The sequence below is a fragment of the Gavia stellata genome, chromosome 1 (assembly GCF_030936135.1).
Source record: "Gavia stellata isolate bGavSte3 chromosome 1, bGavSte3.hap2, whole genome shotgun sequence".
In the NCBI taxonomy this organism is placed as follows: domain Eukaryota; kingdom Metazoa; phylum Chordata; class Aves; order Gaviiformes; family Gaviidae; genus Gavia; species Gavia stellata.
In genome coordinates this window covers 46,289,545-46,433,723 of record NC_082594.1, presented here as the reverse complement: position 1 = coordinate 46,433,723, position 144,179 = coordinate 46,289,545, and the positions used below count along the sequence as shown (strand labels likewise).

The 144,179-nt window shown below is 39.9% G+C and overlaps 1 protein-coding gene across 3 annotated transcripts; it reads right to left on the bottom strand.

The window, feature by feature from the left end:
- Positions 1–45,728: 45,728 nt before the first annotated feature.
- On the bottom strand, positions 45,729–137,616 carry LMO7 (LIM domain 7). 3 transcript variants are annotated; one of them, XM_059819823.1, is made up of 30 exons: positions 137,600–137,616; positions 119,246–119,352; positions 90,080–90,110; positions 89,552–89,665; positions 88,878–89,076; positions 87,464–87,716; positions 86,069–86,359; positions 84,442–85,158; positions 82,898–82,927; positions 80,480–80,597; positions 79,146–79,288; positions 77,389–77,830; positions 76,314–76,640; positions 73,260–73,374; positions 68,827–68,988; positions 67,264–67,367; positions 66,527–66,587; positions 65,211–65,252; positions 63,262–63,287; positions 62,849–62,953; positions 60,940–61,032; positions 59,163–59,533; positions 56,330–56,395; positions 55,946–56,011; positions 54,493–54,549; positions 52,677–52,886; positions 51,495–51,767; positions 50,050–50,158; positions 48,157–48,259; positions 45,729–45,783 (listed from the first exon to the last, which is right to left on the bottom strand). In XM_059819823.1, the coding sequence occupies exons 6-30, from the start codon at positions 87,676–87,678 to the stop codon at positions 45,761–45,763; spliced, it is 4,269 nt and encodes a 1,422-aa protein (XP_059675806.1). In that variant the 5' UTR covers positions 87,679–87,716; positions 88,878–89,076; positions 89,552–89,665; positions 90,080–90,110; positions 119,246–119,352; positions 137,600–137,616; the 3' UTR covers positions 45,729–45,760. The 3 variants fall into 3 exon arrangements, with proteins under 3 accessions (XP_059675806.1, XP_059675800.1, XP_059675795.1); XM_059819817.1 differs by lacking the exons at positions 84,442–85,158; positions 86,069–86,359 and having other exon boundaries at positions 52,677–52,896; positions 54,497–54,549; positions 67,264–67,448; positions 137,600–137,614; XM_059819812.1 differs by lacking the exons at positions 86,069–86,359; positions 87,464–87,716; positions 88,878–89,076; ... (2 more) ...; positions 119,246–119,352; positions 137,600–137,616 and having other exon boundaries at positions 52,677–52,896; positions 54,497–54,549; positions 67,264–67,448; positions 84,442–85,211.
- Between the last annotated feature and the right edge of the window lie 6,563 nt (positions 137,617–144,179).

The window sequence follows — 144,179 nt, the reverse complement described above, 5'->3', positions numbered from 1 at the left end:
TTTCATATGTCAGATTATTACAGTAGAGTTTTAAGCTTTTATGTGGGAGGCTCATTACAGCTCCTGTAATGTGTGAGAGGCAACTATTTCAGTGCTGTTTCAGTGGGAGGAAAATGGGTTAAAGCTCAGCAGGCCTTGGAAATGGCTCTCTTTTGCTGGAGCAGGATGCTGGCTTTGTGAGCGGCGGAGAGGCACCCAACTCCATGAAACTCAGGCAACCACCCAGGACCCACAGCCTTTCACCCTGGGAGGGTACTGCCGACCGGGGGCATCCAGCAGATGTGGGGTCCTGGGGCCTGCAGGCAGGGAGGCCAGCAGAGCCTCTGACCCCTCGCACTGCCCAGGGATGCCGGATGCCCGAGTCGGGGGACCTATCGCCTTCCTGAGGCAGCAGGTCCCAGCGCCTCACGGCTCCAGACGGGCTCACAGCTCTGCATATTGCAGGAGCAGTGTTTTCCACGTAGCTTCTGCATGCGCTTTAAATGAAATCCTCTTCCCCTAAAAGTAGTGAGCCTATCTTAGGAGAACGGGAAGAAACCTGAGGGCACAGCATACCTCTGTTCTCCCACTGTGAGGATTATTCTTACACCTGCCTGCAAATAGGCAAACTGTAAGTGCAGATAAGAGAGTAATTTACCTACCTTAGCTCAGTGATTAACCTGCAGACAGAAGCCAGCCGTCCTGACCTCCCGACTCTGCTCTAAAGCTATCACCACACTTATGAACAACTCAGACTTGAAAATACAAGTGGTGTAGGTGACATCTTACTCTGAAAACAGAAGGAATCAAATATGAGCAAAGGCAAATTACTCCACTGTCATACTAAAAGGAATCATAAATGGGATTTGAGGTCTGCAAAATAAAGGACCTGATCCAACAAAAGCCAAATGGCAGGATTTGCAGTAATCTGGATAGTCACTGTAACTGTTCATAAAGATGACTAGATGCACATTTATCTGTGCAAAGATCACCTGATGCATAGCCACAAAGGGCTACATCCTCTGGCAAGGAGTTTTACAGGTCTACTACCCATTTCAGGAAGAACTGGCTCCTTACAGTTGCTTTAAATCTGGCGATCACTAGTTGCATTTCATGATGCTTTGTTCTCACACTGGAAGAGATAGAGAACAGTCTTTTACCATTCCTGTGCCGCTCACAGGATTGCAGACCTCTGCCAAGCTGTACTGGCACTCTCCATCCTTCAGTTATTCTTGTTCTCCTTCTCTCAACCTTTTCCAATTGCAACATAGCCTTTAGAACACGGAGGGACCAGAACGCCACTCAGTGTATCAGCTGTGGAAAAAACACGGGTTTGTACAGCAACAAGATGATGTTTTTTCCTTATTTTTCATTTCCTTCTTAATGATTCCTAGCGTTTGATCCAGTTTTTGACTGCTACTGAGCTGATGTTTTCTACTATCTGTCATGACCCCAGGGTTTTTCTCCGCAGTAGTAATGACCACTTCAAAGCCTATCATTTTATGCAATGGTAGGACTGGTTTTTTCCCATGGACATTGCTTTACATTTATCTACGTTGAATTTCATTTGCCATTTTTTGTCCAGTCATCCAGTTACATATATATTCAACTTTTCCCTGCCAAAAATAGAAGTACCACACTCCATCTAACTACTTGGTTTGCCTTTCACCCTCTATCAAATACTTTCTCATGAAAATCTTTGCAGAATTCATACATCTCCAATAACTATTTCTGTTTTGCTGAAGCAACAGCTTTTCAACAGAGTTGCATTCATCAAAAATATTTCATCCAGCTTTCCTTTGTAATATAATAGAGTTTTCATTTGCTTTGTAGTTCTGTGACTTTACGCCTTTCCAATGTTTTGCATATAAATTAAGCTGAAAAGGACATAAACACAGCTGGTGTAACTCAATGTGGTTTCAATGAAAGTTTCTAATTTTCTTCCCTTATTTTCAGTTATTTGAATAATTTTTTTGTGCAGTTGAGTGGAACTGCATATAGAACTACTGGTGGGATGTGTGAAGTAGCAATGCTAGAGATTATCAAAGTCCTTTAAGATTTTTAATTATTTTAGCTTTCCCTTCTTCATCTTCTCCGCTTTCATTTTATCCACAATCTCTTTGGCACACCTGCGTTGAAATGGCAAGACCCACAACTGACGTGGTCATGGAGGCATGCCAGTTTACACTGGCAGACTGTTTGATGCATGGGGCATTGTTTACATTATGGTCCATATTAGAGTAGTTACGGGATAAGACTTATGATTATCACACCATGTGGTGATACAATCCCGTACAACAAAATAAACTGTTCTTGTTCCTGTCTAATGATCCAGAACAAGGGAGCCCCAGTAACCAATATTACATGAGCACTGAATCAACAGCTTGTTTTGAACACACAAGAACATCTGCCAAACAGTGATATTGTGGAAAAATGTTGTTTTATTAAACATCTTAAGAGAATGTAAAGTAATTAATGATCCAGTTGTTAATGTATTCTATTTGTCAGTGGTTTTATTAGTTTGCAGAAGATATAATTGCTTTGGCAGCCCTCACTGTTATTTTCTGCTTCAGCATTTTATTATACACCTATAAAAAACAAGCTGGTAATTGCTCTGAAGTGCTAAAGGCAGAGCTAGATGCTATTTTATCCATTAAATAGAAGAGATTACCTGACCTCATTATGTTTAATCACGTACATTGCAAGATGCTTACTGGAATGAGGAGCTTAAAAGAAAAGATGGGTCAAAGCAGTATAAGTACCAACGGCATTCCCAACTACAGCTGGAACTCTCCAAGGCATTATAGGTGGTTATATTATATCATGGTGATGCCACTCATTTTTCTTTATACTGATTTCTAGCACCTATGTATTAAGACTCTAAATATATGGATTTCAGAGATGCATTTGTTATGGAGATTAACAGGAAATAATTTCATATAAAGATGTGTAGGACCAGGGACATAAACATATTCTGAGCCAAAATATGATAGCTTTTTGTAATCCTAACAGAGATATGTAAAGTATCCAGTGCTCCAGCGTTAGATCTACCACAAATATCTTGTAGAACAGGCTATATGATAATCTATGAATACTGTATTATCATTTTCCTGGGACTGAGTTAAAAACCTGATTAATAGTTTGAGCTCTGCAACAATTTCTTAAAAATGGAGAAATCTGCACAAAAAATAAAGGTTGCATTTGCATTGCAATAGGCCTGGGGGAACCAGGGGACCATCATTCCACTCCCAGAAAGAGGTGTCCTGTTGCAAAGACATTATAATCTCAGTAAAAAGGAGACCCATCCAAAAAGATATAAGCATTGTGTGTTCACTGGTATTAACTATATGGTTTATGTGAAGGCAAATAAAAATCAGGGAGTTCTTGCCCTGCATTACTTATAGTCTCCTAGCACACCAGTGGGTGACGAGAAAAGGGGGAACAAAAATAATTTCTTTGTTACTTTATATTCATGTCAAACTGGCAATGGCCTCCCTTTCTGTTCTGATCAAATCAGTGTGCAGGGTAAAAGTATTTAAGTGTGCAGCGTAAATGTATCAAAAACAGCTGCATTTTAAATAGAATAAAGTGTGTGTTGGAGATGCTGAGGAATAGTAACCGGGACAAGGAGACACAGAGGGATAACTGAGATGTTTGACATGAGGAAAGAAAAGAAATGGGAGATCTCAAAGACGCTGAAGAGGAAAAAGCACTGGATACAGCATAGACGCATCAAGCTAAGAAAGCCTCTGAAAGACAGAGAAGGGTCTTTCCAGGTAAGCCATGCTACCTTCAGCTTTTTGCAGTTTATCAAGGCGAAAATTTCCAAGGTATCAGGTGAAATGGTTAGATGGAAGATGGGGGAATTTGTCAATTACTGGAATAAAGAGGCTGCCTGAAACCATGCACTTAGGTGAGCTGCTGTAAAGACTAGGTATACAGTAAGGGTCAAGAAGTTTTAGAGCAAATGGGAACAGGGTAAATGAATACTGCAAAAAAAGACAATGAAGGTCAGAACTAGAGAGAACGATCCAAAGCATTGACTCACAGAAATTTTAACAGAAATATTGATCGGTCTGAATGAAGAACTAATGGAAATATCTGTGTGTGAAAGCACCAGAGGACTCAATGTAGAACAAAGGTCAAAATAATAGCATGTATTAATAAACAAGGACATAACTGACAGCAATAGACTGGTTAAAACTCAGGAACCTGTCATTATTCACATCAAGACCAGCAGTACTATTATCTGATAAAGCCACTGCACGGATGACTTTTCAGCAGAAGACCTGCATGCTGCCAACAGGAAGATGGCAATAAGGTGACACTGCAGTGTGTGTCCTATCCCTCTTCCTCTTATCCCAGCTGGAAGACTGAGTATAGCTGTGAGGAGACCCAAAATGAGGAAACACTGACATTGTTGTGTTTTAGGCAGGCTGAAGAAAGAAAGATGCTGAGTAAGAGGAGTAAAAAAAAAATAATTTATTGTTGCCAGAAAGAACATGGTGACATGATTAGGACTCAACTGCTGGTGTCCCTTTTCCCTGTCACACACAAGTGACCCTGAGCAGACCGCTCGGACATGTGTCTTTGTGCTTGTTGGTGGGTCTGAGAGTGAGTGAAATCTATGTGGGAATGACCATGAGCGTCTGAATGAATTGTTTGGAAAAAATATCTCCTTGCCCTTTTACAAGGTCTCACAATGAGTTAATTTCCTGTTTATCTCAGATAAACCAGGCCTGTGTATTTTGGTCTCAATTACAAGAATTCCCTTTTTAAACAAAATAAATTTGTCTATCTAATGAGAGCATATGCACTGTAAAGCTTTTTTTAACCTTTTCACATTACTATTTTTTTTAATTGTCTGTAGAAATAATAGGGACTGAATTGTAAATTTCTATAAAAAGCGGCAAAGACCTCAGCATCAATAGTACACATTGACTGGTGAATATTTTATAATAATTTTTAACTCAATTAGGAATTAAATTTTGCTGACTAGTTTGAGCTCTACCCATGACTTCTCAAAAATGGACAATTTCCTACAGAATGTTTTCATTTCTTTACACGCGAATTATACAATAACAAAGGTTCTTTAAGGCACGTGATTATAATCTTCCTACTAAACCCAAGAATATATTATTGGGAGGTGGGATGTATGAATGGTGGAGAGAGAAAGCTTAAAATTAAGTAAGAAGAACAGTAATATGTATAAGGCTTAACTTTGATATTTATGCTGCAGAGTTTGGGGAGGGGGGTGGAAATAACAGAACGTTATTAAAGATAAGCTCAAAAGATCTTCCCTCAAAAACTGTTAACTGTATTTTCTCTGTATGAATGAGAATACAGTGCTCTACTAGTTAGCACAGCAATATTATAAAATGCCAAGTGAATCCTAAGTATAAAAGTGCATTGAAAATGCTGAGATAAAAATGCTGCTCATGACACACGTATGTACAAATGGTCATAGTGCCTGGATTTTACAGACTATGTAAAAACTGCTGTGCTCATTCATTTTGGTACCAGAAACTGTGGACCAATTAAAAGCCACATGAACTCCTAGACAGAGGGAACTCCGTATTCAGCATTGCACAGGATTACTCCGAAATCAGCACCTAAGAGGGAGCCAGGTCAACACAGCCAGGAAAAGCAGATTGGCCACTAATAAAATTGGTCTCTGCAGACTTTGAAGAAGCACATAAGTGACTCCTGCACCTGTGCTAACAGCATGTGATCCAAAGTGACAAAGGACAAAAGCGAAAAATATTTATAGATAGATATAGATACAAATGCAGATAGACATATAGATATATAGACACAGAGAGAGAGAGCGTGCATTACTTGAAAACCATTTGTCCAGACACTTGGACAGCTGGTTGAAAGAGAATAATCCAGGTAAAATGCAAACCTGGAATGCAAACCTCTCCTGAGAGCTAGAGACCTGCTTCTCCCTGTTGACCTAGCAATTGCAAACATACGGGCTTTCAGAACTTTTAGTGCATCAGGCAACCTGGAGCAATGGACTTTGATGAAGCCCCTGTGTTACACCTGTGCAGACCTTTTCTGAGATGCGTGACTGTGCTGAATACAGGGAACAATCAGTTCTGTAATTCTGAAATCTTCTGAACTCACCTAACTTCAGGCAGGATCCTTGAAGGATCCAGACCCTTCTTACAGAAATTTGATGACATTGCATCAGATTTGGCTCGTTTAATAAAATGCATTCCTTCAACACTATCTCAGCAGTCTCTACCTGTTTCAACACTCCCTCATGTTCTCATGCCACATCTCATTTACTTATTTTTGTGCTAGAAAAATACCACTTTGATGAGATATACCACAAACAACTGAAATTTCAGATGCTTTGAGCTGAGAAAAAAAGCATGTAAAATAGCAAATATGACTTAGAGCTGGGAAAAAGCACATAAAATAGAAAATATGATGTAGAGCTACGGGGCATTCCATGGGATCTAGAAGAGACCAAAGGCCAAGTCTGACAGAACAGGAACATAGCCAGTTGTGAACTGGCTCTTCAAGAAAAAGGGAAGAGAAAGAAAAGCAGGATCCAGCAACAGAAAAAAAAAAAAAAAAAAACAAAACACCTGGTTGGTTCAGGTAACTAGGCAGCTAATCACTATTCACAAATCTTTTTATTGTGCTTCCTTCCATGTCCCTCTCTCATTCTTCTGCTGCACAGCCTAGTGTGCTACTACAGAGAATGACAAAATAGGACCAGTACTTCACTTCTCACGCAAGCTGGGGAGAGACAGAAACAGTTGCTATGTACTGTCTATTGCATGAGATCTCCCCATCCTCTGCCAGTTTTGCCTTTGGCAAGAGAATATGCATTTCCAAAAGTTTTTGTACATATATCCTGACGTCTCCCAAAATATTAAGGATGGAGGCTATGCATTCTTGCAGATACCCCATTACAGAAACAGGTGGCAGATTATGCGTGTCCCATATTGAGCACCGTTCTGCTATGTGATTACTGAAGAAGCTGATTGTTCAGGGATTATGATACAATTAGAAGTAAAGGAGTTTGTCTCTTTGTCAGTCGGCTTTCTGGAGGAGAAGACTCTTGGCCTTCAACATGGCCTGAACAGCTGGCTCTGTCATAGCACAGGTGGTGGGAGCCAAATACGTCGGGCATAGCTAGGGTAGGAGAAGACCACACATCCTGTGCTGCCCATATTGAGGAACAGCTTCACTATCCCAGGACAGCTTAAATCCCTCCTGAACTGCATTTCTGAGAGAAACGGGGCTGTTGGGTGCTCAGCTTGGAGTGAGACAGTTCTGCATGAGGACATGTGCCATCATGCCTTTCTGCAGCATGCCAGGATGGCAGAAGAGCCACTATAAGGGCCCAGACAAAACGATGCATCTGTTTTCAAATAATGACCAACCTCTTTATCTTTCTTATGTATTTACTCATCCTGACTGCAGATGGGGTTGGTGTCTGCTCAGAAATAACATGCCTCAGCAAGCACCACCTGAAGGCAATTACAGGCAACACCAAGAGACAAAATAAAAATGGCAAATTGGATAGGATGGCATCTTGTCTCCACCAGCAGAAGGACTAGAGGGCAGCTTGTAGAATGTCTATGCACGTACAATTGTTCTACTACTTCTACCATTTCCAAGGTCATCTCTGATGATTTTATCTTTTCTTTTATTGTTTTATTTGCATATTTTCTTTACACATACACACATACAGAGTTGTATAAGACAATGACAGCCTGCATGTCAACAGAGAAAATCTTACAGCAAATATTAAACAGCTGTTTCTTCCATCCATAGTATCATACGTTGCTTCCTCAGACCTTCTATACATTTCATTCTTCCCAAAGAACACAATCAGCTTCTGTGGCATTAGCAATAAATGAGCTTGAAACAGATGTGTCAACTAATACTGTGTCAGTTAATAAAAAAGCAGTTTTCTCCATGCAGTACCTACATACAGCAAACTTATATAACCTGTCCATGAACTCACATTCAGCAAAATCCCTACTTAAAACTTCTAGGTTCTCCAACCCTAATTTGGGGATCATCTTCAAGAAATCCACGCTGCAGCGTGTCTGTATCTGGGTCAGGCATCTGGACCTGCAGTGTAAAGCTTCCTGGTTTCTCCCACTCCTGCCTGGTTTTGGTTTCATAAATAGGTGATCTCATGGAAACAAGCAGAGTTCAAAACAGTGAAAGATGGGAAATGCCTTTGTTTTGTTCATATCTTATCAAAAAACAAATTGCGTTGCTCTCGCTTTTTCTCTTTATTTAATTCTTCACCCATGAATAGTTTCCATACTGCCGCATCTCACTAAAAGAAACCTTTAAATATTATTTTGGGAAAAAAATGTCCTTTTGAAACCTTCCAATTATGTTTTTCTGCGCACGCTGCAAAGAAAACTAGAGTGAGCAAAAACTCATTTGGTAATCTCACTCTGACTTTAGAATTTCTTTAAATCTCATTTTAATTCCTCAGCATGGCCTTTGTTTTGCATAATATTCAAGCCTGTGAATCTAAATTTGATCGATGCATATTTGTATTCTTCCACAGATCCTACAGCTGTTAACATTTTTTCCAGCTAATGCAACGCTTTCTCATAGTCACCTACCAATGAAACAAAATCCACTACAGCTAGATGGCTAATGCGAATACATTAACAATATTTGATTGCGTAGCACAACTTCAATTATTACTTAAAGATAGAGCTATGTTATAATAGTTAATCCATACAATTAACTATTGGAATTCCTGTTGTTTGTGTATTCTTACTGTTTGAGGCAAACTGATTCAGTTCCAAAGAAAAAAGCTGTTCTTCAAAAGTATTTTTATGAATCACGGATCCTATCTGCCCTGGAAAAAATGCAGAGTTTTACCAGATGTATGAAAATTAATTGCTTCAATCTATTAGAAGAGTTTTAATAAAGGACTCCCAGGAGGTTGTGTGAGCAAGTTCCAGCACAACAGTGGAAATGCGTATTACAGCATTTGCACCCTGTTGGAACTTATTCTGTAGAAATATCTGGAAAAAAAATGAGTAGGAGAATGACCATCATCCAGCTGTTCTTGTTTCCTTACTGCTAAAAATGTCACCCGTGTTGCAGTGCACTCTCAAATGACAGCACAAAAAAAATAAGGAAAGAAAATATTTTTTAAATGAGTTAACAAATGAATGCCTTGCTTAAACTGAAAGGTTTGGATCCAGGTTTGTTTTTGGGAGATCCATGGATGACGATTCCTAGCTGAAAGGGTTACTGTTCTGCCCCTGAACACTTACTTCATACAGTATCTTTATGCGGTTAGGTAATCAAAATTTAGAAGTGTTCATACGTGTTGACACACAGATTTTTTCACTTTCAAATGTCTGAAGGATGGGCAAATAATAGTTTTTAAATCATCACCCTCTGTAGTTCATGGACAAAAGCAAGGCCTCTTCCAAAAGCCCGCTGATATCTTTCTTAGGATGACATGCAACATCTTCTGGGAATATTTAACACAGGTCTTATGAATTGCCCGCTTAAAAAATCTGTTTCCCTCCATAGAAAGTAAAAGGAGCCGGCAGGATGTATGACTCACAGCAGGGTGTTCAGTTCTGAGGTCTCTGCACCCAGGGGGATGAATCCCAGCCAAAAAAGCAAGTGTTTATCAGAGGGTTCAATACCAGCACAACCTAATTGGGGCCTACAGAAGAAGAGGAGTCCTTTAATGGTCCATGAAGTTCCGCAGGTCTGTAACCAAAAACATGTATTAAGTGGGAATTTACTGAGAAGACATTATTCTTTCCCAAAACCATGTTAAGTGTTGGCAATACAGCCCAGAGATGTCCTATCAGTTAAAAGGAGGAAGGAAATGGATACCAGTACACGTCTGAATTATATACAATTAGTATACGAAATATATGCCAGAGTCCTCTCTATATTCACCCACATCTAGTTCACACAACTCTCTCAATAAGGCAAGCAGGATTTAACCCACATGTGCACTGGATAAGAAATCTGATGACAATCCTGCAAGTGAATACAAGCAGGAACAAGCCCAGGTACAATCTTTAGATCTGGATTGGAGTCTTAACCATATGATTTCTGGCCTCCTAGCAAAAACGGCTTTTTACTGCATACTTGCCCAGGATAACTTTGGAGCAAATTTCAGGGGAAGAACACACTTGTCTTGTTCAAGACAGAGCTCCTAAACTTAGGGATTTTTTACACTGACATGATGCAGAATAATAAAAGGGCTGAAGAAAGTTATTTTACAGGCACAGATACACACATGCATATATTTCTTAGCTACCCTTATATCGCTGAGGGCCACTCATACCCAAAAAGTTGCTGCTCAATGGTTTGAGGCAGGATCCTTCACAAAGTTAATCTAGCTCAGGGATCTGTGCCTGGTTCTGCTGTCTCCCATCATGAGGTGGCTCCGCATTAACAGGGACCCTTTTGGTCTTCACCAGCTGCTAACCCTGCCCACCAGGCAATCAAGAGCAGGCATGGAGGGCAGCAGAAAGCTCTTTCACCAACCCAGAGATCTGTTCCCTGGACTGCTTCCTCACCCCTGACTGAGCTGAACTGAGCAGGCAGTACGTCTGCTCATTACTTCAGCTATGCTTTACCGGTGCCCCTGGCTGATAAATCACATAGCTGTCAGTGTCACAGAACTAAAGCTACGACACCTTCCCACTGCAGAATTTTAGCAGCTTGGCTCTAAATGTGTGTGAGTATGAACTATGTTTTCACACTTATTTGGATAGCACCTGGCACAGTCAGGCTCAAATCTGTATGCTCTTCCAAAACAAGTATTAAATAACAGTGATAATTCTAATGGTAATATTCACTTGGAACGGAAAAAATATCTAGTTATATCTGAGAGGCAGAAAGTTTGTCATTAGAAAGAAAGAAAATCTGGCATTAGATAGCTGAGTTTATCAGCTTCATTGCAGGAGATTAAGCTAGAACATTATTACCGGCAGCATAACTTCCCATTCCTATTGTTCTTCCCATTTTATTCTCATAAGTCTTTTCCAGTCATTGTACCTAATTTTTTGAGAAAGAACTTTTTTTTTCTTGAAGCCAGCTAAAAACTTTTTTGCAGTGAGTGATGTAATCTTGCTTTTGACACATACAGTATTATGAAGAAGTAGTAATATGATTTCAGATCCCATTAAAATGAAAATCTATATCTAGTATATGTAAGAATAGCCATTTTAGAACTGTAACCACAGAAATCTTTCATTTGCTTGAAAAAAGATACAGTCAGTCGTGTGACTACCACAGCACTGGTATTAACATGGTCCTGGTGGCACCGCCTTGGTTGCTAGGCTTGAAAAATGTGCATAAATTCTTCTGGAAAGAACTACTTCTGCATGAATCTCCTCCCTCTATGTTCTTCTGGCTGGAATACTAAAAAGGTCCATTAGCTAAATTTCCTTTTGACCAAAACATAGCAATGGGGTGAGGTTTTAAACTCTGAATATACATTCAAGTATATTCCTAGTAACAGTCAGATAATCACACTTACACAGTGAATAAAAAAACCATTTTGTTTGCTTAGAGGTTTTAATTACTATTTATAGTCATTTGAGGTAATTTCTGAATATTGTGCTCCTGTCTCATGATGCTGAAATGTGATTTTAAGGCTCTTCCTGAGCTAATAATTTAGTGCACTGTATGTGGATTGTATATTTACAGGAAAAAGCTATTATAATGAGGCTCTGATTGAGTTCAATTACTCAGGACTTGCATTTATTAAAACAACATCTCCTATTATTCATTAAAGAAATTCATGAAGCTCTTCCATCTCTTCAGCAACAACAACAAAAAGCCTGAGCATTATCTAGAGTTAATCTCTGGCAGATACGGTTTTGCTTCATCATGGTAAATTAGAGTTGTGGCTTGAATTGATTAGTAAAACCAGGGACTCGGGGTCTGAGCCTGTTCACACAGGAGCTCCATCCATGTCAGAGAAAAACACCTGTTTTAAATTACTGAAGGGAAACTTGAGTTACTGCAGTGTAACTGAGAGGATAATCCAATCAATTAACGAAAATTATGTAAAGGAATTCTTACACCTTGGGCTAAGATTTCACTCTAATTTACATAGATTTGCATTAATTATACTTTTCCAAAGCTATTTCCATAAAGTAAAAGGTGAGTATTTGGTCCGAGATCCCACTGAGCTACTCCAGAAATAAGAAACACTTCAACATTTACAACCCATATCACGACCAGGCTGCATCCCCAAATTAACATAATCTGAGTCCAATGAGTTGAAAACATCTCCTCTGGTTTAGTCCCTTAAATACAAAGAGTAACTAAGTCAAACCCTGCCTCAGCCCACTATTTAGTAGGGTCCAGTTACATTTTGCAGCTCTCTTTGACTGTGAAACAAATAGTTTGGGGGTAACGTCCATACAGCTAGAGACAGCCTTAACATATGGAAACGTTAAAATGCTGTTGGGGAAATATAAGGCCCTCAAAAGCTAAAAGCACGCACTTTGTGCTCTGTTCAATAAACCAGATCAATTTCTATTACTTGGACCATGAAGTTTCCTGCAGGTCTTTCCGTGGTTCTTATTAAACCGAGGACACAGTCAGGATCTGGATATCTCTTATCACCGCTGTGTGATGTGCCAGCTCTGATCATAATCTAGCCATGACTTTTTTTTATCCCCTCAGTGTCAAAAAAAGTATCGTCCTCACTTACCAAAGGTGCTGTTCTCATGACACTTGGCTGAGCACACCCAGGAAGATCATAAATGCAATAGTCAGAAGTTTCAGAAGCTAATTGGTGACTGAAGCTCAGTTTCAGCTGAACCTGGACTTCACACCACCTTCCTCTGTGTGTGCAGGGCAGGTTTATTTGGTGGTACAGCTTCCAGAGGTGAACTAAGAAATGCAGCTTTCCCCACTGAAAGTGCAATCGCTGTTCTTGTACTCATGCAAATTCATCCCTGAACCTGCATAAGTTTTAAAAGCAACATGTACGGTCAGTGATTGTGCAGAGCAAGAGGGGGTGGTTTTTAGTTAACGCTGCTGCTCTTTTTGCAGTAGTCTTCTAAAATGACTGAGTGATAGCTGGCATGCATTCTGCATTTGACTGGCCTGTTTTCCACTCCCCTTCCTATTATATGTCATCTTTCATGCTACTACTTATTTAATTTCTTTTCAGATACTTTCAGAGGTCCCTATTGAAGAAAAATAGCCGTTAGCTGTCCACCACATACAGAAAACCAGCAACTAAAGAAATCTAGCAATAACAAAACGATAACACCAGGGAACAAAAGAGGACGCTCAGGGGAGACCTTATCGCTCTCTACAATTACCTGAAAGGAGGTTGCAGAGAGGTGGGTGTTGGTCTCCTCTCCCAAGTGACGAGTGACAGGACAAGAGGAAATGGCCTCAAGTTGCGCCAGGGTTGGTTTAGATTGGATATTAGGAAAAATTTCTTCACTGAGAGAGTGGTGAAGCATTGGAACAGGCTGCCCAGGGAGGTGGTGGAGTCACCATCACTGGAGGTGTTCAAAAACTTGTAGACATGGCACAGCGGGACATGGTATAGTGGGCATGGTGGTGTTGGACTGATGGTTGGACTTGATGATCTTACAGGTCTTTTCCAACCTTAGTGATTCTGTGATTCTGTAGCTATTTATAGTGTCTTAAATCTCCAGGGGAAAAGAACACATGGAGGAGCTGAAAGAAGGCAGGTGGGAGGGAGAGATGTTCTTGCTGAATGATACAAAATTCATTATTGCTCCTCACTTGTGTGTTTGCACCTCATTTTGAACAGCGGTATCCTCCTATGTTGATTCTGAGCTCAATTAGAAAAGACCAAATTCCAGAATGGTATTAAGTTTTATTCAGAATAATGGTTCAGGTAATTTAATATCCAACAGGCCACAGGCCAGAGCTGAGATTGTTTGCTGTGCAGACAAAAATAGATCTAGCCTTCCCCTACATAACTACTGCTGCAAGCTAAATAAAACACCAAAAACCCCGAACTTGCACTTCCTGTGTCTCAGTACTTTTACATGTAGTCTGTTCGAAACACAACCAAATATTGCTGTTTGTACGATGTGTGATGTTAAAAATCACAGGTTGGGACCTCTGTCAGTAGAATCACTTTGTTGAAATCCAGCAACCTTTGCCAAGTCTCATCAGGTAAGGATCTGACCCTCTGTCTTCTCTTGGCTCACAACATGACTTTGCAGGCGACATAGCTGTAGTGGGTTGACCTTGGCCAGCTGCCAGACACCCACCCAGCCGCTCTCTCACTCCCCCTCCTCAACAGGACAGGGGGAGAAAATAAGATGAAAAAGCTTGTAGGTTGAGATAAAAACAGGGGCATCACTTACCAGTTACCATCATGGGCAAAACAGACTTGACTTGGGGAAGATTAATTTAATTTATTGCCAATTAAAATAGAGTTGGATGGTGAGAAACATAGACAAAATTAAATCAGTACCTTCCCCCTGATCCCCCCTTTTTCCCAAGCTAAACTTCATTTATTCATTCCAATTCCTCTACCTCCTCCTCCCCGAGCAGCACAGGGGGATGGAGAACGAGGTTTGTGGTCAGTCCATAACAGCTCCTCTCTGCTGCTCCTTCCTCCTCACACTTTTCCCCTGCTCCAGCATGGCGTCCCTCCCATGGGATACAGTCCTTCCAAAACTGCACAGGCGTGGGTCCTCTCCATGGGATGCAGTCCTTCAGGATAAGCCTGCTCCAGCATGGACTCTCCACGGGCTGCAGGGGAATCTCTGCTCCAGCTCCTGGAGCATCTCCTCCCCCTCCTTCTTCTCTCACATTCACATTTTAATAATTTTAATATTTTTAATAATTTTTGCTTGTGTTCCACTGTATCTCCTAAGCCAAACTGAGGGATTTTGTTTTGTTGTTGATCCAGAAACTAAACTCAAATGAACTTTACTAATACAAGCACAATCTCAAATAGGAAGCATGTTCATTCATGCTTTAAAAAGCACACTCAAGACACGCAATTTTTTTACTATGTTTTTTTTAAAACTCTGTTGGATTTACTTAATTTTATGTGCTGCAGGGGTTTTTTTTCCACTTTTGTTCTGGACTTGGAAGGGTGACTGAGACCTGGCACAGGATGCCCAGAGAGGCTGTGGAGTCTCCACCCTTGGAGATATTCAAGAGCCATCTGGACACAGTCCTGGACAACCAGCTCTGGGTGGCCCTGCTTGAGCAGGGGGGGTTGGACCAGATGACCTCCAGAAGTCCCTTCCAACCTCAATCATTCTGTGATTCTGTGGTCTTAAAATAGTGCCAACAGGGCTTTGTGTGCAAACAGGTCTAACTGAGCACAGGTTGAAATGACTCACTTGTTGCACACAATATATATGCTGAACACCTTCTGCATACAGCAGAATGCCTTTGGCAGAATCGTGATGCTTTATTGGTATGAACAGACTAATTCTGAGCAATGGAGAAAAATCATACTTTTGTAAGACTGAAAAATGCCCAAAAGTGAATTACACTCTATGCCTAGGGTTAACTTCGCGTGATTTCAAAATCAGATGTCAGCAGTTAACTACTGTCAATTATTTTCTCCTTCCTCCCATGGTCAACTACAAAATCAGGTGTTGGTAATGCTAAAATCAAAAAATCGTTTTACTTGATAGATTACCATTATAGTCAAGAATATGATAGCAACGTGATTTGTTTTCTCAGCCACTCCAGTACTTCTGTGTAGCTAATAAATATAGTTTTTTTCATTTGAAGTTATTTCACTGAGAGGTTCAGAAGGAATTAAATCATCACAGATTAAAGCTACCTTTAACACTGCAATTAAAAATGAAGTATTCAGTATGCCAAAACCAAAAAATGTACTCACTGTTCAATGTCACATAGTGACATTAAAATTAATAAAAGTAACTCACCGAAGGCATTCTAGTTTAAAACCTCTGAAATGATGGTTTTTTAAATAAAGAAGGCAATAAATAAATTAATGTGTCCATCTGCTGTTGGACCTTATTAGTGGTGTTCCAGTGTAGTTTTCAAGCACAATAAGCTGAATTAAGATCTGTGAGTTACTAGGCATTTTTTTCTAGTTTATTGTGCTTTATTAGGCTGGAAGGGTCTAGCCCTGCTCTGAGTGCTATCAGGGAGTACGATACAAAATTACAGCTATGCCCATTGATCCATTGTTAAGTTGCTGATTTTATATGAAAATTTGAGAAGTTAAAAAAAATGAAAAATCCTTTGTGTTTCCATAACTAAGCTGCTGGTTAATAATATTGTTACTTTGCCTTGAGAGATAGCAATAACTGGAAGTCAAAAAAATAGACATGCTCAAAGCACAGATATCGAGTGGCCAATTAGTGTTAGCAGAAGAATGCCTCAGGGATAATTTAGGTGGGAATTTCCAGAGGCAAATGTAAGTTACTGTCATGGCATTTCCCTGATGGAGTAAAGGATATTATTAGTTATCTCCGTGATAACAGTTACTCAAGGATTAAAATAAGGAATATTACAAAGCTTCACTGTTTTTTTTAATATTCAAAATTTTTTTTTAAATATACTTTCTGAAGATAAAAGTCCCTCTGTCTGAGATGTACACAGAAATGACCTCTAGGAGAAAAGAATTGTGTTACTGATAAATTTAGGCATTATAGTTTGAGACAGTAAAAGTTCAAAAAGAGAAGAAAATGAAGAGCTTTCTGCTGTGGCCCTGATTAAGGAAAACACACACCTGCTTCATTTGAAGCATGGTTAGAAGCTTGACTCAATAATTAATAAATACTCAATAAATAAACTCAGGACTCAATAAATAACTACGGTTGGACTTGATGATCTTGAAGGTCTTTTCCAACCTAAACGATCCTATGATTCTATGATTCTATGAATCCTGCTTCAGGCGTCACGTGAGGATGGTCTGGGGGATACGATGCCATAATTCTTATAAATGATGTCCAGTCTCTCTGCTGTGATAGCAGAGAGATACCTGGCTCCAAGGCTGTGCCCAGATGCCTTTTGAGAAAACTGCCTAAACCAGCGTGTCAGTAAGTGGTCCATCAGCCCCACCTTTTGTCAATATTTACCCCAAAGCATTAATTCTGTTTCTAACTAGAGTGTGCTCTCAGGCCTAGGCAGAAAGGAAGGAAGGAGCTGCGCTGAAGGATAAGCTTTTCCCCCAAATCTGTCACCTGTTGGTGCTTTGCATCCCATTTTAGCAATTGTTACACTTGTGTTGGTGGAATGTTTTGTCTTCGCAAGCGTATTACTAAAAGTGTATAAGTAATCTTACTTTTTGATTTATGAAATACTCATCTCATAGACTGCTCAATGAAAACAGAGGAAGGAGAGGCTTTATGGATACTATTCACTACGCTACTTAAGAGTATCAGAAATTAACTCTGTTGCCTCCAATGCCTCAGCCTTTGAACTACACCTGGTCCTGCCTCCTCAAATGATTCTGACTATAATCCCATTTTATTCTGAATAAACATTTAGCCCTCTGAACTCTCCTTTTTCTTGTAAAGACCTCACTTTCCTTCCTTCTCACTTTCCTTATTTCTCTGTCAGACAGGAGCCTATTTGTTCTTTTCTCTCTTTCCCCATCAAGTATTATCAAAATAGTAATTTTTTTTTTTTTTCTTATTGGAGAAAATACTGAAATCCTGTGGCAGCTCCCCATTCACTCTCATCTTGTCTGAATTCCTTTCCCCTCCAAACTTCCTTTATTCTACATCATCTTGTGTCCTAGATTCTATGGGTTGTTGGCAGTTGCCTTCATTTATATCTTTTAATCTTCCCCTGTCACTCTTTTAAGCTGCTATTTCGGGGTTATCCCAGTCACCTGTCATTCACTCCAATCCCCTGACCGCAATTCCCTTCCTCATTTTTTTAGTGAGGCAACTTAGACATTCATCATGTTAGTTCTCTATTTAACAAAAAAACCTAAAAGAAACAGATACACAAAGGACTACACTCTGTCCTGCTTCGTCTATACGTACTGAATTACTTAAATGGAGAAAAGTTGTTTTAAATGGAAGAAGAACTGATCCCAATCTCAAGTGTGCCTCCTGGAGCACTTTGAAAATGGTAAAGGCAGATGAGATCAAAAGGCTGAGTGACGAAGAATACATAACTGGGTACCCATGCTCTTTTTTTTAAATCTCAAAAGACAGTGATGCTTTGCAAGGCAAACACTGAAAGGAAAGAAAAAAGTTTTCTACAGCAACAGTTTTGAAATCACATGAAACTTCATAATCTTTCCCTACTCGACTGGGTTTGGAAAACAACAATTTTTAAATGGATTAAAGTAAACATAAAATAAAACCAACAGCAAAAAACTTTTGAAGCATCTCAAATCTCTCCTCAACACTTTCCTACCCACAGTTTAATGTAGACTAGTACATCATGCATCATGGCAAGTGCTGTTAGTGTTACTCACATATCAATGAACTCGCAGACCTTAGCACCTAATTAATTAAATCTACTGTGAATTGGTTTAAATGCCATACCAATAACCATAAGCAAGTTAATAAATGAAATTACTATATACTGAGCAAAATATGTCAAAAGCAGTAAATACTCTCTCAATCTAGGTTTCGCAGTATAAAAGTAGAAAATTAGTCTTCTGGTACCCTTATTTTCATTCAGAGAAGCGCTATTCTGAGTGCTGTGGTTCATCCTTAAAAAAATCATGAGATGGACTCAGCGTAGTGAAAATAAATTATTTCATAAAATACCATTCAATCTTTTCTTGCTTGCCACCTCAAGGCCATAGCATTGATATTTGCAGGAGTTACGACAGCAGTCGAGACATACAGACATTTAACAAATGATCTTTCTCTACTCTGACCACAGCTTTTCTAAGTGCTTTTGAGTTCTGCAGAAGGAAAAGGTGCACAACGATGATTTTGCTTTCCCAGCCTCTCCTGTCTGGACCACATGCAGGAATTGCAACCTGCAGTGCAAGAGGAAAACACCCGCAATATGTTATATTAAGAAATGAAACAAAGCAATATACAAGCCAACACAGCAGGATATCACATTTTTAGCACTAAGCTATGTTGGCTGGCAGCTGGTGAAGACACTTTCTTACACACCTTGAGCTCCCTGCAGACAGTGGTTCTGAGCTCCCATCCTCCAAACTGTTTCTGTGGTTTTACTTGTGGCAGAATGGTCAATGGCATGAGTTACAACCCAGAAATTATAGTGTATCCATTATAAGAGCAGTTTAAAGCATCCTGTATACAAATTTCAGTAATAGCTAAGGTCAGGTCAGAAACCCAAACCCTCCAAACCACTTACAAGATGAAAGTATATGAAACCTAAGAGTAGCATGAGTTTTATTACATTCTGAACTGAAGAGGTTCTTGAATCATTCTCAGGGTTAGTGCAATGATGGCCAATTTATTACACTGAATGCACAGCAATCAAATATGATTAGGAAGACCGAATATGGATTACATTTGTCTTGCAGCTGATAATCAGAAAAAGTGCCAGTATACACTTCATGTCCTAAAACCCACTGCTATAAGAAGCCAGCATATACTCTACAGGATCTTGCGTGTCAGCATAGCTGTTTTCTGTGTTTATGTGCCACCCATTTCCTCCACATCTGTAGTCAGCAGAAATGAACCCATGGCAATTACTTGGAACTGATGCTCGGCAGATATGAATTGCTGCAGGTCCATATAGGACTGTGCCAAGCTGCCCTCCATGATATTTGAAAAGTTATGGCACTCAGGTGAAGTCCCCGGTGACTGGAAAAAGGGAAATATTGCACCCATTTTTAAAATGGGTAGAAAGGTGGACCCTGGGAATTACTGACCTGTCAGCCTCATCTCTGTGCCTGGGAAGATCATGGAACAGATCCTGCTAGAAGCTATGCTAAGGCACATGGAGGACAGGGAGGTGATTTGAGACAGCCAGTGTGGCTTCATCAAGGGCAAGTCTTGCCTGACCAACCTAGTGGCCTTCTAGGATGGAGTGACTATGTCAGTGGACAAGGGAAGAGCTACGGATGTCATCTATCTGGACTTCTGTAAGGCCTTTGACACAGTCCCCAACATCCTTCTCTCTAAATTGGAGAGAGATGGATTTGATGGATGGACTATTCAGTGGATTAGGAATTGGCTGGATGGTTGCATCCAGAGAGTAGTGGTCAAAAGCTCAATGGCTGGGTGATCAGTGACAAGTGGAGTCCCTCAGGGGTCTGTACTGGGACCAATACTGTTTAAGATCTTTGTCAGTGACATAGACAACCTGATCTAGTTGGAAGATTTCCCTGCTCATTGCAGAGGGGTTGGACTAGATGACCTTTAAAGGTCCCTTCCAACCCAAACTATCCTGTGATTCTGTGATTCTATGATCAGAGTCTAAATTTACATAGAAAAATTCAGATCATAGGGTGTTGCTTGTTAGGCTTTTTATTTCATCCCTACCCATGCCAAAAAGCATGGATATTAAGATGAGTATTGCAGTGAGCAGTGGTTTGAAATCTTCTTCAGTATACTGATTGTGAAAAGTTTCCAAAGGAGGGATGGACACTCAGAGTCCAGATTTAAGCCCACTGCTTTTCCTAGCTTCCTTTTACAGAACCCTTGGAAATTATGCATGGAGGTCAACCCTCATCCTAAGACACAGATTAAACCTCACTGTTGTAAATCAAGCAAAAAGATTGGGGGAAATAAAGACACCATAACTAAGGCTGGATGAGACCATGCAGAGACAAACCATTTCAAAATCAGCCTGAAAAAACAGGAGAGAGAAAAAGACTCCGGTTTCCTATGAGCCTTCTTGAAAACAGTTCCACAGCGAAAAGCAGAGAGACATCCCATTATTCCTCTGCAGCAGTCAGAAGGCTCACAAAGAGACAGCCATTTCCTAAAAAAGGGGAAGTCATTAAAAATCAGGTTTGTTGAAAAAAGGGACACAGTTGGGTTATGGCAGAGATTTAAAGGAACCTTTTCAACTCAGATTTGCTCCCTCAGAATTTAGGTTTTGTAAAAACAAGCTTTTACAGAACTGTACTGTTGGCTTTGCTTTAAGACATCTACGGAAATAGATTGGTTTTAAACAAATAACATATTCCCCAGCACTGTTGGCAGCCTAAGCTTTGTCAGACATGGGTCCTGAAAACAAAACTGATATTAAACAAAAATGCAGCTAACCTCAGTATCTGAAATGAGCAAAATGAAGGAAAGGAACAAAACAAGCTGTCCACAGCCTAGAGAGTGAAGAGCTGTTTAATATCTTCAGTCTTCCTGAGGTAAGAGGTTGATCTCAGTCTTACTTGAATCATTGAAAAGATTTGCAGTGACTTTTAGGGAGCTGTGCATTAAACCTGCCATTATTATAGTGTGTCATCTAATGTGTGTTTAGCAATGATTAGTGGCTTATTCATTAATTATGAAATTGTCTAGGATATATCCATCTTAAAAAAAAAAAAAGTTAACTTCCAATATCCTTCTAAAAGCTTCATGGTAACTGTTGGTTTTGCCAGGGAAGTTTTTTCAGGTTTCTTTTGCTGATAATCCAACACAGAATTTAAATATAAACCATATTTAACACCATATTGAATTGCTTGTTCCAAACATGAGGATTTAGGGGGTTGGCTATTCCTGAATAACATTACAAGATTACTAATGAGTCATCTGGATTTTGATTAACATGTCACAATAAAAAAAAATTTAAATTTCTCCAGTCTCACCCCAAAGAGATTAGCTAATGCCTGGTTCAAAACATGGCCAAAGTAATGTACACAGAAACCTTTGGTCTGCAATCTCAGTACATTTGCTGTATTTCAAACCTTAGCACCTAAGATCATGACAGAAGAAATCAGGAAAGGGATGGGAAATGAGACAAACAAGACAACCAGGAGCTTACAGCCAAAGCAGCAATTAAGATTGTGGTGCTTCACACTGTGATGAGTACTTTAAAGCGCAAAGTTAAAAGCACAGTACAAGTGCTCCAACCCATCGCTGTAAGCAATGCCCTCTGCATTCTCACAAATAGAGCAAATCCTTTAATGCACTTCATCCATTTGCAAGTTTCCTAACAGGAAAGCAGTAACTTGCAGTGATGCCCCTCACTTTGCTGCTGGGCTTTGCTACAACTGGGATTGCTTGAGGCCTTTTTCTGTGCTCTGTACAAAAGGGGGAAATGAAACAGTGACCGAGAAGTTGCTTCTTAAGTTCTCATCTCCTTCAAGTATATATTGAAAGAAATCTTTCCAAGAAGAAAAGGCATTTCTCCCATATTCCTTGTGAGATGGAATCTGAATCATTTTTGAAAAGAATTCCATGTTGTGGATTACCTGAAAATGTTAGTACTCATTTTCCCTTCAGTCTAATATTTCTACGGAAATACTTCCATGCATGCATAGTTATATACATACATATATATAAAAGAATTTGTAATTATAGAAGCTTTTTAAACAGAATTTATTATATTTGTACTTTTTGTACTTTTCCTTTTGTTTTTTTTCAGGGGGAAGAGGGAGTAGTAGCAGCCTGCACCTGTGATGCATGGGTACAGCGATACTGAATCTAATAGTCTATTATCCGTCAGAAATGGCTCCTGATTTTATGTTATCTAACTTTAAAGGCCTAGCTGGAGAGTCTTGCCTCCTCATGCGATCAGTGAAGGGAAAAAGGCATCTGGAAGGCTTCTAAATACGGAGGCAAAAGTATATATATCTCACTGGTCCAAATTACTCTCTGGAGTTAAGTCTTCCCATGGCTATATAGGGAACTTCAGCTCTTAACCTAAAATGAATAACTAAAATGTTCCTACTGTAAATGTTGGAAATATCTTCCCAAACTTCAGCCCCAACTCTCTTTCCTACTTATGGAGAAGATCCATATTTTTTCTTAGAAAAAAAAGTCATTTACCCTCATGAATAACCAGCTGTGAGTTAATGTGTATAATCATTCAGTATGTGTTATATTCAGAGACTGATAAGACATACAGTCCTTACTGTAAAGGTAACTTGATAGACTTAAACATTTGGGGGTCAATGGATCTGTATTGTTTCAGGGCATTTTTTGAAAAATGATTCATATACTCAAGGCCAAGCAACATCATTACATTCATTTAATCTACTTTCACGAGTAATAGGAAACACAGCTACATTTCAGTGATTCATAAAGAACATCTATAATTTCTGACAAGACTAGAAGTTTGGAAGCAAATCTGTAATCTGAGACCATTTCTATCTCAGTCTATCATGGAAGTTTGTATACACAGTATGTAAAAAACAAATTAGGCAAATGCGTATTTAGGGATTTTTTAAAACCTGGTTCGTTGATACAGTTGAGCTATCAGCATCTACTCCAGACACACATTCATGAAGCTCATAAAATGAGGAGAAGCAAAGCTCTTGCTCCTTGCTGTAAAGTAAAAATTTCATATTAAATGTCATTTTAGTATCAGATGGACCATAAAACACTGATGAATTATTTTTACATCGACTTCTGCCCAGAAAATCTCTATTAAAAACAAAAACACGCTTATGTCCAGCAGCTGACTTAAAATTGCAGGGCTGAGCCAGCTATGAATTATTTTTAGCACATCAGGGGAGGAAAGTATGAGACCACATTCAGGGATTAACAGCTAGACACAACGCCTGAGTTCAGCAAAAACACAGATCGCCCTGTCTTAACGGCCAAAGTCATCAACTCTTGAAATGGTTTAAAAAATCTTTCCTAGTGCAGGTGAGATGCCATACACCAGACTTCAGAGATCGGTGTGGTTGGGCCAAGCAGAATCGAGCAGAGCAGCACGTAACAAATCAGGCGCCCTTATTACCGCGCTGTTCGGATACAGCAGCCATCTCGCCTCTCTTCCCCTTTAGACAGACTTGCTTTTCAGAGAGGCTTCAGACCTCACCTCCAGCAAATTCTGACGTTACATGGACCACCCGTGTGTAAAACATCTGTTGGTCGTGTCATCGTCATCGCGTCGGGTACCTGCCCGTATTTTTTGCTTCATTCCTGTGCTGGTACATACTGCGCCGCTTTCTCACCCAGCCCGGAGGAGTGGGATCCTCCAGCCTGCTTCCTGCAGAGGGAGCGGTTGCCCTGGGATTAGCCTGTGCTCCTCAGCATCTCCATCTCTCCTGCAGAGGCAGAGAGGCCTCCTGCAACAGTTGCCAAAGGAAAAAAATAGCAGCAGGTCCCTTCTTGCCTTTGCTCTCATATTGATCACATCTGCTGTAATAGGGATGAGAGCACCAGTTCTTCACATGTCAGGATGACTGGTCTTCACTCCCACAAGGTGTTTCTAGCCAGTTTTTCTAAAGGGAAGAGGTCTGTGTTTTCAGAAGTAACCAGTGATATCAGGATCCTCGTTCTTTGCCTAGCTTACTTACTCTGAAAGTAATGTACTCCCATCCTTGGACTGTAAAGCCTATTATTTAAGGTATCCCACACACTGAGTACCAAAAAAAGTGCAGCGGCATCCAGACTCTAATCCTTTTCCAAAAGTCAGGCTAACAATTTCAATAATGAACATCAACTTCCCTGTGTTACTCATACAGACATGTGCCAGTTATTCTTTCCCTCTGCCCCATGTAAGAGAGAAAACTGTCAGAGCTAAAAGGAAAAGGGTGAAAACACTGAAGAAATCAATCACTAGATGTGTCGCTTAAATGTTTCACCTGCTAAACCTTCTGAGGATTGCCCGCTGACATTTGCTGATTGTATTTGGTCCCAGATGCTAGGAGACTCCCTGTACTTTGATTTCTTTGTAAAGCAGCTCTCGGCTTTGCTGGTGGCCCTGTTACATGCAGTTCATGACAGAATTGCCTTATGAAGAATTAGAAAGCACAAAGCCTCCTAGGAAGTACATGATACATAAAGGCCATGGCAGCAGGATGCTGTCATGTTTTCTTTAAAAATCAATGGCAAGATGCCCACTGACTTTGCTGGTGACAGGATTTCATAGCGTGTACACAAAGTCCAGGTTTGAGTGCTGCTGAGGTCTTGATTTCATTCCTCATGAGTGAGAAAGATAGTAGGAACTTTTAAAATCCTAAAACCAGTTTTGATACTTCAGTGCTATCTCATGTCCCTGCAAGAAAGCCTTGTATATTCTTGAGGGTTTTTAATGGTTGCCATTAAAAGCTCGTTCTCCTCATCCTCACTCTGACATAGTTTGCTGTAGTGTATCTTTTAATCTGAGCTGAAATGGCTTAAGGTGGCTATGTTATGCAGAGCATCTCCAGGATAACAAAGCAGGAAGCCCTGGGTTGGGGCGCTGGGATTTGAATCTAGGAGTAGGCTCCAGGTACAGGCATCTCAATGCAGATGCCTACAGAAGTGTCCACGCTTGGTGTTAGCAGAGATCTGGTCAATACAGCTAAGGGGATCAGAAGAGCAGTTTGGTGAGCAAACGTAGGGACACAATTCAATTGCTTCATTCAGTCATGCGTCACATCTGCAAGGCCCGTGCAGATGCCTCAGATATCTAAGAGTATTTCAAATGGCATTAGATGCCTATGTTTTAACAACTGAATTGAGCCCTAACTATCCAGTATAGGATAAAATGCCTAACCATCCCTCTCAGTCGGTCACACTGACTGTATTGATTAGCTCTCCTTGGACTGTAGTGGGAGCATAGACACTTCACACACAGGTGGACATGTGGACATTTACATTAATATGTGAATCTGGAGCTGAATGGTACAGTGGTAGCATTGGTACGGTGCTTGCATGCATCAAACCTCTCTGTTTGAAGAAGAGAAGATCCCAAATTCAGAACTGACTCCTTTCAGTCCAAAGTGAACACGTGTTGTATTGATTGCTAGTGTTTATGACAGTGAGGATGACGAAAAAAATAGTATTTACAGGCAAGGCATTAAAAAAAAAAAATCATATGGATTTTCCTTTTTTTTCTGCTTTTGGACCCCGTTGAGTTACACTGGGTTGTGTTCCTACTCTGTTAATACACATTATATATATATATGTGACATATATACAGGTACTTTTAGCAAAGGTCAAAGTCACCTCAAAATTTGGAACACTGTCTTGAACACCTATTTAAACAAGTATTCAAATCCATGATTAAACATCGTTTCTATCCTCTCTGCCTGACATCAGCTGTGCTGTGACATTAGCCAGCTAGTCACTGATACTTTCCAGACACTCCCTCACAGACTATTTGAAAAGGATTTAATTTGCTTTTCACATTATCTCGTCTGGCTTCAAGACTGTTTAAGGTGAAGAATGTGGAAACAATGTTCCTGGCTTTGAACATGAACTCGGGTGAAAGGCAGGGAAAAAACCTTGGAAGAAAAAACCCCAAGTGGGCAGCAAAGCATAAACAATGTGACAAGACTTTTCAATACACTGCAAAGCTATTTCCACGTCTGTTCAAAAATACTGCTTCCATGAGCAACAGAATGGTCCTGCCGCTGGCTGCCTATGGGTTTGTGGCCTCTGTCCCCAAAACCTCTTCACCACCACTCCACCTCCCCGCAACCCCTGCGATAGCTCCATGAAGAGCCTGGGATGGTTGAGAGCCACCAAGTTGACGCATGTCAGCCGAGACATGTAACAGCTGAGCCTGGATCCATCTCTATTTATCAAAAGCTTTCAATGTGGGCACTGATTTGGGCCTTTTCCGTCCACTCAGCATTTTCACAGAACCCCCAGGAATGTGGTTATTTTGAGATTTCCACATCTCTGCCAGGTTAAGCGAATGTTAGCCAACAAAAGCCTGACAGACAGAGACAGTGCAATCACAGAAGCCTTTTGCTCATAGGAAGGCAGAAAAAACAGGTTTCAAAGGTATTTCCCAAGTCAGTGGGGAACACCTCCTATTTCACTCATCCTGGAAGATGTATGAATTGAAAGTAGCGCACTTCTTCCAGTGAAAATATTTAGTGTGTACAAGGTGTGAAGCAAAAATTAGGTTTGACGGTGCACTGATGTCACAGAAGAAGAGTAAGAGCCGTGTTAAAATGAATGGCCACAACATAAATGCTGAGTTTGCTGATTTTTGTCTTCTGCTAGACATTGCACAGAAAAGGTAAACCTTCATATTTCAACCAGGAGTTTCTGGATTTTTCAGTGGGGAAAGGCAAGGAGCATAGACCTACCATACCTGCCCATGGATTCAAAAATAAAGTGTTGCAAAATCAGAAAGCAAACAGTAAAAGACACAGAGAAGGAGAACTAGAGAGAAACCACTGCTTTCCTGTTGAAGGCAGGCAGGTAAAATTCAAAGTGGAGTCAGAGTCAGTTAGGAGAAGTCAGTGTTAACAACCAGTATTTCTTTACTGCTTTGCTATTTATTAGCAAAGAAGAAGAGAAAAGGCAGTTTCCCTGAACACAACAGGAGTCAGACAGCAATAAGCAACAGCCTGGCCCATCAGAAAGCAATTCCCAATCATGGGAAAGTTTGTTTTCTCAGCAGTTGTTCCTTTATAAGGGAGAACAGTGCCATGACCTCTAAAAAACTGCAAGACCCAGCAACTACCATGAATATTCAGTGGCTCTGTGGTCATAGTACTTGTGTTGGATGAAGAACACTCAGGGGTTAGTAGTACTCTGTGGGTTCCCTCATACCACACCTCTGAGTCTCCTAACACTTCTGGGATCTGCATCTGCATTTTTGCCCATCGATGTTGACCTAAAATGTTCCTGTCTGAAGTTTCACTGAAAGCCCTTTGGAAATTTGCTTTAAATAATTAGAACTTTTCTATTTAAATTTTTTTTCTCTATTTCAGTTTTTTAAAAATGTGACGTTTCTCTACTTACAGCTTCAGCCTTCTTTCTTCACCCAGAGGAACTCTCTCTAGGCTTTTCTGGGGAGTATATCCATGGGCTTGGGTCTAGCTTTATGCTGTCTCTCCTGTTTTCAGACACATGCACACCTCTGCTCAATAATGCCAAAGAGGACCTTCGCGTGTCACGCTCCTTAACACCCAGACAGAAGAGGTGACAGCAGGGAGAGGCTGACCAAATAGCGTGGAAATGGAGGAAGAAGCAGGGTGAGGCAGATGCTATTCACCATGTGAGTTAGAGATCCCTAAGCAAATGCCATGAGCAGCCCAATTTTTTACATAGAATTGTACACATTTTCAGCACAAGCAGCAATTTTGACCCATGTAAAAGCTCTTTTGGCTTGTTTTTTCCTTTTCCTTTCTTTTTTTCCTGGGGCAGGAAAAGAGGGAAACTCTTGTCACAGTTTTTTAATACCTTAAATGAAAGTTTCTCTTTAGTTGCACTCCTTATATGAACATGTCATGCAGTGATTTGTTTGTGCCAGGTTTGAGGTAAAGCTAAAACAAGACTTTTCTAAAACAAAATAAGCAACAAGTAATTTTTGCAATTACAAACACATTTTCCCTTCTCTTTCCCTCGAACAATACCTTCTCCATTGAGGTTATCCTGTGATGTATTTTCACACCTAAAAAACCCTATTTGTTGGGCTGATCATCATTTTGCTCTTCATGAGGTCTAGAAAGGTCTTTCTGACAATGAGCTTTAAATAAAACCTTTAAACAGAGAAGAAAAACAAATTAATTATCAAACCCTGGAATTACTCTGCACAACAACCCACAAAACCATTTCAAGGAAGCGATCAGCCTCCTGTGGTGAGCTTTACTTACTAATGAGGTAATGGCTTTACAAGCAGAGAATTTACTTTCAAGAGTAAGCAGTCAACTGTTTGGGAGCATATCAGCCGTGAGAGGATACGCTTCCTTCAAGTTATTGTTGTAACTCATCTTTATATGAAGAGAAACAGGCAGCATGAAGTGGATACGACAGAAGTTAGCCGAATTAAACGGCTGTGTGCTTGCAGAGCTTTTCTTTTTTCCAGTTAACCATGTTTTTCAGGGGAATGTTTGCAGTGTCGATTGTATCCAGGAATGTCTGGATTTGCACAGCAAAGAGGCATCCGGGCCTGTACTGCAGGCAGATAAACACCCGGAAAATGCAGTTGTGTTCAGTGAATAGATTAGTTGAGTAAAGACAGATGGCAATGAATGGACTAACAGCATTTTTTTCTTTTTCAGTAATGAAGAAATTATAGATTTCTCCATTCCGGTCCCTCTGAGAGGTTTCCTCCTACACCCGTGAAGACACCACGTCTCCTCTTTTCTAAGTCTGTGTTCAACACGACGTGCATGAATCTGTGCACGACAGCTGCACCCCACTGATGCCTTGTTGCAGGAGTGTCTACAGCCACAGACTTTCCAAACAGCTGGCAGAAGATTTTTGCCAGCAGAGGCCGAGCTGGAGATTTAGGCTAGAGACTTTTCATAGTATTCTTTCATTACTCGCTAAACATTTTACTGAAATCAGGCATTTCTCCTCCAGAAAGACTGTCAAGTGGGTTTAACCTCTACTACTCTATGGAGAACAACAATGAGCCATTTAAGCCATGAGTATTTTGAGAAAAACACTTTACATAGCTCACAGACATCGGTGAGCTATTCCCATTAACAGGGGGAGTCCATGCCTAAGCATGACTGTCATCTTTTCCTACGTACAGCTGCAAGATAAAAGAAAGCCTGGTAACATCTGAGGGTACTAATCCATACGTTATCTGCACAGCAGTTACATATTGCAAACAAGTCAGCTGTTCTTTCCACAGGTGCAACCCCTCTGCAAGACTTAGTGAGATGCTATATGATAAATTTGGGCAGCACAAATGTTTACTTTGCCTGAAAGTCAACCAGCCAAATAAAAACATCATCCCATTCCCCCATGGACCTGTTTCCATTATGGCTGTCTTCTCTACTTCGAGGGGGATTCCCAGTACCATGTGCTAGGCAGTGCTAAGAAAAAGACTAGCAGGGGAGAGCCTTTACGACACAATAGCTTTAAATAGTCAAGAACTGTCATCACTTTATTTTAAAAAAAAAAAAAGGAAGAAAAAATACCTATCATCTCAATCAACAGAAAAGCAATGTTTAAAGGAAAGCAACAACTCTGCAACAGTACCTCAAGGGAGATCCAAAGAATGGAGAGAAGTCCCTAGGCATGGTGAAAATCACTGCACCCTTGCGATAAGAAACGTGCAAAAATTCTCTCCGCTGGAGTACCATGGTCCACTGAGATAGTCATAGCAATACAAAAATACATCTGAATAGAGACTAACATCCTGATGATTTTAGGCATGAAAAACAAAACTACCTTAGGGAGTCTACAAGAGAAACAGAAAGACTCTGGCTCAGCGTTATCACTGAGCCTGATTCACAGGGTGCAAAACTGAAAAATTTTAACAGAAACAACTAATTGAGCTTCTTAAATATTGCAAGTATCGCAACTTTACCCTGATTAATTTCTAAAACATCTTATACGTTGGTGAATACTATCCTATACTATATTTATTATATTACAAACAGAGCCAATACTATCTTGTGTATTCTTCCACTGTTCCGATTTATGATTTCAAATCTGCATTTTGAGTTACAGTACAGCACATGGGGCCATCACAATCCAGTTGTGGGATTCTCCTGCTTCTCTACAATGAGATGGTCCAGCCATGACCTACAAACCTGAATTTCTAGATGCTCAAATAATTTCATGAACGTGTGTCAGGGGAAACTACCTCCACCACCTGGTACCCGAAAGTAATTTTCAACATGCCATAATCTTGCCAAATAATTTTGAATGTATTTGGCCTTTTTTTTCAGACTGTGCACTCCTCAGAAATACAGTATTTAAATCATGCCACACATAGTTAATTCATATCACCTTGAAAATACATATGCCAGTTAATGACTAAAAACACATTGAGTTGTAAGAATTTTACTGCAAAAGTCTCAGCAGAGGTACTATGCAGCATGGAGAGGATGGAGAGGGAAGAGCAGATCAACCGTTTCAAAAGAGATGCAAGGGATCCCAGTGAACATCATATGCATCATCAAATAATAGGGAAGATGATAAAAAATGAAATGTAGGGATTCATACTTAAAATAACATGCAGAAACAGATTAGAAGAATTGAAATATTAATAATAGCATTTATATACATTCTTAATGAATTAAGGACCTCTCTCTACCAAGTCCATTTGCAAAATTAGACATACAGCTCATGGATGACTTAACATGCTACTCATAAGATACCGTAAAATACAGCAGCATTTACTGCATTAAGACACAGTAAGCTACTTACCATATAATTTAGGATATATCAAATTAAAAGGTATTTCTTGAAGAAAATTTTGCAGAATAGGTTGCCATGGCAACTAATAAAAGTCACTGCCTATCATTAGGCTTAGTTCTTACCAACTTATTAAAAATAAAAGGCAAAACCATTTTAGGTAGCCAACATACTCTGTGATTAACAGCTGCAAAATTAAAATGCAGAGGAAAAATGCTAATTGCTGTTTCAATTCATAGCTCACTTCATGTTTGGAAATAAGTAACGAGCAAAAGTCAAAAAAAAAAAAAAGAAAAGCTATTGTAGAGAGAAATTTTCAGGTTTTCCAATTTTTTTCTAACCTTCAAAGAAATGGACTGATTTGGATTGATTTCCTGTTTCACCCCAAGCTGCAGAAGTTCAGAGCTCTTGGAAAAGCATCAAGCATGTCCTTCCAAAGTTGCTCTCTGTTGAAATTAATGAAAGATCAGATCCTTTCTGACAAATACACATCCATCAGTTTCTATAATAGATGCTCTTATTGCATACAATGAAAATAAAAGTAGGCTCATTTTTAGAGCAGCTGTTGCCCTTTAACGTGGGACAATAGGGAACAGAAAAACTTTTCTTTGTTTTTAATATGGAGCTCCCAACTTCACTATCTTTGTAATGTGCATGAAACAATTCTACAAGGGTCAATTTTTTTAGGAAACAGCATCTAAGTATTTCCTGAAATTGTTTCCATGATATCATACTTGAAGAATGAATCTCACAAACTTACTTTAAAAAGTCTTCATTATTTTCACTGCCCAGTTTGAAAAGCAAGCAATAAAATCAAAGAACAAATATTTTATTTTTAATATATGTTTATTGTCAATTATCCCTAATACAGTGAATAAATAAATTTGAATTATTGGGTTAATTCCATAATGTTGAGAAACAGTCACTGCCCTTCACTTTCAAAGATGTCAGGAAGCAAGCTGAGGATTTGGCTCAGGCATTTCACTAACATAGCATGAGAAAAAGATGAAAATATATTTATGCACATATCCAGAGTTTACTGAGTCATAGCTCTGATGTAATTTGCCACCTGACTACATTTTGGAAAGAAAACATTGAATCTGATGTACACAGACATAGAAGTAACCATTAGAGGGCAGGTAGAGGAAATATAGGCTTCATAAAGTATCATGCTTTAGTAAAACTCTAAATACTGCATCTCACCATCACATCTGAAAAATTAATTCGTATTGGCTGTCTGTACTATGAACTGAAAGACTGGAAGAACTTTGAGGCTAATCACGGATATCTCAGGTTTTCCTTTTCAGACTATTTTGGGGCAAGATCTTTAATGACCTGGAAAACAGAATATATTCAAACAGAGCACAATGATACATATTTTGGAGGGGTATTCTTGTGACCTCAGGTAATGATGGGGAATAACGACTGACTGTTCTTAGAAAACTCAGACCAGCACGGGACACAACTACATTACAAAAAGGCCAGTAAATCACAGCAGGAAGGGGGAGCTGTGAGAAAATTACATGATGTAGGTCTCAACTAGATAGGCACTCACCTGTACTTGTACAGAGCGAGAAGGACCTATCGCATAGGTATCTAACACCCAAATTTAGCCAAGAAGCTGAATTTTTATAACATGGCATAGAAATAGACCAGGAAAGATCAAGAGCATTGACAGTGTCTTTAATCCTGCCAGCAACAGGGAATTTGCTTTGTACAGCTCTCCTTTTCTCCTAGCATGTTCCACACATTGGCAAAACCCCAATCATCCTGCCTGGGAAAGGCTCTGTCCCAGTCCCACGAGTGACAATCCAGCCAATCCTGTGAGTAATCAAAGCACACAGACCTTGGACCTGCAAAATATACAAAATGCGATTAGAAAGACCAACACACCCTACTTGTGCCAGTAGTTGTAGCCAAACTACCATGCCTCAGAAATCACCAAGAGAGCGAAGAAATTAACACTGGTCCTACCAAACAGCTATGCCCTTGCTCCCCCAAAAAATCATATTAAAACAAAATAAATGTTCAAATCAGCATTATTTTCACCTCCCCTGCAAGATGCCAACCTACCAGACACAAAGGGATTTGGGCCACAAGACTATTTGTTTCTATGCCCAGGAACAGCTCTATTTTCTGCCATATGCACTCCTCCATATATCTTTGAAAGTCCATCTTGTCTCTACTGCCATGTTTGGAAGACTAGCTCAGACCTCATTCTTCAAATGGTCGGAAATCTTCTTCTAATTTCCAGTCTAAATTTATGACCAGTGTACAAGACTTTGATCTCATGCCAGTACTTCCTCTTAACTTGAGAAGATTTTGTCTTTTTTATAACCTTCCCTCTCCTGAACACATGAAACATCCTTTATACATGAATCATCATATTCTCTTTCAACCCTTTGCTAGGCCAAACAAATCTAGAAGCAATAGGACAAAGTCATGCACAGAGCATTTTGAATGATTAAAAAAAATTAATGTGAGAGTCAGACAGCTTCACATGGCCTCTACATGTATTATAACAACTACATAAGATCTATAACAAGTTGCATTTTGAATATAATTTAGAAGACTTAGTCTGCTCCTCTTCCGTTTATTAGGTTTCTAAGCATATACAAAGGAAATACAATTGATGATTATCTGAATTCAATCTAAAAGCAAAACAAAACTGAATCTTAACAAATTAGACTGGTCGCAAATAAAATAGAAACTGGTATGTTCACCTGATTGAATATTATATTGAGCTATGAAAGCAGTTCATTAACTCCAATAAAGTTTCTCAGCATAAAGAGGCAATTAAGTATAGTGTCTTTTTAAAGAAAAATCCTTAAACTCATTCACTAAATACATTTAAATGGCATTTATGGAAGAGAACATGACCTTTTATTAAATGGTCTTAATGCATTTAACCTGAGCAGATGAGATTCATGCTGGCTGACAAGATTTTTGAGGATAAAGAAAAGGTGAAAAGAAGGTAATTACACTGTGTCAAAAACTGTATAGCAGTTTATGTTAATGGATGTAGTCTTGTAAAATTATTTTAACATTAAATATTTCCGTAAGTGGCCAGTACACTCTGTGAGCCTCTGTGGGCCTGGATTTCTGATCCATGGCTTCTGAGTTTAGGAACAGACCAGAGCACACAGGGACAACAGAGAACTCAAAGTTTGGATGCACTTTGCAAGAAAATGCCCATGTACCCTGGCCAGTTCTTAACCAAACTAGAAAGACTGAATCAGTTATAGTTCTCAAACATAACAACAGCCAAAGCCAACTCAGAGCAGAAGAAAGATTTCAGCTTTTTAGGACTCTCCTTTTTTCTTCTCCACTTCCTCCCTTTTAATTAAAAATTAATTAAAAGGCATGTCTAACTCTTTAATCATTGTATGGGTCTGCAAAGCCAGAGGCATTGCCTCAAATACCACAAGGGAAGCAAGGTCAAACCTACAAAGAGCTTGGATATGAAACCTCAGAGAAAATCCACCATCTAGGCAAGAAAATGTCAATTACAGATGGTCTAAAGCCAACATTGTTTTCATGAAACATAGAAAAACTGCTCAATATTTTTCAGACAAAAGTCTCCAAAATTCAGCTCTTTCATCGCTCTACTGCCAGCGGATCACCTACTCTTGTCACTGAGTCAGTCCCAACTAAATTCTTCAGAGGAAGGGCTGTAGAAATGGTGTCTTTGATTAAAATCAAAAAGAGGGGTTTATCACAGCCTAAAAAATAAGAAATTAAACATATGATACCCTCTGTTGATGTAAATATTTCTGCATCCAGTTGTCCACCATGTTATGCAAGCCATATATCCATCACATAGTGCTCCAGTAGAGTGAGGTTTTCACCAAACTGGTTATAACCTCTTAGAAAGACGAATTAAATGCATCTGTCAGAAAATGCCAAAAAATTGTTTTGCATCATGTCATTATCCTTTAAGTTCTAATTTTTTTCTTTAACGATCAAAGGCACAGCTCAACGTATGATAAGAGAAATAATAGTTTTTAATGACTGCAACCAGTGAAGTTGAAAGCCGCCTTTCTCTATTCCGGGTCCAGCCCTTTCCTGCTGTGATCTGCCTACATTCAAATTACTGCAGTCAGCATATACCATCACACTCATCACAGTCTCACTTAAACCAACACTCTCATCACAGTACCACCTAAAAATGGGAGGCAACCTTTCATACAGTTCCCCATATTTCTGCTCTTCTTGGGTGTGGGATACAAGGGATTAACAGCTCCCCTGCTAAACATGGTTGTACTTCCTTTACTCTAACTTTATACTGTTCCTCCAGTACCTGATTTAGACGGTCAAAAGGTCAAAACATACTACTCCCTGGGAGTCTGTGACAGCAGAGGTGGCTTCTGCTGAAAATATGTAACTTCCATTGAGTGGTGTCAGAAAGACGTACAGCTAATGGAAATCGGGAAACTCCAACAATGCTTCGCATTTAAAGGAGGTGATTTATGAAACCTACAACTTGACTGAGTTCCCCTCAGCATACTGAATGCAGAAAAGGAACCCAATCCCTGGGCGAATCTGTAAAGTGCTGCAGAAGCAGGGCTGAAGGAAAGAAATAACAACTTAAATACCAAGTCACGCGTGAGCTAGCTGCCAGAGACATCACTCCTTCTACCAGCAACAGGACTGTCAATAGATAATCGCTGGGCCAACCTAACAGTGCAGTAGGGAAGTGAAGAGACTGCCACATTTTGCTCTGCAGCACGGCTGCAAGAACCCCAAGGCTTGCTGCTTGGCAAGCAAAACACTGCAGTTAATTACTGACATTACAGGGAGAGGCTGATAGAGGCTGAACATCAGGTTTCTTCCTGTTTCAGCTGTCAGGCATGCACAAATGTGACTTTAGTGCTGGAACGTGAGCATGGAGAAGATAAAACCGGCAGCCATGATATGGGAGTGCGTCCAACACTCTTGGCCAGAACCACCAGTGAAGAAAATGCACCAGAAAGTGCTGTTCTGTTCAGAAAAGTAACTAGGTAAACGTATCAAATTCTGCCGAATGCAACCCACAGGGCAAATCTCTACTGGCAGAAAGAATAGAGTCCATGCTCCAGTACCGGAGGAAGTGAGACAGCAGAACTTGCCTGGCATTTATCTGTCCTGGCTGTTATCTGCCCAGTCTTGTATTGAAAAGCTGGTAGATGAAAGCCATTTCTACCCATTATGGCTTGTAAGTGTTGAATCAAGTCTCAGAGGTTCAGGCTTTAATATCTGGGCAGAGAAAAGAAACAAACACTACTCCTTCTAATCTGACCCAATGCATTAGAGAGGGACCTGTCTGGCAAGAAATTTGAGTCTCAAAACCTTCTACCACTGCTGGAGATGATATGTTGCAGTGCAATTTCCCATCCCCACAACGAGTGTCCTCACAGAGAAACAGCGTGCCAAAGTGGAAAAAGTTTAGATCTTGGCTGAACTTAGATTAAACAGGAACATTCATCATCCTTCTAAGCATTCTCCTCACAGGTTGGTTAGTTGAATACTGAACCTTACTAACATCTGATAGGTGCTACAAATACACCTGGAAAATTTAAAACTTAAGTCCTCATGTGGAAAATAATTATTAGTACAGCTACACAGATCCATGTTACAAACATCTAACTAGAAAAATTAGAAAATACTGCCCCCAGACTCCTTCTGTGGAGGGTAGTGGGGGAATCACAAACCCATCACTCAAGAGTCCAGGACCAGCAGATTGCCAGAGGTTCATTTTATAATTGAAGAAAGAATTCAACCTTGGCATTTCTTTTGGTGAAGCAATCATCTATCAAGGGTTCTTCGCACTCTATTAGCTGAAGAAATGGCAACAGAAGTTAATTCTTTATTGAACTATCTGGTTTGCTCTCATTGTTTTCTTGCTTTAAGGAGAAAAAAGGTTACCTAGTTTATAAAAATTACCATTTCATTAGTTTGAAATCAGGGGCTTCAAGAACATCACAAAGGACATTTACAGTCCAACAAAATAGGTGAGCACTACTCAACATCTTCACAGAATCACAGCATATTGTTTTCATCACTCTCCTAAATCTCCGGCTGCTCTCTCAAGTTTCTAAAAAAAACCTGGTGATACCTGTATGCCTGTACAAGACCTCTACAGCACCGATACAAAACTTAGAGATGACAATTACAAGGTAGTTGTAATTTCATCTGCATCATCCATACATCCCCAGCTGAGGCAAACCAGTGCAGTTCTGCTCATAACAACAGAGCTGATTTTTCTAACACTGTCCAGCAATATAGCTTTTAGTATTTAGCTCAGTCAAGGTTATCACTTCACAGCCTCGCTAATGGGCCTTGCTGATCCAAGTCATATTCCTGTTCTAACTGGCCAGTAATGAAATAAAGCTCCAGTGCTGCAGGCTCTCCTTTCACGCAAGCCACTGGAGTTTATTGAACAGCAGAACATACCCGTGGGTTGCACAGGGAAATTTTTCTCAGGCTAGAGAATGGTAGTGCTGTTGCAAAGTGCCTGTTCCGTCATGGGAGGCAAGAGGTGGGCAGATGACTCCCAGGCTCACTTTCGTTGAGCGCTCTGCTTAAAACCAATCAGGCTCTGTGGGAATCTGAGTTGCAGTCAATCTACGTGCATGAGAAAAGCATTATAAATGCATCTGTTTTGCTGCTTCAGCATGAAGCCTGATCAGAAGATAAACGTATTTGCTGAACAGTATAACCATTGTTGTTATCATGGAAAAAAACAGGGAAGCAGGACTGACGAGAGAAAAAAAAATACACCTCAACTACGAAAATCAGTGAGTGTAAATATCTGCTGCTTGAGGGACTGACCCAGGAACATTTTTGTCCTTGTCTGTTGATACTTTTATGCACATGCTTCCAAGGTCATAGCCTTGAGACACTGAAGGGAAGAATTCAAATGCTATCTAGTGCTAGGTGAAGGTATGCTTTAGTTTTATAAGCTTAATGAAGTTAGCACCTTCAGTTAGTATTTTATACACAATTCAGTCTTATGAACAATTCATGATGTGGCAAAGAGATTAGGATTAAAAGATTATGTAAACAGTGTTTCTGAACAGGCAGGTTTCTTAGCTCCAAGTCCAGGATGTTACAGAGAAATAGGATTTAAAAGAACATAAGCACATATGATACCAAGAATATGCTATGTGGTAACACTGTGTATCTTCAAAGTGCTATAGGGAATAATCGAAGAGAGCATCAGCGTAATACGGGTAAATGAATTGTGTACCCTGTATATCCCCTTTTGTTTAGCATCTACCCATCTTCCCTGTACCAAACTGGTATTTATGTGCTCACTTTCTGTTTTCCATTTAGCACTAAATCACTAGAAGCAGCAGATGAAATGAAAAAGATTAGGTGATGGTGAAACGAAGGTGGCTGGTGTAACACAGAATGATGTCCTGGACAACCTAAATACCTTGGTACATTGACAGGGATGACCTTCAGTCCAGAAGGACTTTTATTACTGAGTTAACACAGTACTGAGGGAGCGGGAACACAAAATCCTGATGTTTGCAGGCATTAGACATGCTGTGAACTATCGTGGGCAGCAGAAAACTCCAAAGAATACTGAGTCCACCAGTCAAAAGCCAAAACCATCCAATTATCCCAATAGCAAAGGGCAAAGAAGCGATTTGTCACTTTTTTTACTTGCTGAGGTCCAAAAGTCCCTGTAAGCATCCCAATTGTTGATAGAAATGCATGCTTATTTGTAACATGAATTTTGAATAAAATATTCTGACTAGCATAGCTTGTGACTACCATTCTGCAGAGCACTGGACTAAATGGCCATTAGCAGATGGTAGCTGTGCCTAGCTGAAGGCTGCTCATTTACCGACTTGCTCCGTTGCAATCAATGGGGCTTTTCCTAAACCGTTTTGGGATTCTCCTCTGATTTGTGCAGACAGGAGCACGCTGGTACAAGCATTGGCATTAATGAGGTGCAGCACATGTATGTCTCATAAATGCAATAGTTTTCCTCAGTAGGCATGCAAGGCTACTTAAAATGAAGATTCACATGCAAGTAAAACTAATGTTTCTCTGCAGGAGTCTTGTTTACATAGGCTTCAAAAGACAGTAATTGTTATCTTTGCAGAGCTAGAGTTTGATGAAAGCTTGCAAGCTGGACCCCTCCTGTCAATACCTGCCAAACACAGCAGGAACTAATTGTATTTTTGCAGCTGACGCTTCATGCTGAGAAATAAAAATGGAATGTAATCTTGTCCCCTTGTCAACCGAGACACGTCAGCGTGGGAATCTCTTACAGGTGCTTCCCTAAAACAGGAAAATTAGCAGAACGACACAGGAATTCGGGCGTGGTCATTCCCACAAAGGCAATTCAATACTTTACTAATTATGCCAGAAGATTTATGCAGCAAAATTCCCTTATGGACATAAGCTTTTATTCAAGTCTGTGCATTACACAAAGAAATTCTTACAGAGCTTCAGATTTTTTTAATGCTCTTAAAGTTTGTTTTTCCCTCTGTGTTAGGTATTTTCCTGGGACAGTTTTGGATTGCAATTCACTGAGCAAGGGCCAGTCTATCCACAGTATTGTCCCATGGAGGTCATCTTGCATTTTCTGATGTGAGCAGTAAGGCTTTATGTATACGTATAAGAAATAAAACTGAAAAAAATGGGGACTGTATCAAAAAGTCACATGTACAATCATCTAGGACAGAAAAAGAAAAAAAGAGTTAATCCAGTGCTAAGAGCCTAAATCAAGTTCAATGAATGAAAAGAAAATCGTAATAAGCTAGAAAGCTCATTAAAATTAACTAGCTAAAAATAAAATTAACATTTTTAAAAGTGCTAATTAACCACTGGAACAATTGTGTTGACATGTGGTAGATTTTCCATGATTTGCATTCTTCAGCTCTACACAGGGTTTCTTTTCAACAAAGAACATCATTGTTGTTCACACATAAATTGTGTGTTCAATACAAGAATTATTGGGTGAGAGGTTCTGATCTTTGTAGGGATGCAGGCAGATAAAACGATTGCAGTAGCCTCATCTGACCCTGAAATCTGTGAATTTCCATCCCAGAAGGGCCATATGCAATTGATACACCAGTAGAAGACACATCTGGTTGACTGCCTGGGGGCAAAAGACAATTCCAGTTCAGGGAATCAGAAACACTTGCTCTGGCACAGCTACTTGCAAAAGGCCATTCAAGATGGCATGCTGTGCTGACCGCAAGCCTGCCCTCGCTGGGTTGTGTTTATGAACTGTCCATTCAATGGCCCTAGCTTTTTCTTTCTTTCTTCTATTACGAGTAATAAAGAGAATCTGTGTGTACACACACCCTTGTACACACCTTTTTTTTTTTTTTTTAAAGTGCTTTGGTCCTTCGTACAATGTTGACTGTTAAGGCAAACCCACAGAAGCCAATAATTCCCATTGCATGATGCATCTCTTTTGAGTGTCTTGCCTACAGCAGCTACTTAATTGGCAAGTTTGTTTCCAGTAGGTTGAATGAATTAAAAAAAATTCTCCAGCTTTAATAAATTGATACCCTACCACTTACCCTAGAATATTCCTTTTGTGAGCAAGTGCTCTACATCATCCTCCTATGTTGTTTAATGTTGGTGCCCCCGGCTCCCAAGAAGCATGGAGCTAAAATGAAAATGCTGAAGAGCTTCCAGCATGAAGCTGCTCTTTCATGTAATTATGCCTGCTGCTAATAGCCTTCCATTAGCAAAACCTGTGCTGTGGCTGTAAATCCATTACAAATGATTGGTTGGAATTTAAAACACTGCTACAAGTGCACCGGTTTTCACGTTGAGCTCAAATTGTCAGATTTCAAACCCTTTTACCCTCTGTAAGTGACAAGGTGGGCCACGTTACAACAGCTATTACCTAAGGGAAGTGCTGAACTTATCACTTGGACCCTCCTCGGGGTTCACCTGTGAGGTGCTTTCCTGAAAATAATGAGACTGGCTCAGTCCATTCCTGGTATCAGTGTGAGCTCCAAATTCAGACACTGGGCTCTAACAAAGGGCTTGCTGCATAAATCTCGCCACTAACCAGCACTGCCCGCGGTGCTGCAGCTTGCCTGAAGAGATGAATGCATAGGTAATTGAGCTTGAAATTTCTGACAAATCTATAAAAAAACATTCTTAAAGAAATCTCAACAAAACTAAGAGCATATGCAATACCTTGAATTTCACTCTGACACGCTTGATTTGTTTGTTCTTATGTATTAGAGAAAACCCACAGTAAGTTCACACTGAAAGTTACCGAAAACATTTTCTATTTTTGAAGTGCCATTTTATTTGAAGATTGCACCGTGCCAGAGCAGCTATCCATAGACCACTCTATTCCAAAGCCATATTCAAATGTACATTGCAATTAACCAGCTGACAGCCTGTGAGCCTAACGATAGGGCAGAGGAAGGATTTAGCTGAATCAGAGTTTCTCGGACATTTTTTGAAGAATTCAGTCAGCATTAAGATAGGTAAACATCAGCGTGTAAAAATGCAGGCACCTACATGTGAGCCAGGGTCCACAAGCCTGTTGAAGTCAGTGAAGCTTACAGACAGCCAAGCACCTCACCCAACAGTGGATACCTACTCACCGGCCCGTGAAATCAGACCTTTGCTCCACTGTCTGTAGGGAGTAGAGCTCGATTCAGATGCTTGCTCATAAATCTCTGCTGCCCTTTCAGATGCTCTAAAGCATCCCACGAGACCTGCACTCGCAGCTGCGTGAGTATCTCCCAGACTTGCACCACACACCCCCCCAGGCCTGGGTGGATGTCCCAGACACTCGACAACATCCCAAGCAGCACCAGACACCTGAGAGGAAAGAATGGAGCAAAGGCCTAAATGCACTCACATTTTAATAGCAGTGCAGAGGCGTAACTCACCTGTAGACACCTGCGTTTAAGGGTTTTAACCTTAAACAGAGTGTCTGAAGCTGATGAACTGAGGGAGAGCAATTGGTTCTTCTTCCTTGAACAGCATCTTAAAAAAGAATCCAACAAACGACAGCAAAACCCTCCACTAGAAAGCATCTAGTTCACTAGAAAGCATCTAGTTTATTTTTCTTCATATAAAATGTTCTCTTTACTCCTATCCCTACTTAGTACTGGTTTAAGTAGCAGTTAATTAACGAAAGGGCAAACAAAATCTAATGAGACTGCTCAGATTCATTTGCACACCACACCTCCATGATGCCAGGTGGGGAGAAAGGCCCAAGATTAAGAGAAAGTTCTCTCTACAACTGTCATTACATTGCAACATTAGTATCATCTAGCAAACGTGACCCTTTTTATACAAGATTAACCATGGAAAGAGCTTTTTATTGTGCGAGTTGCACTTACACACTGCCATCTTGTGTTGCTAGGGCATAATCGGTTTTGCTGAACTTCAGAGCCCAACGCGCTCAAAATACTTTAGTGAGGATCAAAACACACAGATACAACACCATTCGCAAGGTGGGTTTCTCTGCCTGTTCCCCTCCGGCGGAAGGAGAGGAGGAAAGATTTTTTTGTTGCTCACATTTGCCAACTGGAATTAGCAAAGGCAGGTTTGAAGGAGCCCTCTTAAACCAGGCCTTCAACAAGGGTGAGAAACGCAGCTTCAACTCCGCAGGAATCACAGAATCACACAGAACCACAGAATCACTAAGGTTGGAAAAGACCTGTAAGATCATCAAGTCCAACCATTACACACACAAAAAAAAAACCCAAAAAAACACCCACAACAACAACAAAAACCCCACCCACACCACACAGCACCATGCCCATCAAGCCACGTCCCACAATGCCATATCCACACGCTCCTTGAACACCTCCAGAGAGGGTGACTCCACCACCTCCCTGGGCAGCCTGTTCCAGTGTTTCACCACTCTCTCAGTAAAGAACTTTTTCCTAATATCCAGTCTGAACCTCCCCTGGTGCAACTTGAGGCCATTTCCTCTTGTCCTGTCGCTCGTCACTTGGGAGAAGAGACCAACACCCACCTCTCTGCAACCCCCTTTCAGGTAACTGTAGAGAGCGAGAGGAGTTTCAACTTCAGCTCTTTGAGCCCCACTAAATCTGAAATTCCACTTGCTGCTGCTCACAGGCAAGCGATTTGGTACAAACTAATGAAATAACCCAGTTTTTCTGCAGACTTTTTGTAGGAAAATGAAACTGGAGCCCGCATGGAAATACTTGACACCATTTAGGAAAAGCCAGACTGGCTCACAGCACGTCACTCCAGGCTGCAAGACTCCAGTCAGGCAGCTCCAGCAGCATGAGTTTTCTTCTCTCCCTCTGTTCTTCACTCCCCAGGTGATTTTCATGCCCTAATGATTCCCAAGGACAGGGCAACACGACTGGGCTCAAGATGCAAAAGATGGCATGGTCATCCCTGACTTTTCCCACAGATTTGGTGCATAACACAATGCTGGGAGAGGGGAAATCATGGATAGGCTAGGATAAATTCATTGATACCTTGGAGGCTGAGAAACTCTGACCTGGTGACAAAAAATTTTGTCTCTCCCAGTGTATTTCAGGGCTGGTGAGGGCGACTGTGGGGATCTGGAATTTACTGGGTGGGGGGGGAACAGTTGTTCTTAGTCTGATGCTGCCCACCATAAAAGAAGGCTGAACACTAGGCAGTGTAGAGGGGCATCCACACCATCTCTGTTAGGTGTGTGCCTTAACCGACAGCCAGATCTGCACAGCATCTAATCTGAATAGCTCTCAGGGAAACAATCTTCTTCCACATGCAGCAGAGAGGACCCCAGGCTCCCAGAGAGCTGTGTGAGCAGGCAGTGTGAATATTCCTCCACAGTCTGTATTTGAGGACTAGGGTCTTCATACCCCAGAGTTCTCACCTGCGGTCTACCGTGTCATTACTTACCAGAACAGTGGAAACCAAATGAAATATTTTTACCAGTCCACGTCATAGGAGACACTTTAACTGAATACCAAAAGCCAAGGCCAAGTCACAAAGGTGGCTGAACAAGGAGCTTAGCAACTTCGGGTTGATGAGGCACTTCAGTTTTCGGTTGGTTTTTTTAAAGCAAAATTTGAAAATTATGTTTGGCAGATGTAATTCAGCATGTATTAGCAGGGAGTTCCTTGGCGCAAGGCAGAACCCATCTGTTCAGGGGTAAGATCAATAAACCGAAGCAAAACAGGAGACAGGCAGAGTTACAAGCAGAAGTTACAGGAAGCCCACACAACTGAAGTTCTCCCACTACACCAAAACAGCATGAGCTTCCCTTGCTCCCCCGAGCTATTGCAGCCACTATCTGTCTCCCCAGTCTGCTAGCTCTCCTATCCATCTCTGAGACCCCCTGAGAGGAAGAAGCACCCTAAGCTGCTTTGGCACCCTCACTGCGACTCCTCATGGTGCCACGTACAGGCTCAAACTCAGAGACCCACTGCCCTCCTACACCTCCCAGCTGTCCTCTTCCTCGTTTTCATCCACAAAATGCTCCCCCAAATTCCTCTGATACACATCCCATGTTTTCTTCGCTGCTTCCAAGAACGTGGACACAGAAGGGTACATATCTGGGCACAAAATGATTTGGGGAAGCCACCGACCAAAGCAATTTGGGAGTCACCGCTGAAAAAGACATAGTGCACATTGCAGCTGCGTTTTCAGAAGGTGCAGAACTTAACCCAAAGTATTTTCAGCACCTCACTTCCAGCCACAGCAGAGAAGTTTTGGGGAACTTCCACCTCCAGGGATGAGCGTACAGGACAAAGAATCAGTCTCGCCACTTGTATTAAATGCTGAAGGGAAAGAGCATGAGGAGCTTGATGGGAGAACTATATACAAAATTTGACATCTACGGTAAAGGAAAAGAGAAAAGCAAGAACTATTGTTCTTGCACATATTTAGGTGGACATCTTAATCCTTTCATAAAAATACTTTCCCAAGATGAAATTCAAACAATTTTATATTACAGCAAATCACTTAGACACATTTAGCTGGATAAAAAGGGGGGAAAAAAAAACCCAACTTCTAGTAAATGCAACATCAGAAATTTTATTTACAAATAGACTGTAATTCAACAACCATACTCCACTCAGTTTGTGGACGAAAAAGTGATAGTTACATTTTCCAAATGGGAAAAGAGAACTCTTCCCCTTAAATTGATTCCACAGAATATTATGCCAACACCACTGAGCAAACAGATTATTCTTTGTATTTAAGTTTCAAAAAAAGCACATGATTTTAGAAACCTGCATATGGAAAGCGAACACATTTGTGTGCATTTAAATGCAGCTTCATATTAACCTAGAGAATTCACTTTCAGTATATGTCAAAAATAAAGACAGCAATTGCAAATATGTATTTATATTAGCTATTTCTCTAATGCTCATTTCAAGAGCTTAGAAACAAAATACCCTCTTCATATACCACTGGAAAGTCAACTAGTTGATTATAAGCCTCAAAAATATTTTGAAGTTATTACTGAAAATATACTTATTATCCCTTGTGCTCTCAGTACTTGAAGCTGAAAAAGTGAAAGCATTTTCCCCAGGTATTTCCTTACTGCAATTACTTTCTTATAAATAAAAATAGTTATATGAAGAATACAATGCATTGCTATGAAGACTAGACAAGCAGGAGTTACTCTTAGAAAAAACACACATAAACACAATATATATATTTATAGATCTACATCAGCAGCAATCACCTCTTCTTTTATCTGCAACAGTGGTTTCATATATTCATTTGCTTCACATGGAGGTTGGTTGTCCAGCTGTTAGAGAGAGACAGAAGAAATTGTAATTAAAGTCTAGCTACCGAAGAATGCCAGTGACAAAAATTAAAATTTCCAAGTTAAAAATAGTCAGATAATGGTATTTCCAAAACCTATAGAAAATGGTAACACAAACTAAAGTATACATTCTGAATCTAGCAATCCAAATTTAATGAACAATACAAATTTGAGTTTAATCCAATTATAGCACTGCAAGTATTTCAGGCCAAGTAATATTCCACAGAACATGCACCTTAACAAGTTTTTAAGAATTATTTTTAGTATTAGCATAGTGACAGAGTGACAGTTTTTCTAAATTTACCCTTCAATAATCAAACTTAAATTTGCTAAATAACTATATTAAAAAAGAACTTTTTTTATCCTCTCTCTACATATATTTGTGGGCATCTGCCAATACGCTGGCGTTTCACTACAATGTTCCAAGCTTAAACCACAAAATTAACATAAAAATTACACAGTATTAATAAACCTACAGTTTATCAAACCTTTTAGACAATATGTTCACGTTCCAAACTAATGAATAATTAGCCAGACTGATGTCAAATGCCAATTGCAAACAAAGTAATCTGCATTACAGACCAGTGCTGTGCTGTCAGTACATTTTCATTGCAGTAATCGCATAGCTGGTTTTTGTATTGTTCAAATAGCTGATTTCAATTACTAATCACTAATTTAAATACTTTATTCTGTACCTACAAGTTCTTACAATTTCTGATTTACTTGTATCTCATATAATTATGTTTTGAGGTGCCTACTGGCCCAAGTAGATGCAGTATGAAGGGAAGGGAATAGAACCGTTTCTCACAGATCAACTCTGCTTCTGAAAGGCACTACTGTGACTTTATGGGCTGTAATGTCAAAGAAGGACTAAACAACAATTTATCCATGATAAAATTTTTGGTTACTTCCATCACCAAACTCCTGAATACTGTCTTGGCAGGGAATAATAAAAAAAAAGATTCATTTTTTTTTTACAGTACCAAACTTATCCAACTCATCCAGAAATTTTGCCCCCAAAAGAAAAGATAAAGATAAAATAACATGAGTGGGCTCCAGATTGAATCTCCTACACATGTGGTTGCTTCAAATAGGAACACGGTCACTTCGGTGTAATCTCACCACCAACAAGGAGATAAATTCTCCAAACATTAACTCAGAGAGGTATGACCCAGTGCTCTGGATCACCTCCAGCAGAAGGGCTGATTCTCATCCTCCTTCCACTGATCACAGTGACATCCTTGCACGTAACATTAGCCTCTGTGAATGCAATGTTAGCACCAAGGAAAGGGGTTTTCTGGTTTTAGCTCAGGCACCACACAACCATTTCTGTGGTGCAGGCTACTTTTCCTCTTCCTGGAAGCCAAAAAGAGCCTGAAAACAGCAACAGCATCAGATGCAGAGCTTCTGTTTTTCTGCGCTAGGCTGCTCAGCCAGCAGATGCCCAAGTCCTGCTCAAGTGTTGTAGCATGAGTATCCTGTTCCCTTCACTGCCTTCCGGTCCACCATGAGAAAAATATGCCAGACTCATGAAGAAATGCAGACATGTTTCCCAGGAAGTAATTCAGAAATGCATTCCCTTAGCTGAATTTTATCATTCTAGAGAATTCCATATTTGCTACGTTAAAATAGAGCCATATAAAACTCCCGAGACTTGTCAAAATTAGGAGGTTGTCTACCATCATCTATGACAGCAGAAAAAACAGCTCAACACCATTATTCAAAGCCTTAACATCATGCTCCAGTAAATCAGAATTCTGCAAACCATAATAAAGGAAAAAAATTATACTGCACCTTTTAATTAAGATCTGTAAGTAAATCAATTCCTCCTGAACTTGTACCTAAATGAATAACCAATCACAGACCTATAATTCAAATAATAATAGCATCGCAAAAAGAAACCAGCATTTGTGCCACCTGCGCAGGATAAACTAATAGCTTTCCAGGTATGCGTTAGGATTGAATTAAATACATATTCATATTACTTTTTTTAAAAATGTAGACAATTTTTCAAAAAGACTTCTCTGTTACCAAGACAAGTCTGTTCAGCAACTGACAACTCCTTCAAACTACTTTCTCAGATCTATGAAGAAAGCAGGATGACTATATTGCATTGTCTGCTTGAAGCTGCTTAATAACAAGGTGGCAAAATCAGCTACCAGCAAGTTAAAAGTTAGGAATGATTACCCTACAAAAGACAGAAACCGGCAATCAAACCTTGCTGAACTTATTCACTAGTAAACCAACTTAAAGATAAACGTGAAAGCTATCGAGTGGCTCAGCTGTGCAAACACTTGAGGTTTTACAGTACAAAGAAGAACTACGGTCACGCACACTGCAGTCAGATTGCCTTACTTTTAAATCTGATATAGCAGTCGTTGCAGAAGAGTTTGTTGTTTCGGATCCTAACTTCAGCTCCAGAGCGGGATCCCCCAAGGTCGCATCCACAGGCAACACACTGTATGATAGATGAATATTTAGCAACTCCTTACAAAATATTAAGAAACAAGAATGCTGTTCAAAAGCAGCTTGCATTAAACTCAACAAAGCTTGAGCCATAAACCCACAATCACTAGAAGCAAATGTATAACAATTAGTAGATCAAAATGCAACGAACCCTGAGAAAGTATTGTAAGGCGACGACTGGACAACGAATAGCAGAGATACACCAACTAAGCAAACGTGGCACAGACGATTTTTAGAGATCAGTTCATTAAATCTAATTTGAACTTCAGTTTCTCTGAAAACTAAAACTGGCTCGACATGGAAAAAATTTGTTCTCTAGACGGCAACAGCAGCTTTGGCACAGAATCACAGAATCATTAAGGTTGGAAAAGACCTGTAAGATCATCAGGTCCAACCATCAGAACACCCGGGTGTGCTACTTGCAGATTTCCACGTGGCACTATACGCTGCTGGTGCCCTCTACCCTTTGGCACTCAAAGCAGCAAATACTCAGGCACCCCTAATTTCCTGGGTTTGCATCACAGAAACAAGTTCTTATTTGGAGAGAAGGGACCAATTTCATTTTTCTTGAATAAACACACAAATAAAGGGCTTGATAGCTTTCATGCTAACATTAAACTATTTAACTGGGGTGGCTGAACACAACTTTGCTCTCAGTATGAACCACCTCTGGAAGGACTGTAACCCAAAGCGTAACACTCTCCTTACTGAATTTACGAAGCAAAGTACTCGGCTGACTACAGAAGGACAGTTTGCCTGCTTAAATGAGTAATGAATCTTTTGGATGGCAGTGTCTTCAACAGCTCCTTAATCTTCAGAAATTGAAAAACAGAAATTTGGTATTTTCTTATGTAGGTTAGGAGCTACAAATGGACTCCTCACCCAGAATACATGTTCTGCAGAAAGGGAATGACGACCAGCCCCCGTGGATTACTCCAGTCCCTCCTGCTCAGGCAGGCAGGACTAGTAAGAGATTAGAGGGATTGACTCAAGGTGATGCCTTTGAGCTGGGCACAGAGGGCAACAGAGGGTTCTGTTCTGAACCAGACACAGAAGTCTTTTTATTAAAGCCATAGAAGAAGCAGAGTCCAACGGCACCTCCAAATCAGTCTAATTCCTCTTCTGGTCCTAGGGCAGGGGAACTAGGAGTGCTTTTACATCTTTTGCAGGGAGGCATTTATTCTTTCAGTTCTGTGTATGCCAAGTTGACTGGAAATCACGTAACTATGTCTCGGTGCTGAGCATGAGCTAATATACCTAGCTTCTGACCTGGGCTGGTTTGCACTAAACACAGCTCCTGGTTTGGTGCTTTTATACTGCCAAGTTTGAACACTGACAACATGCCTTTGCCTGCAAAACACCATGTGAACACTGTCCACTAGGATTAGCTTAGAAGTGATGGATCATCTTAAACGACTCAATTGCCAGGGTCCAGGCTGAGATCTTTCTTTTAAGGACCTAATTTCTCTGGGAGAGGTGGCTCAGCACCTTCTGATTTTTTGCTGTCTATTCGAAGAAGGAAGAACTTTGATCTCACAGTTAACATGTCCATTTTACTGGTCAGAGTCCTACTCCTCAGCTCTGGCATTTAAGAAACAGTCCTAGAGGTGAGTGCTAAATGCCTGCAGACAGGACTGCCTCATGGAAATATGCATGCACCACGCTGTCGAGAGTAGAAGGCAAAGCAGGTGATTAGTAGAGCCCCTGTGAGCATAACACTGCGTAGCCATGCGTGCTCCTGATTAGTTCCTGTTCCTTCACGATGTGACTCCCAGCTCTCACCTTAAAGCAATGTAAATGATAACAAAGACCAAGAGACTCAATGATCATGGCTGCTCCTTTGCCCAGAACGTTATTACAGTATGAACAGATTTTCTTCCCACTGACTGACCTAGATACAGAATGAAAATCCTTAAAACCAGCTTGAAAAGGTTTAAAAGACAGAGAAGAGTTATCAAAGACTTTTTGAGATTAAAAATTAAAACATACTGCTAAGAAGTGGACTATTAGGCTGCTTGGGGAAAATAAACTGAAAATTAATATTATTTACAGTAGATCTGAAAGCTAGGGAAAGCTGAAATGTTGTAATTTAGATCAAAGTGACACAGGAACAAATGAAGAAATTCTGTCACATTCTTGGGAGATTATTTCATTGTATAAAATACCTCCTACAAATAAACATAAGTTAAGTTTGGAGAGTAAGAACACAGGTTTTGTGCTCCTGCCTTATTTCTTACTTGCAGGGAATTATCCCTGAAGGCTAAGTTTTAGCAGGCACCCCTGCCAAGTCCCACCATCTGCACCTTGTTAGGTAACAGAGGGCTAGTCCTGGACATATAATATTATGTTAACTCTTTGAACATTAGCCATACAGAGGTCAGTTTCCACAGATCTACCAAGATGTTAGCAAATGGAAATAAGAACAAGATAAGCAAACATGGTTAAGAAGGTAATTTTCTTATGTTATAAAGAATGTAGGAGCCTAGCTTTAAAAAAAAAAAAAATTGGTCAATTTATCACAAGGTGTCTGAGAGCATAAGAGCTAGTGAAGCGGTGTTTACACTGTTGTTATATGTAATACAGGTAATTGTGTGGGATGATTCTCTATAGTCTTATCCCAAAGTATTTTTAAAATGTTTCAACTATATAAAACAGCAGAGTTATCTACCCTACCACAAATGAATTCCACTTTTGTTTCAAAACACGTTGCAATTCTTGCTTTCTCCTCTTAGATTAAAACCAACATCCTACTCTGTAATTCTCCAGGGTCACGGGTTATGAGCATTCTTGAGTGCTCCTTGAGATGATATTGACCACATGCCAGGAAGGGGGGAGGAGAGACCAAGACAAGGGCCATAAAGCGTGAGTTTCAGGAATCTTTTGTTAAAACAAACCTAAGAAAATAAATGTCAGAAATGCCATCTGGAGTAGGCTTTTACTAATCATTTTGGTAACCAACATACAGCTCAGAGACTAGAGATTTATTATTCCAGTTTCTTTGGTTTTTTAACCGATGTCAAGCAGTGTTGACAAACGTGGGGAATTTTCTGAATGACTGGAGCAGGGAGGTAATACCAGCCGTATTTACACCATCCCATCCAGCCAGAAAACTCCAGGTACTTTTCAAACTTGTTAATCAATGTTATGGGCAAGGACACTGCTGTAGACCACCATATCTACAGAGTCTGCTCTTTAGTGCAGCCCTTCCCAGAAGGGCACCTACTTACCTGCTGCGTGTCTGGGACCCTGGCTGGGAAGCAGAGAGGGGAGACTGAGCCCGGGGGGGTGCCTGGGACATGGTGGGGGCTCTCGCAGAGGTGGCCGCAGGAGGTGCTTTGCTGGAGGAAGGAGTGCACATGTAGGCTCGGTTTGAAGTGGACACCGGGCGACTGAAATCTTGACTAGAGGATAGAGATGAAGAGGAGGCAGACTGGTTCAGCCATGAGTGGTGCCTCCATGAGCTCGTTCTTGAGGAATCAAGATTGTCCAAAGACTCCCCTCTGTAACACAGGTAGACATACAAATGTAAATGACAGTATGGCTGGAGCAGAAGAACCATATTCTGATTTTTTTAAAACGAAAACCATTATCTTAGCATTTTTAAGATTTCCTAGCATGAATATGCTTGTCTGAGCACCCTGAGCAATATTCTTCACATACTGATTTAAAATGTTTGAAGAGCAAATTATCCTTTGTGTCCAGTCCTAGTCTCATGGGAAAAAACAGGTGAGGCAAAAGAGAGCTGGCACTTAATCACTACAGAGTAAAGGCAAAACACTCTTCATTGCAGCCTTATCAGGGTGAACCATATCAAAATCCGCTGTACAGCAACGGACCTCAGATACCAGGTTTGTTTTCATTTTCTCCAAGGGATACCAGATCAAAAATAACAATCCACCCAGACTGGATAGCATCGTCTAGGTACAAGGTGTTGGCCCAACAGCCAAACACTCTCCTGACTGATAACTCGTCTGTTTCCTAAGTGACAAATCCAACATTCATACATTACTTAAGGCAAGAAAAACTCCAGACTTTCTGACATATTTCTATGTAAAAAAAGATATACTCCTTAGCCATAATAATTAATTTCCACAATAAATTGTCATGCTGAAATTCTTAAGTACATCTGTCAATGACAAGGCACACTATTGATATGCATTGCTGGTATAGCAACCAAGAAATAAGCAGCTGAGTTATTTACAGGTCACATCCACATTCTTTACTTGAAAAAAAATTTAATCCCAGCTGTAATACAGCTACTTTCTTTTATCTGTGCTGCTATGCAGTTTACCTTACAGCATTTCACAGACTTGACCTGTTTCTGGGCTCTGTAATACAAGCTGAAGTTTAGAATAACCAAACAAAAATATTTGATGAGATACAAAGTTAGTTTTTAATGTGATTCCTACCTCCTCATACTATTGCTATACAGACTAATGGGCTCCTTATGTATACTGGAACTGCGCTGCCTAATCCAGCTGCTGTCCGTGTGTAGAGATGTTTTCTTTCTCATTTCCTGAAGGATTTGCTGTCTCTCCAGCTCTGCTGCAGACAGGTTGTGCTCCTTCTGAGACTTTTTCTGCGACTCACCCACGTTCCAGGACCTCTCTGAATACTTGCTCTGGGTACCTGTTCAGATGACATGCACAAACTTCAGCTAGACACCTTAAGGCACAAAAGTAGTCGTTCATCACCGCATTCACAAGTTTCTCCAGTTCCTTTTTACAGCCGGGTGAGCAGTATCAAACTTGGCAATATATCATTATTATTACAATTTCTTTATTCGTGTTTCCATTAATGCGGCATTTTACATGATGTTTAACTTAAATACAAGTAGGAAATTTGCTTCACTTCCTGAGTGTACATGCATAAATATTTTTGTATACATACAGACACACACATACATGTATTTTTAAAAGGGCGTGATCTCTTTTAATGCCACAATTTGGACTCCTCCTCCAATACAAACTGAAGCATGTACAGAATATATAGTTGAATGGTGGGATACCTTCTTTCCCTTTAAGAGTTTATATTCTTTTTTTCTGTAAGCTGTCCCTGTTTTCAAGAATTCTTTCCTTATTCAAGGCACTAAACACATTGCCCTATCTTGCTTTATACAAATATATATGTATGTGAGGGGTGGGGAGAGGGAAATCTTATAGAGAGTTTCTCTGTTATTTGGACGTTGTGTTAGCTAGTCAGTTAAAATGAGATTTATGGTATAGATGGCCTTGGAAATTTTGGAAGGGGAAACAAACAAGCCATCTTTCTCCAATATGTGTTGACATGTCAGAAGGCAACCAACAATTATTTTTTTTCCTAGATCCAGTAACTATTCTTTACAGTAAAACTAATTAAGAAAATTACTCAGCAATATGTCATTCAACTGAAATTTCAATCCCTTTAAACACTGCTCTGAATACAGATTTGCTCTTGGTTTTATTGCTATAGATTACCATAACAAAATATTGTGGAAGTTTACTCGCTCATTAGTTTCAATGACTAAGCTTTAATGTGTGAAAGCAACGTTGTCAATCTGCAATATATCCTCTAATACACCATTTACTTTTCTATGATTGCTTGTGATTACTTTTTGTTAACCATGTTTTAGACACAGGAATAGCTTTCAGGCATTTTCTACTGTAACATATTTATAAATCTGGTTGGTTTGTTTGCTTTACACACATTCCTCTAAAAACGCAGTAACGTAACTGAAGGACAACTCAAGAAAGGCAGCAAGGAACTGGAGTCCAGGAAAGAAGCCACCGTAACAGTATCGAGAGCTGACTTCTAGCTGTGTTACTCCTACACTAACAGAAAACTTCAGCAAACAGTTGTATTAAATACATTAGCATCTTGGTATGTGCAGCTTTTTTTATTGTCAGAGTGAACATATCAAGAGCACATACATCTTCAATGATATACAAGTGGTTTAATCTCATATAAATATCAGTCATCTAAAATGTAGGCATCTAATATCCATTTGTAATCACTACTATGGTCTTCAAGAGAGCAGTTAATCATATTTGTCTTAGGCTTATATGTTGACTGTATAAATTTCCTCTTGCTGTTAAAACTTCATTAAATTGTGGCATGGCATGAATTTGAATTACAATGCAGCTATCAAAAAGCACTTTGACAATTAATTTTCTTAGGATGACTATGTCCAATATACCTTTTTTTTAAAAAAAAAAAAATTTAAAAATAATGGAAATTAAACAGCACTTACCATTTCTGATTGTGTTGAATTCATTCAGTTCTGAAGTCGACTTGGACTTATTTCTAAGGATACAGAAAACATTCATTTCTCTATCTCAACTAGGTGACCTCGTCATGGACAAAGATCTTATCATTGCAGACCACAGATACACAGCCTGTTTTTTCACCATCCCTCCCATCAACAACTTATGCTGTACTTAAAACAAGAGGCAAAAATACCCAAACAAAGACCAACAGGCTATTAGGGGGAAAAAGATGTCAATATTTAGATGTCAATAGGTAATCGCCAATTAGAAGCTAAAATTGTGTACTGACAGTTCGCAGTGCTTCAGGTATAAGGGACTAATCGTTGTATTTGCTTCAACAAAAGCATGTAAAAACCAAAATCCTTCCTTGTGGAAGCTTTGTGAAGACTACAGTCAGACAGTCAAAGAAGTGATAACTTTCAAAGCAAGTTTATAAATGATTTGACTTCATGGGAAACTTAAATCATACTACAGCACCATTACTAGACCATAAGCAAAACACCTCCTCAAACACTGCATGTAGGTTATTCTCAGGAAATTTATTATACACTGATTATATCTGTAATTTTTTAATGTGTTTTTAGCCAATAAATATCATTCAATATACAGGAAGACAAATGGAAAAAAGCCTGTAAGTTTTGGGGTTCCTCTCAATATAAAAAAAAGGTATGCTCACTCCAACTATAAGAACTGATTAAATACGCAGCAGAGGTGATCTTTCAGAACTACTGTGGGATGCCACCTAAGACAAAGGCTTGATACAAATGTTCTGGATTTAGGTTACTTCAGCATTCTTTAACCATAGTCCAGTTATTAAAAGGGAGAAGAAAAAGCTATCCATACAAAGAGCCCAAATCCACAGTGGCTAATATATTCTATTGAAATAAAAACAAAGCAAACCCAAAAAAACAACAATAAAACCCCCAAACAAACCACTACGCAAAACAAAATAGAAAATAGCCAAGGTAAGACAGTGTAACTTAACAAGTGGCACATCTACCATCTTCCTGATAAACACACTGCTGCTGCCTCTCACTTCCCTCCCTGTTTACTCTCTCTCAAGTTGCACAATCCTGATTGGGATGACTGCACCTTAGTTTGTATAGCATGTTATGACACAACCACAATATTATCTGAAATTGTTTTCCAGCCAGATAAGTCTAGTACCACCCACATATTTGCTTCCTTACAGTTCTACTTCTCCCAGTAAAATCCTACTGACTGACTAACTGTTGTTTACAGCACAGCATATTATTTGCCAAAAGTTTGGCTGCTTGTTTTCTCAATATGAAAACATGCCATAAAAACTGCAAAACACAGCAGCAATACAAAATATACACTTAGCTCCATGGCTAAAGTATATTGGAAGTTTCAAAGCCTGACACAGAAATGGTGATGTTACAGTCTACGCTGAGATTCAGTATGACACATACCTATCAGCAAATGACTGGCCAGGTTGCTCCTCAATGGTTTTAGAAACTTCATAATGCTCATAATGACTATTAAAAAAAGATACATTATGTTCATGTACAGAAAAAGACATACATAGACATAAATATTTCCTACTAAAAATATTCAAAACAGATCCTTAAGGGAAAAAAAGGAAAAAACCCCAAACAGTTGATACTCTAAGGAGGTTTAATTTTATGTCAGAAATGCACCTAACAAAAGAAGGCAGAAAAAGAAAGGTTGTCGGAAAAGCTGCCTGAAATTACATTTTTGTAAGTGACAAGGAATGCAAACTTGAGCATGCCAAAATGGTTAATACTTATCACTGAAGATATTTCAACCTACCTATCGACTCAATTTCTTATTACCTGTCAATGAGAGGATGGCCAGCTCGATCCTCTACTGTTTTAGATACTTCATAACGCTCATAATGTCTAGAAGCAAAATACAGACATAGAAAATACTCACGAAACAAAAAAACATTTTCTAGAAATTGAACAAAGAGTAAGTACACATAGAGAAAAATGAGAAAGTTCAGATGCTTTAGTTAGAAACATGAAAATACATGAGAAAAAAACCCCAGAGACTTCTTAAGATACTGCAAAAATTACAAGTGTCAGTATATGACAGTGATTATCTCATCAGTTTCAAAGCCAAGAGGTAAGCTTTGTCCAAGCACAGCAGTTCTCCAAAAGTTACATGTATATTCTAGCAAACTGTGTAGATGCAGTTGGTAACCTATACAGAAGCACTCACTAACTTCCACAAAGCTCTTCCAGCTGCCTGTCCCCAACCTCAGTGCTCTTCGTAGCAAGTATCTTGCCTTCACGGCTTCTTCTATAACATTTCAGATTTCAAGTTGTAGCTTTGGATATCATTGTAAAGCAAACATTTAACACTAGATATTTTAAATCCCAGTTTCACTGAACTTGTTCCTCTACTATTAAGCAAAGCCATACTTGTTTAGCAAAACACATCCTTTGGCAGCAACCCCAGAAGCAATGAAATCCCCTGAGACTAAAGCATGTATCAAGGACTATCTGTAACAAGTGGTGTTCCCCAGGGCTCAGTACTGCCTCCAGTCCTGTTCAATGTATTCATCAATGACCTGGATGAAGGGATAGACTGTGCTCTCAGCAAGTTTGCTGATGACACAAAACTGGGAGGAGTGGCGGATGCACTGGAAGGCTGTACTGCCATTCAGTGTGACCTGGACAGGCTGGAGAGTTGGGCAGAGAGGAACCTTATGAAATTCAACAAAGGCAAGTGTAGGGTACGGCACCTGGGGTGGAATAACCCCATGCATCAGCACAGGTTAGGGGCTGACCTGCTGGAGAGCAGCTCTGTGGAAAGGGACCTGGGAGTCCTGGTGGACAACAGGACGGCCATGAGCCAGCCATGTGCCCTTGGGGCCAAGAAGGCCAATGGCATCCTGGGGTGCATCAGGAAGAGTGTGGCTAGCAGGTCGAGGGAGGTTATCCTCCCCCTCTGCTCTGCCCTACTGAGGCCACATCTGGAGTACTGTGTCCAGTTCTGGGCTCCCCAGTTCAAGAAGGACAGGGAGCTGCTGGAGAGGGTACAGCAAAGGGCTACGAGGATGATTAGGAGACTGCAACATCTCTCTTATGAGGAAGGGCTGAGGGACTTGGGTCTTTTTAGTCAGGAGAAGAGAGGACTGAGGGGGGATCTTATTAATGCTTCTAAATAATTAAGGGGTGGGTGCCAGGAGGATGGGGCCAGTCTTTTTTCAGTGGTGCCCAGTGACAGGACGAGAGGTAACGGGCACAAACTTGGCCATAGGAAGTTCCATCTAAACATGAGGAGGAACTTCTTTCCTTTGAGGGTGGCAGAGCACTGGAACAAGGTGCCCGGAGAGGTTGTGGAGTCTCCTTCTCTGGAGATATTCAAAACTGGCCTGGACGCATTCCTGTGCAATCTGCTCTGGGTGAACCTGCTCTGGCCTGGCGGCGGGGTTGGACTAGATGATCTCCAGAGGTCCCTTCTAACCCCTGTCATTCTGTGACTTAGATATGCAGATATTGCAGCAGCTTAATAAGTTACCACACAAAGTCCTATTATCTTGCAGTTGGGGCAAGCTAAAACTGTAGAGATACCCCGGCTCAGCTGCCAAGAACAACCTGTTTAGCCATTGTAACAACTGTGCCACTGCTTTGCTCAGCAGGGATCTCAAGCAGCAGTTATTTACAATGAGCTAAAGTAACTCCAGGTCTCACCATCTCCCCTGCAAAAATATGCAACTTTATAATCATATTTTCTTCCCCTAGGACTTAACTTGATACCACACGCTATCCTCAGTCATCTCATTACTTATATAAGAAAAAGGGAGAATACTCAAGAGAAACAGCAAAGCTAGTCATACACAAGGCAGTAAGTTAAATGCACAAGAAACAAGGAAAAGTTACTGTTTTAATCTGTTTCAGACATTAATCTCCCATGATGCCTGAAATAGTAGTCTGAAAACTTCTGGGCAAGAACATGCACTTGTAAACTAATAGTTGGGTTTGGGGTTTTTTTTGTTTTGCTTTTTTGTTCTAGTTTTTTTAAAAAACAAGCTGCTGAAGAAGGGAGTGGAAGAAACTTTTTCATACTCTAGAATAAATATATCCATAGTGGGTACTTCTAACAGGCTATGATATCTAAGCCAGTATCTGTTCACTCATATACCATGATACCCCTCATCGGCAAATTAACCCAGTAGGGCAATTAAACTTTATTGTTGCACTGTCGAACTAAAATGAGAGAGGAGTCTGGAAAATCAGTCACACGTTTGTTGGAAAAGAGTTAACTTGGTATTTCTTCTGAAAGCACTGTATGTTGAGCCACTGGCTCTCAGTTTACAAGCTTATGCAGGGTTCTTACAGAATCTTCATACTAAAGTGCTTCAGGTCATCTTTGATTTGGCTGCAATTACGGAATTTACACTTCCTATTTAAAAAATGAGCTGAAGTGGGTTAATAGAGCACTTGATTCATGGGGAAAGACCTTGTCTTATGCCTGATTCTTCTACCTTTAGAAAGAAAGGCTATCCTGTGGTATCTTGCACTGACTGATTGATTAACCTACAGTATGAGTCTTACATGAATACACTTACATATTCAGGACATACGTGCTCCCTTTAGAAATGTATTTGAATTTTTAATGCAGAAGGAAGAGAGTGTCCATCCCATCACAAGCACACACCTTTGGTACTGAAGAGTCTCCGCTGACAACTCCCTCTGCCTTTCAGCCTGCCGCCTCTGCTCCTCCATCTCTGCCCGCCGCTTCTGCTCCTCAGCATATTGCTGTTCCCTCTCTTTACGTTGTCTCTCAAGCTCCAGTTCTTGGAATTCCCTTTCTTGGTCAAAACGCAGGGCTGCTTCTTCCTGGATCCTCTGTTCCTCCTGAAGCCTCCTCCTTTCTTCTTCCTCGGCCAGTAAGCGTGCTGCCAGCTCGCTTTCTCCATCTCCTTCTGGCTCCTCAGGAGTATTCGCTTCAGGGCTTGCTCTCCAGCTGGATACAGATGGAGCCCGTGCAGGGACAGACGTTATGTTTAAGGTTAGAACAGTCTGCTCCTGCAGCAAAAGGTGGAAAAAAAAGAAAAAAAAAAAAATCATGGTTTTAGGCAACGGAGCTGTTTTTTAAACAGGTTGCTCACTCAGAGAAGTTCATTTATTCTTTGAGGGAAGACTGGGTAAAAAGCATCCCGAACACTTTCGATGCAGGACCCAGGGTGTACTTTGGTTTCATTTTTTGAGTGCTTGCTAGCACATTCTCCTAACGCAAGAGCTTCATTCCACATGGCAGCCTTAGCGAGCACCATGGGCAGTGTGGTCACAACTATGTGAAGCATTCTGCTTTCTAAAGTATCACTTACATTTCAAGCCATCCCATCCCCCCTTAAATTGCCATGGAAAACAAACTCTTCCATGATACCCAGCATTTCTCCCTACTGTTTTGACATAGAAACCCCAGACCTACCTAAGAGCGTATACTCTAAGATATACACCGCACGTGTACACCAGACCAATGAATTTCGCGTGAATCATCACGTGGAGGAAACCCCCATCCTCCTCCATTCTCCTACCATTTGGAAGTCAAACCTCAGACCTACCACCCTATGACTCTTCTCTCAGACATGAAAAAAGGTCTTTCAGTGGTCAAATATGTTTTAATTGCAGAGAACAAATACTGTTTGTCAGTTAAGGAATGGTCCATCCAAACTTCTGACGATAAAAAAATATGAAATTGTTTACGTCCTTGTACAGCAAAGTCCTCTAACAGCTCAAAGAGCTTTCTTATTCAAGTCCTAAGACTTAAATTACAGTCTACTTATTTGGATAAACACAACTGATCTAGCTAGGATGCCTGAAGCAGCACTTGCATAGCAAGAGACAAGAGATATCTCAGACACCTCCCACACTCAGAATAAAACCTGTTCATCTTCCCATAAGCAACAGCCACAGAAGTCAGCATCTACAGAAACTACATGCATTCAATATTTTGAAACATGTGATAGCAAATCTGAAGTTGATTCGATATGTAAATTTATCAGAGGATGAACTGGTTGCCAGTAACAAGCCAGGCACTTACGAACATGCCTGATGATGAAGTATTGAACCAGAATTCCAACAAGTAGCATCAGGAGGTAAATACACAGCAAAGATGTCCATTTCATTCTGGTCACAATAATTAATACATGCTGTAACTTTTTGCCAACATATTTCTGGTCTTTGTTACCTAACCAATCCATAAGGAAAAAAGTCAAATTCAACAGGTCTCAAAACATCCCACTTACTCTTTCCTTCCCATTTTTGCAACCTCTTTCTACCAAGTCATAAACAACAATTTATTTTCCAAAATGAGAAGATAAACAACACAGCAAAATAAATTATTTGCCTGCTTGTATGCATCTACTATTAGGGGAGAAAAGTCATCATGAAACTGAACAGTCAAAGGTGAAGCCATATTCATAGCCTACCTCATCAAAATACTTGGAGCTCTCTTTTTCTGCTTCTTGCTTAGCTCGTAGCCATTCTTCCCTCAGTTTTTCTTGTTCCCGTTGGTATTTCTCCTGATAGGTTAAATTGAAGTTAAACACGCAAATAAGAAACATGGTATTTTTTATTTTCATTAAAATGTACTACTGGTATTTAATGTGTTTTTTAACAGACCAGTTCGGTAAAATCATGCTTGAGCTACACTAGGGCATTAGGTCTGCCACGAGTGAATGAAATCCTGGCTCAAATACAATCCAAAGGAGTTCTGCAATTGATTTCAGAGAATCCAGGCTTATTACATGCTAAGTCTCACAACAACTGACCTCACATCTGTTATATCGTCCATCTTACAGTTTAGTTGCCATTTGAACAAAAATCAGCTATCTAAGGTATTTCTTGAAAGATGGAGTGATTATGTTTAACTTGGAATTGGGCACATTAATACGGTAAATATAAAGTGATCACTAAGTGAAATATGAGGCAGTAATTTGATTTGAGCAAGAACTCTTGGTCTTTTGGAAGCTTATCTAAACAAAAACCAATTCCTGGACTCCCAGATTTGTCCTATGACTGGATTTGGTATGAAATCAATGTAATGTCTTAAGGCATTACGCAAGGTACACAATAAATGTTTTGGTGGTTTTGTCAGTTACCACTTAGGTCTTGGGAAAAGCAAAATACTGAATTATGTCAAAAGTATTCCTGCTAAGATGTTAGAAATAACCAAAGAAAGACTTTGCTTCCTTTCTCTGTTATTTGAAAATTCATTACTGGGATCATGGGGAAGACAAAGAACATTATTACTCTGGCCAAATTTACTACTTGAGGACTAAAAAAGGAGAAGCAAAGAAAAGAAAAATGATGGCAGAGGGCTGAAATTGCTCTGAAGAAAGGGGAGCCAAGGTTTACATTCTTTAAAGCCATCTCTTCAGGCATCAAATGGAGCACCCAAACTGTAACAGAGACCACAAATATGTTTAGCAAGGCACAGATTTTGCCTTACAGAGTTTGTAAGCTAAAAGGAATGACAAAAGATAAAACATCCAAAAAGCAACAGAGTTCCTAAGCTGTACTTTGACTTCACAGTTTTCTGCTGAATGCACCAAACTTACTAAGAGGGCTTGTGCAGAGTACATGATGTCCACTGATGCCTCTCCTCGCCAACAGACTTTAGGTAACTAACTTTAATTTAATTTGCCTTGTTGAATGTGGTTGAATGGGCTTATGCTTCATTGAGCTGAGGTCTTTGCAGAGATGTGTGCTTGTTTTTTGTGCTACCCTGAGGACAAACATTGCCCCTTCCCTCTGCAACACTTCCCTCCATCTCTTAACAACTGATTATCAAGGTGGTTTTGCGTTAGTAGGTTCAGCTTCCTGACTCACAGAGGTCCTCGGAACCAAGTTGATTCCAACTGATTAGCTGATTGCTAAATGACAGGATGCTAGCAGGCATCTAACCATGGCACTGGCTGCCTTCTCCTCATCGCTGAATATAAGGCAGTATTGCTAACTGAAGGTAAAACTCATTCTAGAGACAATTTTCTTAAGGGGAAAAAATAAAACTCATATTCGAAAGTGAAGACTACTGCCTTTTAGGTCTTTGCTTCTCCTTTAAATTCTGTTGCCAGTAAGAGCATACCAGCCTTGTGATTGAGCACTTCCAGCTGTCGTGAATACTCAGTCTGGGTTTGATTTCATGAAGCTCACTAATGCATTGTCCTCTTTTTGCTGAATAATTGCTAGTGTGTAACTGTGCAGCCCAGCAAACCGATCTGAGAGTCCTCTTAGGCCATCAGTAAGAAGAGCTGCAGGAGTCACCTGTTACTTTTCTTCCTAACAGTTGCTGCACCCAAGGGATTGCCAGCCTATGATTATGAAGATTAATTATACCTGCAATAAACGGTCCTGCTCCTTTTGCCATTTTTCCTGTCGTTTTCGTTCTTCCTCTTGATCCCAAACCCGACGACTAGGAGCACTAATGGATGGGACTGGGAGCTAATATAGCACAGAAATGAAGTAGTATTATCTTCTGTGTAATCAACACTCTACTTTTTAAAACATACTTTTTTAAAGTGAGAAATAACAGCCACTACAAACACTACAACTTTATAGTGACAAGGACCCTAAATTAGCCTTTTTTTCAAAGGGACAGAAAGAAACCATTCCATTACACATTAGAAAATCTTAGTCAGTACTCTCAGATTTGATCACAATTTTAAAGCAGTATAAAAAGCAATAGAAAGCAGTGGGCTTGAAAAGACCAGGATTACACAGCTGTTCAGTAGTTTGTGAATAGTACTTACATCAGGCATTGCAGGCTCTGGGCCTCCTGTGAGATTTGGAAGACAAAAACCAGAAATCATTAGAACCATACATATTCACTACTGCAAGATTTGTGTAAATGTGGAAAGCCCGAGCTTCAGACTAATTTTTGCTTCCTTAGTAAGCCATGCTTGCATTTTGCCCTACTGAACTTACTTGAGGTCAGAATTCATTAGGTGCTTTCAACTAATGTGCACAATTGTTTAAAAGCTTTACATGCTTACAAGTGCCATCAGCAATTGCTTGAATTAGCAGTGCATCTCCCACTGTGGCAATACAGAGGTTCTTTGCTACACCTCTCCTATTATTATTCCGAAACCCAACTGTTTAGCATGACCAATAACCAGAACGCTGCTCCAGGGTAGAGCAGCTACTCACCTACTGCCCTTGAATTAAGAGACATCCCCAGGCAACTTCTCTACCACAAAACCACGTATTTGCTTTTTCCAACTGTCCTCCTTTCCTACTTCCAAAAGCACACTTGAATTTGGTGAGCTTGCCACCATTCATCACAAACCTTATGCTATTTGAGGCTGTCATGCTTGGTCTTAGCTTGTGCCAAGGATCATTATTAGAGAGATGTGTATTAAGCTAATATATTAGAAGTCGAGAAAATGTGGAGAAGCACAAATTTAAGTATAATCCTTTCCCAAGCATCATCACTATTTTGGTTTGTTGCTAGTGTACTTGTTACTTAGCTGTCCAAATTTCAGTTTAAAGAAAATGCACTAACACAACAAGTTGCGACAGTTTTCTGAAGTATGACCACATGAAGTGGAGAAAAGGTTAACTTTAGGGTACAAAAGACATCTAATGAGTCACAGACTAATGTCCAATCTATATATGCACAATTTTGTCTTCGTTATCAGATCGCAACAGCCACAGTGACAATAGACTTGATCTCTTGCAATTGCGTCAGGAAATGGTAAAGGGAGGCATAGGCAGCACCTATCTTTGTTCCCCTCTTCTCTCACCCCTGCAAGCTTATTCTGGCCTGTACAGGTTTAGAAAGAAGAATCTTTCATATCATTGTAAAGCTAAAGTGTCAAAAGTTTAAAATGAACAAAACTGTACTGAGCGTACACTCTAGAAATATGCCCTTCTCCTCCCCCTCAAGCACAAGTGAAATACTTCAATATTGTTATAAAATTTATTAAAATAAACCCCAAACTTCATAGCCAGCCTTTAAAAAAAAAAAAAAACCAAAAACAAAAAAACAACCAACAACAAAATACCACCATATTGCAGATACAATGCAGCAGAAGTATTTAAAAGCAAACAGAACCACAAACACAGATTTATGCTGTGGCACTTCACATATCACTTCTGGAGAAAACAGAAGCCATCACCACTGAAGGCAAAGTCCTGGCTCCACTAAAATCATTGGCAAAATTCACACTGAACTTCAGGTGGACCAGAATTTCACTCTTTCAGGCTAAAGCAAAACAGCAAGGCATACATAGTCTAAAGACAGCATTAGGCATACAACATTAGTGGAAGTATGTGAGTTGTGACATGCAAAACACCAAAAAGCAACCTACAAAACCAAAATTGAGTGCCTCATTTTTTGCCTTTAAAAGCTAGAATATTCAATTCAAAATTTATATTGGTCTTCTTGGGATCTTGCAACATCACCACATAGTGGAAAGCCAGCAGCTGCCTTTTTCCACCAATTCAGACGAAAGCATAGAGCTGCGACTCAAGATAAACTCAAATCCAGAGTTAAGTATTTTATCAACAGCTCTGAGATCTGTGCTAAGCCTCTGCCGGAATATTCAATGTTATTCTTGTTTTGTAGGTAGTAGCAAACCTGAACAGAGAGTGCTATCTTTCTTATTCCTACCCAGTGAAGAAAAAAAAAAAAGGTATGAACAACATAGAAGAGATTTAAACAGCTATAGATACAAGAGAACACACAAAGACCCATTACCACAAAGGTAGACCCATGAATTGTAAGAATAACCTGATGACCCTGGGGAAAGAAGGGAAATTAATTATGTTCCTTCGTTGTAACTGCAACAAACAATTCTGAAGAGGTATAGTACCCAGCACCAGACTTGTTAGGAAGAGTGTGCAGCAGGAACAATTTCATGGAAGTGCATGAAATGTTAGCTCTTTGGTTTACCTTGTTCAAAAAATTGTGACCGTCTTTTTAAGTTTTTCAAAGAAATAGGTTCAGATGCTATTTGAAAAATACAAAGAATACAAACAAGTCAGTGAGATACTGTTGTTTTTTGGGGTTTTTTGGAATGACTATCACCACTGGATAACAAACATCTGTTAGACCTCCAATCTACAGCAACATCACTTCCAAAAAATAAAAAGCCCCTCAAACACAAAGGAAATCTAATCTTTCATAGTAACAAATACAGTTTTTAGTAGGTTACATCAAATACTGATTAGTACTTCATTTTATCACTAACAATGTCCAACTATAACAACAGTACAAGCGTCAAACTCGGGCTCAGATTCTCGCTGTTTAATTTAAGCCACCTCAACTAAGACGCCAAATTGGATTGAGGAGCCTAATCAGCATTTAAGGTCATCAAAAAGGCATCTCCAGAGGGCAAATTACCTCTTGGGGGAACTCTTTTACAAATCACCATGCACATTCAAGATAAAATGAAAAACAAAGCTCTCATTGAAGGATTACTCTTCCATTAGGAAGTCTACGTACCTGGTTTCTCTCACTGTCATCAAGTAAGGCTACAACTGTTCATAGCATCATAAGTAATTGTTATTCATACCAGAACCATCAACATCGTCCTCCAGGAATAAAAGTAAAATAATAATAGTAAAACAACCACGACCCCCAAAACCTCACAACTAAAATAGGGGGGGAAAAAAAATTAAATTGAATACTCTTTACACTCTTCCTGAGCAGTGAAATAAATTGATACTCATCCTAGCTCAGTCTCCACACAATGCAGTGGTAATTACAATAAATTGTGTGCCTTCTCCTTCTCTTTCACCGCTACCACACAGTGAATTTAGAACCAATAACGCCGAGATGGGGCGGGGGGGGGTTATCACTGCTTTGCTGTCAGTTCTCCAACTGCCTAGCACGTTGTGGAAGCAAACTACACCCAGTTTGGATGCAACTAGATCTCTGTGATACCTGTCTAGCTTTCAGTTCATTAAGGTCTTGCTTCGCCCACTGTATAAAGCTTGCGATGATTACAGGTTTAGTGTCTGTGCTTGTTCCAAACCCACACAAATAGAGGATGAAAAGCAATGGTAGTTTACCTCTTTGTTCACTAGAGCCAAGATCTCCTTGCATTCCATTTATCAACTTTGTTTCTGTATCCTGAAAAAATACAAAATAAAAGTCTTGGGTTCATTAGATTTGTGGAAGTTTATCCAATTACACTTCTTCCCTGACAGGAACTGTGTATCATGAAACACTTCAGAAAACTTTCCACAGAAAGATACAAAACTATCTAAAACTTCCTGAGTGTATTATATAATAAAACGACTGCAGGCATTTGAGGGGGATCAATAACCAGCTGTGAATTGGTGGCTGAAATAAAAACCATTAGTTTGCAAGAAAATGCCAGAAGCCGAGATCCTCCTATTTCAGCTCCTTGGCAGGCAGGGAGTTATTTGCAAGAAATTTGAAAGGACGTATAACCTTGTTCTTCGGGGCTGCAATTTTCAATTACACTGATAACAAAGTTAGAAGTCTTTTCTAGAGAATAAACACTCTATATATTTTAGTTAAAACACAGTCTGCAAATATTTTAATACTTATCACTTAGCTGTGTCCACTCATGAATGGACAGTAGCAAATCTTTAAAACATCTTATTTACCTTAGTAAGTACATAGCTACATCTCCATATTTGCAGTATCCTGTATGTTCCTTAAGCAATACAAGTAAAAGTAAGATCTCCAAGGTCTTTTCTCCATCCTCCCCCTAACAAGGCATTACATCTTTACTTTCTTCCTCCCCCCAAATCCCACAACCCTTCAAAAACATACTCACAGAACTTCGAAGGCTGCTGGAGAAGTCTCTTTTTGTCGATATGGCAGGAACATTTGAAACATGTTCTCCAGAAGTTGCATCAATCCATTTATTTTCAGATGTACCTATAATTTTGGTAGCCATACTGGTGAGATTGAGGATTTTATGCCTTACATGTGGCAGGGAAGGCTGGTCTTTGCCCCAATCTTTTTGGTATGTGGAGGATCAAGAAATTAACGTAGACAGTAACGTCAAAGAACAGAACAAGAGTTAGCGAAAACACATTAAAATAACACAAAAAAGCACATAACAGAAGAGGGAGAGACACAAATCAGGTGGAATTTGTGAAGACAGGATAAAGGGCTTTTATGAGCAGACCGCCTTCCCCAAAAAAGCAAGTGTTAGTCGTAAGCCAGGTAAAAGTTTACCAGATGTTTTGCTAATATGGACTACAACAGCTCAACATTACAGAGCAATTAGTATCAATTGGAAATGATTTCATTAGCATTAGTAAGGATTGAGAAAATTCTTCCAACTTTACTCACACAAGGTACAATTTGACTCATGCACTATCCAGGAAGTGTCATTTTCACGTCTGTGCTCGCACAGATGGCAAAAAAAGGCAGTCTAAACTAAACTAGCAAAACTGATGAGGCGAAGACAAATGATAATCTTCTCTCAGACTCCATCATTTCTCCTCTCCCACTACCTAAAATTTATTCAATAAGTTCTTCTCTATTAATGTCACTCTTCATTTGTGCTAGGCCCTGTAGAAATTGTGATTTGTTTCTTGTCCCTTCCTCACCTCACTATTTTTTTCCCCTCTTGCTGGTAACTTATTCTACCTACCTTCCCACTAAAAAAATGTTTTGTGTTTATACTGTGAAAGAAGTCATTGGTCACACTTCCAACCCTGGAAAAATTCTTTTGGAATTTTGAAGGGGTCTCCTGATTAAACCCATGGCAAGTCTAGAGATGCTACAAGGCCTTCCGCCAGGATGGAAACCCTCGCTAGCCAGAATGGGAGATTCAACCATTCTGGAGAGATTACACAGCATCACAATATTTGGGTCAATGGCTAAAATGATAGCACAGGAATGCTACATCACCCACAAGCTCGTATACCACCTGAAACACTCCCTGAAGAAAGGAACACAAAAATCCTCCTTCCCTGAAGAAAGGGCGCCGCTGATTGAGGGACAGAGGCTCTAAAAATTACTATCCTCTAGAGACCAGCCCGCCCCTCTTTGTTTTTGTGGTATGGCAGGAAAGAAAATGTTATATTCCCTTGTGTGGTGGTTGCACACTTTTTTACCTGTGCATCCTCTCAGAAACAGGCCAGAGCACAAGAGAGAGGTCAGTAGTTCAATGCTTTGTAGACTTGCTTGTCAGGACATTCTAATGCATGAGTAGTTAAAAAAAGCCAAGTTGTGTTAAAATGCAACAGATGTGCTAGAGAACTACTTAGCTTAGATACATATTACTACTGTAAGGGTAATAAGGCCTCTCAGCTGTCAGGTACAGCAGAGACAAAGCTTATTTGCCTTACAGAGCATACTGTATCTGCCTGACAAAATAACTCACCATTCTTTCCATATCGTCTGACATCCATGACCAGGTTTCCAGTTTCTAGTGCTCTGCTGATGGCTTCTTCCCACTGACTATAGTCCATATGTGAAACCTTTGTGCCGTTGATAGCAATGATCTCATCATCTACATGCAGCTGAGAAAGTGCTGCAGGGCTACCTGCAGAGAACAGAAGAAAAATGAAATTATGTCTCCATTCACAATTATTTTTTTACCACAGTTGTGATTGGGGGGGGGGGGGTGGGGTGGTGTCAAATAAATGCTTATTGGATATTCAGAAAGTCTTCAAAAAATCTGCTACACTGTAATATAAGGTCAGTAAACTCCACTAATATCAAAGCAGTGTTTCAATTTGAAACTTATGAAAACCATAAAGAGCAATAGTCTTTTGGACTTGCAAGCGTTCACAGTCTGACTAGCCCACTATTGCCTTCACTAACTCACCTTTATAATCTGTGATAGCTAACAGAGGCAGCACCAAAGCGTCTGTAGCCAACGATTAGCTGAAATTCAGCCAATGTTTGGGTAATCCTCTTATTTGCCAAGAAAACCAGCCTCCACTTTGTTAATTCCGGTAGAAGCTGGCTTTCTCTTATTTACATTTTCTGTGCTCTACTGACAAGAACATGCTGCTTTATTCCTTTGCTAAAATAGCTTGATAGCTCCGAATTGACTGATAATTGGACTCAAGACAGTGCTGGGTGCTGTCCCATTAGACTTCTCTGGATTCTACTTTTTTTTGTCAATTAAGAGCAAATTTTATTGCAGCTTGGACTTTGAATTCTACTGATACTTTGCAAGACAGACTGCACTTTATACTCTTTTTCATCTACTACTAAACATTGGCAAGTGATCTCATTAGCCTAAGGACTGAGAGCATACACAACCAGTTAAGAAACTTCTATTTAATTCAGAAAACTATCAAGAGTGCAAACCAAGGCGCTTATGTTGGGCTTCTGCTCTGATTCACCTCCAGAGAAGTCTACAGAGACTAGCTGGCAATTCAGGTGCCAAAAGTTGTATGGTGCCAGTTGCCTTTCTCTGTCCAGTTCCTCCAAGACCATAGTATTTGCTGATAATTTCTTTATACCTATATATCCTCTCTATATAGAGGATTTATTTTGCATTACATAAAACAGGTATTGCTGTTTTTCATAAATTTCCCTGAAAGTAGAAGATTTTCCTTTCTTACTGCCCCCTAATGAAGGGGGTATTTCCCATGTGTATTTAGTCATTTCCCATGTGTATTTAGTTATCCCCATCTGTTGTTATTACAACAGATAACTACTAGCTCAGAGTCATAGAAAACAATTAAAACTTAAGCAAGTGGGTCAAATTTACTTTATCCTATATGCCTGCAAGTGTTTGATCGCAGACATGTGCACTCCCACATCAACACCATCTCAAAAAATGATTACAAACAGGGTGAGTGAAAGGGAAAGGACTGAAACAATAAAGATTATATGGCATTGGGGAAGCTGGCAGGAAAATGTCTAGATTAATGACTTTAAAGTTTTCTGTTTACCTAATTTTTAGCATAAAGGTTGAAAATTCCTGAAAAAATGAGCACTATCTTCTTTTATATGTAGTACATGGGTCTCACTGAAACGTGTTACAAGCTTCACTCTTATTAAGCTTTTTGAGAACACTTATAAGAAGTTAATTTTGCTTGTCAAGTAGTTTTCTTAACAATTTTTTGAAGAAAAAGCGTATGTAGAATAGAGTCATTTATAAGTAGTAAAAAGATAAATGCAGGTTATCACCTATAGCTAATTAAGATGACAAGTATGTCAAGACAATCAGAGAAAGTCTTCCCGGAAGCTATTTCTGGTCTCATGAAAGAGAAAAAAGGTCACTGGGAACAGTTGGTATGGATTTGCCAAGCCTAAATCACACTTGCTCAACCTGGCTGCCTTCAGCGATGGAATGACTAGATCTGTGGATGAAGGGAGAATGGTGGATACCATCCACCTTGTCTTTAATAAGGCTTTTGACATGATCTTCCACAGTATCCTGGTATCAAAGGTGGGATGGTATTGTCTAGAAGGCAGAACAACCAGATGGGTGAAAAACTGGCTGGGCTGTCAGAGTCTATGGGTAGTGGTTAGTGGTTCATACTCAGCCTGGAGGCTGGTTACAAGTGGAGCTCCCCAGGGATGTATCTTGGGACCTGTCCTCTGTAACATGTTCACCAATAACCACGAGGAGGAGGAGATAAAACACACCCTCATCAAGTCTGCAAACCACGCCAAAAGGGAGAAGGTGGCTGATACGCTGGAGGGCAGGGCTGCCATTCAGAGCAGGAACCTGACAATCACCGAGGGCAAATGCAGAGTCCTGTTCCTGGGATGGACTAACCCCAGTGATGGTACAGGCTGGGGGCTGATGGGCTGGAAAGCAGGGCTGGGGGGACCCTGGCAGTGGTGGGCTGTATGAACACTAGCATGACCAGCAGATCGAGGGAAGTGACTATCCCATTCACTCAGCACTTGTTATGCCACGTGGACAATACTGTGTCCAGTTTTGGTGTCCCGCTATAAGAGAGTCATCCATAAACCGGGGCAAGTTTCACGGGAGACCACTGGGATGGTCAGGGCTGGAGCACTTGTCCTCTGAGGAGAGGCTGAAGGGCATGGGCTTGTTCAGCCTGGATAAGAGAGGCTGAAGGGGGACCTAACAGCAGTCCCCCCAGTACCTGTGGGGAAGTCACTGAGACGGGAAAGCCTGCTCTTTATTGAAATTCATGGCAGGAGAACACAGTGCAGTGGCTGTAAACTGAGACAAAGGTCGGTCTGACTGGATATGCGGGGAAGTTTTTCCCTGAGAGGATAATTATGCAATGCCCAGAGAAGCTGTGCAGTTTCCATCCTTGAAGGGTCTCAAACCCACCTGGGTAAGGCCCTAGGCAACCTGGTCTGAATTCAGCCTTGACACTTTTTTGAGCAGGGGTTTGCTCTAGGTGATCTTCCAAGGTCCCTTCCAACCTGAATTATCCTATGACTTATCCCTAAAAATAGGAAACGCAACATTCAGAAGTGCCCAGCTGAAAGCACATCTTACTCTTTCAAGGGGCTGTCCATCTCTTTCATCGTTCTTTAATTTAAAGGAAGCGACAGCTTTTGAATAAGGATAAAATATGAGTCAGTTGTTGAAAAAAAGATGTTAAACACATGCTATAAACAAGAATACCAAGATACAGTCCATTCTCCATTTAATCTTTATACTTTGCACCCTTCCTTGCGAGAACAGTAATAAAGCATAATGAAGATAACAGCCACAAGGCCTTCATCTTCTCCTTGCCTGGAGAGTTGGGGATAGAGCCCACATGGATCTTTGTGAACGACCAGCAGGAACATTCACTACCCTCACGTTTCTCACTTACAGCTGGCAGCGCAAAGAGACAGTCCTCTGCCTCCAAGTAACAAAATTAAACCAGAAGCCTAGCAGCAGGGAAAGCAAATGGAAAGTTATTCTTCATGCAAAGCGAAAATTAATGGTTACAATCTAATTGTGAAAAGTACCCAGCTATAGTAGTGGTCTAAAAATTGAATTTGAAATAAAATAAAAAAAAAAAAATATCAAGGCTGCTCAGTAGTACTGTTAAACGGTATTTTTTCCTCTCTGGAAAGCATAATGAAGGGCTAACTAAACGAGAAGTTTCCAGTTATTTCTCCCTTCTCAGGATGATCTTGTGTTAGCTGGAAGAAAGGGCACAATTCAATATTCCTCAAGTATTACCAGCAATGGGAAAGAACACTGTTTAAAAAACACGCATTACATGTGATTTGCTTGGGTTTTTGTTGTGTTTTGTAGCAGGGTTTTTTAATTAAGAAAACTAAGCTTCTTCTCTGCAGAAGACTACTAAAGCTTAGAAATAAACTATATGTATGTTTTGATTCAAGACAAAAATGTTTGCTTTTGCTCGGTACTAACACGTCTGAAAAAAACTGCACTGGAAATCAATTTAGAAGTTGCAACTGCTTAAAAATATTAACTGTCTCCAAAATTCAACATGACTAAGAAAGGGAAAATTGAAATAAAGATATTAACTCCTAACTAAGTTTCCTCTGCATGTGTTTACAAACCATATGAAGTGAAATCTTTTCAACTGGATATTAGAGGTCTGTATGTGCCCCTTACTACTGTTCTGCAAGGGGCTTGGTGAATGTTTGAGTAATCACGTTTATGCCTTTTCAGTGGTTACAGAAATGTCCTTGATTAGGAAAATGTGGTTTTGGTATTTCTGAATTCAACCCATTTCAAGAGATGAGGATTCACAGAAATACATCAGCAAACTAAATACTGATTTTTCAATTCTTCACCTGATTTTTTAAAATATTTGCAGCATTCTTAACAGCAAACGCCTTAATTTAGAAGCCTCTGCAAACTAAACACAAGAACAAAAATTTGTGCAGTTAATACACATTTACCTTCTTCAACTGTCTGTACAAAGGCCCCTGAAGAACTCCAATTTGTTGTAAACCCAAAGCTGCGACTGTGGCCAGGTCTCTGGTTTATACTGATTCTCATTTCACTGTACTGTTCCTGAAAAATAAAACATGACACTACAGTATCTGGTATCACAGGAATCTAAATGAGGGAAAGTTTATCCTCTAAATAAGTGAGGCTGCTCACAATGTGCACTTTAATCATCTATTATTAGCATCATAGACAAAGGAAACAGTATTGAAGTCAGTTACTAACTCATTTGTTTTTTATTGAAACAGGTATGTTTTCAGTTTACATATATATTTTCTCTACACATATATTTAGCTGTGCATTTCTCATTTTAAATGTTTTGTAACACAATGCTACAAAATGTACAAAACTTGAGGAAACTAGACCCCTAAATGGGTCTTCATGGCTAGTCTTGTAAATTTGTGGAACGCACTGCCTCCTGAGAGAGCATCAGAGATGTGAAAAAGCTCCATAACAGTAATTTATCTTATTTTTTTCTTGCACATCCTACAGTGGCCATCATCAGTTTTTTTTAGGCTCAATGCTGCAAGTTTACTTGGGTGAACAATTGTCTTTTTAATTTTGTATGAAATACTACTAGCTTGCTATGGATTTTGTAACGGAGGCCTTAGATAATAAGACTAATCCCAGAATTAGCTAGAATCCAGATCTTCCATTCTAGTGGACTTCCAAGACGTGTTCAAAATCAGAATCAAAACCTAACATTACCCTTTTAAATTACAGAAACATTTCATTGGGAAAACATTTCGGAACACTTGCTTTCAATCCCACAGTATATTATGAATATGTGTTGCATACATTAACATTTTAATGTGAACTCATTAAAAAACAATTAAAATACCCAAAGGCATGCTATTCGCTTCATGGAACTGACGTTGTTATAAAAGGAAAAAAATATCCTAGACTTTTTCTGTCAAACACTTAAAATAGATATATTCCAGCAATGCGTGCATGGAGGAGACCCCCGCATGTGTACTAAATTTGGTGTACTAAATGTACACCTACATGTTAGTTGCCTAGCAAACCAGCTTTTTTGAAGGGTGGGATTCATTTTCCCTAACTTAAAAGATGTAGAAGTCTAGGTATCTAAGCCAATTCCCCAATGCTCCTGTGTTGGTAGGATGCAACAGGCGGCTGCGGGGAGCACTGCAGGAGCAGATGCAGTTAGCCAGAGTCTCTGGGCATGACGCAGCCGGAGGAGCCTTCAGCAGTACCCGCGGGCTGGCTGCAGAAGACGACAACATTGCAAGGAAACATCCTGAGGTTTCGCCCCATGTTACAGCAATGTTCCTGGCAGAGCACTCCCTGTTACAGCCCAGGATAGAAATAAAGTCCTTTCTTCAAAACACAGCTACTACCTTGCAAACGCTCCCATACGACCCAAGTCCTTCGGTGAGCAACAGTACATTAGAAGTGAACCTACCAACAGACAGTTTAGCACACTGGGCTAGAGCACGTATAAAGCTTTTGAATTTGAGTGTGTTTCTGGAAATTACTGTTGTTCATTTTATTTCCACCATCCCAACCCGGCTCTTCTTCAAACCTACCTCTTGTCAGAGGAGTAATGCGACTTTGTACACTGAACTTCATCATTTGAACAGGTCGTCTCCAAAACACTTAGTACTCCACAAACCTGGTGTTATTGCCCTGACGACTAGTGAACTATATCAATCTCTCAACTCTGGCAATGATTTACAAACATGCCAAATGGAACTCACATTCCTTAAGTTATAGCTTGTTTGAGGCACAACACAAGCTTTTTTAATTTTTTTAAAAAATTTTTATTTAAAAAAACCTACATTACTCATTTGCAGGAAGGACAATTTATAATCTTGTGATTAATGACAGGAAAAAAAAATGGACCTAGTACATTTTGTTCTCATTTGGCTTGCTTAAAGTGATGCAAAGAACCCGTATCTAATTTATGTTTTCACTGATTAGAACAGCAATTCCTCTGCCCGTTTTTGCTACAACACAGGAAAAAAAAAAAAAGATCATGATCTCTTTCCTTATACAACAATCAGTTTCAAAAAATTATGATAATTTCATTGCAGTGGCCAAGGGGTATCAGGAGTATTTAATAAACTGAAATGTGTTCCTTTTCCACAAGTGATTGGGAAGAAGAATGGTTCAAAGTGACTGAATTTATAAAACGCTGGTGTGGGAAGTGCTTTTATAAATCAGCATCCAAGGTCTTATGATCCTCACCCAAGCAACTGGCACAATTAACTTTTACAGCAGCATCAGGAATGCAAAGAATTAATCTCTAATCTGTCAAGGTGTATGAACCACATCATTAGATATTACAGAAAGGTATCGACAATTAAAGCTATTCCTGGTCATTTTTCATATGTGAAACATGCGATCAATAGGAGGAAACGGCACTTGAAGGTACACATTTCACTGAAAGACCCAGCTCCTGGATAAGCACATACACAAAGAGACGGTGATTTGCTTCAAAATTCATTAATGTGAACATTAATTAGATTAATTTCAAGTAAATAACTATTTAAAAAAAAGGAGGGGGGGCTTAAGCCACAACAGATGGAAAAAATGATAATATGATACTAATGTTTAAGGCTGGCCTTTGAAAATCCGATCTTTATTTTCCACCACCAGTTTAAAAGTGCAAATGAATGCTACAGCAGCTCAGATCATTCATTCAACTGACATACCTGATTATGTGCACTATTTGGAAAATAACTAATTTGGAGAATAACGCAAACTTTGCAAACAACAAACAATATTTAGAATAACTATTCTGAATTAGAATAAGAAATAAAATTAAGCACAGGACCTATAAAGGGTAGGGAAAAAATGCAGCAAAAGAACCAATTATTTTCTTTCCAAATATTCTCTTTCCCCTGAATTAAATAGAAGTAGTTCTCTGAGATGTTTTCTTACTACCAAAAAATACTTGCATTAGATGTAATTTTATTTAGTTTTTCTTTTACTCTGTTGTAGCATTCAGTTACACTAAGTAATTGCATTATTTCCACACTTACCAGGGATTTTGAATCCTCAGGCTCTGGCAGACTCACGTTTTCTGCAGAATATGCAAGTGAAAGAGAATCAGGAGGAGAGCAATACTCTGGTTTAAGAATACTGCTTCCAGCATCTTGGTCTTGGGATTTTACAGGTATTGCCAAACTAGGAGGAGGTGTTGCCTGAACACCTTCTTTTTCCTCCTTCTCCTCCTCACCTCTGCTTCTGAATGCACTAGCCGAGAGAGGGTGTGCAGAGTCTGGTTGTGAAAACGAACTGCTAGTAAACAAAGTTTGAGTTCTTTTAGTTTTTTCTACTTCTCCGTTGTATTTCTGGGTATCATCCATCTAGGACAAAAATGACAGTTTGGTAAATAAAAAAATCCCCTAATCTTTCAGCAGTCTAACAAAAAAACCTCTCCCTTTCATGCAAATTCTGGTTACTGTACCATTACTAATTACCCACTGTAAAGAGCAGCAACATTTTTTTCTCTTCAAGTGCTTGCAGAATAAATAGTCCAGACTTTCTACAATAAACTTGTTAAAATCATCTGCTTAGAATGATTTTCATTCTTACCATTTTTTAAATTGGAAACAATAGGGATTTAGGAGAAAGCTATGAAAATGGACATAGTAATAGGGGTGAGGGGATGGCAATCAATTTCTATGTTTCAGTGCTTTACTGAGCAGGCACATTTTAGGCTAGCATAAAATTTCAATTTCAACAAAGTCAGCAGAGCAGAGGAAACTTATATCACCTGAAAAATTTGTCTTTAACATTTAATTGCATCAACTTAGCTTCAGACAATTACACCTGACGAAGGCAGGTTTTTTGATAAGGAACACTAAGGGGACTTACTGCAAGTAATAAAAAGATTATTCTACCAAATATATTTATCAGCCTTATTTCTAGGAGTGCCTTTAAGTACAGAAACATGAGTAAACATCTAACACCACAACAGAATTTCCTGCTCTATTAACACAGCCTTCATCAAACAGCAAATGATTTTTTAAAAAACAACAAATGTTAAAACTCTACCCCCAGCTATCCAAGACCCCAACATTTACAAACTTTGTGAATGAAGCGGAATTTTACCGTGAACGACCGTGGAAGTGACGAGATTCCTCTTGAGTGGACACCAAAAGGTCTTGGTGTAACCACAGATGTTAACCTAGAGGTATCAGTTTTCTGGTAACTTCTAGGGAGAGAAGCTGAAACCTGAGCTGACCCAGTTTGAGCATTCACCGAGTAGCGGGTAGACAAAAGAGCTGAGCTCTGCTCCTCTGCCAGGCTCTTCCGCAGAGTGGGGGCTTCATGAGCGGCCGAGCTCTCCGGCAGGTTCTCCTTGCGCGGTGGTGCGGCATATGCACTTTTGCTGTCCTTAGTGCTGTAGGAGGTATCTTCTTCCAAAAGGTAATCTTTTGCTGCTGACTGTGTGGAAGGTGCTTCTTCTTCACTAAACACATCGTCATTCAGTGAATATGTCCATCTGCGTTCATGTTTTCGCTGCCCATAGGAGTCTTGATCTCTGTTCTCCCTATGGGGACAGAGCGCATTAAAATACCGGACAAAGTGACCTGCCAAACAGTTGGGTCCTAAGTCTTTCAACTACTGAATTTCCAAGGCAGAGCATAAACTGAGAAACACATCTACAGTAAATGAAAATGTATGACATAATTTAAAAATATTAGTATTTTCACATATTTTTAAATCTACCTTCTTCCCTCCCCTCCCCATTTCAACACTGCCATAACACTCAGGCATACTACTGTCACATTATCAGGTTGCCACTGTGACAGGAATCTCTTTGCCAAGAAAACGATGTAGCTATTCAAGTTACATATCCTGAGAAATTCAGATTTTATTGAAGAAAGAATGGGAAGAAGGTAGCCCCATAATACTGCCTGAACTGTATAGCTCTGCTGATGTCTCTCCTCTATGAAAACGCTGTACTGAACATTAGACAACAAATTAACATGGTATCCTGAAGTTCAGATTATTTTTTTTTCTGCTATTCATTCCTTTGTCATAAAGGAACAACCACCACAGAGATAATCTTCACCACGTAATTTTTAAGTTTCTGATGATACTGGACATTCAATACAATTAGGATCCGTATTTTTACTAAAGAGACTAATTTTTGTCCTCACAAATAAGTAAAAAAAAATACAGAAACTCAAAACATTCTGTTTTAAGACTTATTTAAATTTCTTTTATGAATACATGCCATGTGCGTATTCCCTTTATCTCAGTCATACATGCATTTTAAAAAAAAAAAAAAAAAAAAAAAGACTGCTACCAGTAGAAATGGTACTGTGCTACTCAGATGACACTTTTTACTCTTCGGAGAGAATCTTGTTCTGTAAATACCCAGAGGGACAATTTGGGATAGAGGAGAAATCAAGTAAAAGTTTACAGCTCTGTGATATACATTAAAATTCTGGCTGTATTTATTCACAGTGGCTAAAAGAATAGCAAATGCAGTGGTAGAGGAAAGAGAAATAGTTAAGCTGATCCAAGAATAAAAAAGGCAATTATCTAGTTCAACACCATTGTTTCAGCCTCTTTGAAGTGGATGCAAATACTGACTTCTCAATACATTTATTTACGGATAGCAGAGTAAAGCATCATTTATAGAGCAAAACTGTTTAACAATCTGTGAAAACAATGCATTAGCGGACCATATTCTGCCCTTCAATTGCTTAGATTTCTACACTATAATTTGCAACTAAAATTGTTGAGCTCTCTGCAGAATCAATTGCAACTTGCCAGTAAAAGCTGCTCAAGAATTCAAGGGAATAAAATGCTCAGATTTAAGTTCTTCAACATAATACTCCCATTAGGGTCATTACCTCTCCTGCTGCATTTCTTTCAGTGACTTGGTACTCCTTTCAGACACCTCAGAGGCCCTCCTTTCTATTTCTTCTCTCTCTTCCTTTTTCTTTTGCAATTCAGAAGTGAAGCTCTTTCTACGATTCTTCCATTTTGCCAGATCCTATAAGGATAACATGAATGTATACAATCAGATTTTCTCAAGACCTCGTAAATCTACAGAGGCATCCCATCACATGCTACCTACTGCCCTGATTTTATTTGCATGTCTGCATCGCAGCCACATTTTCATGCACCTTCCCCCTAAATGATAAAAGGTTTCCTTATATTTCAGTTAGGGTTACAGGCTCACTGCCTGTTGAAGTTAACAATTGTAATTACTGGACTACAAGTGCAAAAAGTGCATGTTTTGTGTCCCGTCCCCATCCCCCCGCCCCCTTAACATTTTCAATTTTATTCTAGAATACTTTACCCAATGACAAATAGTTGACAAATAATGCAAATGCCATCTGTATTTCTTTGTTGTAGGCTTTGGAGTTTGGGATGGTTTTTTTTTCCAAATCACTACTATGTTAGACTGATACATTAGCTTGAGAATAAACATGCCTTAAATTCTAAATTGAAAACACATACTTCTATATTTTCTTTATTTCTGTAAAACCACAATGCGAACTGGCAATATTCTCCATGAAATACCAGAGCTGAGTTAAGAGAAGTACTTAAAATTAGAACTGAGATGGTTGAGATGCATTAAACATACAACTATGAACTTGCTGCTTGGTGCTCTGTTCTTAATTTCAGCTTCTCATTGGTAATCATTTTCAAGCAGAGATTTTAATAAAAAAGAAAAGGTCTTCAGACACCCTTAGGATGCCATGCAAAGCTACCACATCAGTTTACAAGCTGGATTTAAGACAGAGTTATTTGGGGATAGGAGTTTCAAGAATTTGCACAAGGAAATATTATTTTCCTCCCTTCTCCCACAGGATCAAATACTCAGACATTCCAATCGTTTCACGAAAAAAAGGTATTCACAAATTTCAGGTAACATGAAACTGTGCCCTAACTTTTCTTTATGTCCACAGAAATCAAGCCTGAAGGCTTTATTACAGTACATACAAGTCTTATCCTGAAGCATTAATCAGATACTTATGATAATATTTAAAATAATTTCAGTTCTGCGTTAAACAGACATCCCCAAAACCACTAGTAGTTGTATGAGATGGATCGTTTCAGAACCTAACCCCACAGATTGCTGTGCACATGCCAAGGACTGTTTTCTAGGGGCACTGAAGGTAGGCAGCACCCAGCCCTTCAGCAGGACACGTGAGGAGGTGTGAAAAGGAGTATTTACTTCTTGCCACTTCAGATCTTGTTCTTGTAACTGTTCTTTTATCCTTTGTAGCTCTTCATAACGGATTTTGCGCAGTGACTGCAGCTCCTCTGCGCTGACATCATTCAACGATTTACTCCTAGAATGAAAAAGAGTACTCGGCTTTATCACATCTTACCCAACATTTATGCAAGCGAAACCTTCGAAAGAGAGTGATTTATATTAGTACAACTGAGCGCTCTTGAGTGTTATTTCAAATAGAGCAGGAAACACATGGGCAGCTGAACAAGCAAGGCTGGGACGTGCTCTAGAACCAGCACTCAAGTCAGTAGTTGCGTATTTGAGCAAATAAAATCAGGTTAAGGGAATAAGCAGCTCTGTAGCAGCTCCACGCTGATCTTTCACATTGAGCTCCTTGTACCTGACTGCTACTTCTGTTTAAACTTGTTATTCTCTTTATTGACCTTTCTCCTTTCTTTGACCTTAAAGGAATCCCCCCTCCTCAAGTCCAAATGCCCATCCTTCCCCTTTTTCTCTCCAGTAACAGCCCCTGAATCACCTAGCGTTCTTCCCTTCCTTAGGCTAATCATAAAATCAAGTCAGTTATTGATGCACACTTCTAAAAGATAAGTCATTCACTGCCAAATGCTCAGTTCATGCATGTCATGGGCCCCACTAGCCTATGTTACTCCTCCCCAAGCCGTCCTGATGCTTTCCATCCACGTCAGGACGGCTAACACAGCCATCTTCTCACCAGTGTTTTCAACACGGCTACAACTTTTCTCCATGAACTCCTACCCACTAGTTCCCTTTAATCTAAATTCCTCAAAGCTCACCTTTCATGCTTTTTTCCCCTCTCTCCAATGTTATTTTCTCCTTTATGCTTTCACGATGCAGTGATAAACATAACAGGACTTTTAATTTAGGTACAGGGCAAGACTCCCTCTCAGAGCTGGCCACAAGCCCCTGAGACACCAAGCAAAATGGAGGTGTTTCATCATAAGGTTCAATGCTTTAATACAAAAGTAAAGCTAGGCTTCTGGGTTTTATTTTTATTTTTTCAAAAATACTTTTGTTTGCATTTATCCAAACAAAATCTGGATGATGGAGGGGTGTAACCAAGTTCTAACAGGACTTGAAACTGTGGCACTTCCCTGATACGATGGAAAATCAGATTAAAAACAAAACTGATTCAGCACAGGGCCTTGCTCTAATCTGTTACATACCAAGAGAGCTCTGAACTAACAAACCAGGCTCTCTCACTTCCTCCCAAGAGGCCTAACTCACTTTCATTGGTAACATAAGACTTTGGCCTTTGGCGTCTAGAAATAAAGGCTAGGGCATTAACTCATTATACCTGTTTGCTTGTCTATTTTCTGAATGGGAAGAATGCCAAATTTAGCAAAAATCTCCTGGTCGCTATTGCAGAAACTCTTTTCTTGTACAGTTCTTTTCCTCATTTTTTTATGGGTAAGTTATATCACATGTAGAAACGGTTTTGGGTAACCGAACTGTACGTAAGTATCAAAATTGTTCCAGATGAGTTCAAGAAAACTTACATGACTAAGGTTTCCTTTGCTTTCTCTCGAGTTTCTATGTCTGCGTGCAACAAAATAGGAAAATCTAGACCTAAATACAATACACCCTAAGTATGGGTATATTCATATATTCATACCAAGGAACAGGATGCTAGTTTCAACTCTAGTCTTAACTTCAAAATCTAACTAGTGACTTGAGCCTTCTAAGTCTCCCTCCCCTAACATGTAACTTCTTTTGAAACATTCCTTGCTTCTTCTGGCAGTGTTGAGCCATTTACCAGGTTTTGCCTCAGGGTAAAAATAAATAAGTAAATAAATAAATGTACATTTAAAAAAAATTGGAACACCATGCTGTGTGCCATCACAAAGTAAGTGGAAAATTATTTCTCTTTGAGTCACAGTACATCGTAAACAACGCTTAAGCTCACATGGCACTAACCAATAAGTTTACCACTGAGGATTCAATAACCCGGAGTACATAAAATAACCACAGAGCATTCATCAATCCCATGATAAATACCATGTTGTTAATTATTTTCACATTCTAGCTGTACAGCCTTTGAAATAACATATTTACTAATCTTCCTTTACATTTCTGAATGTCTTAAGCCTAATTTAAATACAGAACACCAAGTACTTCACTTCAGGAGGAATAAAATATTAGAGCTGATTTTCAAAGTGCCTGATAACCGTAACTCAGATACCCTAGATGCCAGAGAGAACTCTTGCCAGATGCATAGCTTTTAGTTTCTTACATTCATTACTTAAATTGCCCAAGCACAGAACAACAAAGCAACATGCACAAGTTGTTTTCAGCATGAGTTTTTAGCTACTGTGCATGCACGAAAATTTAAAGAGGCAAAAATAGCGTTATGGTCTTTCAAGCTTTTATAAAACTTACCCTTGCTCATCAGAAAGCTTTTGAAACAGTCTGAGAAATCAGAAACCAAAAAAGAAAAGATTCAGTGTCTTGATATTCTTAACAACATTAAGACCACCAGTACACCAGCACTCTCACTAAGTGAAGGGGAAACTGAAAGCTTGAGGACCAGCCAGCATGGAATAGCACGACGGACAAGTCAAAAAACAGGACTTGCATGATGTGTAAGTTGGGCAGAAAACTGACAGAACAAGGCTGCCTGCAAGTTTCCAATGCTTCCAATTTCACTATACTGCATGAATAGAGCCCTGTATTAATTCTGCATCACTTATTCCAGTGCTGCTCAACAGCACGATGCTCAAAAGATACTCATTTCAAGAAATGAAAATTAATGCCAGCTTGAGTCTCAACAAGATGCCTGGTTTACAGAGGCTGTTTTCTTGTTACTTCAACCATCTCTGATACTACATGAAAGTAATACTTGGAATGGATAAGAATAAAAGACCATGTACAGAAGTTTAGCACATTAAGTGGAGAACCAAATTAATCCAGTGTGATTCAAGAGGATTTTTAGTATTCTTGAATATGAGTATTTTACTCTATTGAAGGAATTCTTAAAACGTGAAATATTTTCAAGCACTTCAGAAATACTCCTCAGCGAAGCTCATACTCTGTTAACAGTATTAAGCTTAAAAATTAAATGCAGCAACATCAACTGGCATGTGGAACTGGAACATGGAAGTGTCTTAGTCACAAAGTAATGATGCACAGCTGGGAGAACTGCAACTTGCAATGCCGTATTTTCAGAGCTAAGGAAACATTCGAAACCCCACTCTCCCCCAGTAACTACAAAATCCAAAGGAGAGCTAGGATGTCATTAAAAACAGTATTCAGTCAGAGCAGAGAAAATTTTGAGTATACCAGGATAGGATTAGGGGAAAGTATTAATCAGGACTGTGTGAAAGCAGGGAGAAAATACTGGCAGAATAAAAAATGTTGCAGTGGAATTTAATATTACATGGACACACACCTTGCATGCACCGTGACTTTGGGTGGGCAAAACACTACTAGTGGTTTTTTTCACCTCATCTAATCATCTCAAAACTGTGGCAGGACAGTTTACAAGTATTTTCAAACTTAGGTGCAAGCAAGAATATCAGAATGCCCAATTCCAGAATTTGTCATTAAAGCATTCATGTGTTTCAGAAATCTTTTCACCAATTGTATTGGGGAAAAAAAGAAAATATTTCTAGCTTCCACAGTCTTTTGAATAATCACTATTCCTGTTCAACCATGGAAAGACACTTATGCAGAACTTTGAGCCTGAAGGAATGATAATATATTTTCTCTAAAATAGCAGCCTCAAACTAGAAAACATTGTCATTATTTTGTTGAAAATATGGTATTGCAGTCATAAGCTTCTATTCAAAGCAAATAAATAGCTTGTCCAGGATGCCGTGAACAAATAGCAGATTGACACTCTACGGATGGTTCAGCACAAGATGACGCTTTTCTGAATGGAAAGGGTTCAACTCAAGCGCAATCCGTGCAGGACACAACCTGACCTCTCCACCATCTGCCGTTTCTTGTGTCTAACTTTGCTGGCCTCCCTGATTGCTTCCCACTTCTTCCAGTCTTCTTCACTGCACGGACCCGGGATGAAATTTACTGGCTGGATGCTGCTTCCCACCTTCCAAGATTCAATCTTGCGGGTCAGCATATCGTCCTTCTTATGGCGGGAAGATGGTGACAACACTCTGCCGTTGCTCTTTCTTTCCTCCGGTGTTGTGCTTTTTTCAAGTAAACATAGAAATTTGGACCGGATCTCCTCCGGGAGACTCCAAGGATCAGGAAAGAGTGCTGGGTGATACTTGTCTGGAGCGCCTGATAAAGGCACCTCTTTTTTCTGAGAGAGGATTTTACGGAAAATCATGTCATCCTTTTCCAAATCTGGAATTACAGGTTGGCCCTCTCTGGGTTGCAGAATTATCTCACCCTCCAGGGGAGGCTCCTGCTCAGAGAACTTTCTTAAATACCGGGGGTCTTGGAGAACAACTTGATTTACATGGAAAGCCCCAGTTTTCCGAACGAACAAGTCATCATTTTCTAAATCTGGATACAGATATCCATTTTCTGCATCTCCTTGCTTGCATCCTGGTACAAAGGAAATATTCTTTCTACATTTTATGAGCCTAGGGCCAGAAGTAGGATCAATTTTGGTCTTCGTTTCAGAAGACAAGTAGTCAGAGTATTTTTGCAGGGCCTGAAGTAACGAAAACTGACTGAAGCATATAAAACAAAAGGAGGGAAGTAAAAATATCATTAACTAGCAAGAGACAAGCGGATCACAATGTATTGCGATATACATTTGGTTTAGACTTGCAGTATCCCGAGCAGTACAACTACACCACTTGGCATTCACCACCACTAACCATAGCACAGCACACGTCAACCAACATAAAGGTATCATGGCATACTAACCTGCTCAGAAACAGCACGCTTACATGCTCACACACAAAGCCAGAAACCCTACGCAGCATGTTATGCTTTTGCATTTACATGTTTCAGAAGACCGGCAACTTACGTTTAACAAAAAAAACAAACCCCAAACCAAAATAGTAATAACCAAAGAAGCGCGACATCACAGGACGTGGTTTAATTTCATTTAGCTGTTGCATATCCAGCCATTTCTTTTCGATGCAGCAAGAGTACAGCTCATGCAGCGATATCAACCTGGGCTGATCAGAAGCCTCCAAGATTTTTCCTTCTGCAATCTGTGACAATGAGCTTCCCACATATTCAGCAGTTGGCTTATAGCTCTGATCCCTTCTGCAGCTGCTGTTCCAGTCAAAACTTGGTCTTGGTGGATTAGCAACAATGGCAGAGCTTTGCCTGTAAGTAAATTCCTCATCCTCTGAATCTGATTTCTTTCTACTGTGCAGCAGCACAAAGAATGAGCAGAGGGAAAGAAAAAAAAAACCACGAAGTGTACTCATTGAGTAAAATGGACGGTGGCAACAGTGCAACAGTGTAATAAAAATAGTATTTCAATTATTTTCTCAAAAAAAAAAAAAGAGAAAACACATCCTGCCGCTACACTGGCAATAAAAATCAAAAATAAGGTAATACAACTACACTTTATCTATAGGTTTTGCACACGGGAGAGAAACAGGGGCATGCATGAAAACGCACCTGAACCCTTGAATCTCTTTATACCAGGGTTTGAAAGAAGATTTCCTGATTTTTTTCCACAGCAATTCTTCTTCTGGAGTCCAAAACTTAGGAAGAAATTTGTCAAAAGCAACAACTGTATTTGCCGCTGAAGAACTTAGCTTGCGAAAATAGAGATCATCTTTTTCAATGTTTGGGATGCCTATTTCTTCTTCCTCGTCCTCATCAAAATACCCAGATAATTCTGAAGAAATGTTAACTCTTGGTTTGTTTTCCTCTTTAGTATCCAACTGCCTCTGCCTCCTCTGGTTACTGTTCAAAATACCCAATCAGTTAAGATATTTTAGGAGCAACTTGACATAAAGAATGCAAAAAGACATGCTTTTTGGCTCAGGAGTTCAACCTCATGAATGAAGCAAATTAGTTCTCAATTCCACCACTGCAGCACCAGAAATAATAACATATATTTAAAAAAAAAAAAAAAAGTTAAATGGTTATATCAGCATCTTATTGCCTCCAACAAAAATACAAAGTTTGACAGAAAAGGCATACAATTTATCAGCTGTGTTAAAATGCTGATTAGAAGACTAACTTTATGGAGTTATTTATGGACTGCAATTTAGGTAATACAGTAGTTACTGGATCTTGGATTAGTATCTCTGACCTCAGTGGTTCAAGCATTGCAGCTAGTGGACCAGCTGGATAACTCTCTTGTGAGCAAGACTTAGGAGGGTCATTGCGCAAATGATGTCCAAGTGCAGCAGAGCTTACAGGGCTCTTTTTGACTAGAAATCTACGTTTTGCTAAGTCATCCATGACCACGTCGGGCAGCCTTCTTTCATCTTCTGAATCAGAGCCACTGTCATACTCAGAGATCATCTGGAGGGAAGCTGGATTTGTGAGCCCATACTCTGCTCTGCTATTTTGGCAGGAAGCTACGGCATTCTTTTCACATCCACTGAGAGTGACCAAAACAGGAACAGAATGAAGACAGTGAAGTCACGAAGGTAATGATGAAACCCAAGAACTGCCCACTAATCTCAGGTGTACACACTGAGAAGCCAGAGGACCGAAATTCATCACCATATTTTGGAAGGCTTTAACGAGAAACTAAAAAACAGGTATCTTGAACCTGCATTTAAGATCATTTAAGTACCCTCTATCTGGAGCCTGACCAGCCTCAAAATATTACTCAAACACCAGAAAACTAGTTACGTGGAACAAAGTAAAAAAAAAATCAAACAAAAAAACCAACCCACACAACCTCACCCACACATCCCCCTCCTTAAAATATGGAAATGCAAATACTTTACTTTGTATCGCAGCAACAGCAGCTTTTCTTTAACTAATAAAGAAATTATTTATTTAAAAAGTCCTAAACCAAAGTCTGCTTAACTAAGACCCGCACACCAGTACCTTGAAAATGTTCCATCTGATTCGGTGAAGACGGGACTTGCCCAGCTCCTCCTGTTGTCCTCATTCTTCTCTGTCCTCTTCTTCCTTAAGGGCGCCGGCACATACGCCGCCTGCTTGTTTTTGTTGGGTAAGAAGCGATTGAAGTCAGTGGTAGGTTTCGGTTCAATCACAGAGATCCTGCGGTAAGACCTGTCATCTTTATGGGAGTCATGCATTTTGAAAGGCAGTTCCAAGTCTGTGTCACTGTCGCAACCTTAGAAGAAAGGGGAGAAAAAGGAAGGCCCAAACATTATTCTCTACACACAAGCTTCTAGCTAGAACTTGCACCAAAATGTTCCAAAATCAATTTAACTCCATATTCAAGATGTTTTGTCTGCAAACTTGCTGAGCTACTGTCAGGGCAGTGGGAGAGGTATTTTTAGAAGTTTGTGGCAAAGATGCGATAAGGTCCATTAAGCTGAGTTTGGTTTGCATGCCCCCACTACATTTGTTCCATTCTTTCACTATCACTGCTCCCTGCAGGAAACAAAGTGCTAACTTCTAGATTGAAGATGTAAAACAGCACAGAAGTTTTTAATTACAAACATAGTTGCCACTCACATTTACTAACAAAGCCAAGTTAGCAACAAACAGTATAGCAACATGCTCATCTCACCAGATGAACACCCAGCAGAAGCCCAGGGTACGTCACGTATGTAGCATGGCTACACATTGCTTTGCTCGGATCAGAAATGCTCCATGTGGCCTTGGCCCAATGATTTTGTGTTATTCACATGGAACAAAATCCAAAAGCTCGCTATTTTTATAACTTTAAGTTAGACTATAAGTTTGTATTGAATGTTAAAACTGGGAGAGACACACAGGTTACAGTACAGCTGTAGGGATCCAATGTCAGAAACTTTCTTCTTGTTACCTTTCTTTCCATCACAAACTATCAAAAGTAACAACTACTACTCAGTTTTTAACGTAGGTGGGAAAAACCCTATTAAATATTGAATATTCACAAATGGAGTGAAGACATAGAGGTTTGACATATCCACACTAGGAACAAGGCAGGAGACTTTTGCAACTGTTGAATTTTATGCGATCCCATCACGATCTGAATTCTAGCGACTTCCCTTCCTGAACTATGGGAAAATACCCCGCACATACACGCACCCTAATGCCGCTGTGAGAGCAAGAGTCCCAGCAGCCCTTCCTAGGAAAATTCATGCGCGCATTGCTTTGTTTCCACCAACTGTTAAAGGTCAATATTTGCTTAAGCAAAATGCAACTGCGGCAGTTGCAAAACCAGAGTTGCTTTGCAAGCCAGTTTAAGTACTGGGCACCTGAAGTACTAGGTCCACACCTTGTCTTCTCTCACACTCGTTAAGACATATGTCAACAAAAGATTTAAAAGAGGAAAAAAACATACCTTCACTGCCACCTTTCAAGGTTATATCTGATGAAAAGCTTGTGGAGGATCTTGAACCAAGTGAGTCCAAGCTATCGAAGGAATCGTCTCTTTTATGGCTAGCAGAAGATGAAAATGACTCTCCCCGGTCAACGTACCAAATATCACCGTACCCACTATCCCTGCCACTTCTGTTCAGGTGGCTGGACTCTTCAAGTGCCTATGAGAGTAAGTTTTGACAGGTCTTTTGCAATAATATAAGGTGCAAGTGCTACTCGTGAATTTTTACTCAAAAATTTTTAAAATGCATTTTGAGTGCACAAATGAACTTTACCAAAGACTACTGCAAACCCCGAAAAACAAAAGCTTGGATAGAAGATTAAACATAAGGTCTTAAATTTCTCTTACCTCAGCCAAAGGGAATCAAGACAAGGCTTTTCTACCTACCACATCTATAAGAGCAGCTGGATTCTGAACTTGTTGATTATATGAGTAGCAGAAGAACCAGTGTAAGCTAAAAATCATTCCTTTCACATGGACTTTGATAGCAAGCAAAACAAACAAAACAAATGACTATGTTCTCCAAATCAAGAATAAAATTAAACCCCCACGACATTTTTTAGAGTTGATGCTGTAACGTATAGCAAACTACAAAATTCAGGCTATTAGTTCACCACTCTTTTTGGATTCCTTACCTTAGTCAATGCTTGCCCTAATAACTTCTCAAATGCTTTAAGATTGAGGTATGGACCATTATAATGAGGGTTACTTTGAGCTTTTCTCCCAAGCCAGTATAACGTAATCAAAACCTAAAAACAAACAAAAAAACCCCCCAACTATGAACTTAATTACTTTCCTCACATACCAGATACCAGTATAAAAGAATCTCAGCATGCTGTTAGAGAAGTTTTCCACAATGAATTGTAAAATCTTGTTTATGGTATTAGCTATGATCTCCATCAAAACCAATTAAAGAGTGTTATGATGCATCTCACGTATCTCAAGTAAGCAGATGTAAGTACTGTTTCTAATTATTACATTTATTTGGGAAAGCAAGCTGCATAGAGATCATTGTAAGATGGCACTAATTTGCATCAGATAAATGAATAGCTGAAGAATAAGGTAAACATGACAGTGCCATAAACAGAAGTGTTTTAAAAATATTTAATCAGAATTAGTGTTCTGAAATTGTTTCAGAAAGCATTGAAGCAGATGTGTCTTACATTTTTCACTCTTCTGTTGGTCTCCTCCGGTCTGAAGCAGGGCAGGGAGTGAGAAAAACAAAACAAAACAAGAAGTTTTAAAATATCTGACTTAAAATTTCATTGCTATTCAAGATTTAAAAGGTTTCAAGCCAGTATAAAATATGCAACTATGACTGTTCCAAAAGAAATAAAAACCAATTCACTTTGAATACACAGGCAAAATTCCATACTATTTCAATTGTTACATATAAAGAGAGAAACTAGCTGACATATTACAGTTTCCAATTTGAGAGGTACTCAGAAAGGCTCTAGGTTTTTTTAATTAGCTAAGGTTTTTAGTTACCAACAAAAGTGGAAAACAAGCTAATGACTTTGGGAAATATAGACTCTATTAGCCAGGAAGATCTTCAGTTCCATATGAAAGCAGATTCCATTGTTTCTTTTTCCCCCGATTGTATTATGTTTTCTAAAATATTTGCCTCGGACACAGAGAACGCTTCAGCCTAGAGAGAATTTTTCAGAAAAAAAAAATGAGCAACTGAAACCGGGACATCTGGAGAGAGATGTTGTAGGGCTGGAAGGAAGGGTTTGGTTTGCTTTTATATAAGATACCTGTTCCTCAAAAAATACTAAATAAATATGCAATCACCAACATTAGTAAACTTTTTTTTTTTAATACATAACAAATTTGTGGCACATCTCAGAAGCGCACCAATGCACGCTCACAGTGGTGCTGTTCTCCTCCTGCTCATTTTCAGAACAAGAAGAAGAAACTTTTTGAATGGAAGCCTCCCAAAAGTGGGGTACCACAGACTCAGTCCTCAGGTATAAATATTCAGGGTTGGACTGCAGACAGCAGCTGCACAACACTCCCACCCGCACTGCCAGCGGTTATGGAAGGGCAAATGGCGTAAAGACGCCAAACCAACTTTTCACCTGCCCCAGACGCTGTTGGTTTGGGGCTGGTCCAGTGGCAAGCTTCACACACAGCACAGTGAAGAGGTTCAAACAAAAAAGCGGAGAATTAACAAGTCAGACCAACGATGTATCAGGGCACCTATCCTGTTTCTGGCCATCTAGGAACAAGCTAGTCAAAGGCTGCAGGGAAAAGGTAGAATAAACTGTTCAGGGGACAGTTACGAGGTAGCAAAATGATGACATGGCCTGGTCAGTGTAGGTGGCACTCTTCATGGAAATACAATATTTGACGCAACGTGACAACTGGCAGGAACACAGACCATGCCCTCCTTCTTTCACCCTAGTTTGAGAACGCCTGCTCCCACTTGGTGTGGCTGTAATTGCCATGCCTGTTCCCCACATTCGTAAAGAAAGCAGGCTGCCAGGAACACAAAGTCCTGAGATGGATCTGACCTGCACAATTCCCACCTGCAGCTTCCTTAATATCACGTGCCAGAGATGCTACTGGCTTTGTAGTCAGTGACCTCTTCCTCACGGATAAAGAGGAACCATTCTCCTTTAATGTGAAATATTTACACTTAAAAAAAAAAAAAAAAAAAAAAACACACAACAAAAAAAACCCCAAAAACCCTTCCAAAACACGTTGTTGTTCTTTTTTCACTGGAGACTATTTTTGAAAAAAATTTACTCTTCCTTTTCTTCAGTACGCAGATTCCTTTTCCAATGTCCATGCTCCAGGACACACCATGGCCGTGACCTAATGTGCTGACTAGAGACAGGTTGGTTTCCCAAGCACAGGATAGAAAATTATTCTTATAGTGGTATGTATCAGCCTTATGCTTCCCACACCTGATAGAGAGCATTTTAAAGGTTTACATTCTTTAGCTTCAAGGTCTCAGAGCCTTTCATTAAGGCAGAATTTCTGTCACTATTTGCAATTATAAAAGCAGAGGCCATGAACGCCCTTGCTAAGGATGCCTTAGTTTCGCTTGCAAACTTCAGCAGTCTAGCAAGCCGTGAAAAACTCTGCCCGTAGTCAGCTGCAGCCTGTGTCCAAGAGGTTGCGAACCCTCATGTAGAGCAAAGCTACATGATTGAACGCGATGGTGTCCACTTCTGCTTTCCATGAGTTCTCTGGGATCATTTAGGTCAATCGACAGCAACAGGAGGAACATTCAGCTGTTTTTATATTTTAACATATTTTCTATACTTGAATAACCATAAATACACTAGGCCTGCGTACTTGGGCTATAAACAACGCAAACCTTAAGACATTCACGTAAACTAATGAGCATAGCTGAGACCTAAAAAGCAGGCAGGGAAATATTTCACGCACTCAAACGAAAGACTGTGCTCCATTCGCATGTTTGCTCAACTAACAACGGAAGCAAACGCACAAGTCGTTTACTCTTCATGAGCAAGGATTCTTCACTTGTATTACTACTCTCCTCCTCTTAACTACACCTACCAGTCTTTAAACCTTTTAAGCAACTTTTCATGATCGATGTAGTCTGACCAAAACAAAAAACAAAATAACAAAACCCCTGCTAATCTAGAGCAATCAGTTCCTCATTTATATAGGGATATATTAACGCCTCGATGGCCCTTACGTAAGGGAAAAAAAGGAGGATTCTGGATGATTAATGTATTGTCCTAGAATCTTTGTAAAACAAAAGGTACATAATTGTTTGCCAAAAGAAAACCCTGAATAAGGAAGCAATGCTGTTATCTTACTGGAAGGCCTTAAAAGTCATTTGTCACCTACTTCTCCTCTGAGTCACGCAACTTGTAGAAGATGCAGTTTGGATCCACTTGTTATCATCCTCCGAGTGAAGTAAGAGCCTTTTAATTGTACAACCTGCCAAGCTCACGATGCACATCTGAGCTTACGTGCACAAGCCATTGCCCAGTTAGCCTCCAGTATATTGCATTTAAAAAAGCTGGGCAATATCTATTGGATAGAAGTGTGATACAAACTGATGAGCTTTTAAGAGGAATGACTTTTTCCTGTGAGCATCAAAATAAAAAAAGCAAGATTTTACCTCAATTGCAGTAAATGAAAACACAAAATGAAATAATCATATTAAATAGAAGTTCTCCTTCATAAATTGTTATCAGAATGTAAATACTACTTGCTACTATGTAAGAATTCAACCGGGGTTTTGTGTATAGCTGAACAACTACAGTTCATAGCAGGGTACAAGACAGAGGCACCAACCTCAAGCACAGCAAGTTCTTTGCTGCTGTGAGAGGAGGCATGAACCTACCTTCTCTGACAACCTGTTGCTACCCCACAGCGAGCTCCTGCTCTCACCTCCGCCCTTCCCTTCTCAAGTCTGGCTCTAAACACATGGGGTTGAAACGCTTGGTTTCTTCTTATTTGAAGAAATCAGTTAGAAGATGGAGTGCAAGAACTTCAGCAATGTAGCTTTTAACCTTTCTAAACACTCCAGGACAATTATAACCTTATTTTGAACATAACTCTATAGCATTGAAGTGCACACACAGCGCTGCTTGTAGAGGCGTTTGTCCTATGAAAGCAATTCTAGGAACTGAAGGGGTAACGCACTTGCTGACGTGCATCTTCATCAATGCAAATAAATGCCAAACCTGCACTGGGCAACTATGAAACAAGTCTACTTTTTGATGTTTTCATCCAAAATCGTCATAGAGCCCACTTGGTGCAGACTATATTCTTTACAAAAATATTATTCTATGTAACCTAATTTCTGGCTTGAAATAAACAAATGCCATTATGCTGAAAGTTATAGCATGCTGCTGCTTTGCTCAGGAGGGCATAGTCAAGGCTGCATCTTAAAAAGAATCTGCTGAAAGTAGTGGGTTCCTGTCCAAATGACAATGCAACACCGCTTACTAAACCACTCTGTGCCATTTCAAACATTATTTTCTCTGTCTTCCCAGAAGTTTTTGTATCTCCTTTCACTAACAATGCAACTTCTCTAAATATGTCTGAATTAAGCAAAGGCAGCTGCTAAGAAGACTGGTTAAGATCTTGCAGAAAGAATTTTATTCTGAATACTTCATCTGCTCCTGCCACAGTCTCAGCATTTTAGCATTCATTCTGAAGTCTCAAAGAAAAGCAACACTGATCCCCTGCGTTACCTAACATAAGCCCTATGTCAAACCCCAGCTAACAAAGGGGTCTCAAAATTTAAGAAGTAAAATTTCTAATTCACAAAGCGTGAACCTTAGTTGTTGGCAGTGGTTTCAATAAAAGTTTATGTACAACTTCGAGATTAGCCATCCTGGAAAATATCTATCAAATATAGCATGAAAGTCTAAAGGCCATGAGATAACAGTATGTGGGAGTTATTATAATAATTATGAAACACAACTGCACGATTCCAAGTTGAAAACCAATGCAAAAAGATGGGAAATAACCACCCGTGGACAAATAATACCTTCTGTGTAAAGCATCTCATCTACGTCAATCCTTTAGCAAACAGAAAAAAGACAAATGGGACAGAAATAGCTCTCACTTGTTAGTAGGTGATATGCTTAGAGACCAAATACCTCCGTTACATTTGAACACAACGCATATTCACAAACATCACTTACACCCAGCCAGCACTGACCGATGGATGTTTCTCTAATGAGGACCACTCTACAAGAATAAAGCGAAGTGACACGGCAGATCAGCAGGCTGAGCCGCAGCTCAAGGAATTTACTCTCAGCTCTGCTGTTTGCTCAAGGTTAAATAGCGAAATAAGTCACCAAGGCCTTAGCCTGCCAATACAAAGGCTTTGGCAGCAGCTCTAGCTTAAGGATTTCCTGGTCTCCCTTTTCCTTCCAGCCGCTCCTGTTTGCTGCCCCCATAGTTATGCCAACACGACTCTGCATCATGCCGCGGTTCCACGTTGTGCATCAGGACCAGAGGGCCGTGCGCGTTTCTTTGTTTGGGTTTTTCCTAATACACATTTTCAAACTCCAAATTAACTCTCTCATTGTTTTACAGCATGCTCATACAAGCGACTGTGTCAGCACCGTGGCAGAAGCAACGCATGGCCGCAGAGGAACGGGCAGGGAGCTCGGTGGAGGAGGACCCTGCTCCACACGCCAGTACCGTGAGTGCCCGCCTGACGAAACCCCAGCCAGAGGTGCTCTGTGCTTCCCCTTCATCTGCTGATGCTTAGCTCCAAGGAGTGAGGAAAGCTTGCTAGTATTGTTTTAATGCACTTTGAGGTATTTAAAAAAAAAAATTATTGTACAAGACATTCATATAACTTACAGTAGCTAGCAGACCATAGTGCTTTAAGAAATCACAAACTAGACTTTAACCAGTTATAAAATATATCCATTGGCAATGCTGACACTTACACATACACCTCTCCAGCTCCTCCTTACAAAAGAGCAGTGCATTTTAAGTAGCTATGTTTAGGTTTGACTTATTTCAAAACTTTTAACAAATAAACTCAATAGTTTGGATTTTGTTTTCCTAACACATTATAAGGTCTGGTTCCCCCACATCCTACTATGCATTAAATTCCAGCAACTAGCAACTCATAATGTCAAATCTACTTTGACACTTCACTTTGTTATTTTCCAGGGAGAACATCAAGATGGAGCTCAAGACCAAATCCAAGATACCAGAAGTGCAAGCAAAATTCTAGAAGATGATTTTACAGCACCCTGTTCAGAAAGTGCGCCTTTCTGAGGGTTGGTTTCTCATATAGAAACATATTTAAAATACAGATAGCAATCTATGATTTTAAAAAAGAAAAAAAAAAAAGCTAAATCAGAGTATCCTCCCCCCATAAATGAGGGTTATCTACCAAGAAGAGGCCACGTGGTCATGCCCAAAGAGATAAGAAAAATCTGAACCCTTTTACAGGGAGAAAGAAGGGACAGAGACTCTCCCACTGATAGAAAGGAATGTGCCAGTGACAAATGCACCCTGCCCAGTGCCAAACCCTTCCCTTGGTGACGAATACTCCCGAAACCCCAACAGCTGCCAAAGGTATCTGTTTTCCATCCCTTCCTCTGTACTATAGATCTCACAAGCATAGGACTCGAACAGATTTCTGTTTAAAAAGAAGTATCAGTGGTCTCCTTTTGAACTTCCACCCACCAAGGCAGCAGTTCTACCTCCCAGATGCCCTTTGAAGGACTTGGAAGAGCCATGCCCTGGCCTGGAAGCCAGAGCGGGTCAGCGAGCTGAAGAACAAGCCCACTCCTGAGCTCCTCACCAAACTCCAGGCGCTCTATCCTGACACCGACCAGCTTCACTTACGCTTCTGAGGAGGATGTCGGAGGGTTTGAAGGATTCTCCACCCCCGCCGAGGTATGCTGCGCAGGAGACAAATGCCGGCTGTCCAACTAGCAGTGGGCTTGTGCTAAATTTCAACCTCTCTGGCCACCTACTCAAGTGCTATTAATACTGTCGTTATCGGATCTCACTGAATTCCCACAGGCTGCTGAGAATAGAAAGGCTCCAGTGGAAGACGGGGCTGCTGCATGGGTACAGAAACATGAGGACATTCCTCCAGCACTTGGATTCTTAGCAAACTGATATTCAACCCCGAGAGCCACAGTTCACTGCCAAGATTGCTGGAAATAAAATGGTCAGGTTATGGCCGCAGCATCTGAGAACGGCTTTTGGAAGTGCACCTTTCTGTTTGACTATAAAAAGCATATGTATTTTCCATAGCAACACATCCACTGGACCAAATGCCACTTACACTGTAACAGCACACACAGTCAGGTATAAAATGATGGCAGAAAGTCTTTCTCCATGCCCTGACAAAACCACTGTCTGGCAGCAAGGAGCTCTCTGGCTCCTGATGACTGAGCAGCCTGTCCCCACCCCGTGCCCTCGCCTACTAATGAAGGGGCTGAGGGGTGGAGAGGAGATGCCCATGAGGGGAAAGGTGGAGAGGGAACGCAGCCAGCCAACACCCTCCGTGGGAACACGTCCCCGTCCATCGCCTCAGAGCCCGTCCTTTCACACTACCTCTTGAGCATCATGCTTCCTTGCTGATCTCACCCATTATGCTTCCATGCCATTCTTAAATCCCTTATCAAAACAAAACCAGGCACTTCTAGAAACGTGCATCAGTCCAGCCAGGCAAGTCACCGGACACTCAAATGATCCATTTCCTCACGCTCTTTTCCAACCCCTCCCTGGGTGGTCCATCTCAGCCAGCTTCCTCACATCTCAGTCTAATCTACAGGTTCTTCCAAAGAGAAAACTAATTTTCAGCATAGTGTAGGGCAGGAGGCATACCTGTCAAATAAAAAAATAAAAATACCCCCCCCAAACAACCCTCAAAACCATCCCCGGAAGAAAAAGCCTGTGTGAAGGAGCGTGGCTGATAACCTGAGCACTCCTTGGATCTCACCTCAGGGGTGGGCAGGGGAAGAGGGATGGAGCATCCCTGCAGCAACAACTTGTATGGAAAGAAGAGACTGATAGGATACTGCAGCCTCCTGCTCAAATTTTAAGCTATAGCAAAGAAAATGAAAGTATTTATAACAATCAGTGTAGCTTTGTTGACTGGTCCCTTTTTGTGTCTTTTTCTTACTCCATTCCTAAAAACCTCTAAAAGTCAGCAGCTTCACTAATTACAGGTAATTAAACTGGGTATTTCTTCTATTGTTATGTTTGTTCCTTTCTTTCCAGGGCAAATCCAGATATTTTTTTTCCCCCAGTCAGTATTGGTTACTTTAAATTCCAGGTCTAGACTGGTACCTATGCAAAAATAAATAGCGGTATTTTATTTCTGAAAGCTACCAGTCACATGACATATACTTTGTCCATGAAGCATGAGAACATCCATTGACTTTTATGAGAAATTATAGGCTCTCTGCAAAACGAACTAGAAGCTGCAGAATTGACTCCAAGCTCACACGGAGTGTTAGGAGTTCTGAAAGGAAATCAAACAGTTTGTTCGCATTCAAGAGGATGTTCGAATTTCAGAGGCGAAATTAATTGCTTTTCAAGATAAAATCCCCACGCTTAAACACAGTAATTTAGATAGCTAGCTATCATATCGCTATATGATATTTACATTTACATTACACACCCTATAGATTTTTATAACTTCCAAAGCATTGGTCTTTAGAACTTGGAGCATATCACTTTGCTGGTTCACTCCATCTATCCTTCTTTTACCTCCCCGTTGCCCGTTTTTTTTTTTTAAACCTGTACATAATTCAGTTGACCTGGCACCAGGGTTATAGTAAATGTTACAACTTCTAACTTTTTTCTTCCTTGTACCTTCTATAAATGTTGAGATTTTACACTCTCCCCTCCCCAAAAATCAGCAGACTTGAGCTCATCCTGTTGATCATCAGGATCATCATCTATGTTAACTTCTCTTGCATTCAGTTTTGAAGATCTTTTCCCTTCATTTCCCCCCCCCCCGCCCCCAAGCTAGACCACCTTGTGTAAATTTTGTAGATTAATTTGAAGAGAAATCCATATGGAGAACACACACTTGTGTTAGCATTCTTTCCAAAAGAAACAGTTGGTAATGACAGAAGTCCCTCTGAAAAATAAGTATCAAAATAGGCAATTAAGTGCAATGCTAGAAATATACACAAAACACAAGAAGATGCAGCTGTTAACTAGCACAGAAATAGTTCAACAGCATTTTACAAAAAATTAGTCTGTATAAAGCATATTATTTGCTTTAGCTAAGCTGCAGCAACCATGGCAACTCACAGTTAGCATTTTTTCAATACTGAAATTCACTTTTCTGTTACCTGATGTCTCTTTGCCATTATTAAACTAAATATTTACAAAATTGTTGTCTTTTTTACTCCCACTCTTACATCTAACCGAAGTATTTCAACATCCCCTTTCCCAACATGCAGATACCAGAGGTAATTTTGTAGAATAGCCCTCAATACTGACTCATTTATTCCCTCTCAAGTATCGCTCAGACACCTCTGCACCAAATCAGGGTACGGATAAACAAGTTACTGCAAGGTAAGTTAGGGTAAAAAATTTTCCATCTACCAACTACTCCATAGCAACTGTCTGTGCGCACTCTCTTACCTTCAACCCCCAGGATTAATACAATTGTTCAATTTGGATAAAGTATTCAGAGGTGGTCCCTTGGAAAGAGCTAGGATTTGGCAGGTTACACCACTTTGCTTGCTCAGAGAGACAAAGAGATTTTTATAGCCTACATAATCAGAGAGGAGGAAAAAAAAACAAAACCAAACCCTCCTGCATTCAGTCTCCTCCCTTGGTCTATGCCCAGAGAAAGATTTGGTAAATGTAATTCTTTGCTGGTTTTGTGTCAAGCAAACAGGTGGTGATGTACAAGTGCCTTGTGTATAATCAAAAGAGTTTAGCACAGCTTATAACACTCAATAGCAACTTCAGAAGGTTTATTTAATTTTTCACGATGTGCATAAAAAGATAAAAAAAAAAGAACTCATGTCTATACTGTATAATTTATACCAGATATTTGGCAACAAACATATCCGCTAATAAAGAAAAAAAGATGACTGACAGTAACTTATACTGGGTATTGCTATGCTCATGCCTGTGCTAACATCGAGTTTCACCAGTCCAAATAGGTATTTAGCTGGTTGCTGTTGTTCTAACGCATACACAGAAAACAATTCAGTGCAGCGGTGACTCACTGAGAGCTGAAAGCAGAAACTACAGATGCCTTATCCATGGCCCGTAAGTGGGAGGTCAGCCAGACTTCAGTCCACTCCAGTCGCCATCTCTTCAGGGGAGCCAAGACCCGTAAGTGCCAGGTGTACGCATGAGGATGGATATATTCTCCTGAGAAGAGACAGACCTCCTGCATTTTGGGGGGTATGTGGGATATGCAGCACCTGGGAGTCACTTCAAAGATTTCTGATGGCTCATTTTTTCCCCCTAGAGCAATTCCAACATAGTGCTGGCCAAACTATTGTACAGGAGGACAGAGAATTGAGGCACTGTCTACCCCAGCCCCTCTTTTTATTCTCAACTTTTGTCGTATTGTTGAAGAACAAATACTTTAGCAGTTTAAAGGGGGATTACTAAAAGCACAGCTTTGGGGAAAGTGTCATAGAGCTAGGATTTTGGAAAGAATTTATATTTCTTTATAGAGATGGACAGAGTGAAGATGACAAAATGGAGGTATAAGGTAAGTGCGGTTTATTCCATGATAAAGATTTTGGAAACAAGTTAAAGTGATGTTGGAATTTGTCCTTAAGTAGAAATAAATCACTATTGCATGACTGCATCATTTAGTTTAGTCTCTACATTTGGAATAAAAACTTTAAAGGACTACCGGGTTTTCTCAGTAATATTTTGGCAAAATATTCCACAAGCAAATAAGCAGCACTGAAGAAATTATAATGCTTCCTTTTTGAAATTTTGCCGTATTTTCTCTGTTTCTTTGGGTTACCCTAGCAACACAGAGCACAACATCATCACTCATCACATAGAGCACAAAAGTATGAAACACAGACTGAACCTGACTTCTCTCTATTGAAGTCAGCTCTCTATTAACCTAGGTTGATGCATATATGCCCAAAAGAAGTTAGGTACACAGATACAACTGAACTTTATTATTTCCTATGTTTTCTTGATCTGCCGTCATTTGTGAAGACAAATGTAGATCCAGGAAAGAGCACTTCAACTAATGCAGAGTCAAATGTTAATCTATTCACCCTTATCAGAAAAGAATGCTAAAAGAGGATGTATTCCCTTGAACCAGCTTTCCCAGAAGACATGGTGTGAAACAGCAACACAATTTAAAACAAAACCAAGATACAAGAATCAAGTAAAATTCACAAAGTCTACTACTCTTAGCAAGTATATGACCTTTTGTTTTTGGGGAACAGACAAGATCTAAGAGGAGCAGATATTTTCCATATTTGCTACAATTCTCACCTCCCGTCCTCAGCTCCTACAACATCCACACATAAGGGAGCTACTTAAAGATGTGACTATCCTTATTCAGGTTCCTTATGGCTTCAGGTTTATTTCTGTAACATTTGAAATGACTAAATTGAGTTTGTTGCTATCAATATTGCTGTGTAAGTATTAGCTTTTTTGGGGGGGAAAGAATTTGTCCACCCCAAAGTGCTTCAGTGCTAAACAGTGCTTTAAGGCTACTTAAAGCAACCAAGTCAGAGGGTATTTTTAAACATTTGCTGAAAACATTAAGCTTTTTGGGCCAGGTTTTCTGGCCAAGTTTTTAATGTTGGAAAAATGAATGCTTCTTTACTGCAAAGTGAGAGAATGGGTAAAAGTCCAAATACTTGCTTTGCCAGAATGTTAGAAAGTCTGTGTGGGAGGCAAAAAGGGGGAAGGAGAAGAAAAAAAGAAAAAAAAAAAGAAAAAAAAAAAGTTAAGGTAGTCTGACAATATACCTCTGAAGTTGGAGAATGTACATCAATTCTAAGCATCCCAAACTACTGAAACCAAATGTGCTATTAGTCACTCGAGAGTTTCTGTTGTAAAGTTAGAGGAGTCTGAGAATAAGAACTTGAACAAAATTAATGATATGGGAAAACAATCCCAGCCAGGGAACTACAGATGATCTCACACCTCTCTTTCACTGGTACTTATGAAGTATGTAATTTGTACCATGAAACTGATGACTGAGGGGAAAAAAAAGCTTAAAACACCAATTAAGACACCACCAAAATGCTCCAACAAGCTATTACAACTAAGTCTGGTGGTAGGGAGGGAGTGGAACAAAACGATCCGATTCTGCTCCAAGTGAGGCCATGGCAATATTCCCAACATCTTTAGTAAGTGCATGAGTAAATGCTAAATTAGGAATCTTCCTTCTGACGAGAAAGAAGATACTATATGCACCAACTCTTGGAAACTACAGTTAGCCATCTGCAGAATTTCACCAACTGCCTAGCCAGATGAAGCACTAGAGAAACAGGCTCCTTAAAAACACACATGGTGGTTGTAAACTATCCTTCCCAGAAGTCAATCAAACTGCAGAGCCAGGATAAGTAACCCTTGGGCTCTGGAAGAGGCTATTCTACAAATCCTTTCCCCAACAATCCTCATCATTTCTACACAAAGACCAGGCAGTCTTTTTGCTCCAGATAAGGTTACCAGAAACCTTGAGACTCATCTAGGAATCCACAGCTTCTGAAGACTAAGGGTCTCTTGAAACCCCCGTGAATGGCAATCACTATTGCAATCAATCATTGCAAAGATTAAATTAAACTAATGGTTAAACAGCAAAGTATGTCAATGGCACCAGTTCACTATGAGGCTCAGCTTCATAAGGGACAGTACGTACACACGTTGCATTAGCGAGTGCTAAATCCAGACTTGCTACCTTGGAAGTGTCTATGGAAGCAGCCCTTTCTATGTCAAGATTTTAGCCCTATTTGATTCAGAAAACCCAACAACAGTGCTGTCACTATATTCACTGTTTTACAATTCAGCAAAAAGTCAAGACCTTATCATCCCCCAATTGAGACCGATAATCTAGACAGGATAAGAAATGCAAAGGCAGTTCGCTAAAACTAATCAGATGTTGCTCCTCTTGATTACGCTTAATTCTAGTGTAGCCTACTGAAACAAATTACAATTGGAGAAGAATCACACAGAAAGCCATCTCAGAGGTCTCATCACTAATGTACACATTTCAACAGTGAGACTCAGAATAACTTCCAAGGTCTCCCCTCCTTCTTTTCACCTCCAGGCTAACAGAGCTACAAGAAGAAATTAACTCAGTGTGCATTTATGTATGGAATAACATTTATGTATGGAGGAATAACCAGTAGCATCCTCCAATGAGGACAGAACGAATCAGTCTCTGCTGATGGTTTACAAATAGGTTGTCAAACTACAGAAAAACTCAGCTGCTCCTTGACAGGAAGGCAACCACCATAAAATAGAGGAGAAAAGAACGGGATGGAAATCGTTTCACCCTTTGACCCACAGATAGCATACATGGGGGATAACCCTGAGCATTATCATTATGTTTGGTTGCCAGATGGCAAACTGTGGTCTACGTTATCCACACAACACTGAAAATTTTTTGCAATATACTTTCACTTTCTTGCTGCATAGCATGAGATAAGTGGAGAAGGCCATGAAAAAATAGCTGGAGTGCTCTTAACATCTTATCCTCTCTACATTTCAGTGTAGATGCATTTAGTGGCCCAATTAACCTGCTAGAGTATACATTTTAAAAATAAATTTAATAGAAGTTACTGCTGTAGATGGTTTTTTTAGCAAGTGAAGGTACAAAGACATGCAACTGTCTTCATCATCCTGAAAATACATTTATGGCAGAGTAGTACAGTGTACAAGTTTTCTAAGATACTCAAAAATAGCTTATACTGCAGTGTAAGTTATGCAAGCCTCATCTTTAATAACATAAATCAGTACTATCAAAAACAGCTCATGATATAACAAATCAGCCATCTGTTTGGCGCTAATTTATTGGAAGACACTGATTCAGAACCACTGCAGTAGTCAGATATTTATTGCTCAAAGAGAAAGAAGATGAATGTGAAGTCTTCTGCCACACCGCTTTTAAAGCTCTTCGCTTGGAAAACAGCACACTGAGTACATGTAAAAGTATGCACTCCAAAATTTTCTTCAGGTAGGAAAGAATCTGTGGAAGCTTTTGCTAGGGCAAGAAATCCAGAACTGTTGCATGAACTCTGGACAGAATGTCAAGTATATAATTGTTTGAACTATTATTAAAAGTAGCATAGTTATTACTTAAGCCCCTGAAGGAAAAACCCTAAGAGACACAGGATGGGTACACAGGTCAATATATTTGAACTTTTTTGCATAATAAAGTTACCAACAAAAACCAGGCAATTCTTCAAAAAGGAAAGCCACCAGGAAAAGAAAAATAAGTTAAAAGCACAGAGGTATCATTCTTTGCAAAGAGAAAAAACAAACTCCTGTCAAAAGCACTCCCAAATTGCTTTGCTTTTTCAGTGGTGACATTGAAATTTTAGCATAGATGAATGCTGATAGCACAGAAATCAGGAGATTGGATGTGAAGTAAACAGGCCTTTTAAAATACATAAATGCACACTTAAGTTCATTCCGTGATGATTTACAATGTGTAAAATCTCAAACACACTCATTTGAGTGTCATACCAATTCCCCTCAAAAATACGTTCACTAACATGCTCATGATTCCAGAGCAACCTACAGAAATAAAAACTGTTTTGAAATTCTGCTTTCTTCAAAAAGGCTTTTATTTTTGCTAATTTTGGCTTGCACAGAGGATCCTGTGTTTCACGGGTACAACCAAGCCTTGCCAAAGTGCTTTCACAAGTTGAATACTGGCCAGGGAGTACCACCAGTGGTAAGAGACCTTTAGTCAAGCCAAAAAGCAATCCTCTATGAAAAATTAAACGTATAGTTATCCAATGAACACAATATTACAGTATTTACTCTCTTAAATAAGTATTAATTTTATTGCAGGTACAAAGATTAGAATGGACTGCAACTTGCTTTATTTAATTAGCCAACTTCTTTTTCCGCCCTCTCTCTTCCTCAAGGCTTTTCAGTTGACCACCTATATCCAGTTTGCCTTATACTCTTGTCCCTGTATCTTGCTGTGTTGACCATCAAAAAAAAGAGCCACACGCTTTCAAATTCTGGCTATAAACTAATTTCTGCTATATCCTCCACCACCAAGGAAAGTACAAGGTAATTTTTTCTAATAATTACCCACTAATTATTTTTTGCATGTAAGGATCAGGGCATTACACACTTTAATAAGCAAATGCATGCAAACCTCTACAGCTACCTTTTGTAATACCATTAAAGACTAACCTTTTAAAACTGTTACCTGCCCTCTACTTCAAAGTGTGCACTCTTTGAGGCTGACCCAGTGTTGCTGTTTGTTTTGTGAGTTGCCTGGTAGAGATGTCTGAGCAATGGAGAATGAAAACAGAATGAAAACTTCACCGGGTATCCCAAATTAGCTGAGGAGCTATCAGAAGGCTATTCTGAACGACGGCAGCGGTGACACACAGATCACCTACGGCCAAGGAACTAGAAACTGAGAAGATGCTACCCCCTCTTCATTTACAGTAAAAGCAGATTCTAGAATATTTCACAGGTAAAGATGAATCTTAATACACTTGTTTTGAAACTGAAGGGAGTCTTCATAATCAAGCATACAGCATTAACGAAGAAGTCACAGTACCAAGAGCAGAAGTAAACTGAAGTAATTAGCTGAAGTACCCTCTCATGGGTGAAGGTAGGAAAATCGTGGTTTAGTAGTTTTCTTTCACCGTTTTCACTGCTCCTTATTTCACCTTATAAGAAGCCCAGTCTCTTTCCTGTGACTACAGATGCAAAAGTAACAGGAACATGTTCCATTAAACGTTGTATGCCAAAACCTACATGCAATTAAGCTTGACCAAACAGTTTCTAGGAGCTCGAACATATTCGCTTTCCTGACAAAAATCCTGCAGACAAAAGCTCCTTCTATAAGTAAGGTACACATGCCTTTGGTACATGTCCAGCAAAAAGATTCCTTCCTCGGGAGATAAAAGCGGGCTTCTCTCTCTCCTCTGACTGATCAGACAGCAATATGCCATTTTTACATGATGGAAACCACACAAACACATTTCTGGGCAACAGGAGACAAGAAGAAGTTTCCAGTGTTCACTGCTTCCCCACCACCCCTGAACCAAGCCAATACAGAAACTTACAATTCAGGCTCCTCTTGGACCTGAAAAAAACCCCAAAAAACGTGTAGGTACGCAAATGCAAACCATTCAGCCATATGTAATGTTGTACTTCAAAGTGAGAAAATGCATTTTGGTGATTCTGACAATAACTTGCAATGCTTCTCTAATACTAGTGACCAGCTGAGATCCATTTCTCCATCATAGTTAATAAAAAATAAAGAGCTTGATTCTTTCACGTTAGCTTTGAATCAAATTTTGCTGCAATTTCTTTTGTCCTCGCTACACTGTCCTCTCACAAGTTCTGTAGAGGAAGACAGTAATTTAGGCAGAGCTCAGGTTAGATGGCTACACCAAGCAGCATGGTACACAAATTCTAAAGCTCTTGTGGAAAGGGAAAGACGGGTAAAGGAGAAAGGTGTGACGTGATGTTACTCCAGCTGTCATAGATGCCTACAACACATGTTCCAGATGCACCGTGGTGGGACAGAGCTCTGGGTCAGTGCGTGCAGTATTAGCAGAGGAGGCTGCTGGTCCCATGGCCTAGGTGTGAAGCCAAGCCAGCACACCTTACTGTGCAGACCTACCTCTGATCAAGTAAAACAAAGGGAAGCTGTGTACTACCTGAACCGGTGGATTCCTTTCTTCTTCACAGACTTCGCTACCTGGGAAAGAAGCATTCACTGTTTTTTGACCTACTTCTACATAAGTACTTTCACTTATGTGCTCATACTTGAGCTGCTTGAGGGAACCAAGCTTTTCTCTTCTATTGTCCTCATAAATTGTTATGTTCAGTTTGTATTTCTATTTAGATAGTTTTTCAAGCCATTGCACTTCTTCACTGTAGAATTCATCCTTTGGGAAAGGATATATAGTAAAGGCTAAAAAAAAAAAAAAGTGCCAAGAAGTGAACTTATTTCAGGTACTAAGTTCATTCTTAAGATTAAGATTTCCTATCTCTTCTCAGCCCTATTTCAGTTCAAATTTGAGTTCAGTGAGGATTTCACAACTGCTCAGATTACGCTCCAGTTTGAGAACGGACTTTGAATCCTCTTCGGATTCAAATTCTCCTTGGTTTTCACCTTGCCCAGCTTCCCCCGCCTTCTCTGCCCTTTCACTGCAATACCCCATCGTGTAAATACACATTCTGAGAAAACCAAGAAGCACCAGTCCTTCAGCCCACCTTTTCTCCTGATAAAACTCACACTGTCCAATAAAGGAAGAAAGTTTATCAAGCAACTATGGCAGACCCCTAACACAGCATAAGCATGGAGTACCTGCCTTAGTTTAATTTGAGGGTCTGAACCACCACAGTCTTCCAAAGCAGTGCTGGAAAGCCAGGTGACGACCTGGATGTGTCCTCTTGTGTACGCAGCCTCACGAACAGCTGAGAGCAGCTACTGTGAGCTCATCGCTCACACCATACCCAAGCAAGCAAAGCTTGGGAACGCTTACTTGGGTACCATGTTTGGTGCCATCCGTCCCTGGATTCACAGATTTAAAAATCCTATCTGATCAGTGAAAAAGAATACGGGACAGAAAATTGAAGAAGTAATTTACAAATGCAGATTTACCAAATGCACCACAGAATTTTCGTGATGAGCACCACCCTAGACTGATTACATCACCTGGATAACTGGAGATTTCTGTATAGATTATTTAATAACTAAACAAACTAGCTTGTTGAATACATTCACAAATTATTCAAACAGTATTACAGAAGACTGAATTAAACTAAGGGATTTGGTCACAGCTCAAAGAGGAAAATGTTTCAGAAAGACAAAATGTTGTTTATAAAAAGAAAAGTATCCTTTTGCAAGAGAATTTTTTTCCTCTTGAAGGAACGGAAACATTGCAATGACATGGCAAATTCTCGTAAATCACCAGTGCTAAGTGACTTTTGTATGATTTCTCAACAGCAGTCAACATTCAATACAACAGGCGAGCTCAGATTTCAAAGAATAAAACGTTCTGCACAGAGAAAGCGAGTGTTTTGAAGGACGAGTATAGCAGAGGAGTATCATTACTGATGCATCTTATTCTGCACTTATTCAGTCTGGGTGGGTGTGCCTTCTGCATAACCATCTGATGTGTGATCTTACAGTTACATTACCCATGCCAAAATCAGTAACAAAACCTCTTAAATTAACTGATCTTTTTAGAGCAAAAGTAGGTTTTAAGTACTGATGCTGAATATAGTATATGCAAATACACATGCCAGCTTATTTCAAGAGAATTTCAGCCATTCCTATGTATTATTCTTACGAAGCTTTTACTAAAATTTCAAATGGCTTGATGAAAAACCATCAAATGTTAAATTCCTAAGAATTCATAATAATATTTTCCCCTGTGGTTGCACAACCTGGTCACATACAGAATTAGTCAGATATTGGTCTGGATTAAGAGACCTACCATGATTTTATTCATCTTTTCAGATACCCCTGCATACAATGTTCCACGCTTGCTAAAGCTTAACAATGGCAGATTGCCTGATTAATTTAGCAAATCAAATTAATTGCTTCCATAAAATTTGTGTCTGATTTTTTCCTTAGTTTTGCTTCTTGGAGGAGGTTATGATAGATCTACAGGAGTTAAAAGCAGCTTTCACTGGACGTGACCTTTTCAAAACCACACACAGGAACGCCCACATGGGACCAGATCAAAAGTCTATCTAGCCCAGGATCCCATCCTCCTGTGCAACCCCCAGCGATTGCCTCAAGAAGAGCGAAAATAGAGCAGGCAAGATGCTTCTCCCTCGGGGACTTCCCAAGCTAGATGTGGTTTCCCCATAAGTAACTCTTAAGAGAGTTCACTTCTGTGAACTTCTCCACTACCCCTTGAACTTAAGTAAACTTTTATTATCCACAGCATCTGTTGAGAAGGAAGCCTACTGCCTCTTCGTTTGGTTCACTGATTATATGAAATATAAGATGGGACGCGGTGACCAGCTGAACCACTTCGTCCATGCCATCTGCTAGGGTTTTTTTGTTAATTTGTTTGTTTTAAGCTTGCTACTTTGTTCACCTCTCCTCTTCATCCATCATCTCTCTTTCAGGCTCAGGACTCCTAGCACGTTTAACTAAACCTGCAGCAGAAGCTATTCCTAGTTTTGGTCAGAGAAACATCAGTTCCATAGATTTGATTTGGGGAGGTGAAATGGGAGAGCAAGGAAAGGCAAAGTGATCAAAGTCCAAAGCTTCAGATGGTACTTAAACCACCGGCAAACTCCAGATTACCTGCAGCAGCACAGTGATGTGCAATTGTTTTTCCTATTCCTAATACTTCTTAACAATGCTTGGGTTTTGTTTCTGGGTGGGTTTTGGGCAGGATGGTAGGGGTTTTTTGGGGGTTGAGTTTTTTGTTGGTTTTGGTTTTGTTTTCTTTTTTCTTGAACTGGCACTGAACACCGAACAGATGCCTTCAAAAACCTCACACAAAACTGCTAACCCCATTACCCCAGGCCTCTGTTCCAGAACTCATGATTTTATACAGCAAATTGGAATTGTTCTGATTTTCTTGTTCTCTCTTAGGTAACCCTCATTTTTCTTCTATTTCATACATAAAAAAGAACACAGTTTCTGAAAAATTAACCTGCAAATTACTATTAAAAGCTGTTTACTACAGTAGTTGACACTGATAAGTTCGGACAGATTAGGATTAGTTTGTGGAATTGTGCAGTAATTCCCTAACTGCACAGATCTGTGATGAAAATACATTGCATCTTCAAGTCAAACTATACATAAATATACTGTGCCTTCTGTTAACTCGGGCATTTTTAGCTAATGCTTTACCAAGTACATCCCTCACCCCAGAAAATGATCACAGCTGAGAGCATCTTACAAACATCAGGTCATGAAGTTAAAAGGAATACATTACTACACCATAAATCTGACAAGCATATTTCAGCGTTTATTCACAGGGCACAAGTGGCTGTCTGTAATTCAATAGCCTTTGCAAAAGCAGAAGTATTTTGAACCTAGCATCCCTCTCCCCGCCCCAGCCAAATATTTTATCATATAATGCACTGGAATCCACGTCAGTTAATGCGTATCTGTACATACAGGGTTCAAAGGTGTGTACGTGTTTACATTTGCAGGACGTTTTTTCTAGAAGGGAAAGGAAAGAGGAAATATCATCCGCATTAGTCAACCTTCTTACTCATGTCCCAGCAATCGGCCGCAGCAGCTTTCAAAATTTTTCTTTCTGAGTCAGTTTCTGATACCGCGCTCCCTCCCCGGGCAGATGGGAGTGCGGGGAGGGTGCAGTCGATACGCCAGAGGGCAGGGCTGCCGGGAGGACTGGCTCTGCGGGAACCTCATGACATGCAAGGAGGACAAAGTCCGAGTCCTGCCCCTGGGATGGACCTAACCCTGACGATGGCAGAGTGGGGTGGGGAGCCAGGCCTGGGGGTCCTGCTGGGCTGAACGTCAACCACCAGCAGCCCCTGGTAACATCAGCCAACAGCGCCTGGGGCTGTACGAAATGGAGCACAGGCAGAAGGCTGATGGACCTGATCATCCTCCCCTTTCCTCAGAGCTTGTTACACCACGTCTATAATGCTGCCGTCTCCACTTTGGTGCCCCCCAGTACAGGACATTGGTAACTGGAGCAAGTTGAGTGGAGGCCATCAGGATGGTTGGGGCTGGAGATCCTGAGCTTGATCGTGCAGCTCATTCAGCCTAGAGAAGAGTTCTCCAGTTGGGTTTTCTTTTGTTGTTGTTGGGTTCTTTCCTTTTGTTTCTTAAAGACAACAGATCTCTATCATTTAAAAGAAACGTGAAAAGATCACACCTTTGTGTGGTTAAGTTTGGCTGCTATCTAGCACTCTTCATTCCCCACCCCTGCCCTTTCTTGTCTTCTAACCATGTGGTGAGACATGATTTCATTTAACTGGTTTCAGTGACAAGATGAAAACAATCCTGCAACCCTCCTGACATGCGCTTTATAAAAATATTTGAATTTGTTATTGCATTACCAATTAAGTTCTGTAGTACTCACAGCAGCAAACCTGTTAATGCTACTTTGAAGGATACTATGAGTGCTCCAATTAAGCACTAGTAACAATTAGAGTTGAAATCTCTGAAAGCCATGTAACAATAGTATTAATCACAGCTCAGGAATAAAAATGGCCAAAATTAGGGCTTTGTATGAAGTAGGATCCAGAACTGTCCATACACCGTTCAGCTTTACTTTCCCTATTTACAGAGTATAGTTAACAAACTCTTGTATCCATGGAAAACTTCAAGAAGTCATCTTCCCCCCTGTATTTAAATACAGGAGCTCTTCCTATTGAGCTGTCTGTCTACAGAAAAGCTAACTGAACTTCAGCAATTTAGCAGTAAAATGCAATTAAAAATAATAAGATCGTGAACTTGCACACATGTTCTGTATAACCGATATTAAGGTAACACAAGCTTATTCTTTTAAAAAGTCCTTCAACTTCCAACCTCGGACACAAGCACCTTTTTTGTACAACAAAAAAATACGCAGGTTTTCTGACTACCTTATTTCATAACTCACTGCTCCTCATCCAAATTACTTTCCTCTCTCTACTGCATTGTTTTCTAAAATGCATTTAATCCTGGGATGTTAGGGGATTGATGTGCATGCTTAAAATGAATACAAGTGCCTAAAGTTTCGATGGATTCCCATGGGAATCCTAAAAGGTTAGAGACACTTCTCTTAACACGAAGTAAAAGAGCATTGAAAAAGTATCCCAAAGGCTCTTAGTAATAATGGTTTTGTACCATGCCAAAAGTTATTCCAGACATACTTTTAAAATGTAATAGGATCAAAAATGAGGACTTTGAACAACCCAAGACCTTTCAGCAGAAAGCTACTGTAACCGCCTTTAGCAAATCTTTCACTTTTGTAGCATAACTATTTAAATTCCAATATAAGGCTATAGATCTGTGTCACTAGAGATACCTGAATTGCTCTCAATACAACTAACTCACACTAATGTAATTTTTTTCCAAATTTGTTGAGACTCCTCCTGTACACTTGTAGGTACAGGTATACAACTCCAGAAGCTTTTCATTCTTACAGCAGAATCATATCAAGAAATAGATAAATGATAAAAATCAAACACTGTCAAGAGTATAATCCCATAAAGGAAGTGTAAATTATTAACTGTTGAATTACTCAACTGAAAAAATTAACAATCTCAAACATTTCTCTTAATGACCAGAAACTTCACAGATAAAATAGAGAGATTAAAAAGCACCACACCCAACACTTTACAGACTTTACACTGAAGAGTTGGAGGTAAATGTCCTGCAGGTATGGTCCAAAGTCTGGAACATATTTTATTGCCTACAACGGTTTTACTGGAATGATTTAAAGCTTATGCAAATTAATGACATGAGCGTGAATATTTTACACTAAGCACAACAGTTTCACAAGACAGATAAAATAAACTCTATTTTCATTTTCTTTACCTCTGGGTAACTGTCATCAGCGTTAATAAAAGTTAAACATGCGAAGTGCATGACCTTGAAATTAGTTATATCCTAAACAAAATAAATAGAGCGATTTCAATGTTTAGAATACGGCTATGCCAAGAAAGATTAGCTGCTGTAAATATTGCCCATTTCTATGCAAATGCCCATTGCAAAAAGAAAATCGCCGCACTTACAAAGTCATAGGAACATTTCTAGAGTCACCCTGAAGTGAGGGTGCTTCATTTTTCCATTTCAAGGGAAGTGTCACTAGGAAACTCAGTTACCACAATAAAAGCCTATTACAACCACATGTGTAAGAAATGTTATTTCCCTGGATATAAGGAAAAAAAAAAAAGGCAAGCAGCATTCATTGTTCTAATTAAATTTTGGTTAAATGCTTTGCACCCACAAAATGCTGTCTTTTATTCCTTTCATCTCACCTTGAATTCAAAGATAGTTTCTTAGACCTTTATGTCCAAGCCTTTGGGGTGATTGACTCTTCAGTCACACAGGTATAAGCTGGAGACCTTACACAGGTGTAAGTTTTGGGCTCACTACTATTGTACTTCTTGCACCAAAGCACTTGGCTTTTATCCAGTCCACAACTTTCTATTCTACACAAAATAAAAAGGCAGGAAAGGGTGGTTCCGTGTTGTGTGTTTTGGGTGGGTGTTTTTTGGTTTTTTTTTTTTTTTTTTAAGCTGAATCAGAACTAGGTTTTTCAAATCCTTAAAATGCACATTTCTTGGAAAAAATCAGCACAGCAAATTCAGGTTCGGCTTCAACATGCACCCTTATTATAAGCATGACATTCTTGAGCAAAAAAAGATTTCAGGAAGATACAGTAACTCTGCAAATACAATAGATATGGAAGAAGACCTAAGTATTAATTCAGTATTATCAACGGCAAACACCAGTTCTGACTACCTGTCCACAAATTGACTTGCGTTCTCTTTAAGTCTCCATTTTCAGGTTATTTGACTCCTCCTCCTTTGAACAAAACATGGCAGTTCTTCTTGAAACACAAAATAGGATACAAGTCCCAAAGGAGTGTATCATCATTACACCTCAACCTTCCAGGTAAGTCTCAGGCTAGACAGTTCAAAGAGCTGAGTCTTACTGGCAAAGTAACCCTAAAAAATTCCTCAAAAGACTGAGAAGTGGTACTGCTTTCACAGTTAAAGCTCTCCAAAAACCGAATGTCTAAGAGCACTGAGAACAATCTTCCACTCAAAAAGACCATCTTTTCAGTGGTTTCTATGCAGATTGCTTTCTTCAGTGATCTATTTGGCAGTGGTAACATTCATCACATAGAACAGAAATTTCACTTTGCCTTCATTGACCTTGCAGAAGAAAGCATCCTGAGCAAACAGGAAACCCGGCATATTCCCCACGACTAGACAGGAAGGATACGAAAGTCATGAGAAACCATCAACTTGAGCAAAACCAAAATTTTTTTTAAAAATCTCCTTTCTAATTAGAAACTAAAGTCTACCGTTATTTTCCTATCAGATGAAGAACGGGAAGCTGCTAAAGGACTGAACGTAGCACTGGAAGAAGCTACGTCTGCATTCAACCCCTCTCTGCTACTGTTTCACTGCAATTTTCAGGAACCCTATTACATCTGCACATTTAGTGGCTGCACCCAAAGAGACAAGTGAGGCAATTTCATCACTGAAAGGAGGTGCTGGTGTTATTGTAATCTGAATTACGGGATAAAGAAGGTCGGTACTAGAGTATGCTTTGTGTTTGGCTTAACTTGGTGCTAGAAGGCTTCCTTTTTGTCAGCCCCTAAAAGGAGATGGGTGCTTAGTAAGGGAGAATAGTTGGGATATAGCAAGTAGTGCTTCTGTACATATGTGTAAAATAGTTTATGTTGGTATTATCGATATAATCATTCATTCTTATTTAATCATAAGAAAACCCCATGAAACGCATCCTGCTCCTGATGGATGAAGAGCTGCAGAACATGTGCTTATGACCATTATGACCATATCACTTAGGAACTATTCGATTTTATCAAGCCTTATTTTAAATGCATTTAATCTCTGAACAACTTTTTTGTGATATTTTAAATTCAGAAAGTATTACCTCTGAACTGAAATAGAGAGCCTGTCTCAAAAATTCAGCTTCTGAAATGCTCGAACACAAGGATCAACATGACAGATAACAGTTGTTACTTTTCTCCAGTTGGCTCTAGTTATGTAGAGCTTTATGCTACAGAAAGCACAGCATTCAAATTTTTCTAGGGTTGTTTTTTCCTTTAGGAAATTATGAAAAATAATTGAGCTAAAGGAGCATTAAATTGGTAAGTTAAAACTACCCAAAAGATAGAAATGCCAGGGCTAGACTGAGAGCTTCGTTACTTCATCTCAAGTATGTGCTCAATCCCCCTTCAGCAAGACTTCTCTGAGAGGGTTTTCTGTTTGCTTCATAAGATTTACACTTCATTTAGCGTACAGGATTGATAATGAACACAAGAAAAAGTACAGAGCAGCAAAAAGTTGAAGGCCTTATCCAAACACCAAGTTTTGCAAGGTGCCGAGATACTTCCAACTATCTTTGGAGACAATTTTTGAGTTTCATTCAAGACCTACTCTAATATTATTACTATTGGGTTATATTTAATAGAAGCGAAACATTTTAATTTGATTTTTTTTTTTTTTTTAAGAATGACATTAATATAGTAAAACTTCAACATCAGGACTCAGGGGCTTATGGTAGCTTTAAAAAAAGTTTGCTATTTAGGATTAAGGCAGTGAATTGTTTGAGAATTATTTTGCCTAGCTTAATATTTTCATCTATTAACCCACTATTGTTTGGATTTATCATTAGTATTTAATGGGATTCTTTAAGCGGATACCTCATTTTACAGAATTAGAATTTTTTTCAGATGGAAGAATTAATTTGCTTGAAAGACAAGACAGATTTTAATTATGCTGTCAGTCTGATTGTTCAGGCTGCCTCCTTTAAAACTAGTATTTGGGATAACAAATTCAGTCAGAATTGAAACTCTCACTTTTAATTCCATGGCATGATTTTACTAAGAACCCTTCCACAGCTGGGAACAACTGGGTGTGTCACCTCTAAAGAGCTGGGTAAGGAAGTGCTTAACATTTTTAAATAGTAACCGTGCTGACAACTGAGAGTCACTAAGCTCATATTGCATTCCTACTTTGATAGCACTAAAAGAGAATCAAATGAAACATTAAGACAACCTTGCATCAGTATAAAAACAACCCAAAACACTAAGCTGCTGGGCTTTAAAATAACATCTCCTCTGATTAAAAATAATAAAATCCTAGGGTAAAAAAATAAATCAAATATACTAAAAGAACTGAAGAGGGACACATATGCATTTACACAAATAACTAGCCATGAAACAAGAAGATATGCACATGACTGCCGAACACGGTATGTGAGGAATAAATCCATCTGGATAATCCTTACTGGAACACATGACACATTACTGTACTATACCATTGAGCAATAACTTCTGCAGATTTACAAAAAGACTGAACTATAAATCTCAGACATTAATCCACACTCCCATATTCATTGGCAGAAAAGAAACCATCCATGCCAGTATATTTTTCCATATCACCCGACAACTAATCTCATCGCTGATCTGGCAAAGCATAAAGTTCGCAAGGCTTTGAACAGCAACCAGTAATTTTAACCAGGCCTCTTCACACAAACTTCTAAACAATGAAATTTTAAGGAGCTTTTTCTTTGCAAAAAGGATAATCACATAATCACTTGGAACTGAGAGTCTGGATATTTAAGAGGATTCTTACCTCTCCTGTCCCAGATACTAGTATTAATTACAGAGGAAGGTTTCACATTATGCCTGTGCATCATCTCAGTTGCAATAAAAAACCAAAATACAAGTGAAAGTTGCGCCTTCATGACCACATAGGAAGATTCTTTCTTAGTGCAGCTTCTGGCAAGCCAAGCGTAACAGAGGGTCTTTACCTTAACTAAGGTGACACAAGAACCACATACAAATAAAGAGTTTGGTATTTCTTAAAGGCTTGACATTATTGTTGATGAGACAGAAAGATAGAGTGCTAGCAGTAAAGGTACAGTGAAAGGCAGCAAGCACACTCAGAACCCAGGTATGAGGAGAAAATAACTTTTCCTGCTGGGAAGGGAGCCTGCCCAGGTGGGCCAGGACAGCGCTCGGAGATGCCAACAGCCTGAGGGTGTATGATTTCCCACAAAGCAAGAAGGAGAAGGTACAACAGGCATCTGCCAGGCAGCAGAGACAGGAGGAACAGAGGGAACACCTCTTCATCATCCTCAGAGGGGAGGCGTTCCTCCTGCAGGACCTCCCCAGCATGAGAGGCACCAGAGCAATTGGACAAATCTACAGACGGCCAAGTGCATCAGGGACAGGGATGCAACCTCCCAGCCAGTGTCAGAGACTGGTTTTGCTCTGACATAAGATGACAACTCTCATGTCCTCCTTAGCAACAGAAGCGGAACCACCCTTTTAACGGCACCTTCTTCTTACCTATTTTCCACAGACAAGGAAAATCAGGCATTTTCTTACGCCCAGCAGTACATACATGTATCCTACCAGCGCTCCGTTCTCAGCCATCCCAGCCTGAAAAGCTGACTGTTTAAGCAACAGTTTATTTAATCTATTTTGGGTAGATAAAAAGCACATGCTAACGGTGGTGCAATAGCAGAACACAACAATACTGTAGAGGTGTCAAAATACACACTGCTTCAGGCAGATGTTAATGTTATCCCGTACAACCTATCGCAGCTGGTTAAAGATGTGGGCAATTAGCCTCAGGTGACGGCAGCAAAATGAATTTGCTTAGGAATGCTAGAAAGCCAAAAATGAAATGCAATCTTCTATAAAAATCAGCACGTAAAAAAAGTTTTCCCTCTTTGTGACAAGAAATGATTTACTTGTAATGCTGACTCCAAGGTTAACAGAGGATAACGTGAAAGCAAGATGTGAAACAGTATCCCTTTTCTGAGGCCTGGAATCCTACAAGTTTTGAAGAAATTTGCAATTCAGCTTGAATATATGAAATAAGTACTTTCTATTAAATGATAATAATAAAAAAAGTAGATCAGATGAAGTTCCTGATCAGACAACATTTCTCTCCTGACACACATATGACTCCCTCTGGAAACCCTCTGAAGACCAGCTTGCCCTCTGGGTAATCAAGTGATGCATAATTACCTTTTCAATGGAGAGAGTTATCTTCAAACAACTTATTTCCCTCATTTCTTGGAATAAAACTTCCCTCCCGTCCCTCCCCAAACTCCTAAAACATGTCAAAATGTGCTAGCATAGTTAGGTTACCACTTTACAGCGTGCTCAGATACAGAAGTTTTGAATTACTCTGTAAGCATTTTACACACACTGTGGGACTGCCATATGATACGTAATGTGTGGAAAATCAAACTTACATTGAAACAAATTAAAAGAGCATGGCTACAGGGCTGGCAGCTCTTTCGACTTTAACCCAGACTCCCTGCATCGCTGTCCATAAGAAGTGCTCAACAGTTAAATCTGGGGTTTTGAAAAACACTAATTAATCCGTTCCCAAGTAGGTATGACGTAAAACCCCCACTGCCTTATGACGATTTCAGATTCCAGCCTTACTCTCTGCTCCTGGAGCCGGGAAGGGAACCGGCAGAGCTGAAAGGACCCAAAAAAACCCCGGTTACAGACCCACTGGATGAATTTCATGGCTGACCTCACTTGGGCAACGCGGTTAACATAGGGACGAGTTGGACAACATACCTTGCACAACAGTTTGCTAACTTGGCCTCCCCAGGGTTTCAGCTTGTCACTATTGACGCTGCTGAAAACCAGCTCCCGGCAGCCTCCAACCCTTCCCAGCTATACCCTTCGAGCAAATCTCCACCAAGGTAACTTTAGCAAGGGTTTTGTGGATAATTAAAGCGCGGCAGAGGTTACCAACCCTCCAGCTTTCGGCATGACACAGGAACCAGCGGGGAGAATACCAGCGCCCTGGAAAGGCGCCAAGTCCCTAAACACCACATTAGCGAGAAATTACGTTTCGGGTATGAGTCAAAGATTGGAAAACGTGTTGCCATCTCAAGTATCAGACCTCAAAACGGTACAAACCTTCATTCTGAAACCAGGCAGAGAGTATGTCAACACGCTACTACCCGATCCACCTACAAGAGATTTCTTTCTAATTAAAGCAGTTATGTTTCATTGCACAATATTATTTTTCCCTTGTATTTACAGAAGGATAATTGCCTATTCCTCTTCGATAAACTGGTTATTTAAGACAGGCATCTATTCTTAATGTTTAACCTGACACGTTTCCAGCAAAATTCCCTAAAGCTTTTCTTTTTTTTGGAGACTTAACAATAAATTCACCCTTTGTACCAACACAAGAAAAGCAGCTAATACTGTAACAAAGGAAGATGCCCCACGATGATATTTATCCATGACACATTTATCTTAAAACACCTGTTAAGTGTTTATATAGTAAAGCTCCACCTGAATCCCTCAGAAACTAGTAGTAAAACTCATATTAGGAGACACAGCAGTCCTGAAATTTGAGAATCCACTAATTGTATTTCAGAACCAAACCACTATTTCACAGGAAAATGCTTTTCTCTGTAAAGATGACAACTACCCTTCGTGCAATTCAGTACTTGGTTTCTACTCTCACACACACACACACTCCTTGACAGGAGATATGACATTTGGTGACAAACACCTGATTAACATTCAGAGTGGCAAGACCAGTGGTCCTTTAGGAACACCGTACCCGAGTCTCAGAGCCATTCAGATAAGTATCAGAAGTACCACCTCAGCCTTTCAGATTTTACATCTGTAATCTCAAAGCGTAAAGGGAAGCGATGCTTTCAATCTCATTTAACAGTTAATTTTGCTCCAAGTTTAAAATAACCTGAACATCTTCCGTCTCATTTATTAAATGCTGTAAATATTCATTAACAATTAGTTTGCTTGTAAAGTATACTACTACTTAATTTTTTAAATTAAATTTTGTGCAATCTTATCTACCAGCCTTAACAATGCTTAAATCCTCACCACAGTACTCAGAACTGCTTGTACCAGATTAAAAGAAGAACTTTCCATAGGCAAACATTTTAAGAAAAAAAAAAAAAAAATAAAAGGACTGTGAAACAGCTTAGAGGGAGAAGGAGAGGGAAAAAACAAAACCACAAAACTCACTTGACTGTAACTCGATTGGACAAGTCCTGAAGATCTCCTGGGTGAAAAAGCTGTGCTTCTTTCAGTCCAATATTTTCGCACGCTTTCAGAAAAACATTTATATTATCCTGCGAAGAGAAGCAGAAAGCAGTTGCTTAGTTAAAAGCACTAAGCAGGTTTTGCAAGATGATTAGTGCGAGCCTTTAAATGTCAAAGTCCAGCTCATGGAAATAACACTGAAAAAGCAATCTTCTGGATCATAAACGCAGGTCGTTTCTCATGCACACAGGCAGGCTGGGTTGCGATCTCGGTGACTGAGGGGTACGTTAAAGATTACCTGGCATAAGGCAGTGGCGAGCCAGTAGGCAGCAATCTCCACTTTGATGTCAGCTCTGCTCAGCAAACAAACGCCCTCTTCCTAGCTTTGCACGACAAGCCTCACCTCTTGCCTTTAAAAATAACTCCAGCTACTGACATTCACCACCCAGAAACTCTTGGCAGGGGAGGAAGAAGAGGAGGGACGCACCGTTTCTATGCTCACAGACCGATGAGGGAATACTGCACCTGGAGTGGGGGTTTGGTTGCTGAGCAAAGCTCCGGAGAGACAGAAACCAAACCATATTCAGCTCTGCTGCTTCCTCACTTGGGGGGGGTGGTGTCTCGCCTTTGCATTCCTCCCCTTCCTCTCCACCCCCCCAGCTCACACCAATATATAACAAACTATAGGTGCGGTGTATTACAGCACCCACTCGCTGCACCTGCTGCAGATCAACCGAATAGCAAGAGCAAGGTTAAAAACAAAATAAAATAATCCAACGATATAAAGAGGGATTATACAACTTGTGATCTCTTTCCACTTCATAAACAATAGGCAAGAAATTCCTTCTCGTTAAGGCGGAATGCTATCAACAACAAAAGAATGTGCCCTCTTGCGCGCTTGCTCCCTTCAGCTGGAAGCCACAGGAAAAGGTACGCAGAGTTACTTAATTCATAAGCTACGCACAGCCCTGTCATTCGAAGGCTTTGTAAGTCAAGGTACTGGTATCAGAGTTTCACAGTATGGAAAAGCAATTTAATAGACTTTAAACTCTTTTTTGTTGGTTTTTTTTTGACACATACTCACTGGAGGTAACAATTACTCCATCATTTAAAAATCATTAGAAAAAAATCCACAAAGAAAACAACAACTGCTTTTAATACATACTTTAAAAAGTAAAACAAACCCAAGAATCCCCACAACCTTCTGTTTTGAAGGTCTCTAGGATGCTAGTATTTCTTATCAGTTTGTAAACATGGCTTCATTCAAGGAAAATATTTGAACAAGGTATTCCCCATGCAGGCTGCGTGTTCCGTATTGCCGCATCCGAAAGATCCCAAGTGTCTCGCACTGTGAAGGCTATGCCCCAAAGCCTGACGTGCGATGTGCCACAGTGGGGGCCGTTTGGCTGCGGGGGGACGTGACACGACAACAATGATGGGGACACGATATGGTGGCAGATGAGCGAAGGGGGCTGGGAAGGACAGAGAACAGACAACCTCACCTCCGCACCCGCTCCTGCACAAGTGGCCAAGGTAGAGCTTCATGCTGGGGATGCAACCTCGGGAGGGGCGTTTACTTTTTCTTTCCATGCAATGCCCCTTTTTCCTTCCCATGCAATCAAGGGAAAGCGGGCTAGATGTGTCAGTTTTATTCAGTTAATATTTGAGTGTCACATTAGCACCAAAACACCAAGGACTTGAAAAGGCATCATTTCTTCTGCATGCAAGAGGCCGCAGGTTAAAGTCCCATTGCGAGAAGAGGAACTACTTGTTAAACAACAAAACACGTCCAATTATCAGGTCAGCGTTCAGAGGTCTGGAAAGTCCAAGAAACAGGCAGGTAAGGAAAAGGAAGAAAGCAACAGAGCAGAAGGAACAAGTAGCAGCAAGGTAATGAACAGAACTGACACCAACACCAAGGCAACATGCCCCGATCGGTGACCAGTTGCCAAGAAGAGTAAACTCCCAAACCGATGGGTTACGTCAACTGAACTATGGAGAATGAGCACATTGTGCAGGTAAACAAGGAAGAAGAGTCAGAGATTTAAAGAAATGGATGCTGCCTACACCCTGAGCACAATGAAAACAAAGCAGAGGAGTTGCTCATCAGTGGCTGCTTGGCTGCACAACCACCAAACTGTTGGCACACGAGAGAACAGAATTTTTTAAGGTGTCGCAGCAGTTAAACCTATCAAACATCAGCCCTCTGACAAATAACACTTACAGCCCCCAAGAACATCCTCACTGACATGAGTCAAGACAGAATCACAGAATCATTAAGGTTGGAAAAGACCTGTAAGATCATCGAGTCCAACCAAGACCTTCAGAAATGGGTCAGAGGCAGGGGGAGATAACGCGGGAGGCAGAACACAGCTAGTCACGGCACTCGCTGGCGTGCAGGATAAAACATGGTTCAGAATCTGCCTTCCCCCAGCTCCCAAGCCAGCAGTGTGATCATGCCCACCATCTCGCAGGTGACTGCCCCAACACCAGCCCTCCTCCTGTCAGGGCCTGAAATTCACCCCCAGAGCATCAAGAGAGGTTACCCAAAAGGCTCTTGCTCAGGTTTCAGTATTGACACAAAAAGGTATAATTTCAACAAATCAGCACTTCTAAATAGTGTCCTTGCCAAGTTATTCTTGACCATCCCTAATCATCGTAGTAAATCACTGAAGCTACAGGTCTCAAAATAGCTAGCAACCATTTTAAACTCTACCAGAATAATGAACCTGAAAATGAATTTTAAATAGCATCACAGAAATAAGCAGGGGAAAAAAAAATGACAAGCTATCAACCTTGCAATTAGATTTAGCATTAGAAATGTGAACAGGAACATTGTTCAGTGATTAATGCGCTCAAATATAGAAGCCATCATGCCACTCCTTTTACCAATGTAACTGTACTTTAATAAGACTAATGGTCGTTACCACTTCAGCTCCAAAGGGTATACTGCAATCTGAATCTCATCGTACTCTACAAAAAGGATTCTTTAAACATGCAGAACTCAAAAGCCTGGAGAACAGCAACACACCATACCTGTCTCCTGGTGACCCCAAGTCACCCAAGAAGCATGCTTGAGAAAAAAAGAGTTTCATGCCTGTGCCCACAACCCCCCTCTGCCACTGAGGTCTTCCCAATCTCTGTAAACAAGGGCAGGCCATTCTTTATTTAAGAAAGATTCAAATTAGCAGAGTTGCAGAGAAAGAGGAATATGATGAGGAAAAGATAAGGACCTATATAAGGAGAACAGGAGAACTTGGTTCCGTTAAGCCAATAAAACGGAGCATGAGAGACAATACTGCTGCCAACTACCAGCACCAGAATGGGAGAGAAGAGCTGCCCAGTCCAAAAGCAAGGATACATGGTCAGACAGATCAAATACATATATGCAGAAAACACAAGGTTTATGACCATTAAAAAAGAAAGCTTCTGAACTGACCAACGGGGACAAAAATCAACTAGGTGATTTTCATACAGAGCTTGATCAATGCATTTCTGTGAGCATCTGAAGTTGGAATTAGCATCATACAATTACAGGTCTTAAATCACAACAAAAATAAAGCCTGAAGTCTTAACCACAAAATTCAAGTGCAATTCATTTTTGGTATGTTATTACTACTTCTGAGTGTTTTGGTAGGAGGGGCTGAGGAGCTTGGAAGGAGACTGGGAGAGGCTGGGTTTTTTTTCCCCCCAGACAGTGTGCAAGATGAAACAGCAGAGCATTTCAGATGCTCCCAGCACAACTGGAGTTTTCCCACAAGCCGTACAGACTTACATTAAACACACAGCACAGAACGCTGACTAGGTAGAGCTATTACTGTTCAGCATTTCATTTTTGCCTCAAACTTCAAAGTAAACCGCACCCAAAAAACTCTGCAAAGTCATAACACAGGAGATGGAGCCCTTAGTGGAAAGCAGGTCATCCACAAGCAGGCATTTAAAAACCACCGTTCAGAGGGATGGCAAACGGTATCGCACGCTTTCAGGCGTGCGGCTGCCTTTCTGGTCCCCATGGGGCATCACTAGCCAGAAAACCTTCCCTCTGCCTGTTGCTAAAGCGTCCCCCTCTAACCTGCGTTAAGAAGGAGACAAGATGCCATGCCCATAATGAAAGCTGAGACTGTGGTCCATGCCCTCCCTTCAACACCGTAGCAGAGCAGGGTTGCCTTTCTCACTGCTGCAACCTCATGGACATGAGGAAAGAGCCGAGTCCTCCCTGCCCTTCCTCGCCAGACCTCAGCGCTGCTCCTGCCCTAGGCAAGGGGCAGGGGGGCTGCGCCAAAGCTCTGCAGCTCCAGCAGGTGAATGGGGTGGGAAGAGCAGGGCTGCCACTGCAGGACTCGCTCCCATTGCTATCCTCCAGACCATGAAGAAGAAGAAAGAAGCCAGTCACTGTATGGGAAAACACGAGAACATGGACACCTTCCTTTAAAAAAAATAATTAAAACCAGTAACTAAAGAATCAGGGGATCACAACTGGCAGTGGTGGTGTCTTTGCACCTGTCATCAGCTCCTAATGTATGTCACCATGGCGAGAACTTGAGACGAAAGATGATGCAGCACTATGAAAAGGAAGACAACCATATAGCACTGGTGAGGTGGTGGTGGTGGTGAAGTACATAGGTTCCTCAACACCTAAAGAAAAAAAAACAGGGAAAAAAAGAAAGAATGCTTCTAAAATGGAAAAAAACATAGCATGAGCAAGAGGGAAATGAGGGAAAAGACAAAAGTAGAGATGCAAAAAGGATCAAGAAAGAGTTGACCTTATGCAGAAAGAAAAAAAAAAAAACAAAACAACCTGAGAAGGGGCATACAGTGCATAAAATACAAAACTGATTTTAAAAATCTGTAAAGTGAAAGAGCATGAAGTGAACGGTAATTAAGAAGAGAGGTCTCCATATAAGAATGTGTAAATACCATCTTATTTTGACTACTTACATGCAACGCAACATCACACTAAATTCGGCTTGTACATTTGAGCTGCAATTTAATTAAAAAAATAAAACCCTCATTATCATGATTATCTGGGTGGGGCAGGAATATTAATTTAAACAAGTGTGTAAATACATTTGCTTTCTTTAGGGTGCAGTCATGCTGTGTGGTAAGCCCGTCTTCTCCCTGGTTAACTGTTTCTCTGAAGCCCTACGCATGCACCAAAACACAATGAGATCTCATAGGTATACAAGTTACGGCACATCTTTCAATTCACTTGGCATCTGGGAGAAAAACAATTTAATTAACATGGTGTTTTTCTGTTTTTCCTGGCTGCATCGGCGCATAGACGAAGACAGTCCTCCAGGTTTGAAGACAGTCCTCCAGGTTGTCTCCTACTCTTATGCAAATACCCAACATTTCAGTTAAAGCCCTTACTTATACTGCTATTCAAGCTCGGTTTTGGTTTTTGGGGTTGTTTTGGATTTTTGGGGGGGGAGGGGGGTGGATTTTAGGGGTTTTTTTTGCAGAGTAGGAAGGGGAAGGATGGGAACAGAATTTCATAATGGCACCCGTGGACCGTGAAGGACCGTGAAGCATATTTGCATGGAAGTATACAGCATCATCCAGACCGTGACTTGGTGCCAGAAGTTGTTTTCAATTTCCAGGCTCCCAAAAAAAAAAAAAAAAGAAAGAAAGAAAAAACCACTCAGTACCTACAGTGCCTAGCAACAAAAACTTTTGACATTTTGGGAAGAGAGACTGATGTATTTTTTTGGCTACAGAATTCTGCAAATCATTTGAATAGATCATATTTAAACAGGCATGTTTCTTAGTACTACATTTATGAAGACATTTGGAGTCATCTTGAAAGCTTACACTGTGTCTCCTTCAGCTCTGCATTCACAACAAACCCTCCTTAACAGCACCCGCATTCCCTTAAGTAAGGGCCTATTTCCATTACAAAACGAGGTATTTTTTAAAAGTAGAAAATGTTTTTCATAGATGGAGCATTATACTGACCACTAAAGCTGGCTCAAATCAGTTTAATACAGAATTCAGAGCTGCATTTTGCAGCAGCATCACAGCACAGATACACGTTGTTTATATTCAGAGGTGGGGTAAGGGAAGAAACCTACAGCAGGAGCTCGTTGAACAAGTTGGGTAACTTGGTCTTCCTCGGAGGTATGTTTCGGTTATTACCGCTGGCTGCGGGTGCGGGGTGGGGGCAGAAGGGACGCGGGGGGAAAGCAGGGAACAGGGCTGAACCAACCCTGTGGTCTGACCACAGGCCTGGGAGCCAGGAACTCCCAATTACCACCGTGGCCTTCCGCGTCGGGATGCTCAGTGCCCGTCACCCACTCATCCCGTCTGCAGACTATGATCCCAGCTCTCCATATTTCCCAGCTCCTACAGCTCTCCATAATTCTCTGAAGGCTGCTAACAGGTTCAACCTTGAACCGAAAAGAGGAGGAGGAGCGGGTGGAATAGCTAAACTACTTTTTTCCTCCCTTTTTTGGCCCAAAACTAAAAATAATAATTAAAACAATCATCCTACAGGCATAATTTGACTTAGAGTGACCTCAAGGCTTCTGTTCAGTAAATTATCCCACCTATAACAGCAAGCACGGAGCACTGTATTGGCCAAAGATCAGAAACAGTGCTAATTGCTTTGCCACTCCCCTCTGTGCGCCCTTCGTTGTTTTTCCACATCGGGTAAAATAATAAATTACCGTGATCCTTGACACAGGGATTCCCTGCCCCAGCTCTGTGCACGATTATAGACACGAACTTTTTAACAGTTCACTTTCAGCTTTCCTCTCAAAAAGCAGGTGCTCCTGCTGTCAGAATGCAGGAATGAAACTTTCTGCGTAAACTCTGCCACTACCTTTGCGCTCCCAGTATCAATAACTGTAAATCATAGCCAGGAAGTGGAACGCTCCCCTTCACCATTGCAATTTGTGAGTCTCAGGGTTCAACCATTATGGAAACCATGTTCTGAAGCAGCCTTAGATACGAATCATTCTGGTTTTGGACAAAAAGGCCCATCCATCCCTGAAACCCCAACTCCATCTGTGATGACAGCAGCCGGTCATGAACCTCTGTAACACCAAGGTGTGTGTTGAAGGATCTTCCCCAGAGTTTGTTCCTCAGCTCCTGGCACTGCCCACCACCGTGTCTAATGGCCAGCAGAAGACCTCTCTGCCCAGCTCACCTCATTGCCTGCAACCTCTTGCAGCACTGAGCTCCACAGTTTCTTTCCAGCAGGAGTGACGGGATTAAGGAAAACACAAAAGAAATTAATGGGGTTTTTTTCAAGCAGAACTTCTGAGTTGATAGTTTTCAAGGTGCTTGACACAGGAAGGGACCAACTGTCCCCAATGACTCGAAATCCCTCCCAGGCCCATGTCTCTTACTGTGCTACAGCATAACCTTTGCTGTAACATTACAGCCATACATCACAGCAACGTGTACCAAACGAGCCTTTTATTGATAAGAGTGAATGAATATCAGGTTGTAAACCACAGGTGAGTTTCTGGGATGTCACTGCTACCAAATAAGGCCAGCTGGAAAGGAGAAGGGCAAAAGTACAGCACGTGGGCACCCCTGGCAGACGTGCCTTTTTAGTTGAGAGAGGTCTCTCTACTTCACAGCTTCATCCCATTTTGGACAAGACAAAGGGAATTTAGCTTGCCCACTCGTAGGCATTCTTACTGTAACAAAAGTATAGGCTCGGAAAGCCAGTATGGAATAACCATCCCGGGGTATTTCCGTGTTCAGACAAGCCTTAACTTTCCCACCACTTACTTGCATTCCAGTCAAAGTCAAGGGGGGGGGGGGGGAATCAAGTGATGTGCTTTTCACCCCGAATGGTTTACACAAAACAGACTTTACAAGCAAAGTGTGTAAAATACTCCAGCGCCAAGTCATCCCACTACACAGAACTGGAATGACAGTAATCCACTTAAAGGTGAAACTCCCCTGAAGCCTAATGAGTAATAAAAGAAGTAAAGACCTCTTGTTCTTGAAAACACGAAGTTTTGGCAGACCTTGATTCCCCCTACCTCCTTTTTTTTTTTTAATTTGTATACACAAGCTTTTCTGTTTTGCTCACACAGGTTAACAATTTGATATAGATGAAATTCAGCCCCTCTGAACACAGCTTGAAATAGAGCAAGTTGCCTCAGATCCTCAATTTAGATAGTCCCTGATTTTTAGACTATGATTCAGTACTTCATTCTTCTTAAAACAGAATTTGAAAGTTTCCTCTAACTTTGCTTCCTTCAGCAGCCAGACAGCATCTGTTTCTCAAGAGGAGGAGCATCCTACTACTCTATTTAACCCTCGCTGCCCTGTGTGGGCTCATCCCACAGTGTAGAGAAGCCTGCCCTGCACGCCTGGCTCAACGAGCGGGTTCAGAGACGATCCGCCTTGCAGCCCATCTCAACTCCTGCACTAGTGCCAGGCTTCCTCGTGTTCCTCCCTGTCCTCATGCCCCGCAGAAAGCAAGCTCGGTCACCGCAGCCGCTCAGCAGCCTGCGTTCGGCAGCATTTGCTGTTGGCATCGTATTTAATACCTCTTTTACATACATCACTGGAGGAGCGTGATTCAGCGCAGGCACATGGGCGCGGAGGTGTTCAGACAGGCGTTAAAAGATGTGGTATGAGGATTTTGTAACAAACAGAAGAGTGTGTAGCACAGCTGTACGGCTCCAGCACCGACAGATACCGCAGAAAAAGTTATCCTCGCTGCCATTACCATCTACTTTCTTTGGAAATTGCCATGAATTTTAAACACCGCACATAAATATCTGACAAGACAGAGACAAAAAGCACTGTAGCGTCCAGCTTGTGAAGATTTAACACAGATAAACACCGACTGCCCCAAGAAGTCTCAAAACCGTGCTTCCTTGGCAAAGGCAGTAGAAATCAGATTATAAGTGTCACAAGTATGATTTAAGGTGTGTACCTTTTCTACGTGGTTGACATTTTTTTTCCAGTTAGGAAGGAATGTTTCTTTACAAACACAGAATGAGTCATCAGTTATTTATAAAAATAGCATACAAATGACAGAGTATACCACTAACTACAGCTGATTGAGTCAATAAATGGAAATTTTTTGCAGTTTTTTTGGCAACCATTTTTATGTATTTTGTTAAGTGCTGGCAAGTTGACGCAAAAAGGGTCATACTTTTTCAGAACTTTGGTTTAGAGCAGGAGGAGGGATGAAAAATTTCCACGTTAGAAAGTTCTTGCTGCCAATCATATTACTTTACAGTTAGTTTACAAGACTTTTTCAATTAATTAATTAGCATGTTGACATCTCGTCCCAGTAACACACTGGAAGCATCAGTTCGGAAGACATGATCTCATTTAAAGCATCCCCAAAATACTTTTGATTCACAGACATCAACCAACAGGTACAGCACTTACTGTCCCCTGACTAGAGACCAGGGCAAGTAGTTGAACCACCATTTCTTGGGGTCTGCACCCATATAACTTCTTCCCACTTACATCTCCTAGACATATTGCACTTCTTCATCACCCACCCAAAACCTGTCAAGTTCAATCCAGCAGCTGGGTTTCATTCTGCCTGATCGAAGTCTTGAGCAGCTACTAAAAATGTCACAAAGAGTTTGCATCAATCTCCCCTTTCCCAACACCCTACATTTCAAAGTGTTTAGACAGCAACAGAAAACAATTAAAGGAAATTCAGAGCTAAGGCTGAAACGTACCATATGTTTTCAAGCAGAAGGGCACAAAACATCAGTAAACCACTGCCGAGATTACATACTCCCACTATCAGGCATTGAAAGACTACAGAACAATGTCATCTCTAACTATTAATAACCATACTTCCTTTCTAGCACACAACCCTCTTTTCTTAATTGTCTGGCAGAGGTATTTCCATAAAAGTCACATTCCTCTTTCCCATAAGACAGCAGAAAGAGTACCAGAAGTGATTTATAGTTCCACATACATTCCTATCACATCTTGCATCACTCCTGACATTTGTTAATTTATAGTTTTAGGTTCTCAGAACTCAGGTCAGACTTTTTTTTTTTTTTGGTTTGCAGTTTAGTCTACAAGAGAATTAGACTGAGACTCAAAATGTCACCCCTACCCTACTCTGACTTACTGACTGACCTCAGGAAAGCCACTAAAAGTCCCTCTGCCCACCCTCTGCTATCTTCAGGTGTAGAACTGAAAGCATGGTGAAGACCTCTTCGCAAAGTACTCTAACATTTTAAAAACTTTTTGTATAAGGGGTAAGACTCTTGTTAAATTCTTAAGCATTTACAAATTTACAGAGACCACAAACAAAGTCATAACTTTCTATTTTTTAGGTTTTTTTGTTGTTTTTTGTTGTTTTTTTTTAATCAGGATTTTTCATTCCTCAAAAGTTCATGTGCCCATCATTCCCCCAAATTTGAAGCAACATCTGCTTAGGAGTTTGAAGTAACAGCAACTGAAACTTCTGAATTTTACAACGAACACACACATGCTAATTTCCAATTGCATTTTTTGTAGTACTGACAAAATCTCACTAAAATTCATTAAATAAGAAATTTAACACATTGTTGGATGGTTACATTTGAAACACCATGCTGTGTCACTTCCCAGGTGAAAAGATATTTTCTCAGACTAATATAAATTCTTTTATGTCCAGGAAACTTGTTTGAGCACTTCAGCTGGACCACTGATCAAAGAAAAAAGTTTCCCCTCCCATGTAATTGTACTTGTCAGAACAAAACTAGATACTTAAGGTGTATCCTAGTCACCTGTTTGGTAACAGTCAGGCAGAAGTCCTCATCTGGTTTAAGCACTTTAAAAATCTGAAGATGTTACTGCACTTACTTAAAACAATGTAGTAAACATACCACAACACATTAAAAGGCTTTTCAGTATTTAATAAGACTGTATCATTTGCCAGAGCAGACTGGATTCAAGGTAAGCATAACAACAGTCTGAAATATCTAGAGGAAAAAAAGGCAAAAAGCATGGAGAGCATAGTGCCTCAAATTGCTTGTTTGGTTTGAGTTTTTTTGTGGGTTTTTTTTTTTTTTTTAAGTATAGTAAAATATGATTACTTAAAGTTATCCTGTCCTTCCTGGCAATGACCATTTATTTATTGGAAAATCTCTTGCTTCCCACAAGAAAAATAATGCTTATTGGAAGTTTCATTACCTGCAGCATAAAAAGGATATTGAACAAAAAGAGGTGTATAACTATGACTGTAAAGAGGAACTTGACCTCATTTCTGCCATCTGAAATGTCCCTGAGCCTGCATTAAATGTATAGGCTGCTTTACAAAGGAGAGCAGACGTTGGATAAGGGCGTGAGTTCTGTCAGACCGTATCCACTTTCGCTTTCTCTCCCTTCCTCATCAGTTATTCTTAACTTGTATATATGTCTAAAAAAGTCACAAGAAACACTAATTGCTCTTGAAAAACAAAAATCTCCACTCATGCAAACAAAGATTATGCCAAGAACTAGAAGTTTCTTAAAATACTTGTCTTCTGAATTCCCCAACAACTTGGCAAGCATATTCATCCAGAAAACGGGCGATGATGCCCCTTTAACTTTGTTTACACGTAGAAAGTATCAACTTTTCAGAAAAAGAAAGGCACATCTTGTGCCTTGCCTTATGAAAAGCAATACCGAACTAATCAGCTTCCAGGTGAAAGATATCAAATAGGACTTATGCAACTTCACTCCTTGCAGCAGTGCTGCATATGCACTCACCCTGTACCTCTGAACTTACAGTTCACAGGCAATTCAAAATCCCGAGACCCTGATCAGCCATGCGGGAGAGGGAGGGCGATGGAGGCAGGGCTCGAGGTAGAGCCCACAGCTGCCACGTTAGCTGTGATGTGTTCTGGTCCTTGTCAAAAAGGTGACTTAAACCTTCAGAAGAAAAAGCAACGCTCCACATCACTCAGTATTACTCCCTCATCGCTGCAAAAAGAAATGTCAGACAAGCAAACAGAGCACATCAAACGGTTATCAGCTCATTAGTTAGCTCTCGACCAAAATTTATGAGGCTATTTCTTATGAGCGCTTTTGCACACTGTTAGTTGCTGCACAACCAGCAAGCCCACCCAGGTTGGAGCCTGTATTTTTTGGTGTTTGGTAGCAAAGCAAAGAAAACAACAGTAGCCTTTATGTAACTTAGTTCATGTATTTGCCCATCCTCGTTTGCCATGAAGAATAGAAAGGAGAAGTTCTCTTACACTCATTTTCTCATACCAGACAAGCTACTGTTAATATTACTAATGTAGCCCATACTAGTCAAATTCACAGAGCAGGAGTTCAATATTTAAAAATTAAAATTATTAAAAAAAAATACAAAATTCAAGAAGAAATAAAGCATGGACCAATATAAAGGCTATACTAAACACAAGGAGGTGAACAGCAGGAGAAAATCTATTTAGTCAGGATTTTCAGCATGAAGGAATGAACTTTGGAAGTAGAGCTGCTTTGAAAAAAAGGATTCTTTTTAAAATTAAAACAAAACCTCTCAATATTAACATCAGTTTTTAAAATTTAATTGGAAAACATAACTAATTTAATTCTAAGTAATCTAGAGAAGGATCTTAGTAGCAAAGTCCTAAATAAAACATAAAACTGAAATAATCTTCACTTCGCAAGTGTGGATTTGACCTGAAAAACTGTTTTAAAAATGTCCTATAATAAAGTCAAAATGTCATCTGCATGCCATTCCCTGGCAACACAAAAAAAAGCCCTGTCAAGAAAACTTTCCCACAGAAAAGGAAATTTTGGCCAGCTCTACTTGATGACAAGAGATAAGGAAGTACCAGGGCGGTTCCACGGTTTGCAAATTGTTAGGCACAAAGGCTCAGAAAAATATTTTTTAATGGCAGCATTTTTATCTTCTCCACCCCTGTCTTTATCTCCCCTTTCATTTTGATATAGCTTTCTTTCATATTTCTCCCTTCTTACCTTCATTATTCCTCACTTTCCTGGTGTAGGAGGTATACGCGAATGATCTCCATGACAAAGCGGCTCTCCCCCACTGTTTGAGGTGGTTGTCCTGGTGTTAAGTGGAATTAATAGCTTCTGATAAATTAAATAAGTAAATTATAGAACGCAGTGGTGTTATATTAGATCACATTAAAGAGATGGAATGATGTTTTAGTAGCACTTGTCAGAAGGGCGTGTTGGGCCTTGGTGAACCAGGAAATTAAGTGTTTGTCTTGATAGTTTTCATTTTTTGAAAATGTTTGTCTTGATAGGATTTTTCATTCTTCATCCTAAAGGAAACCTAATTCCCCACTAGAACAAAAAAATCCTGCTCTACAGTATTTCAGATGCACATCTTCAAACCTGGGACTACCTAGAGATGTGCAGTTTTATTCTCTTGCATGAAAGGGAAACAAAAGTTCACCAAAAACCCCTCTGCCAAAGCTGAAGAACTTCATAAAAATGATATTGGGTGCTAATACTCATCCAGCATTCACACTGAGAGAGTCAGATTTAGCAACATCTCTACTCATTTGAAATGAAGGACCAACTTTACAAAAAAAAAAAAGTGCTAATGGCATTTCATTTACAATTCTAAAAACCCAACAACTTTCTACTCTGCCCTGTGGTTTGACCGCAGCCCTCACACCTCTGTGTGATGTAACACTTCCCAACCACAGAGCAAAGCGCTGCGCTTCCATCTTACTCACAGGAGCTGCAAGGAAAGATAGAGCATCTTGAACAATCACATCGGTACGTTGCAAGGCAAGGTTCCCATTAGCTACCACTCTCCAAAGGAGATATTGCCTCTAACTCTCAATTTGCTTCACCGCCTGTCTTAGCTGGAAACGTACTTTAACTACAATTTTGCCTTGCTACAGAGCATACAGTTATTTCTCCTGAGCAATGCATTATTCTGACAGATATGCCGAGCTTGCCCATACGATACAAAACTCATCTATCTTCCCCTGTCTCATGATGCCATATGACTTCCATCCTGGTTCATGCTTCTCTCTGTGTTCAGCCAACTGAGATGGAAACGTGAAGTTTCTGGGGAACTACGGTGCCGCAGCCAGAGATGCACCTCAAAATGCTCCTCAGAGCCTTGTTGGAAAACATGTTGTCAGACCACAAAGTCCTCCCTCTTGTGTGATTATATCCCCACATGCCGGGATTCAAACTGAAAAGCCCATATTTATTAAGAACCAGGTTGTCTTCAGGTTTGCTTTTCTCAGCATTCATTTTATTTCCACCACCCCCACACCCTGAGAACTCTAAGCAAAATCATTTTGCAGGATCTGAACCTAGCAAGATTTATCAATTTGAATAATTTTCTTTAGATCCCATCTTTGTTTCTCATAAGTATGGATCAGAAAAAGTGGATTTTTAAGGCAGACTGCACTTTCACTACCGTGCATAATGAAACCTCGGCTTCCACAATCCTCTGACCTTTCAGTTATCCTTATGATGTCCCCCAGAAATGCAAGAGGGCTTCAGGAACTGCTACTCTGTGTCACTTTGCTTTCCTGCTCTGCTGTACTAGGGAAAATATATACATTGCTCTTTACACAAACTGTATTTTAGACAGTTTGAAAGATAAGCAGAAATTAAATTCTCATTTTCCAGAAACTATTTTAGTGCAAAGGTTTTAAACATAAGGCATTTTAAAAAAATGGCCGAAATTAAAGCAAACAAACCAACAGCCATGTCCCAACTAACTCCCACAGGGAAACCTATGGGAACATCACCGCCTCCGAAACCTGCTGTGCACTGTTAAAAATCAACCTGCCGCAAGTGGCATCTTTCCGCAACTACTGCTGAAGTTACTCCTTCGCACCCTGCAGACGGCACGCCTCGTTCCTCAGGAAACCAACGCAGGAGCTGCTTGGACGTTTCTTCGGTCACTCGTCTTTGACCATTGCTTCCCTGCAACAGCTCTCGTACTTGCCTTACCCCCAGTGAAGCAGTTCAGTTTTCCAAACTGGAACATAAACGAATAACTAAACATGGCTAAGACGATGGCTAGATCTCACCCAAACCATGGGAGGTACCTGCCTCAGAAGAGAAAGGGAGCAGCGGGGCTGCAGCGCAAGCTGCTAGATGGAGATCAAGTTATGGCCAGGTCCAACTCTCCTCCACAAAGAGTTTTAACAAACCCTTCCACACAAGCTGCAGCCCAGCCTTCCTGCACCATGCCAAACTGGGGATAAGTTCAATCCATTTTTTTAAGTTTGCCTGGTACCAGTTCGGCATTTTTTGTTAACTGAATGCCGACTTTCATGTCTGTATTTCATCATCAAAACACATATATTTATTTATTCATTCCATCATGATTATACCTGAACCACTGCAATCCACACCCAAAAATCACTGGACAGCAGTATAATCAAACTAAAGGTGAAACCTAAGGCTTATTTTCAGTTGTCTAAAACGTGGTTGGAATTTAGGCGATCCTGCTAATATAAAGCCCCTGTTAGATTTTATGAGAAATAAGGTGTCACAAAAGCAAATATGACATAACTAATTAATAATGCATTTACATCATGAAAAAAAAAGGACCTCAGTTCCCTAACTTGATACAAACAAACCTATAGTACACCATATTCCATATAAAACAGAATGTTTCATTATTCATGTAGGCTTTCACTTCCTGTTTTACTCAAAAAAATGATTTTCAAAATAACTATAAAGTCAAAGAAACAATATAATGAAACCGAAGATGCCTGTTGAATATTGTATTTCTGTACTGCTGAAAAAAACCCTGCCAAGTATTTGAAGTGAACACAAAGCTTAAAAAACACACTTATGTGGAAGTCAATATTATCTCCGTATAGAACAAAACCAAACCTGAAGAAATTCCTGGAAAGGAAAAAAAGACCAAAAACCTTTTAAACTATTTGTTTTCTTTTGATAAATCAGACTGCCACAAAACTCTCAGGAATACGGGGTTTTTTTTTCCCTTTTAATCAGAAAAGCCAAGAGAGAAATGGATGCTAGCTGTCCAATGATGAATGCATAAAACGTTTTGGAAATCATCTTGAGGACATGAATCTAGAGGACCATGGAAAGGAGCTGTAGAAAAACATGATCAAAGAACCTTCAGATTACAGGATTTGCAAGACCCAAATTGAAGTTGTGGCATCTTTTTATCCTTTAGAAAAAAATGCCATCTCTTGAGATAAAAATTTCCATCTGGTTTAAAAAAAAAAAAAAGGAAAAAAAAAAGAAAAAAAGACAGACGTCCTCCTACCAATAGTAATTTCTAAATGTCATAAAGGCTTAGTGGAGAGCAATTAATGCAAGACTGAAAGACACTGAAAACAGCAGAAGTGAGAGCCACAGAAGTATATATATGAAGCCACACAAAACACTATCTAGGAGCAGATTTGTGGGATAAGCAAATTATAAGCAATGAAAGTATTTCCCGAATATGGCAAGCAAGCCTACCAGCTAATTCCTTAGCAAGCTCTTTCCATTTCTAAATCCTGTGGTTCATCAGCCACCGTATCCTGAGCCTGTCAGGTACCAATGCTTGCTTTTCTATGAATGCACAAACCCATCATTTTTAGTTTGAGTTTTACATGCCAGGATGAAAGCTGGGCTCTTCAAAGCTGGTACAACCGAGCACATTCCTCTCAAGTCTGGGAAAATATATCTCCCCTCCCACCATTGCAATCATAAGCACCATCTTCTGAAACCCTCCCATTATCACCCTCATAATCATGATCTTCTGAAACTGAAGTATTTATGTAAAACCTTCTCCATGGGTTAACACAAAACATCAGCTCTCTCAATTACTATCTTCATGTGGTATTTTAACACCACCACCACTGGATGATCTTGATCATTCACCTTTCCTCCTCTTTCCTTTATTTTTGAAGACTTGTAGGAACTAGAAACAACACGAAGGAACAATAATATACTACAAGTCAGATATAAACTACATGCCTACTGAATACTCTGAATTTTTGCATCTGGAAACAAACAAGCAAAAATATATAAAAAATGAGAGTTCTTACAGTTCTTACAGTTACAATTCAAGACTTAAGTCACCACTAAATGAAATCTAGCCCATAGTTTTCTGGTTTGGATCAACTGGCTACTTCAGAGGCCATATAGGCAATCAAACTGCTGATAGAATAACTGTGCTGTCATCTCCAGGATGATTTTGGTTTCATTTGAATTCTTTTTTGGATTCCTCACAGGAAAAGAATGTGCAGCACTCGTTATTTGCAAGCCTAATACCCTGAGCTTTTCTGGGACAAAGGCAGCTAATACTTTCTACATTCATTTGATGTGGAAATGCACTTTCTCAGCTCATGCAATAACATATGGCAAGTTAACCCAATCTTATGACCTCCGGCCAAGATCACTACGTTTCTTCTCTAACAAGATACACAGTTGACCAGCAAAAGCAGATGTTTTGTTGGCTCATCCCATTAAAATATATGAATACAAGTATCTAGAGATATTTTGCACTCTACTCCTATTAAGGAATCAGGTAACTTGCCCTAATGTTCAGACTGCATGTTTACCATAAGGTGGGATCTTCTACTTGTTACAGGAATATGCATATGCCCCTGTTTCCCTTGGGTCTCTTAAAATGAGACCAATAGTTCTGGTGACAGGACTAAGGGGCCTAGACACCCTGGTGACACGAACAGCCAAAGCTACTTTCCCAGGAAATAATTATGAAGGGGGGGAAAACAAAAAAAAAAAACCAAAAAAAAAGTCTTTGAGTTTATTTACCCACAAAAGGGTTTCTGATGCTAAATGGCTACAAAATTTATCCTACAGTCTCTGAACAGCAAATTTGCCAAAAAAGCATACAGGAAACCTTTTAAATTTCCTGTTAAAATTATTACATGTATTTTTTCCCCTCACCCTACAAACAACATGATTTACAGCCAAAACATTAGCAAATCCCTCAAGTGAAGCCTGAAGAGAGATCTTTGCATCATCAGAGTTATTTTAATGCAACCTAAGCTTTACTGTGGGTGGGGAGAAGCAGATTCTAAAAATACTTGGGTTACACAGAACATTCCCTAGTCTGCCCCTTCCCTCATAGAGGGACAACTGAAATAGCTTTTGAATGCAAAATAGGATGGTGGCCTTGAAATAAAGACAAGCAGTGCCATATAGGTTTATGCACAGGAGCCATCAGTGCTAGATGTATCTGGGGATGATGCAGCCTCATGCAGTGACAAGCTGATTAAAGTTACAGATCCAAAACACAGAACAGGTAACCCTTGCAGTTTAAGTCAATGTATAAATGGTAAAATTTTAAATAAAAATTGAAATGGAGCCAAAATCTTGAAAACTTATTATTTTGTAGCGAGACCACGTAAGAACAATAGGCTCATTAAAAACAAACAGAACTTGGGAGTCATATCCCAGATATTAGGTTTGATTACTTACCAAGCCAGCTATTGGAGTTGACAGACGATTGATCTTCTTAACAATGCCAGGTTTGATCTTGTTAATCAAACTAAAAAGAAGTCATATGATTTTCTGTTACATAATCAACTTTATTTAAGCATGAGCATCAATGCTTTTTAAGAAATACTTTGCATAGAGTCCTAACTTATATGGCTTGAACCAAGTAAATTTGAACTTATTAATGTCCCCTAAATCTTTTTCTAAAGCAGTTTTCCAAGAAGTTACACACACACACAAAAAAAGGATATTTCTGAGAATGGTGAAGTGAGAAAGAAGAACAGAAAATGCCTGGGTAGGCGTAGGCAGAAATGGATCTGTTTTTCTACTACATAGGTGGTGATATTAATTAGATTCAAATTTCCTCTTTAAAGAATTTCTTCAGATAAAAGTTCTGACGCAGATGTCAAAATTATATCAGAATATTATTTTTCAGTGTGAAAGCTCTGATATTCCTGTAAGTGTAGGAAATAACTTCAGTTTTCATATGCTATCAAGCCCAGTACGATGTGCGCAACGATCATTTTTGGTACATATAATTTACACGTGCAAGTCATGTTTTCAGTCTCAGCCAGAAGAGATTGCACCTCATATCACTCTTTCTTTTTATAAAATTCGTAATAAAACTGAGAAGATAGGATAGACTAACACATCACTGTTGAATACACAAGCCCAAACGCATACCTTGTCCTGCAGTAAGGACGAGGCACAGGATCCCTTGCACCTTTCTACCCAGGTTTTCAGTCACAGAGGTAGGGAAATACAGTGGTTCACCAAATTACACGCTAGACCACAGGATCAACAGAGAACAGGGACCTGAGGACACCCTGCGGACTTCATCTGCCTATATACCTTTGAGGATTTTGGACTTGCTCCCTCTTCTTGTTGCTGCTTGTCTGGCCAGACCCTTTACCCCACAAAGCATCAGTAAGGTTTTGTGATCTACCCAGCCCAATGCAGAATCAGGAGCTGCACATTAAAACTCTATGTGGAAAAAAGCATTTTTTGCTCAAGCAGCAAACATGTTTGGAAAATAAAGAAAATGAACAGAGTTTACATATGCACACTGGAATGGAAGATAGATTTCTAAGTGCTTGCAGAAGGAAGAAATAACGGCTGCAGCTCCTGAGATTTTTCAACTGCATTATTTAGTAAACAAAACACATTTGATGACTTTTCCACCAAAAGAAGAGAAGTCGAGGTGGAATTAAAAAAATATTTGGGGTCTTCTACCCCTCCTTTTTTTTTTTTAATCTTCCTAACACATAATTTTTATTGGCTTTCTTGTACTTAAGAACATGAAGTAGCATGTGATCAGGAAAATTTTAGTGACTTTCTTCATCTAATGTATACACATGAGATCTAGCATAATGTAAAAGGCTTTATTTTGTCAACTACTGATTAGCCAGTCAACAAGCACACTTGGTCACTAAGTAGACCAAACAAACCAACTGTTCTGCTATAAGAATATGTGGTGCAAGCATAGGTCTTATCTGCTATAGTTTACGTAAAATACACCATCTCCAGAGATAATATATCTGTGGACATTAAACTAGCACAGGTGAACCAAGGAAATGGGCGATGTCGTGTCTAGCTTGGTCTTCACTATTTAAGATCCTGCAGTCTATTGACTTTGGTGAAAATTGCACATCTGAAAACCTTTCCTGTCTTGCTCTTTTCTGTTTCCACAGAATTTCTACGAAAATCACTTCTCCTTGTACTTCAGGTATGTCAAATTTAAAATTATGACACAGGAGGACAGCTATATGATTTAGTACAACATAATGAGGCATCTTTTGCTTTAAAGAAAGTTGCATGCCTCCTAAGGCAAGCTGCTCAGCTGAAGAAATTACAGGATGTTTTTCTTGCATATGGCTATTAATTACAGATCAATTTAACTGGTTTGCATTTGACAGATGGAGGCTCATATTCTTTTGCCAAATAAGTGTCAACAATGAAGATATCAGAGAATTAGAATCTATCAGTTCACTGCCAATTCTTAAAGACGCTATTTAAGAGTTACAGTTGAATACAATATACACATCCCACTAAATACAGACCTGAAGAAATACCTTCTTATTAAAAGTATAAACTATTTTTATTACCACATTCAGTCTAGTTAACATTTGATTCTGCAAGTTATGAAAATACAATCTCCGTCTCTACAACACCATTCAACCTTCAAAACAAATCAACTCCTGCATATCCCAAAGATAACTGCAAAGCAACTACCAAGACAGTCTGATGGGTAAAGGGCCCAAAGGGAAAAATAAAGGCAAGGACAGAAAACACAGTAATATTCACAGAGTGGAAAACACAGGAATGTTGCCTTTTTGCATTTACTTTAGAGAACTGTACCTTTATAAATATTTTCTGAAAGTTAGCTTGGCCGAACTGATTTAAGAGTGGCTCTGAGATTTGAGATTTTTTTTTTAAATGTCCCAGGTAGCCCTCTAATGAGATCTCTCTCTTACTGGCGTTCTAATGACATTTACACCTGCCGTTCCTTAAAATACTAAAGGATTAGCACCACTTCCAGTCCTGGAAACCTGTTCCAGTAAGTACAAAACCAATTACAGATATGTGGAAGAGACCTGATGAGTGGACATTTTACACCTCTGACTCAGTCTAGCAACGAAACCAGACAAGTCCCATTATTGCCAAGCCTATAATATATAAGCACAAGGAAGCTTTTTAGAGAAAGCACTCCAGAAAAAGCTGAGGTCAGAGTTTGTTGGTGAAAGCAATAAGTCAGTCAGTCCAGAAAGTACTGAAACGTACTGAAACCTGGACTGCACGTGCACATACATGGCAACATATTTCTACATTACGCTGGGAGTCAATCCATTTACTTTCATCATTTTAAAGTGCTTGTTTAAAAACCAAAAAAATATATTTTTATTAAGTATGCCAAATGCCATCCAAGAGATTCTACATTATTGAGATACTTGAATGTAACCATAATTCCCCAGAAGACCAAATAGGCCCTCTCATGTGTATATTACTTACTAATACTGCTCTTCAGTATAGAACATGAAATCAAAGGCCTGCCTGTTAGCTTTAATTTACAATTTTGTAAAATTAATTTCAGAAATGAACTACTTTTAAAAAGAAAACTTACCTGAGGGTAAAGTTCTCTCAGTGGAATATGTAGCTTTCAGGGTTTAAAAAACAACCAGCACAGAGAGTTTACAATAATTTCGTACAGGTGGGTGGGGATGGGGGACAAAAAACCCAAACCCCAACAACAACAGGGGGTATAGGGGTTAACTGAGAGTTTTGGTCCCAGCCATGGCCACACCACCTTGCACAGGCTGAAGAGAAAGCCCAGTGATACCATGAGCATTATAACCAATAAAACTAATCAACTGGCCAGAGGATCAGTACGATCCTCTCACTAACACATGAGAGAGCGTGTAGGACAACACATGAAACATCTTGAGAGATGATGTTTGAAAGCTGTTCTACCTTCCCATGACAAGCAACACATATAAAAAAGGAAAAATTGCTTATTAAAAATACTTTTGGTATGTCAAAAAAAAAATTCAAACTACAGGCCATCTGATATTAACCTGAAAGATTTTTATATAGGTAAATCAATACTCACTCGCACAACAGGACTCCATTTTCTAGAGCTGCTCGAAAGTCTTTGGTTCCAAAGCTTTTCCCAGTAACTGTCTATAAAAATAAGAATTGAGAGTTAACTGGAAACGCACACAAAATAAGGACTAGCAAGAGTATCTAAGAAGTACTAAAAAACCAAAAAAACCTCAAAAAACCAAACCACCATTTTTTGATTCAACACTTACTTCATACTCTCTATTATTTTCTTGTATTAATTTCAAAAGAAATAACTTTTTAAAAAAACAGTTCTTTATGCCTCAAAAGAAGTCAGATCCAACATCTTCAAATAGTTTCCTCTAGCGTAAACCGATCTTCAGCTGAATTCTGTGGGAATACTTATTATTTTCTAAAGCAATACCAACCACACTGAAAAGCATAAAAGAAATTTCAAACAGAAGTGCAAAAGAGAGAAAAAGTCTTTTATCTCCTACTTCATTTTACAGCGTGTATATTCACGATATCCGGCACAAAGTATTTTAATAGGGTTTTTTTTTCCTGCTACTTGCACCTAAGGCAGCGTGACTAAAGAACCACTCTGGCAAGCCTGTATTACCACGTGCACATCAATTCCCATTACTTGGCAAGCGGTAGGACTATACTAATGGGACTACTTTTTATATTCAGAGTGAAAAGCAGCGAACAAGAACAATATCTTACAAAGGACTTAAGATACCCAATGCCAAAAGCATCGCCTACAGGTTTTCAGCAAACTTGTTTTCCACAAAAAAAAAAAAAAAAAAAAAGATTTGTCTCTGGCATTAACTCCCTCCATCTCAAATGAGACCATCAAAGCAGCACCTTCAAGTCTAAACTCATCTGGATTCTTCCTACTAGATCCCCCCTTTGCCCATGTCCCTTGAAGGGACCACATTTGGCAGATTTCTTATAAACACCCAGATCAGTAACCCACAAGCAAGTCAGAAAAGGACGCAAGATTCCTAAAACAGTCCAAAAGAGGGTTTTATCCCAGTTGGGTATAGAAATCAAACACTAGGAAGGGTATTTATTTGTCCTTAGAGGTCACCAGATTCAGTCACCAGCTAATTACGAACCTTCTTTGGGGATCCTGACCATCCCCGATACTGCACAGGACTTCAGGCACACAATTAGAAGTGCTGTGGAACTTGTGTACATCCAGACCAAAGCTACTGGTTACCACAGTAATTAAGGAAATTAGTAGTGAAACAAATGAGCGGTGCTTGGTAAAAGAGCAAAGGAGAGGCTGTAGCTCTTTAAGGACCTGTTACATTATCACCATATTATTTTTTCTCCTAAATTGCCAAACAAATGTATACTAACACTAGAAATACTAGAATATAAGCAAGTAGCTATTACTAAGTTATTTTTAATTAAAAAGCTGTAACTTCAATCTCCCTATTAAGAACAAATTTAGGTATTACAAAAATCTTCTTTAAGGTTTAAGGTTTTTTTTCTAGGTTTTAACAAATAAGGCAAGAGAAAGAATTATGATAAACCAACTCCAACAACAAAGGATGAGAGCGATTCCCCTGCGAGAACTTCATTTTATACAGTATTCCTTTAACTGTTCTTACAGAAGAGTAGTTGTTGCATCTTAGCAATATCATTTTCAAGAATAATTTCAAAACACAGCGTTTGAAAATTACCCTTATCTCAAATAACATACGCCCTTTTGCTTCCAAATTCGTATAGAAAGCTGTTATATTTAGTAATAATAATTTTGAGGAAACTAACGAATGTAAAGTAACAGCACTGAAAGTTTAAGTATAAATATTTGTGTTCCCTAGGTAATAGGGAATATGTGTTATAAATTAAGCCCTTCATTCTGCAAGCTAGAAACCTGATGTTTCCATGTCATACAGCAGAACTGTACTGTAATAGAGGCTGTAGGACAGGGGTCTAGATTTATGGTTATGTTTCAAACTCCAATCAATTCTTAGAGTCCAAAAGTTATTCTCATTCTGGAGTTGTTGCTGACATCTACAGGATGACACAGTCCAAATGTTTGGTTTAATACAGACAGTTTACTGGTAAGTCATGCATGCAATAGATGGTGAGATGTTCCCTTCACCTAGAGTTGGGCTCATCCCAAACCTACAATGTCTTATATACCCGCAAACAACCTTCACACTGAAATTCCTTTATAAAAAAATAAATCCTAGAACTGCAGCATGTAGCTAAGGAGATCACACCTCAAAAATAATTCTTAAGTCAAGGAGCACGTGTACTGAAGACACATTAAACTTCAGTGTAGTCCCTCCAGAACACAAGAGTGCCACGTTGCAGTGCATAATCGTGTTTTCAAGGTGCATCTTGTGGTCTTTTCCACAAAAAAACCCCAACACCTCAGTCTCCAAAACAGTGTGTGCAACATGTTTGACTGCCACGTCTTCAGGCACACGACCTCAGGTAACGAGAAGCCATCCTTGAACAACAAGACAGCCCAACTTGAGTATGAGGTTGTAAATGCTACTATTAAGACTTGCAAACCTCTTAAAATGACATTAGAGGACATTACACTGGAAGCATTTTGACTAAGTTATTTGCGCAGCCACTGTGGCAATCAACACCGATTTGATATACAGGATGGAGCTGTCAGACCGATCTTGTGGCCCACAGATTTTGACGACTACGTGGTTCGTTGACATACAAATAAAAGCATCAGTACTGCCAAGTTAGGTTTCATTAATATTGACTTTTAAAGGATAACTAATAATTAAGTAATTAAGAGGTATTCTCAAGGAACAATTTAACACTAGTGGCTTGAAACCGAAACATTTTTCAAGTTGCACAACACCTTGAATTTGTTGACATCACAAAAATAAGTACTCCATTTTAAATCAAACTTTCAGACAGAGACGGAGGACTTTTCTCAGCACAGACTTTCATCCAGCTTATACCCACTGCAAGGCACCAAGCTCAGCTGTAACCATTACAGCCTACATAGGAACTAGGTATC

Coding starts and splice junctions, on each gene's coding strand:
- LMO7 (XM_059819823.1), bottom strand. CDS start 87,678: ATGCATGACTCCCATAAAGATGACAGGTCTTACCGCAGGATCTCTGTG. Junction 77,831..79,145: donor AAAGAAATGCAGCAGGAGAG/GTAATGACCCTA, acceptor CTGTCCCCATAG/GGAGAACAGAGATCAAGACT. Junction 76,641..77,388: donor CACTTCCACGGTCGTTCACG/GTAAAATTCCGC, acceptor TTTTTGTCCTAG/ATGGATGATACCCAGAAATA.